Here is a 143261-nt window from a genome sequence, read left to right on the forward strand (position 1 = left end):
GATTCCCCAGAAACCTGAGTGACGGCGCTGCTACCAGCCGAGTTACAGAGGGGCTGGGAGGCTACCGTTGTCGTTGGCTGCCTACTCGGCAACCCAAGGACTTGCTTCCGCAAAATGTCCAATGCTTGGCCTGGAACCCCTCCATCATACCACGAAACAACTCCTCGTGCCTGCCAATGGCGGCTCCTTGGGAGGAGATGGTGTAGCGGAGCTGGTCCAAGTATGCTGGGTCAGTCATGGCCAGTTCGTACTATCAGGGATCAAGGTAAGACCCAGATGCAGACTGTCGAAGTAACAGTGTTTATTGTGGCAACAGGGGCAGGCAAAGACAGGCAAAGACAGTCAAGGCAGGCAGGGGTAGAAAACCCAGGGTAAGGCAAAGGTACAGGATGGCAGGCAGACTCAGGCAGAGAGGTCAGGCAGGCAGGTACAGGGTCAGGACAGGCAAAGGTCAAAACCAGGAGGAAGAGGAAAGAGAGGCTGGGAAACGATAGGAGCTGACAGGAAAAAAGCTGGTTAGCTTGAACGAACAAGACGAACTGGCAACAAACAGACAGAGAACACAGGTATAGATACACAGGGGATAATTGGGAAGAGGGGCGACACCTGGAAAGGGGTGGAGCACAAGGACAGGTGAAACAGATCAGGGAGTGACAGTGTCTGATGGAAAGCAGACTGGATTTTGACTGTGCTTAGCTCCATTATGTTTATTTATTTCCCTGAAAAACCCATTAGAGTTACCAGCCTCAGAAATTTCAAGTAAAACCCAAGTATACCCTAATGAAGACTGCTTGTCTGTCGAATCATTGGATATAAATATTTTTGCATCTGAGCTCCTAGAGTGTGCGGCTGTCCTTAATTTTTTAAGTGTTCCATTCCGCTAGCCAGCACCTCGCCTTAATAGGTGTGCGTTTCTTTCGCCTCTAGATCACAGAGTTCAAGTAACATCAACTGTTCAGGGGATACTGAGGGAATCAGGCCTTCATGGTCTAATTGCTACAAAGAAACCACTACTAAAGGACACCAATATGAATAAGAGACTTGTTTGGGCCAAGGAACCCGAGCAATGGACATTAGACCGGTGGAAATCTGTCCTTTGGTCTGATGAGTCCAAATTTGAGATTTTTGGTTGCAACCGCCATGTCTTTGTGAGACGCAGAGTTGGTGAACGGATAATCTCTGCATGTGTGGGTCCTACCGTTAAGCATGGAGGAGGAGGTGTGAATGTGTGGGGGGGGGGGGGATCTGCTGGTAACACTGTCTGTGATTTATTTCTAATTCAAGGCACGCTTAACCAGCATGGCTACCACAGCATTCAGCAGCGATATGCCATCCCATTTGCGCTTAGTGGGACTATCATTTTTGTTTTGTTTTGTTTTTCAACAGGACAATGACCCAAAACACACCTCCAGGCTGTGTAAGGTCGAGTTGACCAAGAAGGAGAATGATTGAGTGCTGCATCAGATGAACTGGCCTCCACAATCTGACCTCAATCCAATTGAGATGGTTTGGGATGAGTTGGACCGCAGAGTGAAGGAAAAGCAGCCAACAAGTGCTCAGAATATGTGGGAACTCCTTCAAGACTGTTGGAAAATCATTCCTTATGAAGCTGGTTGAGAGAATGCCAAGAGTGTACAAAGCTGTCATCATGTCAAAGGGTGGCTAATTTGAAGAATATAAAATGTTTCTTTTGATTTATTTTTTGTCACGCCCTGGCCTTAGGAATCTTTGTTTTCTTTATTATTTTGGTTAGGTCAGGGTGTGACATGGGGGATTTATGTGTTTTTTCTTGTCTAGGGGTTTTGTACGTTTATGGGGCTGTTTCTGTTCTAGGTAAATTGTATGTCTATGGTTGCCTAGATTGGTTCTCAATTAGAGGCAGCTGTCTATCGTTGTCTCTGATTGGGAACCATATTTAGGCAGCCATATTCTTTGGGTATTTTGTGGGTGATTGTTTCCTGTGTCAGTGTTTGTGCCACACTGACACAGGTTAGTTCACGGTTATTGTTTTTTGTATTCTGTGTTCATGTTTAGTTTTTCTTATTAAAACATGGACACCTACCACGCTGCGTATTGGTCCGATCCTTGTTTCACTTCTTCAGAGGAAGAGGAGGAAATCTGCCATGACAGAATCACCCACCAAAACAGGACCAAGCAGCGTGTTGACAGGCAGCGGCAGGAGGAGCAGCGATGTCAGGATTATTGGACTTGGGAGCAGTATCTGGACTATACAGCTTGGGAAGAGATAGACAGGTGGGCGATCGACCCATGGAGAGTGCCGGAGCCCGCCTGGGATTCGCTGGAGCAGTGCGAGGAGGGTTACAGGAGAATGGAGTTGGAGAAACGAGCACGGCGGCGCGGTAGGAAGCCCGAGAGTCAGCCCCTAAAAAGGGGCACACAGGGAGTATGGCGAAGCCAGGTAGGAGACCTGCGCCAACTTCCTGTGCTTACCGGAGAGTGAGAGAGACCAGTCAGGCACCGTGTTATGCTGTGGAGCGCACGGTGTCTCCAGTGCGGGTGCATAGCCCGTTGCGGTACATTCCAGCTCCTCGGATCGGCCGGGCTAGAGTGGGCATCGAGCCAGGTAAGGTTGGGCAGGCTCGGTGCTCAAGAGCTCCAGTGCCACCTACATGCACCAGCCCTCCGGTGGCAGCCCCCTGCACCAGGCTTCCTGTGCGTGTCCAGAGCCCAGTACTCCCTGTTTCTCCTCCCCGCACTCGCCCTGAGGTGCGTGTCCTCGGCCCAGTACCACCAGTGCCGGCACCATGCACCAGGCCTACAGTGCGCCTCGTCTGTCCAGAGCTGCTAGAGTCTCCCGCCTGTCCAGAGCTGCTAGAGTCTCCCGCCTGTCCAGAGCTGCTAGAGTCTCCCGCCTGTCCAGAGCTGCTAGAGTCTCCCGCCTGTCCAGAGCTGCTAGAGTCTCCCGCCTGTCCAGAGCTGCTAGAGTCTCCCGCCTGTCCAGAGCTGCTAGAGTCTCCCGCCTGTCCAGAGCTGCTAGAGTCTCCCGCCTGTCCAGAGCTGCTAGAGTCTCCCGCCTGTCCAGAGCTGCTAGAGTCTCCCGCCTGTCCAGAGCCGCCAGTCTGCAAGGAGCCGCCAGAGCCGCCAGTCTGCAAGGAGCCGCCAGAGCCGCCAGTCTGCAAGGAGCCGCCAGATCCGCCAGTCTGACAGGATCCGCCAGATCCGCCAGTCAGCCAGGATCCGCCAGTCAGCCAGGATCCGCCAGAGCTGCCAGGATCCGCCAGAACCGCCCGTCAGCCAGGATCCGCCAGAGCCGTCGGTCAGCCAGGTTCCGCCAGAGCCGCCAGTCAGCGAGGATCTGCCAGTCAGCCAGGATCTGCCAGAGCCGCCAGTCATCCAGGATCTGCCAGAGCCACCAGTCATCCAGGATCTGCCAGAGCCGCCAGTCATCCAGGATCTGCCAGAGCTGCCAGTCAGCCAGGATCTGCCAGAGCAGTCAACCAGCCTGAGCTACCTCTCAGTCCTAAGCTACCCCTCAGGCCTGAGCTACCCCTCAGTCCAGAGCTACCTCATTGCCGAGCTGCCCCTCAGTCCAGTGGGGCCCTTTGTTAGGGTTCCTAGGCCAAGGTCGGCGGCGAAGGTCGCCACTCAAGGGACGCAAAGGAGGTGGACAAAAACAATGATGGAGTGGGGTCCACGTCCAGCGCCAGAGCCGCCACCGCGGACAGATGCCCACCCAGACCCTCCCCTATAGGTTTAGGTTGTGCGGTCGGAGCCCGCACTTTGGGGGAAGGGGGGTACTGTCACGTTCTGACCATAGTTATTGTGTGTTTTCCTTGTTTTAATGTTGGACAGGATGTGAGCTGGCTGGGCATTCTATGTTGTGTGTCTAGTTTGTCTATTTCTATGTTTGGCCTGATATGGTTCTCAATCAAAAAGAGGCAGGTGTTAGTCATTGTCTCTGATTGGGAACCATATTTTGGTAGCCTGTTTTTGTGTTGGGATTTGTGGGTGGTTGTTTCCTGTCTTTGTGTTTTCTGCACCAGTTAGGACTGTTTCGGTTTTGCCACGTTTATTGTTTTGTATTCTGTTCATTTTTAGTTTCTCTTATTAAAGAACCATGAACTTTAACCACGCTGCATTTTGGTCCTCCTCTCCTTCCCAGGAAGAAAGCCGTTACAATTTTTTTTTTTGTTACTACACGATTCATAGTTTTGATGTCTTCACTATTATTCTACAATATAGAAAATAGTGAAAATAACGAATGTTTGACTGGTACTCTATGTACATATTGTCACTCCCTGACCTTAGTATTCTTTGTTTTCTTTATTGTTTTGGTTAGGTCAGGGTGTGACATGGGTGATGTATGTGTTTTTGTACTGTCTAGGGGTTTTGTAGGTTTATGGGGTCGTTTACTATCTAGGTGTTTATGTATGTCTATGGTTGCCTAGATTGGTTCTCAATTAGAGGCAGCTGTTTATCGTTGTCTCTAATTGGGAACCATATTTAGGCAGCCATCTTCTTTGGGTATTTCGTGGGTTATTGTCTGTCTATGTCTAGTTGCCTGTGTCTGCACCATTTATTATATAGCTTCACGTTCGGTTTGTTGTTTTATATAGTTAAGTGTTCTTCGTCATTCATTAAGTATGCATTCTAATCCCGCTGCGCTTTGGTCTCCTCTTTACGACGAGCGTGACACATATTTTTACCCATCTACCAATAGGTGCCATTCTTTATGAGGCATTGGAAAATATCCCTCTTTGCTGTGGTTGAATCTGTGCTTGAAATTCACTGCTCGACTAAGAGACCTTACAGATAATTGTATGTGTGGGGTATAGAGATGAGGTAGTCATTCAAAAATCCTGTTAAACACTTTTATGGCACACAGAGTGAGTCCCTGCAATTTATTATGTGACTTGTTAAGCACATTTTTACTCCTGAACTTATTAAGGCATGCCATAACAAAAGGGTTGAATGCTTATTGACTCAAGACATTTCAGCTTTACATTTTCTATTCATTTGAAAAAATGAAAAAAATAATTCCACTTTGACATGAGCTAATGTGTGTTGGCCATTGACAGAAAATGTCAATTTAATCCATTTTAAATTCAGGCTGGAACACAACAAAATGGGGATATAGTCAAGGGGTGTGAATACTTTCTGAAGGTACTGTAGCTATACTGTACAGTGTAATATATCAGAGATGGGACCAAGTTACGATTATTAGAGTCACAAGCAAGTCTCAAGTCGAGTTCCAAGTGGAACGGGTCGAGTCTCGAGCCAAGACCAAGTCACGCATTCTAAGAGCAAGTCACGTCAAGTCACAAGTTTGTCCAAGACTAGTCTCAAGTCAAGTAAAAACAAATCTATACATGCAATGACTTGTTCTACAAATCGAGACCTTGGGACTATAAGGTTCTAGTTGAGACAAAATGAGAAAAAAAAATCCAGAAAATCACATTGTAGAATTCTTAATGAATTTATTTGCAAATTATGGTGGAAAATAAGTATTTGGTCAATAACAAAAGTCAATACTTTGTTATATACCCTTTGTTGGCAATGACAGAAGTCAAACGTTTTCTGTAAATCTTCACAAGGTTTTTACACACTGTTGCTGGTATTTTGGCTCATTCCTCCATGCAGATCTCCCCTAGAGCAGGGATGTTTTGGGGCTGTTGCTGGGCAACACGGACTTTCAACTCCCTCCAAAGATTTTCTATAGGGTTGAGATCTGGAGACTGGCTAGGCCACTCCAGGACCTTGAAATGTTTCTTACGAAGCCACTCCTTCGTTGCCCGGGCAGTGTGTTTGGGATCATTGTCATGCTGAAAGACCCAGCCACGTTTCATCTTCAATGCCCTTGCTGATGGAAGGAGGTTTTCACTCAAAATCTCACAATACATGGCCCCATTCATTAATTATTTCCTTTACACGGATCAGTCGTCCTGGTCCCTTTGCAGAAAAACAGCCCCAAAGCATGATGTTTCCACCCCCATGCTTCACAGTAGGTATGGTGTTCTTTGGATGCATTCTTTGTCCTCCAAACACAATGAGTTGAGTCTTTACCAAAAAGTTATATTTTGGTTTCATCTGATGATATGACATTCTCCCAATCTTCTTCTGGATCATCCAAATGCTCTCTAGCAAACTTCAGACGGGCCTGGACATGTACTGGCTTAAGCAGGGGGACACGTCTGGCACTGCAGGATTTGAGTCCCTGGCGGCGTAGTGTGTTACTGATGGTAGGCTTTGTTACTTTGGTCCCAGCTCTCTGCAGGTCATTTACTAGGTCCCCCCGTGTGGTTCTGGGATTTTTGCTCACCGTTCTTGTGATCATTTTGACCCTACGGGATGAGATCTTGCGTGGAGCCCCAGATCGAGGGAGATTATCAGTGGTCTTGCATGTCTTCCATTTCCTAATAATTGCTCCCACAGTTGATTTCTTCAAACCAAGCTGCTTACCTATTGCAGATTCAGTCTTCCCAGCCTGGTGCAGGTCTACAATTTTGTTTTTGGTGTCCTTTGACAGCTCTTTGGTCTTGGTCATAGTGGAGTTTGGAGTGTGACTGTTTGAGGTTGTGGACAGGTGTCTTTTATACTGATAACAAGTTCAAACAGGTGCCAGTAATACAGGTAACGAGTGGAGGACAGAGGAGGCTCTTAAAGAAGAAGCTACAGGTCTGTGAGAGCCAGAAATCTTGCTTGTTTGTAGGTGACCAAATACTTATTTTCCACCATAATTTGCAAATAAATTCATAAAAAATCCTACAATGTGATTTTCTGGATATTTTTTTCTCATTTTGTCTGTCATGGTTGAAGTGTACCTATGATGAAAATTACAGGCCTCTCTCATCTTTTTAAGTGGGAGAACTTGCACAATTGGTGGCTGACTAAATACTTTTTTGCCCCACTGTACTTGAGCACCCACATTTTTTGGGGAGCTGTATAATTGATACAAAAATAAACGGCATTTTATTTATTTTCAGCTGAAAGTCATTAATGTTCGAAGTCAATATCAACTACGAATATCATGTGACATTTGAACTTCTCTGGACAGAGCAAGGAGGGGCACACAGCCTACCTGTACTCAGAGGACGTTGCAGGATCGGATAGAAAGCATGATCTGTTTGTAACCTGTTTCTTCCTCATAAATATCAGAATTCATTCGCCGGAATATGTTACATTGTCATCCCATAAGTATAGAAGGTAGTGAGATGTCACAGCTATCTTTGGACATATAGCCAGTACCACCACTGAGTACAGGAGGTTGATGACACCTTAGTTGGTGAGGACAGGCTTGTGGTAATGACTGGAGCAGAATCAGAGGAAGGGTATCAAATACATGAAACACAAGGTTTCCTCCCTTCCATTTGCTCCATTCCAGACATTTTTAGAAGCCGTCCTCCCCTCAGCAGCCTCCACTGCCACTGAGGTATATACTTATAACCCACCCAAACTAGGCCTATCCGAAACAGTAAAATGATCAATGAAATCACCCGCTTATTGTTCTGGCCAAGATGAGTCCGTAGCAGATTGCTGAACTTAATTTTAATTGGATAATATTAACCTAGGTAGGCTACTCTGTTTTCGCCAGGGAAAACCGGAGAAATTAAACAATTGCTTTCTGGTCACTAATCTGGATATGTGTGCCCGCCTTTGCGAGTCAATGCTGATGACTGGTTATTGGTCGACAGTCACGAAGCACAGTTCTTTTTGTTCTGAAGCACAGATTACAAGAATTTGGTGCAATGCCGTAGGCCTATGTTAGTAACCAAATCGAATAAACAAAGGTATGAATATAAAATGCAAATGGTAGGCTATATTTGACAGTTTGCTGGTCAGATGGCACAGTGTACGTTTCACTAGACAATTTGTAGTTTTTTTTGCAAGTGTGATGCTGTCTCTGGCTGCGTGGGATGTAGCCTAATCCACGGAGACTCTGTGCCACAAAATGAGTGACAAAACGTTGCAAAATCTGGCCAGATACTTTCAAGTCGTCAGTCTCAAGTCTAAATTGAGTCCTGAGTCTTGAGTCCTTATGTCGAAGTCAGGTCTCAAGTTGTTTTATTTTCTATCCAGTCAAGTCATCACCTCCGTCATGTATGGTTTTGATGCCAGGGGGAAATCATTAGAACTGTTGCTACAATGCAATAGCTTTTCTGTTCACATCATTAAAGCAGCAATTTCAACCGATTTTTCTCAATTACCCTCATCGCCATCATAATTGATAAATGTATAGTACATCGCTCTTTTTCGCTCTCTCTCTCACTCCCTCTGTTTTACACACACACTCACACACACACACACATACACACGTACGTTCCCTCTCTCGCATTGTTGAGTAAGGTTGGAGTCAGATAGTTGAACATAATAGTGCCTCCCTATGTTCTTGGTGACTCGAGGAACCCTGAAGATTCCTTGAGTTCCTCAAGGAGCTATTTGTAGTTTTAGTTAGTTGAGGGGTTCTTTGAGGAACCTTTAATGTTTCAATGTAGCAAAGGGTTCCCGGAGAAACTCTGGACTGGAGGTGTGGCATTCAGATAGATATTTTTAGGCCTCCCAGGGGTGTAAATGTCATTCCTGTTCATCTGTTCTGTTGTATTGTCATGCCATGTTAATGTTGAAAACTGACAGTTTGAAGCTTTAATGAGGCTTACAGAGGTGTATGAGTTCCTCTACAGCACAGCCTACGCAAATCCCAAAGTTGGAATTGTTACTGCTTTATTACTATATGTAATCAGCAATATTAATGCCATTCATTTTAGATGATGTAATATGCCTTAAAAAATTAAGTATTTGCTGTGTACAAACAGGAATTACATTTACTCTAACAGGTGGCCAAAAGGAACTATCTGAAAGCCACACCTCCATTAAGCCACGCCTCCAATCTTCTGATAGGCTGCCACCTCTACAATATATTATGAAAAAGGTTCACAAAAAGGTTATGGTTTGAACCTTTGCACAAGGATTTCTCAAAGAACGTTTTCAAAGGGGTTCCTTGAAGGTACCTTTTTGAACTGGAAAGGTTCCCCCTGTGTGCCAATTGTTTGAATTCCAAAATGTTCTTCCAGGCTCCTTTACTTCTAAGAGTGTAGGGAATTCAATACCTAGCAGATGAGTGGAATTCTAGTAGCTGGCATGCATTACACAGATATATGCAGCAGAGAAGGTCTCAGTGGACCAGTGGTCCTTCTATTCCACACCAGGGAAGCAGGCAAGGATGTGCTCAAACTACTTAAACAGCACAGGCCTGGCTCCATGCACCACGTTACTGTTACAAGTCACACTGTTACTCACCACGTTACCGCTACAAGTCACATTGCAGCGTATCACCTCTCACTAGTCAGCAGTGACTACACATGATCCTCGGTCCTCAGCTCAACAAAACACCTCTATGGAGAAGAGGAGAGAGAGGCTGCATCCCAAATAGCAGCCTATACCCTAGATAGTTCACTACTTTTTTACCGGGGCCCTATATATGGGATAGGGCGCCATTTAGGAGGCACCCAGAGAGAAGTCAGGACACCTCTAAGAACATAACATCCGAAATAGGCTGACAAACAACAGGGCCTGGTGTTCTCTGTGTGTTCTTGGTTTATTCAGTAGAAAGCAGCAGCACACAGGGGTGGTGATTCAGAAAGGCCTCATGTTTCAGAGGGAACGTTTTCTCCGAAGGGGAGCGGTATAAATAAAAACCCAGGAGTGCCTCTGGTTAGGAGTTAGTTTGGGACTCTGCATGAGCTTTGGTTCACAATGGGCCCAGTGTGTGTGTGTGTGTGTGTGTGTGTGTGTGTGTGTGTGTGTGTGTGTGTGTGTGTGTGTGTGTGTGTGTGTGTGTGTGTGTGTGTGTGTGTGTGTGTGTGTGTGTGTGTGTGTGTGTGTGGCTACACAGAGTGTTCAAAACATTAGGAACAAAATCCTAATATTGAGTTGCACCCTTTTTTGCCCTCAGAACAGCCTCAATTCATCGAGCAAGGGACACAACAAGGTGTCGAAAGCGTTCCACAGGGGTGCTGGCCCAACTGTTTCCACAGTTGTGCCAAGTTAGCTGGATGTCCTTTGGGTGATGGACCATTTTTGATACACAAGGGGCACTGTTGAGCATGAAAAACCAGCAGCTTTGTAGTTCTTTACACACTCAAACCGGTGCGCCTGGCACCTCCTACCATACCCCGTTCAAAGGCACTTAAATATTTTGTCTTGCCCATTCACCCTCTGAATGGCACACATACAATCCGTGTCGGAATTGTCTCAAGGCTTAAATCCACTTCATTCAGAAGGATTTTTAACAGGTGACATCAGTAAGGGATCATAGCTTTCAACTGCATTCACCTAGTCAGTCTGTCATGGAAAGAGCAGGTGTTCCTAATGTTTTGTTCACTCAGAGTATATGTATGTGTGTGTGTCTGTATGTGTGAGAGAGTGAAATAGCCACATGGGCCTGTTATGTTACATGTCCACACACATGATCCATCCCATATGTGCTGCGTTGAGCCATGTTCACTCTGCTCTGCACTCCGTGGGGACCAGGGCCAGGGCTAACTCAAGCATTTCACTTTTAAAAACACAATGCATGTGTCACGTGGGACCCTCTGCATGGGTCGTCACTAGTTACCACAGCCACAAAGTCATCATTATGGCTAAACTCTGCCTATTTCTAAAATTGATCTTCTTAAAATCGGATATAAACCTATATTTTACCAACATTAACTGTACTGCTAACCTTATGCCTAACCCAAACCATAAATGCCTAACCCAAGACCAAAAAGCACATTTCTGTTTTCATGCATTTTTATGTTATAGCTAATGTTTACTTTGTGGCTGTGGTAACTAGTGACGGCCCTCTGCCTGGGCCAGAGTGGGAGATACTACCCCTGGGAGTGGGGATGTATAGAATATATCAAATAGGAAGTGGTTAATTTACAGAGTAGGCTAAAAAGTATCCTTCTCAACCCCTCCCTTTAAGGTAATATGCTAGCTTAATAACATCTGTGTGAGCCTGAATCTGAACCTGAATCTCTTTAGCGCAGCACAGCTGGAGGGACTAAAGCCTAGCAGCCTGCCTGGCCACCGTGCCTCAGCCTGCTTCCCAAATGGAAACCTATGTTCTATAGGGCTTTGGTCACAAGTAGTGTGCTATGTATTGGATAGGGTGCTATTTGGTATGCAGCCTAGCTTCCAGCCCGTAGCTCCCCAGCCCACCCCATCCCGGCCTGTTAATGGTACAGGTTGGGCTTAGTGAGGGTAATTACCACAGTGGTACTGTGCTCTGCCTCCCCCCCCCCCCCCCCCCCCCCCATGGCCATACTGAGACTGTTTGAGCAGTTGTGTTTTCTTTGTGCGGCCAGGCCTGCTATCACATTACTGCACACATGCTGATGCAGCATCAATCCACCAAACCCCCTCCCCTACCCACCTACCCAGCCCCAGCCCCAGCCCCTGCTCCAGCCCCATCCCCAGCACCAGCACAAGCACCAGCGCCAGCACCAGCACCAGCACCAACCCCTCCCCCGGCTCTGATCTACATCCACCCCAGTGCCGGGGTACTCTCAGTGCTCTCTCTCTTTCTTTCTGTCTCTCTCTCTCTCTCTCTATCTCTCTCTCTCATCTCTTTAACTATCTAGTCTGTTAAAATGAAGTAAAGTTAGTTTGGGCCAAATATATTTTTGTTAAATCAACAGAAATCGCTCGCTCTCTCTCTTTCTCTTTTTGCCTCTCTCTTTCTCTCTCTATTTCTCTCTTTCTCTCCCTTTCTCTGTCTGTTCTCCATCTGCTCTCACTGGCTGAATTGGCGTGGTTACAAACCTCAGCTGCCAGCATGGCTAAAATCACATCAACTTGAGTTTGTGATGGTGGCTCCAAACGTCCAGGACCTGGGATGTACAGTATATTGCACTAGGAAAGGTCTGGGAAGAAATAGACCTGAAGATGACCTCCACATGAACAAGGAAAGACTCACACAACACAAAGAAAAGAGCCTCAGTGGAGGTAGTATAGTGGGGGCAGGGCTAGCTAGCTGACTCGAAGACAGAAAGACTGTTGCAGAGAAAAAGGGATTGGTCAGTGTGTTTATTTTTCCCTGCCTGCAGAAAGGGGTTAATTGATGGTTTTGGATATGCTTACCTAGAAGGAGGAATAGGGGCTTTGACCCTCTCTCTCTCTCTCTCTCTCTCTCTCTCTCTCTCTCTCTCTCTCTCTGAGCTCCAGTGAGCTTGTAAAGTCAGCAGCCATACATTATGGTATAATAATAATCCTGGTTTTATTGGGATTGCAGAGGGGGGTGGGGGGTTTAAGTGGTTGTGAAGCACAATTCATGCCCTGTACAAAAGAGGACTGTACTGCTATATACATATACTGTACCGGCTGTTCCTCCACATACTCACAGACAGAGACCTTATTGGAAGTGTGGTTTTCATTGGTACGTAGATAGAACACAATGCTCCGTGTGTTTGTGAGTGAGTGCGTGCGTGTGTGTATGTGTGTGACCACTATGTGTGAATCAGTGTTGGAGGTATTAACGACATGCTGGTATTTAAACAACTCCTATAACAATGGGGCTTAAGTCTATCATTGTGCCCACACTGCATGTTACAGAGACAATGGTACCAGTCTGCTTACTAAACCAGCATGATGCAGTCACTCCATTGACATGACAAGTGTACAGGAAATACGTGATTACCACATACGACCTTATATCAATACATTTCCCCATCAACATTCCTATGACAGTTCAAAAGCGTCCAATAGAGATGTCTTACCTCAGGATTAAATTAAATATTGTCAGGTCAAAAGTGTCCAATATTAGATTTCTAGAACATGACAAGGCCTTTGCATAAGGAGCTAGATGTGTCAGGATAAGCTCGGAAAACCATTCCGTCTAGGTAGGTTTAGGTAAAGGTCAGTGAATAAATGTCAGAGGGAGTTCAAACATCATCCAAGGCTCCTGCCAGAGATCGAACTTCAGCAAGCAGCTCCTCAAAGAGACCTGAAGCCCTCTAAAGGCCTTTAAAGGACATAAAATTGACATATTATCTAGAAGGCCAGGCCAAGTAATTTATCTTGCTTTTCCCTATATATCACAAAGCCCTCTACACAGGTGTTTGTAACCCGGTTACAACTGGGACCACGTTTTAGAAGCATGAAGGATTGCTGGTTGTAATGATGGGCATTTATAGGAAGTGGTGTTTAGTATTTACTGTGTTTTTCACAGATGACTGATTTGCCCTTTAGGAGTCTGAAGATGGCTGTGTTCTGCTGTAGCATTCATTCTTATGGCCAAACTGTGGGGAATGTTGACACTGTGCCAGCCTGGAAGCCAGCCTTCATGGCCTTGGCACAGAGAGAGAGAAGATCTACTGTCTCCCTCAATACATAGAGGGGCTGGGGGGACCGGGGGTCATGCCAGCGGAAAATGCCCCTGGTAGGATGGGCACGGGGTGTGAGGCAACGGCTGTCTCCCGAAATCAACTCCTGGCAGGCCTTGATATCTCTTGAGACCTAACAAGATGGACTGGTAAAATTAGCCCTCTTAAATTGGATACTTGTTACATGGAGTGAGGGAGTGGTGTGTCTCAGGTAAATGGATTGAATTTAATCTCAGAGAATGCATCTCAGTAACTCCTAACAACCGGAATTAGATGACTTATAATGGAGTGTTCATGGTGGAGGGGGGTGATGGGTAAAATCAGAGGTGGACAGAATATGTTGATGTGAGATGGCACACATGTTCAAAGCGTGTGTGTGGTAGTTGCACACTCACACCCCTGGCACAAGGTTGGTTGACGAGGGCATTACCTCCCCACCCCAGCTAATAGAAATGCATCACAATCTGCACCATGTTCAACAACATTCTGTTTTTATGCTCACATCAACTGGTTCAGCTGGTTGAGGCTTTCAACGTCCAATTCAACAGCCAGTCACAAAAACAACATTCCTCTCTAGGAGGCAGAGGCTGAGTCCCAAACGGTAACCTATTCCCTATATAGTCCACTACTTTTGACCAGGGCCCCAGGTCAAACATAGCGCACTATATATGGGAATAGGGTGCCATTTGGGATACACAAGATCAGCTGGTGGAGGCAAGGAGCCGTGCTCAGGATTCTTGGCAGCTCCTTCAGTGGACAGGACCGTTTACTGGGTTGCTATATCACCACATAGCCCCCGGCAGAAGACTGCTTTTACAGTGAAGTTAATATGGCTACGTCAAACCAAAACATTTCACTTGAAACTTCTAGTCTTATCTGAAAAAGACAGGTCTTCTTGGAAAAGCTTGTTACTGTACTAAGTTAATGGCAACACGTGAACATAACTCATTGTACAACCCTCCCACCTTCCCTCATGTACAGTACATCAAATCAAACATATTTATATAGCCCTTCTTACATCAGCTGACGTCTCAACGTGCTGTACAGAAACCCAGCCTAAAGCCCCAAACAGCAAGCAATGCAGGTGTAGAAGCAGTAGCTCTCTGTTTCAACTGAACAATTATATATGGTCTCTCATCTACTTGCACATCATCATCTGCTCATCGATCATTCCAGTGTTCATTTGCTAAATTGTAATTACTCCGCTACTATGGCCTATTGTGGTTGTTGTGGTTTGTGTCGAACTGCTTTGCTTTATCTAGGCCAGGTCGCAGTTGTAAATGAGAACTTGTTCTCAACTAGCCTACCTGGTTAAATAAAGGTGAAATACAAAGAAATACATTTTTAAAACATCTAGTCGTATACTGTACCCGTAGGCTATATATAAATTCCCATGTATGCGCTGTTCGCTTATGTATTATAAAGTGAGGTCTCAAGCAGGCAGGCAGTAAGGCAGGCAGTGTAGCATGCGTACCATAGGGAGAAGAGGGTAGAGGGAGGAGAGGGAGCTGTGGGTTGGGAGGCTGGTGGTGCTGCTCATTATGGTGACTCAATGGCCAGGGGGGGACAGAGTGACTGAGAGGTGTGGGGTCCCCTGGGTCCCAGCTCTGCCTTCCTCAGCAACTTTACCACAGCTCACAGACTGACTGAACACGCACAGGAACAACGCAGCCAGCCGCCTGGGGACCCAAGCCGCAGCAGCCGCGGAGCCCACATTCACTTTTAACAGTTTCCAACAGAATTAAACAGACCCCAAACTTTTCTCTTTACATAAGACAAGAACATTTGCATATTGATATGCCATAAGAGACATAAGAGACTAAGCGTGGCAAAGAGGGGTATTGTGTGCCAGACTTTAAAAAGCACTTAAGAAGATTTATAGAATTAGGAATTTACTGAAATTAAGTGGAGGAGAGTTTATGCTTAGAGAATGTTTATTTCTCAATCTCTGATGGGTTTTTTTTTTAAAGAGATTTAGCTAAGGGAGTATTTAAAGAGTGAGACGGCGGGGACGTTCGTTACAGATGGATCTGTTCTGCTTTGATGAAGAAATTGCTCCATTTGAGACTTCTAATAACGCAATGTGTTTCGAGGTGATTCTAAAAAGCGTATTCCTCTTCGTAGGTTAGATGAAAAAGATCTATGATTCTTGTGAGTTACGTTAATGAAGGACATTCGTAAAAATGTTCATTTTCAGTCTAGGAAGTGCTAGGATTAAAAAACGTTTGTGTCAAATCCGATCGTCCTTTAATGAATATGCTACTCAAATAAAATCATGTGGTGCTGTGCTGTAATTTCCTGGCTCGGCCAGAATAGAACGGTGCGACTTATCATATCGGACATGTTTTAACTCTCATCTCAATATAAATGATTTTCTGCAGTCGATGCCACAGCAGTGAAATATTGGAGAGAAAGAAAATCGAACACGAATTGTTGCCATTTCTCTGTTTCTCTCCTCAAATGTTTACTCGTGAAATTGCAATGTAATGAAATGTGACAGGTCAGCATTTGAGGAGAATGGTGGCTGTCAAGAAGCTAATGTTGCAAAAAGGCCTACGAAGGAATTTATGACAGATCCCTTAATCAGTGTTCAGGATCAAAATGTCAATACTGTATGTTACTTCCTTACGTCGTACCTCAGTAATTCCTATTTGTCTTGATTAAAAACATCTGCATTATTAGCTATTCATTACAAATCATGATGAAGTAAGCATAAATAATAATAATCCATTCAGTTACAGTAGCTTGTGATCTACAGGTTGATTTTAGGCCACAATTACCTGGTAGAATACAACAAATACATAATACTGCAAATATGTATTATGTAAGCTTTGTCCGGTTTTAGCTGTGGCCTCTGGTGTGCATTTCAATAATTGCAATGAACCAGTACAGTAGCTAAAAGGCCTAACATGCTAAGAAATAGGGTACTGTGTTAAATAAAGCAGAATAGTTACCTTGTTATTTTAAACGCCATAAACCTTCCCTCATAAACCGTAGCCTCTATAAACCAGAGCCTAGCTTGTCGTAATGGAAATTTCAAATGGAGCAAAAACCAGGTAGAGTGAGGATGCATCTCAAATGGCACCTTTTCCACTTTTTAGTGCACTACTTTTGACCAGAGCCCTATTCGCCCTGGTCAGAATGGTCAAAAGTAGTACACCACTTAGGAAATACGGTGTCATTTGAGACACAGCCTGAGTGATTGCAGCCACCACAGCAAAGGCTCATGGGAGTTGACCCCTGACCTTTGTCATAATGAACCTGTACCCCACTTCTCACTCCGTTCTGGCCTGTTTTCTACAGCTGTTTTTCTCACCATGTGCTCAATCATGTTCTAATACTGTTTCTACTGCAGCTCATGATTCATTCAAACTGGGTTGTAATTCACAGCCTTGTCACACGTGATTCAAGTCAGTAGTCCACGTCCATCCCTGTCTGAGGGCGTTGGGAGATGACGTTGAAACCGGCAACTACGGGCAACAGTGAGCGCTGTTCACTTCAAGTAGGTTTTGGTTTTGCTGGGGCGATGAGGGTGGGGAAGGCAGACGGATGTAAGCATCTGCCTTTAGTGCTGAAGGTTGCATGTTTGAATCCAGCGATAGTTGTCTCTGAGATTTTTGTTTTGAAGCCTATCCCAAAACTTAACCCTTACCTTAATCATTCAGACTTAATGCCCACACTTAACCCTAACCTTAAAGATTTGGAGTTAATGCCTAAACGTAACCTTAAACACTTAGAAATGTGACTTTTGGAGCAACTTTGAAATTTGACGTTTGAGGAACATGGATGAATGGCTAATTCTGATGTGAGACTGTGAGAGCTTGTTGCAGCATTCAACCTTGGCAAGACAGGCTTGCTCTACTCTGGGACCAAAATAAGCACAATTGAACAAAACAATGATTTAGCATTTCAAGTGTGCTGCTATCTCGCTTATAATACGTCTGGGGATATTTTTTCCCCTTGAAGCTGGAGCTCCACAGGGTTTAAAACTCCCATCAATATAACAGCCCAAGTCTCTCTCTTGTTACCGGGAGGATTGACCTGATTTGTGAATCACCCCTTTGGTAATCTCTGCTACGTTTATGATGTGTAACCCAAGCCCTACATTGCCTTGCCTCGCACGGATCATCCTTCAATCTTTTCACATTGGATTTATTTAGCGACAGTTAGAGGTTTCATGTGTCTGTTTATTATTTGATTGACCTGCCTGGCACAATGTTTTTACATACTGCCACATTACATACTGCCACATTATTTTTTACACACTGCCACATTACGGATTCAGCTCAGATCAGCTTGTGTCACGCCTTGGAGATCCTTTTTATGTCTCTATTTTGGTTTGGTCAGGGTGTGAGTTGGGGTGGGCATTTCTATGTGTTGTGTTTCTATGATTTTCCATCTCTATGACTTGGCCGGGTATGGTTCTCAATCAGGGACAGCTGTCTATCGTTGTCTCTGATTGGGAACCATACTTAGGTACCCTTTTTCCCACCTGTGTTTGTGGGAAGTTAACTTTGTTTGATGGCACATAGCCTTAAGCTTCACGGTTTGTTTGGTATTGTTTATTGTTTTGTCTGCATCATTTTTCTTAATGAAAGAAAATGTACGCCTACCACGCTGCACCTTGGTCCTCTCCTTTCATCAGCCGTGACAGTTTGCATCATATGTGTTTCCGTTTGAGACCAATTCACCACCACATGAAATCTCTCTCTCTCGCTCTCGTTTATATATGGTATCTCAGGCCTTGAATCTCTTTCCAGCAGACAACATAACCCTGCTAGCTTATAGATTCCCATTAATTTAATTTACAGCATGAACATGCCAAGTCATTTAGGTCTATGATGGCTTATCAAACCAGTGATTACTAAAAGAGGATCTATCCTCTCAGAGGATCAGAGGATCTATCCAAGCAAATCTGCATATTTTATCCCTTTAAATTAACTTTTGGAAAAAACAAAACTGTCTGTAGCCTAATTTCTGTAAGCATTTAACTTGACTTGTTATTGTTTTTCCTGACTGTTCCATCACTCTAACAACATATTGGGTAGGTGTTACACAACATGCTGAGTGGTGTATTTGGGCTATCTACAGAGCATTGGGAAACTATTCAGACCCCTTCACTTTTTCCACATTTTGTTACGTTACAGACTTATTATAAAATATATTAAATTGTTTTTCCCGTCATCAATCTACACACAATACCCCATAATGACAAAGCAAAAACAGGTTTTTAGACATGTCGACGTAACAATGTTTACTACAGCAACAGGGGCGTGCGTTCCACCCACACAAGCTGCTGGCTCCAGGTGGTGGGGTTGGTGGAGACCAGGCAGTGGAGAGTTGTCTCTAGGTCCTGGTTGGCTCGCTCCGACTGGCCATTGGACTGGAACCCAGAGGATAGGCTGGCCGACAACCCAATGAGGGTGCAGACCGCCTTCCAGAACTGGGACGAAAACTGAGGACCCCAGTCGGAGACCATGTCCACGGGCAGTCCATGGATCCGGACGACGTGCTGCACCATGAGCTGGGCCGTCTCCTTTGCCGAGGGTAGTTTGGGGAGAGGAATGAAGTTGGCGGCCTTGGAAAACCGGTCAACCACAGTCAGGATGGCAGTGTTGCCCTCAGACGGAGGGAGACCCTTGACGAAATCCAACCACGTCAGGCACGAACATCCGGGGTTTAGGCTGGGAACGCTGTGCCTCCCGGACCTGTTTCCCTATACCCCAACTGAGTGCCGTTGCCAGACACGAGGTGGGAAGGATGGTCTCGGGCTCTGGGGTAATAGCCATGGGGCTATAACGGCAAGACAGTGCCTCCGGCTTGACATTCTTGGATCCCGGGCCGATATGAGAGGGAGAAGTTGAACCATGTGAACAGCAGGGCCCATCTAGCGTGCCTTGAGTTGAGGCGTTTGGTGGTGCGGAGATGCTGCAGGTTTTTGTGGTCGGTCCAATGGTTTGAATGGATGATCATCCCCTTCCAGCCTGTGGCTCCATTCCTCCAATGCCATATTCACTAGGAGAAGCTCACGATTTCCCACATCGTAGTTTTTCGCTGTGGAGTTGAGGCAATGGGAGAAGAAGGCGCAGGGATGTTGCTTCAGGTCCAGGGCAGAACGCTAGGACAGGACCGCACCCACTCCTATATCCGACGCATCAGCCTCCACCACGAACTGAAGGGAAAGGTCAGAATAAACCAGGATGGGAGCAGTGGTGAAGCGGTGTTTGAGTTCCAGGGAACGCCTGGTCAGCAGCAGGGGACCACGTGAAGGGAACCTTGGGAGAAGTGAGTGCTGACAGGGGGGAAGCCAGGGTGCTGTAACCCCAGATAAAGCGGCGATAGAAGTTGGCGAATCCAGGAAGCGTTGCAGCTGCACTCTGGAAGAAGGCTGGGGCCAATCTACCACCAACCACTATCACCTTCCCGGGATCCATCTGGACACTCCCAGCAGAGATGATGTACCCCAGAAAGGGGATGGTGGAGCGATGGAACTCACACTTCTCTGCCTTGACAAACAGCTGGTTCTCCAGGAGGCGTTGAAGAACCTGTCGGACATCGAACACATGTTATTGGGGGGAGAGGGAGAAGATGAGAATGTCATCAATGTCGGCGAAGATGAACCGGTTCAACATGTCACGGAGAACATCATTTACCAGAACACGGCAGGGTTATTGGTGAGGCCAAATGGCATGACCAAATACTCATAGTGGCCGCTGGCCGTGTTGAATGCGGTCTTCCACTCCACCCCTCCCGTATCCGCACCAGGTGGTAGGCGTGCCGTATATCCAGCTTAGAAAATACAGTGACCCCCCCCGGGCACCATCCGAGCAAGCAGGATGATGTCCCGGGGAAGGTTGTGCTGACTTCAGATACTGGGCGTGGCAGAATGGACTCCAGCCCATGATGGAACCAGTAGACCAGTTGATGAGGGGATTGTGTTGCTGGAGCCAGGAGAATCCCAATACCATGGGAATCTGAGGAGACTTGATGAGTAGGAATTAAATAGTCTCACTGTGATTCCCTGACACCCGTAGGTTGATGGGAGTGGTAATATGAGTGACACAGGCCTGTAGCGCACACGTCCAGAGCTCTACCATCCATGGAAGTGGAGAGGGGCTGAGTGGGCATATTCAGCTCGGAAGCCAGGGTAGTGTCCAAAAAACCTCTCATCTGCCCCAGAGTCAATGAGGACCTGGAGAGATTTAGACTGGCTAAACAGCAGAATGGCATGAACAGGGGTGCGAGCAAGGGAAGGAGGAAAGTTCTCCATATGACCCAGCAGAGAACTCGCTCCTACCAGTGAGCCTGATCTCTTTAGAGGACAAGAGGACACAAAATGACAAAGAGTCCCGCAATACAGACAACTCTTCGTGTTGATCCTGTATTGCCGTTCCGCTGGCGTTAGCCCAGCTCTAGATAGTTGCATAGGCTCGGGAAGCGGTTACTCAGCAGTCTCCGGCGACTCTCGTGAAAGGTCGGGAGTCCTCGGGTTCTCTCAGCAACGGGATTGTTGGGGACTTCCATGATGACTCGGAGTCAAGCTGGAATCCCTGGACGTGCGAGTGAAGTCGAATTTCCTCTCCCTCTGTCGTTCCCGTAGCCACCCATCGATTCGGATGGTCAAAGCAATGAGGGAATCGAGATCCGTAGGTACCTCCCGAGCAGCAAGCTTGTCCTTGACCTCCTCCGGGATGCCGTGCAGGAACATATTGAACAGTGCTTCCTGGTTCCAAGCACTCTCCTATGCCAACGTGCCGGAATTCCACTGCATAGTCAGCCACACTACAGGAGTCCTGTCGAAGCTGGATTATCTCCCAGGCAGCTTCTCTCTCGGAGAATGGGGAGTAAAAAACCTTATTCACCTCTCCCACGAACCTCTCCAGACTAACGCATATGGCCGGCTGCTGTTCCCATACAGCAGTAGCCCAGGTGAGAGCCCTCCCGGACATCAGCGTGATGAGATAGGCTATCTTGGAGCGATCCGAGGGGAAGGAGGAGAGCTAATGCCCAAAATTAGGGCACACTGAGCTAGAAACCCCCGACAGGTGCTTGACTCTCCATTGAAGCGTTCTGGGGGGGTTGGTAATCCAGAGACGGTGCAAAGGTACAGGACAGCAGGCAGGCTCAGTGTCAGGGGCAGGAAGAGTGGTCAGGCGGATGTGCTCAGGGTCAGGACAGGCAAGGGTCAAAACCAGGAGGACGAGAAAAGAGAGACTGGAGAAAAGCAGGAATTGATACAAAAAACCACTGGTTGACTTAACAAACAAGACAAACTGGCGAACGACAAACAGAGAACACCATTATAAATACACAGGGGATAATGGGGAAAATGGGCAACACCTGGAGGGGGGTGGAAACAATCACAAAGATAAGTGAAACAGATAAGGGTGTGACAGGTTGAGTTTCTCCCATTCTTCTCTGCAGATCCTCTCAAGCTCTGTCAGGTTGGACGGGGAGCATAGGTGCACAGCTATTTTCAGGTCTCTACAGAGATGTTCGATTGGGTTCAAGTCCGAGCTCTGGCTGGGCCACTCAAGGTGTCTCTGTTGTCTTGACTGTGTACTTAAGGTCGTTGTCCTGTTGGAAGGTGAACCTTCGCCCCAGTCTGAGGTCCTGAGCACTCTGGAACAGGTTTTCATCAAGGATCTCGCTGTACTTTGCTCCGTTCATCTTTCCCTCGATCCTGACTAGTCCCCCAGTCCCTCCAGACGTGACACTTCAATCTTGGTTTCATCAAGATTTAGGAGCGGCTTCCGTCTGGCCACTCTACCATAAAGACCTAATTGGTGGAGTGCTGCAGAGATGGTTGTCCTTCTGGAAGGTTCTCCCATCTCCATAGAGGAACTCTGGAGCTTTGAAATAGTGACCATCAGTTTCTTGTTCACCTCCCTGACCAAGGCCCTTCTCCCCCGATTGCTCAGTTTGGCCGGGCGACCAGCTCTAGGAAGAGTTGGTAGTTCCAAACTTCTTCCGTTTATGAATGATGGAGGCCACTGTGTTCTTGGGGACCTTCAATAATGCAGAAATTTTTTGGTACCCTTCCTCAGATCTGTGCTTCGACACAATCCTGTCTCCAGGCTGTACAGACAATTCCTTTGACCTCATGGCTTGGTTTTTTGCTCTGACATGCACTGTCAACTGTGGGACCTTATATAGGCAGGTGTGTGCCTTTCCAAATCATGTCCAATCATTTGAATTTACTACAGGTGGACTCCATTCAATTTATAGAAACATCTCAAAGGGCCTGAATACTTATGTACATTTCTAAAAACTTGTTTTTGCTTTGTCATTATGGGGTATTGTGTGTAGATTGATTTAAGGAAAAACATTTCTTTCATCAATTTTAGAATAAGGGTGTAACGTAACAGAATGTGGAAAGGAGGAAGGGGTCAGAATACAAGGCACTGTGTCTTGCACTCTTTGTCAGCAGCTCTAATTTATGCTTTTAGGGTTGTTTCAAGGCTTCATGTGCAAACTGCAAAGGCCTCTACATTAAATCTGACAGGAATGAATGATGCCACTTGAACTAAAACAAATGTAGCTCCACCCTCTAGCTCACAGATGTTTGATTTCAGCAAAAACACGCAATGGATTGGAGTGCTTATACCTGTTTACCGTTCCTATTGGTAGGCATAGTACATCAACATTACACAACTAAAGTAACAGAAGTAACACAATTGACTTAGTGATTGAAGTTGAATGGGCCTCTTCACTATTTCACCTTTACATACCTTCTATCTATGCCATACACGCTTGGAGCTACACATCTCCACTGTCTGGAGATTTATGTCTGAGACTTAGTCAATTCACTTTGACATTTCTGTAAGTGCTATGGGCCAATTTTCAAACACGAGCCAACTATTTCCTCTGAGCCTGTCAGAAACGCAACACTTTATTACAATATCTAACCCACTGTGATAACATAGGCTACTGGATTTATAGTCTTAATGCAAATCACTTCTTCAGAGTCTATTAGAATAACAGCCCATAATATTGACATATTATAATGCCTATAGCTCACTGTGGTAACAGTTTACTGTACATATAATACACATGCATTCACACAGGACTTTTAATCATCCATTCCCATACCAAGAGACAAAGAAGATCAAACTTCTGTCTGAATTTATTAGTATGAAATCTCTTGGGTATTTGAGATGATCGGATTCTTTACTATACTATACCTCCTAATCCCGCCACCTAATCTGCCAATCAACCTAATCTGCCAATCATAATCCCATGTTTTGTATGTTTCCTCTTTCAGATCTGTTGTTCTCTTCCCCTCCATCATACCGTTGTAGTATCTTAATTTAATCACCCTGTTGCAGGAAATTTCCTGCACCGTTTCAAAATAATTCAAAAATGTGTCATTTAAAAAATGTCCGTCTTGATTGCCCCTAACTAAATATATATCAAACCCTACAAAAATGTCCATCCATTATAATCCACACAATAATTCACATTCCCTTTTGCTGCAGGATTCTTTTCCTGCTTTGAGAAACTGGTCAAATTAAGATCCGACACCTGTACAATATCATCATACAATATTTTACTTTCTCGTCATCACTAGACAGACAGATAGACATATATTTTATTCCTCACAGAAGTCCACTTCCTAAAACAAATCACAAAAATGGTCTAGAAATCTGATATGAATTTACCTAATCAAACTCATATTCATATCTATATAGTGTGTTATATATGCCCAAATTACCATAACTCATCAAAAGGGCTGTTCCTCTGTAACCTGACTTTTGGGACTATCAAATAGCCCAGTCTGGGAATTGCACAGGGGGAATGGGCGGGGACCTGTTTGTGCCTTTGTGTCATCCTTGGTCCCCACTGTGATACGTAATACAGAAGTATGGCACACGCTGCAGCGTAACGGTATAGGCACACTTAACCGGTATTCCACCGGAATATCTGTTCATTAATGCGACGACCAACCGATGTCCCTCTCTCTCTATCTACTGACAGTTTTTATTTCTGCAGAAACTTCTTCATATCGAGAGTTGTGCAGTTCTGCGTCGGAGAGCGCCGAGGAGAGGTTTTATATGCTTTGGAAGTGGATCTTTCTTGGTTTCCTATTACAGAGCCTGGCGATTGAGGGAGTGAGCGGAGCAGAGAGCGAGTTCCGCTATGTAAACTGACAGCATCATATATCGTCTTGATTTCCAGATGCTTCGCAAGAAATGTAAAGGAAAAACGCAAACAAATTCCAAGTGACATTTGTTGGGAATGTGGAATAATTTATAACTAACTGAATCGTCCAAAAACCAAGCCGAGATAACGGAAAGGAAAAGGATACGGAATCTGTCGTCAGTTTACGCGACTGCGGAGAGAACTGACAAGAGAGAGTAGGCCTATTGCATTATTATCATCACAACTGCTGAACAGAGAAGCTTACAGAAGAGAACGAATACTACGGTAAGTTTTTTTGCAATCATTGCAACAGTATTCAAATCCTTTGAGCGTTATCCTGTAGGTTGGATACATCGTGAGAATGCCCAATGTTGAATATTTAAAGTAGCCAAAAATAAGAGGAGAAAAAAATGAGGAAAACATCTGATACGTTCGTTGGCTTAGTCAGCAGGGCTCCAACTGTTGCCACAAGCTTTAAAAGTGGGCTACACTGTTCTTACCGGATGTTATGTATACTGGACAATGTTTTTTTACCTAACGTAATTGTATTCTTGCAGCAACTTTATCTCTACTAGTCCACTGTAAACAGCGCACTGCGGTTGGGAAGCCGTTGGAAGCGAATCAAATGTTTTTTTTGTTAGCCTACAAAACCACATTTAAATCCTGATTCAGACCATATTTATTCGATGCTGTTCGAAATCATCTGGGTAGACAGTTTCCTTATTTCTCGACATACATGTTCTATGTATGTGTGCCACGTTTGTAGTGAGTGAAATAGAGGATGTATGCTGTCTAAAATCGGGCACAGCGTAGCTTAACTGTTAAAGCCATTTGGATACATTGGATTGCGAAACAGCCACTGTAATTAGATCAGATTCGAAAGAAAATCACGTGTCTGATATGTGTACGTTGTTATCACGCTATAGATCTTTTGGAGAGGACTATTTTACCGTTATTAAACATTATACAATTATCCAGTTCACAGTGGCTTAACGCATTAATTCGACCAGTTCTTTTTTGTTGCTTTCTTTTTAACGGTAATGAAGTAAATGTTAGCTTCAGCTGACTGATTATAGTAATTGGCTAGAGCGTGTGAGCAGAACAGTTGAACTGCTTTGCTGGGTGACTGACTGACTGGACAACAGGGTTTGCGCACGTTGGATTGTGTGGTGCTGACTTTATTCCTAAGGACTGGTCCACGATCAGTTTTTAAAGTCTGTGTGTGTGCGAGTGTGCGCGCACGCGCACAACGAATAATACTGCCACAGCGAAATTACAATGCCAATGGTGTCGGTGGTGTGTTGACATTTCCAGGGTGTGTGCCCATGTGTGTCTAGGGATATTCACCACACTTCTCCAGGGCCTGTGTGTGTCCATTTGGCAGGCAGGGGAAATGGTGGTGGAAGCATGCACACTCAGCGCCCTCCCTCCCCCCAGATGTTAAAGCGTCTATTGAGAGTCCGATTTGGCTCCTGCCGGGTTGATCTCTTCATTGTTGCCACACAATGGGCCCCACATCCTGCTGCCTGCCCCTCCTCCTAGTCCCCAGAATCCCCACTGCTCCTCAGCCCCCTCGCAGGCAGCCTCATGGTTGGCCTATAAAGAGCTTTTAATACTGTGATGCCGTCGTTCTTTAGGTTAAGTGGCGAAAGATGGATTTGTAACCACTTGGCTCTCTTTATCTCCATTATCCTGTGTGTGTGTGTGTGTGTGTGTGTGTGTGTGTGTGTGTGTGTGTGTGTGTGTGTGTGTGTGTGTGTGTGTGTGTGTGTGTGCGTGTGTGAAGCTGAAGCTAGCTGTCCTGTGTGCAGCGTGGTGGTTGCATGGAGCACCAACACATGTCCTGCGTCTGGCTGCTACAGTGCATTCGGTCATCCCTGTGCCTCTTGTGAAATGTAAACGCAGCAGATATTGGAGTGAGTGACCACGCGTGGCAGACCGCCATCCAAACATGTGAATTCCACGGTTACATCAATCTCTTTTCTCTCTGCTGGTGATGCCGTAACGCCTGCATATATATTCACAACTGATTTCAACCTGTTTTGTTCGCAAGCAATAATCTGTTTGAATGCATGCGGTTCACTGCACAGCTCAGTGAGCAACAGTTTGATTTTACCCTTGTGTTGCTGCAGCAATCTGGGGATGAGATTAAAAAAAGAGCCCCTCTTTTCACGATTCATTGCTCTCCTTTGGAATTTGGATCCTTCTCCATCTTCAAATGTTAATTCCTCTCCGATCCTTCTCTCTCTCTCTCTCTCTCAGCCTCCATTTCTCCTCAATTTGACCCTGTCTCTCTCCTCCACCCTCCTTTCATACTCTCTCTATCCTCTCACTATTCTCCCAACCTCTCTCTATTCTCCCATCCTCTCTCTATTCTCCCACCCTCTCTCTATCCTGGTGTGTAATGAGGGTGATAGTCTTGTATCAGCACTATAGCAGGCCTGTCGGTCGGCAGCAGTGGAGAGTAAAGAAGTGCAGAGTCCGTGCCAGTGGCTGGGGCTGTGATGGTGTGATGCAGGCAGGCCAGCTGAGAGGGCTTCGGAACAGGAGCAGATGGGTCATCTGGCTTTGTGTCTGTCTGTGTGTGCGTGTGCATGTGCGCGTGTGTGTGTGTGTGTGTTAGGCCTGAAGGGAAACGGTGGGGGGTTGGGCTGGGGCTGGACACAGCATGATGTTTAGAGAAGCTGGGTGCAGGGGGGGTATAGTGTTTTAAGTGCATCATGGGGAGGGTGAGGGGATCAGGGATAGGGGTGGGGGTAGTTTGGGTTGTTATAGGCCTGTGTTTTGATGGTGCTCCCAAAGCCCTCTGTGTGCTGGAGAGAGGCTGCTGTGTGTGCAGCTGTGGGCCAGAGAGAGAAACACTCATCGACGCAGGACTGTGAAGTGTAGCTGCCTGGGTTCCCTCTGCAGCACACACACACACACACACGAACACACACGGTTACTTTTTAAAACACACCATTTTGTATGCAGTCGAAAACACACACACACAGTTTTGTATTGCTATCCTTGTGGGGACCAAATAATTGATTCCCATCTAAAATCCTATTTTCCCTAACCCTAAATCTAACCCAACCTTAACCTAACCATAACTCTAACCTTAACCCCAAACCTCTAACCCTAACCCTAAAACTATACCTAACCCAAATTCCTAACCTGAATTTTCCTTGTTTAACTTCTCTTTGTGAGGACTTATGGTACCCACAAGGAGGGTTAAACAAACTCACAAACACACACATAGGAGCGGTCCTGTGAATAGATCACACTGGTGATTTCTGTCCCCTGTTCTGGTTCTACAGTAACATTCTAGCTCTACATAAGATGAGACACTTTGGCCTGTCTTCTGGGTCAAAATCCCTAGAGGATGTGCACTGTAGTTTGAGATATTGAGCTTCAGAGAAACCTCTCCTTCTCTCCCTGCACGGTTCATAAGAAGGCCAGTGTTCCGACCGAAGCATTGCGTTATGTATGAGAGAGAGAGTGGCGCTGGATAGAGCAAAGAGCTGCTTGTGTTTCTTTTTACCAGCTGACCAGTATTGACCACTGATCTGCTATTTCACTGTCCTCCCTCAAGGCTCCCATGCTGATTTTCAAAAACTCACTCTGTTGGGGGGGGGGGGGGGGGGGGGCGGCATCTACTTGTATATGTTTCTGTCATTTTATGTGTGTGTTGCCTGGCATAATGATATTTGTTCAACGTAGATTCTGTGTTATTCCATCTCATAACAGCTTCTTAGAACAGCCTGAAGTGGGGTCATCTTTTTTTTCCTCCATTTGTCTTATCTCAGCATTTGGTTGTGGGCTCCCCTGAAGCAGGTGGAAGCTGGATTGTATTAGAGACAGTTGGACAGTGATTTCCTTTGTGCCAAAGGCTTGCCAACAAGCTCGGGCTGTATAAGGCCTACGTACTGTATGAGTCCGTCCCAAATGACACCCAACTCCCTATATAGTGCACTACTTCTAACCAGGGACCTACGGGCCTTGGTCAAAAAGTAGTGCACTTGTATTAATAGTGCCATTTGGGACGGCACCTAAAACATGTTATTTACGGAGAGGAGAGGAGATTGATGTGTGTTAGTTGGTTGGAAGTAGGAACTCATGTTGTTTTCGCTCTCCTTGAACAGATGTTTTCAGCAGCCTTTCTCTTTCTACTGTCCATTCTGTTTCCTTAGCATCAATGTCACTGTTATCCTTTGTGCTCTAGTTAATGAGCCAGGGCTGTTTGGGTCCATTGTGTCTGTAGTTGTGTGTTTGGTGTGTATTATGCAGTGTGTGCGTGCCTGCTTGTGTGTAATAAACATGGTGGTCCATGGGGTAGGAGTGTGTGTGTGTGTGTATTGTGTGTAGTAGCAGAATGAGAATAAAGCTTTTCCCGGTGTTACCTAGCCTTCCCTGACTGTGGGCCTGTGGGCACTGCATTGTGTTTGCAGACTGTGGTCCATCCATGCAGATGAACAGCAGGAGACGAGCCTATTTCCCCCAGTTGAGCATTGCAGTTTGTTTTTATTAGAGCTTTTTTTTGGCATTGTTCTGTTCCGATACAGCTCGCCTTGTGTTCCCGTGTGACTGCGCCACCGAACCGTTAGTGGCAGGAAGTGCCCGGAGCGAAGGCCTGTTACACACACGCACGCACACTAAAACACACACACACACAAACACATAAACTGTGGCTGGACAAAAATAACAATAAAAAGTAGCCCTGAAGCTGGTATGGAGCAGGAGCTTAGCCAAGAAGGAGTGAGGCTGAGCTGAGTTGATGGCCTTTTCCGACAGGAGAGAGCAGGGGCAGAGGCACAGAGCCACGGCTTATCACTGGGTCTCGCCCTTTAGAGATCCAGCCAAGCTCCCGCCAGACCCCAGCTGAGCTCAGCCCCCGTGGTTGGACTGAGACAGCTTTTCTCCCAGGGTGTGGTGAGTTGGCGAGTGGGGTTAGCCTAGCGCCTCCTGTTGGCAGCTCAATGCCAGTCCAGTCCAATGTCAATGCCTACTTTCCCAGCTGCGTAAACTGCAGACAGAGCCAGAGCTAGGTCCAATAATGGGGCTGTTGTTAGGGGTGTTGGGGCGGCTTGTGGCTGTGGCGAGGGGGCCCCACAGGGGTGTGGTGTGTGCATGTGAGGGGTGTCTGTGTTTCCCCCCTTGTCCTCCCAGCCTGCAGTAGTCAGACCTCTGACCCCGAGCTTGCTGCACTTTGCAGACCCCCCGCTGATCTCTTCCAGCCCGCTACACCCTCTCTGGCTCACTGAGATGGAGGGAGGGGGGGGGGGAATATAGAAAAAGGAAAGAGAGAGGGAGATATGGCGAGATGGGGAGATATGGTGAGAAGGAGGGAAAGCAAGTGAGATAGGGATAGAGAGAGGAAGAGAGGTAGGGAGGGGGAAGATGGACTCAGAGACCCCGAAGAGGGTGAGGCGGCAACACAAGGAAGTCGGCAGAGAGAAAGGGAGGGAGAGAGAAAAGAGGAGTTGGAGGATTTGAGGGAGATAGAGGAGAGGGTGACCCAGACCTAGAGAGGAGAGGAGAGGGTGACACAGACCTGGAGAAGAGAAGAGAGGGTGACACAGACCTGGAGAGGAGAGGAGAGGGTGACACAGACCTGGAGAAGAGAGGGTGACACAGACCTGGAGAAGAGAGGAGAGGGTGACACAGACCTAGAGAGGAGAGGAGAGGGTGACACAGACCTAGAGAAGAGAGGAGAGGGTGACACAGACCTAAGAAAGAGAGGAGAGGGTGACACAGATCTAGAGAGGAGAGGGTGACACAGACCTGGAGAAGAGAGGAGAGGGTGATACAGACCTAGAGAAGAGAGGAGAGGGTGACACAGACCTAGAGAAGAGAGGAGAGGGTGACACAGACCTAGAGAAGAGAGGAGAGGGTGACACAGACCTAGAGAAGAGAGGAGAGGGTGACACAGACCTAGAGAAGAGAGGAGAGGGTGACACAGACCTGGAGAAGAGAAGAGAGGGTGACACAGACCTGGAGAGGAGAGGAGAGGGTGACACAGACCTGGAGAAGAGAGGGTGACACAGACCTGGAGAAGAGAGGAGAGGGTGACACAGACCTAGAGAGGAGAGGAGAGGGTGACACAGACCTAGAGAAGAGAGGAGAGGGTGACACAGACCTAAGAAAGAGAGGAGAGGGTGACACAGATCTAGAGAGGAGAGGGTGACACAGACCTGGAGAAGAGAGGAGAGGGTGATACAGACCTAGAGAAGAGAGGAGAGGGTGACACAGACCTAGAGAAGAGAGGAGAGGGTGACACAGACCTAGAGAAGAGAGGAGAGGGTGATACAGACCTAGAGAAGAGAGGAGAGGGTGACACAGACCTAGAGAAGAGAGGAGAGGGTGACACAGACCTAGAGAAGAGAGGAGAGGGTGACACAGACCTAGAGAGGAGAGTAGAGGGTGACACAGACCTGGAGAAGATAGGAGAGGGTGACACAGACCTAGAGAGGAGAGGATGACACAGACCTAGAGAGGAGAGGAGAGGGTGACACAGACCTAGAGAGGAGAGGAGAGGGTGACACAGACCTAGAGAGGAGAGGAGAGGGTGACACAGACCTGGAGAGAGTGAGATAAGGCTGGACCAGCAGTCAACAATTATACCATCAATCTCAGACCTAGCTCTCTCATTATGCTTTCCTCTCTTGTTTCTCTCTCTCTCCCACAATCCCCTAGCTGTGTGCCCTGTGTATTTGTATAGACGGTCTCCACGTGCCGCTTTCTTTTTCTCTCGCTCTCTCTTCCCCCTCTCTCCCTCACCTCTCTCTTCCCCCGCCTCTCTCCCTCACCACTCTCCTCCCTCCCCCCCATCTCTCCTCCCTCTCTCCCTCACCTTTCTCTTCCCCCGCCTCTCTCCCTCACCACTCTCCTCCCTCTCCCCCATCTCTCCCCCCTCTCTCCCTCACCTCTCTCTCTAACACACTGACTCGTGGCATATGGAACAGTTTATCAAGGAGCTGATTTTTTTCGCCTATTAAGCAACGTTTATTTTTCCTGAAAAAGGGGAGAGAAAGGCAAACTATGTTTTATTCTGATATTTAACCAGTGTTGAACCCAGCCCCATAGTGGCAGGAGACATAGCCCAGTGGTAGCTGGGTGCAGCGAGTTCTTTTGTGTGCGCCCTCTCTCTCTCTTAAACTCGCTGCTTCTACGCATCAAAAAATCTTTAAAGCGTCCCTTTAAAAGCGGCCTGAGAAATAATGGAATGAGACGCGCTGGAGAGAGGCAGAGATGCAGATGGATACCTCCAATCGCTTACCTTTCCACCTCTGTTTTACTACCGCTTTTTATCTCTCTCTCTCTCTCCTTCCTTCTCTACTTCTCCCTCCCTCTCTATTTCCTCCTCCCCCTCTCCCTCCCTCCTCGTCTTCCCCCCTCCTTTCCTCCCTCTGTCTCTCTCTGGCTGATAAGGGAGCCAACCTGTAAAGTAAATGAATTCCGTTTTTTCCCCGCTCTTAAAATTCTCAGTGTTCCGGCCTCCCCTGTGCTGAGGCCTATCGACTGATGTACCGTGAATTGTGTGCCAGGATTAAATTTCTTAAATTTGTCTTTCTCTCCCTGTGGGAGAGGGACCCCTTTTTAAATAAATGTTGCAGTGTGTGTGTGGCAGTCGCCCACACAGCGGGGCACCACGGGTGCGTCCTGTGTGTGTGTGCACGCGTTGTCTGTGTGCGTGAGATGCTGTGCGGACGTTTACTTTGTTCTGCTGTGTGTGTGTGTGTGCGTGTGTGTGTGTGTGTGTGTGTGTGTGTGTGTGTGTGTGTGTGTGTGTGTGTGTGTGTGTGGCTGGTTGACTGCTGCTCCTCCTGGATTCTACACTACTATTGTCTGATGCACAAAGTAGCAAGTCATCAGGAAGAGAGAGAGAGCTGCGTACAGCCATGCCATATGACCATGCCACACATAGTGTGTAACGGTTTTCTTCTGGTGAAAGAGAGGAGGACCAAAATGCGGCGTGGTTATCTTTATACATATTTAATGAAAGATGAAAAATATGAACAATATACAAAACAAGAAACGTGAAAAACCGAAACAGCTCTATCTGGTGCAACAAACACAAAGACAGGAAACAACCACCCACAAAACCCAACACAAAACAGGCTATCTAAATATGGTTCCCAATCAGAGACAATGACTAACACCTGCCTCTGATTGAGAACCATATCAGGCCCAAACACAGAAACAGACAAACTAGACACACAACATAGAATGCCCACTCAGATCACACCCTGACCAACCAAAACATAGAAACATACAAAGCAAACTATGGTCAGGGTGTGACATAGTGTCTGTTGCCCATCACTCTCTGGCTTGGTGCTCCGTCAGCTGATGGGGAACCGCTGCATGTCGTCAGAAACCAGTCCGCTGGTATTTCCCCTGCAACCTCCTATGGTGTTGCATACTGAGCGTGTGACTCGCTCTGTGGTTCATCTACGTTGAGATTTCTTTGTGTATGTGACACGCGGGAGTGTGTCAATGTCTTAGACCATCAGACCAAGAGGAAATTCCCTTTTGGGCTGTGGGCAGACACTGATTTGGAAGTTCGCAGGCGGGGCTACCTCACCGCGTCACCATGACCGACTCATGTCCGCTACGTGTGTGTGCGTGTGAGTGTGTGTGCACGTGTGTGTGCATGTGTGTGTGTGTGTGTGCGCGTGTGTTTGCGTGTGTGTGTGTGTGCGTGCGTGCGTGTGTGTGTGCGTGTGTGCATGTGTGTGCGTGTGTTTGCGTGTGTGTGTGTGTGCGTGCGTGTGTGTGTGCGTGCGTGTGTGCGTGCGTGTGTGTGTGCGTGTGTGCGTGCGTGTGTGCGTGCGTGTGTGTGTTTCGTGACTGCAGCAGGGAGTCCACAGTGCCTTACTAACCGGTTTATGAGTCTGTGTCTGTGTGCTTTTTTCAGGAGGCGAATTAAGATGCAGAGTCACTGACTGACTGAGTCATGGCGACAGCAGCAGGGCGGGAGGGTGCTGACCGACCGTACACTCACACACACCCCTATCTATCTAACGCTCTTTACATCGTCGCCTTCGCTAATTCTCTCTCTTTCTCTCTCGCGTACACACACACACACTCACACCACATTGGCATGCTGTCCTCTAGGTCACCTGGCCCATGCACAGTGAGACCATGATCAGAGGAGAGTGGTCGTGGTGATGGTTTTCAGTGTATTGGCCCAGCCCAGCAGCTGTATATAGTAGCAGCAGTAACAGCAGCAGTAGCAGATGCAGTAATTGGAAGTGGTCTATTGATTTATTGGCAAGCAGGAGAATGTGGCGTTAGTGCTCTCTCTCATCGCTCATTCAATCAATGGACCGCACAGGTGGACAGTACTTAGCTTCCTACAGGACGCTAGCTCTGAACTCTCTCTCTCCCTCCATCTAGCTCTTCATCTCTGTCGCTATCTCATTCTCCATGGCCACTACAGGTACATTACTAGTACCTTTGTGTTTTTGTGTCTGAAGTCCTGGCGCTGCCTATAACTGACTTTAGGCCGGATTAGGACATTGTCTGTCTGTTTATTCGATTTCTTTATGTCTGTTTCATTTCCCCCCTGTTTGCCTCTAGTAAGCCACCCTACAGTTTTTGTTTTTCCATTGCGGCAATAACAAAATGTCCTCCGTTTTTTTTCTTCACTTAAAGGGCCAGCCAATGTTTTCTTTCTTCTCGTTTGATCCACAAAGTCCTCCTCCTCCTGTCTCCTATATCCTAGGCTGCAGACTTTTGAAAGAGGAGATCATTCCCCTACCATTATTGAGGGTATTACATGGCATCTTTCGATCTCTTCGCAACTTAAACACCATTTAATAGCTGCCGTTACACTTTAACATAATTTCACATGGTGCATTATCAGGGCCTTGGTTCTCTAAGCCCTCAACTAATGTAAATGGATGAGAGAGCGAGAGGGAGAGGGAGAGGGAGAGGGAGAGGGAGAGGGAGAGGGAGAGGGAGGGAGAGGGAGAGGGAGAGACACAGAGAGAGAGGGGGAGAGGGAGAGGGAGGGAGAGAGAGAGACAGAGAGACACAGAGCGAGAGAGAGAGAGAGAGACAGAGAGAGAGAGAGAGAGAGAGAGAGAGAGAGAGAGAGAGAGAGAGAGACACAGAGCGAGAGAGAGAGAGAGAGACAGAGAGAGAGAGAGAGAGAGAGAGAGACACAGAGCGAGAGAGAGAGAGACAGAGAGAGAGAGAGAGACAGAGAGAGAGAGAGAGAGAGACAGAGAGAGAGAGAGACAGAGAGAGAGAGAGAGAGAGAGAGAGAGAGACACAGAGAGAGAGATTTTCCTTTTGAACATTTAAGCAACTTTTGAAATATTTGTTTGTTTGTTAGGATAAATCAAGGGAATCTTTTTTGTTTGTTTGATTATATAAACTTTAGGGGAGGATTTAAGGAATAATAAGGGCATTGAAAGTCTGTCGCAATTAATTTGCCAGTCAAGGATGGATTGATTCTTATTGTGGAAGTGACACAGCCTGCTGTTTTCAGCCTCATTATTTTTGCAGCTAGTAGTCTATTATTGTTCTCTGTCGCTGGATCTTGGCTCTCTACTTTTCATGAGCTTGTTCAGAAAGTTTCCTCTTTTGGCCAACAGGAACAGATATCACAGGCTTCAAACAGTCAAAGGGATCCATAACACTCAAAAGCTCAAATCGTAACGCTAGTTAGCCAGCGTGTGAACAGCTGAGGGAGACAGATGCCTATCACTGTATCTGGCTGAGCCAGGGGGTAGCCTAAATTAATAAGATAAGGTTCTGATTGCGTTCCTAAGTGTGGAGAAAAAAATATTTAGAAAAATCTAACTTATGACTGAAGAGACAAATATAATGGAAATGATTCGCTAAATGACTCCCTTTTGGGCCAGCTGCAAAAACCTCCTGGAACGTTCCAGCCACCTGGACTACGCATAATAGAGCATCTTGGAAAACAACAAGTGTGTTGGATAGCTCGTTTAAAAAATGTTTCAAAAGTGAATAACAGTCATACACATTGAAAGAAACCCATGAGCATTCATTTCAGATGAAAAATTGCAAATGTGAAAAATTGGAAATAAACTCTTGAGAATAGTGGTGTCATTTGGGACTCAGCCATTGAAAGCCACTCACGATGTAGGTGCACTTGGGCTGGAAGGCGTAGGTTCCACAGGTGTAGAGGTGGGTGTAGCTCTGCAGGAAGCGGATGTAGTTGAAGCACTCCGTCCAGGGGAGAAGAGGAGAATGAAGCCATCCGAAGACAAGGGAACAGGGTTCCATTAGGGACACGACCCTGGACTAAGAGGTTTGATCCGTGATATAAATCAAGGCCTCGGTGTTACTGATTTTATCTCGTCCCCCTGATTAATGAATTCATTTAATGAATCTAATTGAATTGATTCATTCATTTCATTGATTGGCCAGAGAAACCACTCTGTTGCCCCAGGTCTGAATCAATCCCCGATTAGAGGGGCAAGGATGAAAATATCATTGCTGCTGACCTCTAGGCACTTATTGTAAATTGCACCAGACAGATTTGAGGCCCCTGTTTAGATGGACGTTTGTCCCAAATGGCACACTATAAAGGGAATGTGGTGCCATATGGACATGTTAGATGGTGGCTGCTTGTTTCTATTGGCTGGGGGCCCATAAGAGAGAGAGTGAGACAGAGAGCGCCAGAGGCCTGGTTGTTAGGCTTTATCATGCTGTGTTCTAGGCTGTTTGTCAGACTCTTAACTGTTCATCATCAGGCAGGAGATGTGACCTAGACGTGCATGGAGGACAACACACACACTATACACACACTATACACACACACCCTTACACACACACACTATACACACACACACACACACACTATACACACTATACACACACACTATACACACACACTATACACACACACACACACTATATACACACACACTATACACACACACACACACACTATACACACACACACTATACACACACACACACACTATACACACACACACACACACACACACACACACACACACACACACACACACACACACACACACACACACACACACACACACACACACACACACACACACACACACACACACACCACTACCTGTTCGCCTCCTCCCTGCAGCGAGGCTAGAAGGGAACCATCCTTTCCCTCTCCTGTCAGAAGGAACAAATCTGTCCGTGTGTCTGCAGCCCCCGCCTTGTCTGTCCTCATGCTCTACCACCATACCCCCCACCGCTCCGCACCGTTACCCTCTGACAGATCACCTCCACACAGCTCCCGGCTGGGCTGGCTGCTCGCTCTGCAGCACTCTCTGCCTGTGTTTGTGTCTGTGTGCATGTGTGTGTGTGTATGTGTGTGTGTGTGTGTGTGTGTGTTTGCCCACAGCCCTGTACTCAACCAGGCCTCCCATTGTGTCAGAGAAGGCCTCACCATCTCTCAAGGAGCTCAAGGAGCAGGCGGAGTGGGGAGGATGAGGGAGGGAGGGAGAGAGAGAGGGATGGATGGAGAGTTGGGATGTTTGTTGTTATTGGGGATATTAATAAAGATGACCTCATCCAGGGCCCTTTGAGTGTGTGCAGCCCTGCCTCTCCATCTCCCGTCCCTTCTCCTCTCCTCCGTTCTCTCGCTCCTTTCATTTCCCTGTGTGCCTTTCTCCTTTGTTCCCGCTGGCTTTTTTCTCTCTCAAGTGTGCCCTCCTCTCAGCCTCTCCCTGCCTGGCAAACTCTCTCAGCTTCTGTCATATTTTATCCCCTTTTTTAGTCATAGATGTGTACTCGAGGAGGTGTGAGATTGTGTGTGCGTGCGTACGCGCGTACACACGTGTGCAGCAATGCCTAGGTGACGGCTCTGTGTGTGTTGTCATCCCCTCACTACTTCCCCCATCAATGCGATATAGTGATATTCCAGCTGAGGAGAGCCGAGACCGAGGAATAGGTAGCTGTGAGACTGACCCTGTAGCCGTGTGAGCAGTATTCAGTCATTAGCCTGCTGTGCTGCTGCAGACTGTTGTCCTGAACTCTCTATAGTATTCTCTGTCACTTTACCAGCTGTCCAGGGGGACGCACTGGGAGGCAGAAAACACATGACTTCAACACAACACCCTGCCCTGCCCCGGAGTCCCCCCTGCTGAGGTGTACACACACACACAATATGCCTGTTTGTTAGATCAAATGTCTCACAAAACAATTAAAGTCTATGTGCAGTGTGCGCTCGAGCTGACTGTATTCTTTGTCTCCACGCCGAGAGGAGAGAGGGACTCAAAGGAAACAGGATCTCCCTGTATCTCTGTCCGTCTGTGTGAGGCAGGAAGGGAACACGAGCTATCTCTGTCCGTCTGTGTGAGGCAGGAAGGGAACACGAGCTATCTCTGTCCGTCTGTGTGAGGCAGGAAGGGAACACGAGCTATCTCTGTCCGTCTGTGTGAGGCAGGAAGGGAACACGAGCTATCTCTGTCCGTCTGTGTGAGGCAGGAAGGGAACACGAGCTATCTCTGTCCGTCTGTGTGAGGCAGGAAGGGAACACGAGCTATCTCTGACCCTCTGTGTGAGGCAGGAAGGAACACAAGCTATCTCTGTCCCTCTGTGTGAGGCAGGAAGGGAACACAAGCTATCTCTGACCCTCTGTGTGAGGCAGGAAGGGAACACAAGCTATCTCTGACCCTCTGTGTGAGGCAGGAAGGAACACAAGCTATCTCTGACCCTCTGTGTGAGGCAGGAAGGGAACACGAGCTATCTCTGACCCTCTGTGTGAGGCAGGAAGGAACACAAGCTATCTCTGTCCCTCTGTGTGAGGCAGGAAGGAACACAAGCTATCTCTGACCCTCTGTGTGAGGCAGGAAGGAACACAAGCTATCTCTGACCCTCTGTGTGAGGCAGGAAGGGAACACGAGCTATCTCTGTTCGTCTGTGTGAGGCAGGAAGGGAACACGAGCTATCTCTGTCCGTCTGTGTGAGGCAGGAAGGGAACACGAGCTATCTCTGTCCCTCTGTGTGAGGCAGGAAGGGAACACGAGCTATCTCTGTCCGTCTGTGTGAGGCAGGAAGGGAACACGAGCTATGTCTGTCCCTCTGTGTGAGGCAGGAAGGGAACACAAGCTATCTCTGACCCTCTGTGTGAGGCAGGAAGGAACACAAGCTATCTCTGTCCATCTGTGTGAGGCAGGAAGGAACACAAGCTATCTCTGACCCTCTGTGTGAGGCAGGAAGGAACACAAGCTATCTCTATCCCTCTGTGTGAGGCAGGAAGGGAACACAAGCTATCTCTGACCTTCGAGGAGTCCTGATTACTGCTCCCTAGACACTTAACAGCAGCATGGCTGTATCCCTTTTGGACCGCAGGTGTCCTCGCCAGTACAAATCCTCTACTCGGACACCTGTTTACTCTGGATAAAGTCTGGAGGGAGACGTGTTGTTTTGTGTTTCTCGTTCATTGTTCATCGCCTTGTAGCGTGTACCATCCTATACCTCTATCATCTGTATTTCACTGTTCTCTCCCTTAGTATTTAGTCATATATCCTTCTTTATTTATTTCTTATCTCAGCAGGTTATTCCTCTAAATATAAAAGGCTGAGGAGCGAGATGGAGAGCAATAGAACGCCAGGGACACAGAAATGGAGAGGACAGGGAGGGCTTAGAGGTAGTGAGAGGGAGCTAGAACGACGGAGCGAGAGACCCGGGGAGAGTCATAAAGAGATGCAATGGAGGGACTGATAGAACAGAGAGTGAGAGAGAAAGGCAGAGGGATGGAGCGAGTGTATGACCTGAGTTGACTGGGTCCAGTGTAGTGTTCAGTAACTAAACCAGGAGAAAGGAGCTGTTTATCAGTGGGCGTCTCTCCACCGGGGATTTGTTAAGCTCGACTTTTGTTTTCAATGCGGGAAATATTCAGATAAATCTCCCACAGCCTTGGGCTTGTTGTGAATAGACTAGCTCCCATGCCAAGGCATTAGCATGAGATCCTCCCACTTATGTCAACATTCTCTCTCACACACAAATGTCTCTGATACACACACTCAAAGACACTTGAGTGCATATACTTAGAAACATAGATATCACATATGCACCGATTAACCCATTCACACATAGGCACTGCCCCAGACGTACATGAGGTATGGTTCACTTACATTCACATTGATTCTCTCTTTCTCATTCTCAAATCCATCACACACACACACACACACATACACACACACAATCTCAGACCTGCTCAGTGCTGAGTGTGTGTGTGCATGCGTTGATATGTGTGTGTGTCTGTCCTAGACTTGGCCCATTTGCTACTTGCTGAGCCCGTGCCAACAGTGACACCAGGTGCTGGTTATTTCATGCCTATGTCTTCTGAGCACGTTGGCATAGTTAGAGGAGTAATGAGCAGCGCCGCTAGCGAGCCGCATCACCCCGCGCATCTCGCTTCACTAGCCAAGCTAATATCAATTCATGAAACGCTGTCACTAACTAGGCCGCCAGTGCAGCCGACTTCCCAAATGAATGGATGCTAGTTGCAATGAAAGGAGCCACTTGTGCGCAAACTGCACATTCATAGAAGGAGCCGTGTAATCACTAAGACGCTTTCCCCTCGATCCTTTATCTGAGCCAGAGCAGCCAGAGGGTCAGCGATGGTCATTTCTGGGGCAGAGAGGCAGAGGGTGCGTCGCAAATGGCACCCTATTCCCCGGGGGTCCTGGTCAAAGGTAGTGCACTAGATAGGGAACAGGGTGCCATTTGAGGCGCAGCCCCAGAGTGCTAATCTTAGCACATAAATCACGACCCTGTGAATAATTGAGGCCCTCCGAGAGGTGAGAGGTCAGCGCTGAAGGATACTTTAGTACAAAGGAGGTACACATCGTTGTCTTCCGGGCTCGTTTAACAGCTCTTTTCTGGGCCCATTTATAGTCTAGGGGTTTTGACCTTGTCCAGATGGGCCCAGTTCGACCCCTTCCGTTGTCACTGACCCTTTTAGGAGGAGATGAGGAGAACGCCGAGCGACTAGCTGGAAGACATCTTGGATGGTTTATTGCCACATGTCGCTTTCAATACAGGCCCTCACACTCACAACCACAGCACTGATTACAGCTCTCATTACTGTTACATTACACCCACACACACACACACACACACACACACACACACACACACACACACACACACACACACACACACACACACACACACACACACACACACACACACACACACACACACACACACACACACACACACACACACGCGTCCATAGTGCTTTTGATTTGCATCTGATTTCTTCATACTCCGGACTCTTTCTCCAGTGATAAAAGAGGCACAGCTGTTCTGCATTATACGGTTGTCTACGTTCATTTGTGGATGTGACGGATGTCATTATTTCACTATTCACTCAGCCTGTCTGTATGGCCTCGGCAGGTGAGGGAGGGTGTCAAATTGGTGCAAATTGATTCGCGGCCCGGTTCCTCAGATTGGGCCCGATAGAAAAATTCCTTTATCACAGTTCCATGGGCAATTTCCTATAAAACTACAGGCTTAAACAGCATTGTGTGTGTGTGTGTGTGTGTGTGTGTGTGTGTGTGTGTGTGTGTGTGTGTGTGTGTGTGTGTGTGTGTGTGTGTGTGTGTGTGTGTGTGTGTGTGTGTGTGTGTATTACACATAGCTAATTCATGCGAGTCTGGCTTAGTTTCATGTTGCTGCTCAGTCAGCCTGTCAGAATAAGCAGGGCAACAGCTGGAGGCAGAGAGAGTAGGGTTTTGTGTACAGGTGTTTTATAAATTCTCCTCTTAAACTACCCTCTCCCTCACTCTCTCCTACTTAATCCTACTGAAACCCCTCTCTCGCTCTCTCCTACTTAAATCGAAAGAGGTGTGTGTGTGTGTGTGTGTGTGTGTGTGTGTGTGTGTGTGTGTGTGTGTGTGTGTGTGTGTGTGTGTGTGTGTGTGTGTGTGTGTGTGTGTGTGTGTGTGTGTGTGTGTGTGTGTGTGTGTTCGTGCGTGTACGTGTTTTGGTCTTCTGGTCCCTACAAGAATAGTAAACTAACAAACATTTGACCAGCTGGGGATATTTTGTTGGTCCCCATGAGGTCAAATGCTATTTCTCGAGGGTTTAGGGTTAGGGTTAGAATTAGTGTTAGGGTTAGAATTAGGTTTAGGGTTAGGAGCTAGGGTTAGGTTTTAGGGTTAGGAGCTAGGGTTAGGTTTTAGGGTTAAGGTCAGGTTTTTGGGTTAGGGTTAAGGTTAGGGTTAAGGTAAGAATGGGGGGGGGGGCACATTTTACTATACTTGTGAGTACCAAAAGTTCTCACAATAATAGTAAATCAACAAAAAAATCTCAGTTTGCCAGTCCTCACTTGCACAATGCTATTTTAGGCTTAGGGGATAGGTTTAGAGTTAGGGTTAGGGGTTAGTGGTTAGGTTTAGGCTTAGGAGTAAGGGTTAGGATTAGGTTTAGGGTTAAGATTAGGGTTAACGTTAAGGGTAAGGGTTAGATTTAGGGTTAGGGGTTAGGGAAAATAGGATTTTGAATGGTCCTCACAAGTATAGAAAGACATAGCTGTGTGTGTGTGTGTGTGTGTGTGTGTGTGTGTGTGTGTGTGTGTGTGTGTGTGTGTGTGTGTGTGTGTGTGTGTGTGTGTGTGTGTGTGTGTGTGTGTGTGTAATTATGCAGTGTGCAGTGCAGCATAGTTGGAGTTGCCTCTCCTTACTTCTAAAGAGAGAGGGAATGGAATGGTTTTGATGACCTGCTTATTTAGGAAAATCCACTAGCTTTAGCCAATGCACTGTGTGTGTGTGTGTGTGTGTGTGTGTGTGTGTGTGTGTGTGTGTGTGTGTGTGTGTGTGTGTGTGTGTGTGTGTGTGTGTGTGTGTGTGTGTGTGTGTGTGTGTGTTGCCTCCCTCTAACTGGGTTTTGTAAATGCTCCAGTAGGTAGGACAGACAGTAGCGTTACACCTTCCTACCATGAGAAAACGTATATTTGTTCACATACGCAGCAGAGATTTTCCCAGCAGATCGTAAAGCCATTGCACTGGTTTTAGTTAGCGGCAGCGCCCCAGCTTCGGGTGGGTTAAATGCTTTAGCAGAAACACCATGCATAAGGTTCCCAGAAGGAGAACAGCACAGATTCAGTCATTGAATTGAGTTTACAGGTCATTTGATTAAAGTAACTCGATCAGCAACAGCCTACTTTTTCCTTAATGTCTATTTGCGGGTGTATTTTTCGTGCGTTTGCCTGTTTTTGTGATGTAGAATCGAGATTGATATTTATTTCAGTGGCTCCCTGGGCTCCCATTTTCCATTCCCATTAGCCATTGTTCTGCAGTTATTGAGGATTGCAGTGTCAAAGGTTTAGTACTCTTTCGTAGCACACTTCACTGTAATTGTAGACGGACTGTGCAATATTGAACCGTCACCCAGCCGTATAGAGTTCTAAATATGATTATGAAGCCATTGATGTTGACATGTGAATCCTGCCTGTAGCACTGGGCTCAGTGGCGGTTGGGAGCTACATGACATGCGGTGTGAGTCGGAGCTAAGCTCTTGAAGCCGGAGCCATGAGAGACCTAGCAGTGCTCTGCTTTCATCCGGAATCCCTTTGTGTGTGTGTGTGTGGTGTCTACGGGGGGTAAAAAGGTGGGTGAGCGTGTCTGTGTGCCTACCTGTGACTGATTTTTACCATGTGAAAATGTGTGCACTTCGAGTGTGTTTGTTGCGTGTGTGCCTATGCATATGTGCCTGTGTATGTGTGTGTGTGCACTTCGAGTGTGTTTGTTGCGTGTGTGCCTATGCATATGTGCCTGTGTATGTGTGTGTGTGCACGCATGAGTGTGTTTGTGTCTGCTGCTCTCTGCTCTGGCTCCTCTGAGAGGGACATTAACCTGATTGAAAGCAGAAACCCCCCCCCCACCCACCCCTCTGCCAGCCCAAAGTGACCTTCAGTGAGCAGAGCTGGCTCTAACTGACACTCCCACAGGAAGTCTTAAAGCACAGAGAAGAAGGAAAATACTGAGCCTGAGTCTTTTACAGCCATGGCCACTGCTGGTCTGTTGCCTTCTCTACAGAAACAGACCTTTACAGACACACGTCCGAGATGGAGAGGGAGAATCAGAGATGGAGAGGGAGGGAGAATGGAGAGGGAGAATCAGAGATGGAGAGGGAGAATCAGAGATGGAGAGGGAGGGAGAATGGAGAGGGAGAATCAGAGATGGAGAGGGAGAATCAGAGATGGAGAGGGAGAATCAGAGATGGAGAGGGAGGGAGAATCAGAGATGGAGAGGGAGAATCAGAGATGGAGAGGGAGAATCAGAGATGGAGAGGGAGAATCAGAGATGGAGAGGGAGAATCAGAGATGGAGAGGGAGGGAGAATGGAGAGGGAGAATCAGAGATGGAGAGGGAGGGAGAATGGAGAGGGAGAATCAGAGATGGAGAGGGAGAATCAGAGATGGAGAGAGAATCAGAGATGGAGAGGGAGGGAGAATGGAGAGGGAGAATCAGAGAGGGAGAGGGAGAATCAGAGATGGAGAGGGAGGGAGAATGGAGAAGGAGAATCAGAGATGGAGAGGGAGAATCAGAGATGGAGAGGGAGAATCAGAGATGGAGAGGGAGAATGAAAGGAGGAGAACAGAATGGTGAGCAGACAGAAAGAGAGAAACAGAGAAGCAGACAAAGAAGAGGAAAACAAAGATGGAAGCAGACAGAGAGGAAGAGTCAGAGAGGAAGAGTCAGAGAGGAATAGTCAGAGAGAAAGAGGGAGAGTCAGAGAGGAAGAGTCAGAGAGAAAGAGGGAGAATCAGAGAGGGAGAATCAGAGAGGAAGAGTCAGAGAGGAAGAGGGAGAATCAGAGAGGGAGAATCAGAGAGGAAGAGTCAGAGAGGAAGATTCAGAGAGGGCGATTCAGAGAGGGAGAATCAGAGAGGGAGAATCAGAGAGGGCGATTCAGAGAGGGAGATTCAGAGAGGGCGATTCAGAGAGGGAGAATCAGAGAGGGGGATTCAGAGAGGGAGAATCAGAGAGGGAGATTCAGAGAGGGAGATTCAGAGAGGGAGATTCAGAGAGGGAGATTCAGAGAGGGAGGATCAGAGAGGGAGATTCAGAGAGGGAGATTCAGAGAGGGAGATTCAGAGAGGGAGATTCAGAGAGGGAGATTCAGAGAGGGAGATTCAGAGAGGGGGCAGGGGAAGAAAGAAAAGAAGAACAGAAGCAGGGAGCGGCGTGGAAAATAAGAGAAATTAAAAGAAAGAAAGGGGAGAGGAGAAGGGAAATAAAATAGAGTGGGGGAGGGGGTTGTCAAAATTGGACATGGAAATTACATTTTAGGGACTGCTGGAAAGAAATGATCTTTCAACAAGATAGCATTCAGTAGCCAGACTATGAGGAGGGAGAGGGGGGGAGAAAGAAAGAAATTGAGAGCGAGAGGGAGAGCCTGGGGAGAACATTCGTGTGTTTGATGAGACCGCTGTGTGGAGCTACGTGTTTGGAGTTCGGGTCTGAGTGTGAGACAGTGTGGATGGAAGCCCACTCAATTACTTCCTTGTGCAGCGTCTCATTGTCGCTTTGAAAGAACACACAAGTGCTCAGATAGATTCTACAGCCCAGGCTTTTGCAAATTGCTGGGGATAAGAGTGTCAGGCAAACAAGCCAAGTCATTTGTATCCAGCACCACCTACAGAATACAGAGACACCAAAGAAGAAGTGGCAGCGCTCATACTCATACACAACATAAGCTGGGGGAAAATAGCCTTGGGCAACGTCTCTCTCTTTTATTCCCTTTCTTTCTTTCTCTCTCTCTCCCTCTCTCTCTGTCTCTCTCTGTCTCAGTTGGGGGATATTGGTTGCTGATCATAAATAGCTATTCGCTGACAGGATGCCTTTTGCATGCCGAGAGGGCTGGGGGAGGGAAGGAAGAGGAGGAGATGACAGGAGAGAGGTAAAGCGCAGAGATAAGGAGCAGAGGCATAGGGGTAGGAGGAGAGGAACAGGGAAAGAGGAGGGGTGTATGGATGCATAGGGGCTTCGAGAGAGAGAGGAATACATTAGGGAGAGAGGCAGCAGCCTTTGATGACTGACACATAGGAACACACACACACACACTCTGCCCATCATCCTGGTAATAAGAGTAACCCGGAACTGTATTCCTCCCTACTCCATGGTGGGTCTGAGCCAGCAGCAGATACCCTTATCGATCACTCTTATCTTCCCGTAAGGCCGCTTCGCCTCACCTCCCCCTGTCTCCTCATCACCCCTCCTCCCCCTCTCAGCTCATTGATCGGGGGAACGTGTTAGACAGAGCAGGCCAGGTTCACTTAATGTAAAGCAAAGTAATGGCAGAGTGAAACCGAGCACTGATGCAGCCTCACGGCCCAGAGCACCATTTCCCCTTAATAGATCCAATAAGGAGCTACAATAGAAGGATAGCATCACTCAGTCTCCACACTCTCTACCTTCTCTGTTCTCTTTATTTCATGTTTTCCTTTTTCTCTCTCTCCTTTTCCATTATCACTCCCTCTCTCTTTTATAATTATCTCTTCTCTCACACTCTCTTCTCCTCCTCCTCCTCCTCCCCCTCCTCCTCCTCATACCCTTACATCCTTGCCCTCCTCTTCTCTCTCTGTCTCTCTGTCTCTCACTCTCTCTCTCTCTCTATATATATATATCTCTCTCTCTGTATATATATATATATATCTGTATATATATATATATATACAGTGGGGCAAAAAAGTATTTAGGCAGCCACCAATTGTGCAAGTTCTCCCACTTAAGAGAGATATATCTATATATATATATCTCTCTCTCTCTGTATATATATATATATATATATATATATGTATATATATATATATATACAGTGAGGCAAAAAGTATTTAGGCAGCCACCAATTGTGCAAGTTCTCACACTTAAAAAGATGAGAGAGGCCTGTAATTTTCATCATAGGTACACTTCAACTATGACAGACAAAATGAGGGGAAAAAATCCTGAAAATTACATTGTATCACATTTTAATGAATTTATTTGCAAATTATGGTGGAAAATAAGTATTTGGTCACCTACAAACAAGCAAGATTTCTGGCTCTCACAGACCTGTAACTTCTTCTTTAAGAGGCTCCTCTGTCCTCCACTCGTTACCTGCATTAATGGCACCTGTTTGAACTTGTTATCAGTATAAAATACACCTGTCCACAACCTCGAACAGTCACACTCCAAACTCCACTATGGCCAAGACCAAAGAGATGTCAAAGGACGCCAGAAACAAAATTGTAGACCTGCACCAGGCTGGGAAGACTGAATCCTCAATAGGTAAGCAGCTTGGTTTGAAGAAATCAATTGTGGGGGCAATTATTAGGAAATGGAAGACATACAAGACCACTGATAATCTCCCTCGATCTGGGGCTCCACGCAAGACCTCACCCCGTGGGGTCAAAATGATCACAAGAACGGTGAGCAAAAATCCCAGAACCACACAGGGGGACCTAGTGAATGACCTGCAGAGAGCTGGGACCAAAGTAACAAAGCCTACCATCAGTAACACAGTACGCCGCCAGGGACTCAAATCCTGCAGTGCCAGACGTGTCCTCCTGCTTAAGCCAGTACATGTCCAGGCCCGTCTGAAGTTTGCTAGAGAGCATTTGGATGATCCAGAAGAAGATTGGGAGAATGTCATATGGTCAGATGAAACCAAAATGTAACTTTTTGGTAAAAACTCAACTCGTCGTGTTTGGAGGACAAAGAATGCTGAGTTGCATCCAAAGAACACCATACCTACTGTGAAGCATGGGGGTGGAAACATCATGCTTTGGGGCTGTTTTTCTGCAAAGGGACCAGGATGACTGATCCGTGTAAAGGAAAGAATGAATGGGGCCATGTATCGTGAGATTTTGAGTGAAAACCTCCTTCCATCAGCAAGGGCATTGAAGATGAAACGTGGCTGGGTCTTTCAGCATGACAATGATCCCAAACACACTGCCCGGGCAACGAAGGAGTGGCTTCGTAAGAAGCATTTCAAGGTCCTGGAGTGGCCTAGCCAGTCCCCAGATCTCAACCCTATAGAAAATATTTGGAGGGAGTTGAAAGTCCGTGTTGCCCAGCAACAGCCCCAAAACATCACTGCTCTAGAGGAGATCTGCATGGAGGAATGGGCCACAATACCAGCAACAGTGTGTGAAAACCTTGTGAAGACCTACAGAAAACGTTTGACCTCTGTCATTGCCAACAAAGAGTATATAACAAAGTATTGAGATAAACTTATATTGACCAAATACTTATTTTCCACCATAATTTGCTAATAAATTCATTAAAAACACAATGTGATTTTCTGGATTTTCTGGACTTTTCTCATTTTGTCTGTCATAGTTGAAGTGTACCTATGATGGAAATTACAGGCCTCTCTCATCTTTTTAAGTGGGAGAACTTGTACAATTGGTGGCTGACTAAATACTTTTTTGCCCCACTGTATATATATCTCTGTATATATATATATATATATACTCTTTCTTAGTGTAAAGAAAGAAAGAAGAAAGAAAGCTGAAGTCAGCTTGTCTTGACCTTTTCCCAGGGCCCTGGCTGTGAAAGAGAGGGCTCTGCTCAGGGCTCTGTACAAGCTGACCTGGGCCTAGCGGTCAGGAGGAGGGAAGGATACGAAGGGAGGGAAGGATATGAAGGGAGGGAGGATGAGTAGGGGACTAAAGGACAATTAGCCCCCTATAGAAGCTAGGTAGGCGGTCTCTCTCCTATTGAGCCAAAGAACAGAGCAGAGCAAATCAACAGTTTCATCTAGTCTCCACTCCCTCCACTCCCTCCACTCCCTCCACTCCCTCCACTCTCTCCACTCTCTCCACTCTCTCCACTCCCTCCACTCTCTCCACTCCCTCCACTCCCTCCACTCTCTCCATTAAATGACGAGATGTTCAAATGCCTCTTGGCGTGGAGACAGTCATTTATATTAGGTAGGACATGTGTATTCTGTTTTGGTGCGGCCCTGAAATGCAAAATGGGAAAACAACTTTTAATGAACTGAAAAGACTGGGTGGGAAGAATTGTGTTGCTTTGAGTGTAATTTGGTTTAAAGATGTTTTTATGTCTCTGCAAAAAAAAAATGGACTAGTTTGTTCCCGAGTCCTACAAGTCAGATGTGGGTGCGTACATATATTGTATTGGTTTGTCTCATAATGAGGGGTTAGTGATTGTGAGGGTTGCTAACACGTGAGAAATCCAGACAGTATTGTGTGCGTGTGTATGTGTAGCTTAGTCTCACACGCGGCTGTACTGGCTGGTGTTAATGATGCCTGCAGCAAAGACGATCGAGCGGCAAAATCACACATGAACACACACACACACACAGAGCGCATAAACGACAGGTCAGGGAGTTATCCCAGCAGCCCCTGGGCAGGGCAGGGTGCAAAGTGAACATTGAGCCTCCGCAGGTTTCTCCACGCTTGTGCGTGCTCATCACCAACAACGTGTCAGGAAAGGGCTGAGAGCACAAGGTCAGAGAGAGAGGGTGAGGGGAGAGAGACAGAGAGCGAGAGAGAAAGAGAGAGAGAGAGAGATAGAGATGAGGAGAGAGAGAGATAGAGATGAGGAGAGAGGGAGTTCAACCTGTACTGTACATATACCCCAGAGGCAGCAAGCATACAGATGTAGGATCTTAATTGGACCATTCTTTCTGAGAATTTTCCAGAATGTATTATATGTCAATGTATTATAATCCACATACTAATTCACATTTGCTGTTGCTGCAGGATTCTTTTTGTGCTGTAGCAGCCTGGCTTAAATGAAGATCCTACATCTGTAGGTGGAGAGAAACAGAGACAGACGGAGTCCTACAGAGAAACAGTGTGTGTGCGTGGGAGAAGCCAAAAACAGCCATAGAAATAGTGTGTGAGGGATAGAAAGATGTCCTGACTCAGACTCAGATAGGGTCAAAACGTTTAGAGCATTTACCAGAGTGCAACCTTGTTTTGTTCTCTGTGGGAGACGGAAGGAGCCCGTGTGTGAAAGACAGGCAGAGGCATAAGGATAATGTGTGTGAAAGACAGGCAGAGGCATAAGGATAATGTGTGTGAAAGACAGGCAGATGCATAAGGATAATGCGCATGAAAGACAGACAGAGGCATAAGGATAATGTGCATGAAAGACAGGCAGAGGCATAAGGATAATGTGTGTGTGAAAGACAGGAAGAGACATAAGGATAATGTGTGTGAAAGACAGACAGAGGCATAAGGATAATGTGTTGAGAAGACAGGCAGATGCATAAGGATAATGTGTGTGAAAGACAGGCAGATGGATAATGTGTGTGAAAGACAGGCAGAGTCATAAGGATAATGTGCATGAAAGACAGGCAGAGGCGTAAGGATAATGTGCATGAAAGACAGGCAGAGGCATAAGGATAATGTGTGTGAAAGACAGGAAGAGACATAAGGATAATGTGTGTGGAAGACAGGAAGAGACATAAGGATAATGTGTGTGAAAGACAGACAGAGGCATAAGGGTAATGTGTGTGAAAGACAGGCATGTGCATAAGGATAATGTGTGTGAAAGACAGGCAGATGGATAATGTGTGTGAAAGACAGGCAGAGTCATAAGGATAATGTGTGTGAAAGACAGGCAGAGGGATAATGTGGCAGCGTAGCCTAGTGGTTAGAGCGTTGGACTAGTGGTTAGAGCGTTGGACTAGTAACCGGAAGGTTGCGAGTTCAAACCCCTGAGCTGACAAGGTACAAATCTGTCGTTCTGCCCCTGAACAGGCAGTTAACCCATTGTTCCCAGGCCGTCATTGAAAATAAGAATATGTTCTTAACTGACTTGCCTGGTTAAATAAAGGTTAAAAAAAAAAAAAAAAAAAAAATGTATGTGTGAAAGACAGGCAGAGGCATAAGGATAATGTGTGTGAAAGACAGACAGAGGCATAATGTGTGTGTGAAAGACAGGCAGAGGGATAATGTGTGTGAAAGACAGGCAGAGGCAGAGAGATCATGTGTGTGAAAGACTGGCGGAGGCAGAGAGATAATGTGTGTGAAAGACAGGCAGAGGCATAATGTGTGTGTGAAAGACAGGCAGAGGCAGCGGGATAATGTGTGTGAAAGACAGCCAGAGGCAGAGGGATAATGTGTGTGAAAGACATCCAGAGGTAGAGGGATAATATGTGTGAAAGACAGCCAGAGGCAGAGGGATAATGTGTGTGAAAGACAGCCAGAGGCAGAGGGATAATGTGTGTGAAAGACAGGCAGAGGCAGCCAGAGAAATGGTGCGTGAGTTAGACAGACAAAGACCGAGATTGTGTGTGTGTTTGTGTATCAGAGAGCGAGTGACTCCGAGCCAGATGGATTTCCAGTAGTCTGGTTGACTCCTGTGTGATTGAAATGAGTTGAGCTCTGCTGTGCTGTGGTGTGGTCACAGGGCAGTTTGATCAATTTCAGCTCTAACTACAGCCAGCCGCTGGCCTGATGGAACTGATAAGGCCTTGATGAAGGCAGTATTATCATGGCTGAGTACTGAGGCATGGAGGGGCTGGAGGCCTGAGTAATGGTGGTTCTCTCAGGGGACTGTCTGCTGCAGTAAAGAACCCCCCCCACCACCACCACCATCCCTAGGGGAGGGAGATGATGGGGGGAGAGGATTCAAAGGATGAGGGCCTGGGGACACTGATCTGAAATACAGTGGCTTTCTATCTGTAGTGAGGTACTTTATGTCTGGCTGGAGACAGGATTGTGCTTTCAAAAATGGTTTTCTCAGATTGTTGACTGATCGGTAGGGTTGGGTTCCTTTGAAGTCAGTCAATTCTAAAAGTGAATTAAGATTTATTTAATGAATAAAAACATCTGCATTGATAATAATAGAGGGAAATTATGGGCAATTTTCAGGTAATAGATTGTATTTCAATTCATCCCCTGAACTGACTGTCTGAATAAAAAATAGTCTTGTCCCCAGCCCTGGTCAGTTAACTATATACTATACATGATGTAGTAGTGTACAGGTACTATAGAGAGATAGACTGAGACCGCTTGTTGGCAGGCCAGTGGATTGGCAGGAAGTGTGTGTGTATCTGTCTCTGGTAGGGATGGATGCTGTAGAGCTCCCTCACTGCCTCCCATGAGACAGACACACGCACACACACACGCATGCACGAACGCACACACACTGCAGCTGATCAAACCCTCTTTGATTATCACTCTTTCATCTAGGCCTGCTCTTACACAAACACTACACAATCTGCCAGTATGTCACGCACACACACATCCGCATCCACGCACACCGAATTTTGGGCTCTCTGGTAGATCTAGCTCTTGAACACTCACGCACAAGTACACTCAGCCGTCAGCTGCTGCTTTGTACAGGACAAAAAGTGTCAGAACTGGGTCAAGGAGGCCTGTCCATATGGCAGCCTAGCAGGTCAAACCAGTGTCAGAACTGGGTCAAGGAGGCCTGTCCATATGGCAGCCTAGCAGGTCAAACCAGTGTCAGAACTGGGTCAAGGAGGCCTGTCCATATGGCAGCCTAGCAGGTCAAACCAGTGTCAGAACTGGGTCAAGGAGGCCTGTCCATATGGCAGCCTAGCAGGTCAAACCAGTGTCAGAACTGGGTCAAGGAGGCCTGTCCATATGGCAGCCTAGCAGGTCAAACCAGTGTCAGAACTGGGTCAAGGAGGCTTGTCCATATGGCAGCCTAGCAGGTCAAACCAGTGTCAGAACTGGGTCAAGGAGGCCTGTCCATATGGCAGCCTAGCAGGTCAAACCAGTGTCAGAACTGGGTCAAGGAGGCCTGTCCATATGGCAGCCTAGCAGGTCAAACCAGTGTCAGAACTGGGTCAAGGAGGCCTGTCCATATGTCAGCCTAGCAGGTCAAACCAGTGTCAGAACTGGGTCAAGGAGGCCTGTCCATATGGCAGCCTAGCAGGTCAAACCAGTGTCAGAACTGGGTCAAGGAGGCCTGTTCATATGGCAGCCTAGCAGGTCAAACCAGTGTCAGAACTGGGTCAAGGAGGCCTGTCCATATGGCAGCCTAGCAGGTCAAACCAGTGTCAGAACTGGGTCAAGGAGGCCTGTCCATATGGCAGCCTAGCAGGTCAAACCAGTGTCAGAACTGGGTCAAGGAGGCCTGTCCACATGTCAGCCTAGCAGGTCAAACCAGTGTCAGAACTGGGTCAAGGAGGCCTGTCCATATGGCAGCCTAGCAGGTCAAACCAGTGTCAGAACTGGGTCAAGGAGGCCTGTCCATATGTCAGCCTAGCAGGTCCAAATGGAGCAGTTGTATTGTCCCATACACCGGATAGATACAGTAAAATGAGTTGTTTTACAGGGTCAGCCATAGTAGTACGGCGCCCCAGCAGCAAATTAGGGTTAAGAGCTTATCCCTCTGGAGAGTGTGTGTGTGTGTGTGTGTGTGTGTGTGTGTGTGTTAGTAGATTGTAGTTGTGCTCAGTTAGATACACCACTGCTTCCACTAGACAGTCTTTTCACTTACTTTTAAAGTGAGTGGAAATGTTCCATAAAAAATGTCTCCAGCTGTTTTGTACATAGCATAGAGGGTGTGAGTGAGGGGGTTTGATCCTGCCCTCTCAGCGCTGAGGTGAAATAGGTTATGTTCAAATACAGCCGCTGCAATAAAGGGGGGGGGGGGGGGGGGGTGAGAAGGGCAGGGAGGGAAGGAGCGAGAGGAAGGAAGGAAGAGCCTTGTATAAATGTATTTGTTTTGGGGTAGGAGGGAGGAGAGGTAGTTGTGGCGTGGTTCTTTGTACATACTGTATGTCCAGCTTGTGTTAATGGCCTCCTCCACTCTAGTGTAGTGGTACGACACTGTCAGTGAACTCTCTCTGCCTGGACAACTGTGACCTCTGGAAAGGTCATGGGTTCAAAGGTCACAAGGGCTCGTTATCAGTTGATGAGAAGGGAGGAAAGAGGAAGCGATGGACAGGAAGCGAGGGAAGGAAACAGGAGGGCATGAGGAGGGCAGAGGTTGAACAGAGAGATGGACAACACTCGAGAACGGATATTCCGCTTAACTCACTTCCTATCCTAGGCCCCCCTCTTTCCTGATCCTAACCTGCTTTCCCGACATCCATCCTCATCGGAAGAAACATCCGTGTGTTTTCTCCCCTGGGGGACTTAGCTGGATCCAAACACACAAACGAAGCAGCATAATCAGAACACGTGCTTTATTTCTCTCTCAACGTCAGGCTAATTAGCTTGTGTTTGTGGGGAACACTGACTGATATTATTAGTCTGCCACGTCGTTTCTAATTTGTTGAACGTCATTAGCGGCCCAGTGAAAACAAGTCCCCTCCACCAATCATTATAAGGTGATTCAATATAGCCGGGAGGGATACTTGATTGGCTGTCTGCCTGCCTAACCGCCTGTTAGACCTGCTGAATCTCCCCCCCCCCCCCCCCCACACACACAAGCCCCCCCCCCCCCCCCCCCCACCACCTCCTCCTCCTCCCTTCACCTCACCTTCCCCTGCTACAGTATGTTTACACAGGCTAGTCCTCTTAATCCTACCTCCAGGACGCTGACTCACTCCATTTCTTAACTGTAGGCAGAAAGAGAAGAAGAAGATAGAATGCCGTTATTGAGGACTGGAGGATTCTCAGCAGCTTGGAAGATAACGTGAAGCCTGTCGCTACTGGTTTCAGACGCCCTCCATGTTTCTAAACACACCTTTCTGTCCATGTCCCTCCTTCTCTCTCTCTATCTCTCCTTCACTCCCCCCCCCCCCCCCCCCCCCCCCCTCTCTACACTCAAGGCGATAGCCAAAGGCCTCCTCATTGATCCAATAAAACCTGGAGTCAGAGCTGTGAGCTGTGAGCCATCAGATATTCTTATCCCGGCCCTCCATTTAAGCCTACTCATTTAGAGCACATTTCGATGATCTTGGACTTTTTCAGTCAGTGCGGCTGCTCTTACTTTCCAAAAAGAGAAATCAATAGGAGTCAGATTGGGTTCAGAACGTGCAGTACAGGCTCCGCATCTCAATTCACACCCCCGTCTCCTAAATGCCAAACAGGACAGAAAGTCTGCCTGTTGAAACGGACATTTCAAATTCACATGACATTGAGCAATAAAAATGCAACAGCTCAGACTGATATTTTCCATTTAATCTCCGAGACTAAACACAATTTGACATTTAATGCATGTTTAGAAGTCAACAGCTTTCTTCTCAAATAGGTAAACAGCATCAAAGTGTTGATTTGGCTTCCCGATAGACGCCAGCAGGTGTGGAATGATGATTCCACAGGAAGGAAAGCAGAAGGTCTTTGATAGTCTATTCCTGTAGCATTTATTTGTGTATTTTTAAGCCGTGTCTACAGTGATTGTACCATTTACCTCCATTAGTTGAACAGGCTACCGGTAGCTTCACCTGTCAAAGACAAAACAAGTCTGACGTTTGACATATTCATTTAGGAGAATTATCATAAACCAGATTGTGTGTTGAATTGTCCTTGCTTCGACATTAATTTACAGAGTCTGGTTGATGTGCTGCCAACACACATTAACTTTGATAGCGCTGCATTTCAAATGAATAGCTTGTCGTTGGATTGGCTTGACAGAGCTCTGATAAGTTGTTTGCGGATGTTGCACGGCTGTTACACTAACGAGGTATCGTGGTAGTCGGTTCTGACACTTTAACTGATTCTGCTTTATCCTTCTCTGTCAGGCTGCCAGAGGCTGGGCCCACACTGTCTATCTCCCCTGTCACTCATCCGTCCACCAGCGAATCAACGGCCTTGCTGAGACTGGGCAGGTCCCATCGGAGCCATGGGTGAGGCTAAGGTCCTGCTGTTGGTTCTTCTGATTGGTTGGGAGAAGTCGTTATGTCTCAACTGGAACCCAGTCCCACGCAAGACGGTCAGATACCGCGGTGAGTAGATACCGGCCGTACCATGTCTGCGCCTGAAATGGTACCCTGTTGACCAGGGCCAATCAGGACGAGGGGTGCTATTTCAGATGTAGCCTATATTAACTGTTCCCAGTCACTCTGTTTCCTGTTCTTCTGTTCTTCTGTTGTCCAGCGGTCAGTGAAAAACCAGTTTATCATTTCAATAGAGGAAGCAACGTACTTCTGCCTTTGTGTCACACATATACCACATAACCACCTCACACCTTTATTCTGTCCTTACTTTCCCTCCACGTCCTTCTCTTCCTTCTCCTTTTTATCCCACACCTCCCTCCTTTCTTTGCTCTCAGCCCCGCTAAGAACCAAACAGCCTGTACTATTTTCACAAAGAGATCACGTTTCGGCTACACTTAGCAAGACTGCTATTACGTAAAAGCAGCCCCTTTTCTGTCTTCTTTTCTGATTCCCATCTTCCCCACGCTCCTTTTCCTGTCCCCGACTCGCACTCAACCGTCATTGTTGGTGGTGAGGGGTGTGGCTGGGATACAATGAAAAAAAACAATGGACAAGCAGTCAATAGCAGCTTGAGGGACACGGCTAGCGGTGACACACAACTCCTGCTCACTCAACTCTAGTCAATCCACAGGCTCATTCCAGACCAATAAACAGACTCGGTAAACATTCAGCAGGCAATGCAAACAGCCATGCAGCTCGCTCACACAATCACTATCTCAACGAGACAGAGAGACAGAGAGACAGAGAGACAGAGAGACAGAGAGACAGAGAGACAGAGAGAGACAGAGACAGTTAAAGAGAAGTGAGTCAGAGACAAATGGAGTTGAAGAAAGCGGGACAGAGCAGAGAGAGAGAGAAAGAGCGAGCAGAAGGAGAGGAGCAGGGAGCAGACTGCCTTAAAAGGACAGGAAATAGTTTCACAGTAGCGAGAGGAGCAACGGAGTGGGGAAGAGACGGAAAAGACAAATACACACACAGCGCGGAACGTCTACAAAGTCTTTTATGCCGCGTGGAGCTGTCTCCCGGCACACGCAGATCACATAAACAGGAACTCTGTGTTGTTTTACCATCCTAAAAACAAACATTTTTATTTGAGGGTGAAGGTTAAGTTTAGGGTTAGGGTTAGGGGTTATGGAAAATAGGATTTTGAATGGGAATCAAGTGTTTGGTCCCCACAAGGATAATAAAACAAATGTGTTTTTGTATGCAGTTTGGTGTCAGCAAACGTGAGACAATAAAAGAGAGAGAGAGAGAGAGGCTCAGAGTGTGTGTATGAATAATGCTTAGCCTGGCTGTCTGAGGGATTTAGTACTCCCGGGCAGTTTGGGGGGGGGGGGTCGAAGCAGAGATAATGTTTACTCCCTCTCTCTGCCCACCCAGGCCCCGCCTCTATAATTATGTGGCTTAAAGTCATTTAGGTTATGAAGGGGGAAAAACACAAACACTTTTAACTGCTTCTTCTCTCTCTACTTCTACTTCTCTCACTCTCTCTCTCTACTTCTACTTCTCTCACTCTCTCTCTCTACTTCTACTTCTCTCACTCTCTCTCTCTACTTCTACTTCTCTCACTCTCTCTCTCTACTTCTACTTCTCTCACTCTCTCTCTCTACTTCTACTTCTCTCACTCTCTCTCTCTACTTCTACTTCTCTCACTCTCTCTCTACTTCTACTTCTCTCACTCTCTCTCTACTTCTACTTCTCTCACTCTCTCTCTCTACTTCTACTTCTCTCACTCTCTCTCTCTACTTCTACTTCTCTCACTCTCTCTCTACTTCTACTTCTCTCACTCTCTCTCTACTTCTACTTCTCTCACTCTCTCTCTCTACTTCTACTTCTCTCACTCTCTCTCTCTACTTCTACTTCTCTCACTCTCTCTCTCTACTTCTACTTCTCTCACTCTCTCTCTCTACTTCTACTTCTCTCACTCTCTCTCTCTACTTCTACTTCTCTCACTCTCTCTCTCTACTTCTACTTCTCTCACTCTCTCTCTCTACTTCTACTTCTCTCACTCTCTCTCTCTACTTCTACTTCTCTCACTCTCTCTCTCTACTTCTCCATCTTTCCAGCATCTTTCCATCTCTCTTCTTCTCTGTCATTCGCTCTCTCTTTCCACTCTCCTCTCTTTCTCATTTCTCACACACCCTCGTTGCGCCCTGATTTGGGCACGCCTGATTGGAGTATCCATTGGCAGGTTATTTTCAAACACTTGGCGGACACAGTCGGGAGCAGATAAAATGCAGTTTGGGGGGTGGTTGTCTCCCCTCACCCCGGCACACCCTTCTCCCCTTTCCCAGCCCAACGCCAATGACAGAGCCCTGTAAACTATCTCCACACAAAGCACAGCAGCTGTGGTCAGAGAGAGAAAGAGGGACGGGGGACGGGCAGTTTGTTTGAAATGCCAGCAGGATGCTTTGATGCAGAGAATGAGACTAGAACTTAAAAGGAAAAACCAAAGCAAATGAGTGGTGCTGATTGAACGAGAGAGATAGAATGAGGATGTGAAGTGAGATCCACCCAGAACAGAGATGGGGGATGGACTTTTTCGTTTTCTCTCTCTCTCTCTCTCTCTCTCTCTCTCTCTCTCTCTCTCTCTCTCTCTCTCTCGCTCTCTCTCTCTCTCTCTCTCCCTCTCTGCCCACCAATTACAGTAATGAGTGGTTGGGAGAGATTGAGGGATAGATAGACAAAGTTGTGGTGGGTGTGTTTGTGTGATTGGGGGAGGACAGACAGAGAGAGATAAATCATCCATCCATCCACACACTATCTGACATGTGTCACTCACCCACCAGCTTCCATCTCTCCATCCCTCCATCCCTCCATCCTCCATCTTCCACTATGTCTCTGATTGAATGGGATTAATAGCATGGCACAGATGTGACCTAGAGTGGAGTAGAGGGGCTTTAAGTCATATTGTTCAGTAAACAGCTGGGGGTCTGTCACAGAACGGCTATGATTTTCATAAATGCATCCCCGCTCCATTCTCTCTCTCTAGCCAGGTTGAAGTAGGGCAGTCTTAACTGTGGCACCCTTCTTCAGAAAGGTCATTTGTGGAATAAATCAACAACTCCTCCACTTGTCCTGTTGTTGTGTTAATCCACTTTTAACATTTCCTTTCCATGTTTGCCCTCCCACTCCTCCTCCCCCGTCTCTCCCAGTTCCCTTCATTCCTCTCTCACCACTCCCTTTGCTAATCTACAGCAATTACACAGTGCTTCCCATCTCTCTCTCTCTGCTCTCATTCTGTCTCATGCCTTGACATTCAATACAATCCACTCTGAAGTTTCCCTAGTCTCCTGATACAACAACTGGCTTTGTGTGTGTGTGTGTGTGTGTGTGTGTGTGTGTGTGTGTGTGTGTGTGTGTGTGTGTGTGTGTGTGTGTGTGTGTGTGTGTGTGTGTGTGTGTGTGTGTGTGTGTGTGTGTGTGTGTGTGTGTCCGTGATGCTAATGTTTGTGTGTACCTTTATCCCCATGTGGGTACCTGACTTGAGGGATTGAGTGTGTGTGTGTGTGTGTCTTTTTGTAGTGGGCGGTGGGCTACACAGTGTATATGTCTCCTTGTTTCTTAGTCTGTGTTGCTGCTTCAAAGGTCCTAAAATAGCCCTTTAATTATAGTGCAGTGTGTGAGCTCCTCCATGGTTAGCAGCGTAACGCAGACCGTGGCAGTATTTATAGTTAAGCACTCAGCGAAAAGAAGGAGCGTTAGCTTGCTGGAGAAGAGAGGGGAGGCGCGAGGGGCAGCGTACACAGAGGCACATCAGAGGAGATCTAAACTAGCCTTGAATCAGTCTTACTGACTGAGCCCTACTCTCTGCTCCCTGGACCGCCTCGCCTGGCCAGCCGCTCTGGTCTCCCTCCCTCCTTCCACTAGACTGACCCTGAGCTCTCCCAAAACGGCGCACACACCGAAACACACACACAGCTAGAGTGGGGCATCACAGAGATGGGAGTATAGAACTCCTTCAGTGTAGTGGCTAGTTTAACATCACAGAGATGGAAGTATAGAACTCCTTCAGTGTAGTGGCTAGCTTAACATCACAGAGATGGCAGTATAGAACTCCTTCAGTGTAGTGGCTAGCTTAACATCACAGGGCGACAGCTCTTGTTACCATAGAACCCATCAAACTGACCTTGGCACATCTCAAGAGTTCAGCTGTGGAGAGACACAGACCTCTGCTGCCTCACCAACAACCAACATTTTATGGGCTTGCAGTTTTCCCTTTGGTCTGTGTGTGTGTGTGTGGGTGGGCGGGTTGGTGGGTGGGTGTGTGTGTGTGTGTGTGTGTGTGTGTGTGTGTGTGTGTGTGTGTGTGTGTGTGTGTGTGTGTGTGTGTGTGTGTGTGTGTGTGTGTGTGTGCGCGTGTGTCTCATCTGTTGGAGTCATTAGATCTTCTCTTTGCTCTCATTTCTGTGGCATGTTCCTCTTTCCCCTTTCATTATATTTTCCCCTACTAGTAAAGTCTGTCCTCTTATGTTGTTACTTTAATGTCTGGTGTCTGTTCATAAGAACTGCTAGATCAGACAAAGACCCCTCCGTCCACTGTATTAACACCAAATTATTTTTGAGTGGGTTTTTCCTTTAAGGCACCCTACCACGCAGACAGGCCTCAGGGCTGCCCCTGTGTGGTGACAGGTGGGAAGTGCAGCCTCCCATAACAACTAGCAATGACACTGCCACTAATAATTGTACACAACCCCCTTCAAGCTCTGCGAAACTTTCTGTGATTGTGGACAAACATTATTGTCACTATGCAGGTACCCAGGAGGGTTGTTTGCCAGTATGTGTGGCGGGAGGAAGGTTTGCGTGTGTGTATGTGAGCGAGTGTGTTGGAGTGCACAACCGTTTATGTCAGCACACGTGTCTATGTGTGTTTACATGTGTGCAAGTGTGTGTGTTTATGTGCGTGGATATGTGTGCGTGTGTGTGTGGGTATGTGTGTGTGTGTGTGTGTGCGTGTCAACGCCAGACATTTTCTGGCTGTGTAGAACCTAGCAGATGTGCTCTGGGCTCCCTTGAGGATGTCTCGTCTCCTCTTCTCATCTCGTCTCTCCTCATCCAGCACACGCGCCAATACCCTCCAATGTTTACACGCTGCTGCTCTCTAGATAATAACTCTAGTTCCACGTGTATTACCTTCTCCCACCGCCTGTCCTCTCGAGTTTCCTCTCCTCCTTATACTGTCTCTCTATATACCTCCATTCTCTCTCTCTCTCTCTCTCTCTCTCTCTCTCTCTCTCTCTCTCTCTCTCTCTCTCTCTCTCTCTGACTTGCTGTCCTGCACCCCACCACCTCTATAGTTCTGGTTCGTTGCTATACCCTTAAACTAGGCCAGGAAGGAAGTCACACACCATAAATCAGAAGTGAAGTCTCTTCCCCCTGCTGTAGGATCTCAGGTTTTATTTTTCACAGGAGCAGCAATATTATTATTCAATTCATGACATCACTTTACTGAGGCTTGCCTGACGTTTCGCACATGACTTCCCTTTGCTAAGAGCGAGACGCAAAGACACGACAGGAAACACAGGCGTGGATAATGGAAACTAAACTGCATTTGTGCTCTGTCAGTTTCTCCCTGTGTGTTTGTCTTTTACTGCATTGTGTGTGTGTGGCTGGGTGTGTGTGTTGGGTGGGGTGTGTGTGTGGCTGGCTGGGTGTGTGTGTGTGGCTGGGTGTGTGTGTTGGGTGGGGTGTGTGTGTGGCTGGGTGTGTGTGTTGGATGGGGTGTGTGTGTGTGTTGGGTAGTGTGTGTGTGTGGCTGGGTGTGTGTGTGTGTGGCTCTGTGTGTGTGTTGGGTGGGGTGTGTGTGTGTGTGTGTGTGTGGCTGGGTATGTTTGTTGGGTGGGGTGTGTGTGTGGCTGGGTGTGTGTTTGTGTGTTTGGTCGGGTGTATGTGTGGCAGTGTGTGTGTGTTGGGTGTGTGTGTATGTGTGGCTGGGTGTGTGTGTTGGGTGGGGTGTGTGTGTGGCTGGGTGTGTGTGTTGGGTGGGTGGGGTGGTGTGTGTGTGTGTGTGTGTGTGTTGGGTGGGGTGTGTGTGTGTCTGGGTGTGTGTGTGTTTGGTGGGGTGTATGTGTGGCTGTCTGTGTGTGTGTGTGTTGGGTGTGTGTGTGGCTGGGTGTGTGTGTGTGTTGGGTGTATGTGTGGCTGGGTGTGTGTGTGAGGCTGGATGTGTGTGTTGGGTGTGGTGTGTGTGTGGCTGGGTGTGTGTGTGTTGGGTGGGGTGTGTGTGTGGCTGTGTGTGTGTGTTGGGTGGGGTGTGTGTTGGGTGGGGTGTGTGTGTGGCTGTGTGTGTGTGTGTGTGTGTGTGGCTGGGTGTGTGTGTGTGGCTGGGTGTGTGTGTTGGGTGGGGTGTGTGGCTAGGTGTTTGTGTTGGGTGGGGGGGGGGGGGTGTGGCTGGGTGTGTGTGTGTGGCTGGGTGTGTGTGTGGCTGGGTGTGTATTGGGTGAGGTGTGTGTGGCTGGGTGTGTGTGTGACTGGGTGTGTGTGTGTGTCTGGGTGTGTATTGGGTGGGGTGTGTGTGGCTGGGTGTGTGTGTGGCTGTGTGTATGTGTGGCTGGGTGTGTATGTGTGGCTGGGTGTGTGTGTGGCTGGGTGTGTGGGTTGGGTGGGTGTGTGTGTGGCTGGGTGTGTGTGTGTTTGGTGGGGTGTGTGTGTTGGGTGGGGTGTGTGTGTGTGTGGCTGGGTGTGTGTGTTGGGCGGGGTGTGTATGTGTGTGGCTGGGTGTGTGTGCTGGGTGGGGTGTGTGGCTAGGTGTTTGTGTTGGGTGGGGTGTGTGTGTGGCTGGGTGTGTGTGTTGGGTGGGGTGTGTGTGTGGCTGGGTGTGTGTGTGCGGCTGGGTGTGTGTTGGGTGGGTGGGGTGGTGTGTGTGTGTGTGTGTGTTGGGTGGGTGTGTGTGTGTGTTTGGTGGGGTGTATGTGTGGCTGTCTGTGTGTGTGTTGGGTGTGTGTGTGGCTGGGTGTGGTGTGTGTGTGTTGGGTGTATGTGTGGCTGGGTGTGTGTGTGGCTGGGTGTGTGTGTGTTGGGTGGGGTGTGTGTGTGGCTGGGTGTGTGTGTTGGGTGGGGTGTGTGTTGGGTGGGGTGTGTGTGTGGCTGGGTGTGTGTGTTGGGTGGGGTGTGTGTTGGGTGGGGTGTGTGTGTGGCTGTGTGTGTGTTGGGTGTGTGTGTGGCTGGGTGTGTGTGTGTGTTGGGTGTATGTGTGGCTGGGTGTGTGTGTGAGGCTGGGTGTGTGTGTTGGGTGTGGTGTGTGTGTGTTGGGTGGGGTGTGTGTATGGCTGGGTGTGTGTGTTGGGTGGGGTGTGGTGTGGCTGGGTATGTTTGTTGGGTGGGGTGTGTGTGTGGCTGGGTGTGTGTTTGTGTGTTTGGTCGGGTGTATGTGTGGCAGTGTGTGTGTGTTGGGTGTGTGAGTATGTGTGGCTGGGTGTGTGTGTTGGGTGGGGTGTGTGTGTGGCTGGGTGTCTGTGTTGGGTGGGTGGGGTGGTGTGTGTGTGTGTGTGTGTTGGGTGGGGTGTGTGTGTGTCTGGGTGTGTGTGTGTTTGGTGGGGTGTATGTGTAGCTGTCTGTGTGTGTGTGTGTTGGGTGTGTGTGTGGCTGGGTGTGTGTGTGTGTTGGGTGTATGTGTGGCTGGGTGTGTGTGTGAGGCTGGATGTGTGTGTTGGGTGTGGTGTGTGTGTGGCTGGGTGTGTGTGTGTTGGGTGGGGTGTGTGTGTGGCTGTGTGTGTGTGTTGGGTGGGGTGTGTGTTGGGTGGGGTGTGTGTGTGGCTGTGTGTGTGTGTGTGTGTGTGTGTGTGTGTGTGTGTGTGTGGTGGCTGGGTGTGTGTGTGTGGCTGGGTGTGTGTGTTGGGTGGGGTGTGTGGCTAGGTGTTTGTGTTGGGTGGGGGGGGGTGTGGCTGGGTGTGTGTGTGTGGCTGGGTGTGTGTGTGGCTGGGTGTGTATTGGGTGAGGTGTGTGTGGCTGGGTGTGTGTGTGACTGGGTGTGTGTGTGTGTCTGGGTGTGTATTGGGTGGGGTGTGTGTGGCTGGGTGTGTGTGTGGCTGTGTGTATGTGTGGCTGGGTGTGTATGTGTGGCTGGGTGTGTGTGTGGCTGGGTGTGTGTGTGTTTGGTGGGGTGTGTGTGTTGGGTGGGGTGTGTGTGTGTGTGGCTGGGTGTGTGTGTTGGGCGGGGTGTGTATGTGTGTGGCTGGGTGTGTGTGCTGGGTGGGGTGTGTGGCTAGGTGTTTGTGTTGGGTGGGGTGTGTGTGTGGCTGGGTGTGTGTGTTGGGTGGGGTGTGTGTGTGGCTGTGTGTGTGTGTGCGGCTGGGTGTGTGTGTTGGGTGGGTGGGGTGGTGTGTGTGTGTGTGTGTGTGTTGGGTGGGGTGTGTGTGTGTTTGGTGGGGTGTATGTGTGGCTGTCTGTGTGTGTGTTGGGTGTGTGTGTGGCTGGGTGTGTGTGTGTGTGTGTGTTGGGTGTATGTGTGGCTGGGTGTGTGTGTGGCTGGGTGTGTGTGTGTTGGGTGGGGTGTGTGTGTGGCTGGGTGTGTGTGTTGGGTGGGGTGTGTGTTGGGTGGGGTGTGTGTGTGGCTGGGTGTGTGTGTTGGGTGGGGTGTGTGTTGGGTGGGGTGTGTGTGTGGCTGTGTGTGTGTTGGGTGTGTGTGTGGCTGGGGTGTGTGTGTGTGTGTTGGGTGTATGTGTGGCTGGGTGTGTGTGTGAGGCTGGGTGTGTGTGTTGGGTGTGGTGTGTGTGTGTTGGGTGGGGTGTGTGTATGGCTGGGTGTGTGTGTTGGGTGGGGTGTGTGTGGCTGGGTGTGTGTGTTGGGTGGGGTGTGTGTTGGGTGGGGTGTGTGTGTGGCTGGGTGTGTGTGTGTGTTGGGTGGGGTGTGTGGCTAGGTGTTTGTGTTGGGTGGGGTTGTGTGTGTGTGTATGTGGCTGGGTGTGTGTGGCTGGTTGTGTGTGTGGTTGGGTGTGTGTTGGGTGGGGTGTGTGTGTGTGTATGTGGCTGGGTGTGTGTGGCTGGTTGTGTGTGTGGCTGGGTGTGTGTGTTGGGTGGGGTGTGTGTGTGGCTGGGTGTGTGTGTTGGGTGGTGTGTGTATGTGTGGCTAGGTGTGTGTGCTGGGTGGGGTGTGTGTGTGGCTGGGTGTGTTTGTGTGTGTGGCTGGGTGTGTGTGTTGAGTGGGATGTATGTGTGGCTGGGTGTGTGTGTTGGGTGGGGTGGTATGTGTGTGTGTGTGTGTGTGTGTGTGTGTGTGTGTGTGTGTGTGTGTGTGTGTGTGTGTGTGTGTGTGTGTGTGTGTGTGTGTGTTGGGTGGGTGGGGTGTATGTGTGGCTGGGTGAGTGTGTTGGTTAGGGTGTATGTATGACTGGGTGTGTGTGTTGGGTGGGGTGTGTGTGTTGGTTAGGGTGTGTAGCTGGGTGGGTGTGTTGGGTGGGGTGTGTAGCTGGGTGTGTGTGTTGGTTAGGGTGTGTAGCTGGGTGTTTGTGTTGGGTGGGGTGTGTAACTGGGTGTGTGTGTTGGTTAGAGTGTATGTGTGGCTTTGTGTGTGTGTTGGGTGGGGTGTGTAGCTGGGTGTGTGTGTTGGTTAGGGTGTACGTGTGACTGGGTGTGTGTGTTGGGTGGGGGGGGAGGTGGCTGGGTGTGTGTGGCTGTGTGTGTGTGGCTCGGTGTGTGTGTTGGGTGTGGGGTGTGTGTGTGGCTGGGTGTGTGTGTGTGGGGGGGGGTCTGGGTGTGTGTGGGTGGGGTGTGTTTGTGGCTGGGTGTGTGTGTGTGGCTGGGTGTGTGTGTTGGTTAGGGTGTGTAGCTGGGTATGTGTGTTGGGTGGGGTGTATGTGTGGCTAGGTGTGTGTGTTGGGTGGGGTGTGTAGCTGGGTGTGTGTGTTGGCTGGGGTGTGTAGCTGGGTGTGTGTGTTGGTTAGGGTGTATGTGTGGCTGGGTGTGTGTGTTGGGTGGGGTGTGTAGCTGGGTGTGTGTGTTGGTTGGGGTGTGTCTTGGGTGGGGTGTGTTGGGTGAGGTGTGTAGCTTGGTGTCTGTGTTGGTTAGGGTGTGTAGCTGGGTGTGTGTGTTGGATAGGGTGTGCAGCCGGGTGTATGTGTTGGGTGGGGTGTGTAGCTGGGTGTGTGTGTTGGTTGGGGTGTGTAGCTGGGTGTGTGTGTTGGGTGGGGTGTGTAGCTGGGTGTGTGTGTTGGTTAGGGTGTATGTGTGACTGGGTGTGTGTGTTGGGTGGGTGTCTGTGTTGGTTAGGGTGTGTAGCTGGGTGTTTGTGTTGGATAGGGTGTGCAGCCGGGTGTGTGTGTTGGGTGGGGTGTGTAGCTGGGTGTGTGTGTTGGTTAGGGTGTGTAGCTGGGTGTGTGTGTTGGGTGGGGTGTGTTTAGCTGGGTGTGTGTGTTGGGTGGGGTGTGTAGCTGGGTGTGTGTGTTGGTTAGGGTGTATGTGTGACTGGGTGTGTGTGTTGGGTGGGTGTGTGTGTTGGGTGGGGTGTGTAGCTGGGTGTGTGTGTTGGTGTGGGTGTATGTGTGACTGGGTGTGTGTGTTGGGTGGGGTGAATGTGTGACTGGATGAGTGTGTTGAAAAGGGTGTGTAGGTGGGTGTGTGTGTTGGTGGGGTGTATGTGTGACTGGGTGTTTGTGTTGGGCGGGGTGTGTAGCTGGGTGTGTGTGTTTGTTAGGGTGTGTAGGTGGGTGTGTGTGTTGGTGGGGTGTATGTGTGACTGGGTGTGTGTGTTGGTTAGGGTGTGTAGCTGGGTGTGTGTGTTGGTTAGGGTGTATGTGTGACTGGGCCTTCCCTGTGTCTCTCTGTGTTTGTTGGTTAGGGTGTATGTGTGACTGCGTGTGTGTGTTGGGTGGGGTGTGTAGCTGGGTGTGTGTGTTGGTTAGGGTGTATGTGTGACTGCATGTGTGTGTTGGGCGGGGTGTGTAGCTGGGTGTGTGTGTTTGTTAGGGTGTGTAGGTGGGTGTGTGTGTTGGTGGGGTGTATGTGTGACTGGGTGTGTGTGTTGGTTAGGGTGTGTAGCTGGGTGTGTGTGTAGCTGGGTGTGTGTGTTGGTTAGGGTGTATGTGTGACTGGGGCTTCCCTGTGTCTCTCTGTGTTTGTTGGTTAGGGTGTATGTGTGACTGCGTGTGTGTGTTGGGTGGGGTGTGTAGCTGGATGTGTGTGTTGGGTGGGGTGTATGTGTGACTGGGTGTGTGTGTTGGTTAGGGTGTGTAGCTGGGTGTGTGTGTTGGTTAGGGTATATGTGTGACTGGGTGTGTGTGTTGGGTGGGGTGTGTAGCTTGGTGTGTGTGTTGGTTAGGGTGTATGTGTGACTGGGTGTGTGTGTTGAGTGGGGTGTATGTGTGACTGGGTGAGTGTGTTGGTTAGGGTGTGTAGGTGGGTTTGTGTGTTGGTGGGGTGTATATGTGACTGGGTGTGTGTGTTGGTTAGGGTGTGCAGCTGGGTGTGTGTGTTGGTTAGGGTGTATGTGTGACTGGGTGTGTGTGTTGGTTAGGGTGTGTAGCTGGGTGGGTGTGTTGGTTAGGGTGTATGTGTGACTGGGTGTGTGTGTTGGGTGGGGTGTGTAGCTGGGTGTGTGTGTTTGTTAGGGTGTGTAGGTGGGTGTGTGTGTTGGTGGGGTGTATGTGTGACTGGGGCTTCCCTGTGTCTCTCTGTGTTTGTTGGTTAGGGTGTATGTGTGACTGCGTGTGTGTGTTGGGTGGGGTGTGTAGCTGGGTGTGTGTGTTGGTTAGGGTGTATGTGTGACTGCATGTGTGTGTTGGGTGGGGTGTGTAGCTGGGTGTGTGTGTAGCTGGGTGTGTGTGTTGGTTAGGGTGTATGTGTGACTGGGCCTTCCCTGTGTCTCTCTGTGTTTGTTGGTTAGGGTGTATGTGTGACTGCGTGTGTGTGTTGGGTGGGGTGTGTAGCTGGGTGTGTGTGTTGGTTAGGGTGTATGTGTGACTGCATGTGTGTGTTGGGTGGGGTGTGTAGCTGGATGTGTGTGTTGGGTGGGGTGTATGTGTGACTGGGTGTGTGTGTTGGTTAGGGTGTGTAGCTGGGTGTGTGTGTTGGTTAGGGTATATGTGTGACTGGGTGTGTGTGTTGGGTGGGGTGTGTAGCTTGGTGTGTGTGTTGGTTAGGGTGTATGTGTGACTGGGTGTGTGTGTTGAGTGGGGTGTATGTGTGACTGGGTGAGTGTGTTGTTTAGGGTGTGTAGGTGGGTTTGTGTGTTGGTGGGGTGTATATGTGACTGGGTGTGTGTGTTGGTTAGGGTGTGTAGCTGGGTGTGTGTGTTGGTTAGGGTGTATGTGTGACTGGGTGTGTGTGTTGGTTAGGGTGTGTAGCTGGGTGGGTGTGTTGGTTAGGGTGTATGTGTGACTGGGTGTGTGTGTTGGGTGGGGTGTGTAGCTGGGTGTGTGTGTTGGTTAGGGTGTATGTGTGACTGAGTGTGTGTGTTGAGTGGGGTGTGTAGCTGGGTGTGTATGTTGGTTAGGGTGTATGTGTGACTGGGTGTGTGTGTGTTGAGTGGGGTGTATGTGTGACTGGGTGAGTGTGTTGGTTAGGGTGTGTAGGTGGGTTTGTGTGTTGGTGGGGTGTATATGTGACTGGGTGTGTGTGTTTTGGTTAGGGTGTGTAGCTGGGTGTGTGTGTTGGTTAGGGTGTATGTGTGACTGGGTGTGTGTGTTGGGTGGGGTGTGTAGCTGGATGTGTGTGTTGGGTGGGGTGTATGTGTGACTGAGTGTGTGTGTTGGTTAGGGTGTGTAGCTGGGTGTGTGTGTTGGTTAGGGTATATGTGTGACTGGGTATGTGTGTTGAGTGGGGTGTGTGTTGGTTAGGGTGTATGTGTGACTGGGTGTGTGTGTTGGTTAGGGTATATGTGTGACTGGGTATGTATGTTGAGTGGGGTGTGTAGCTTGGTGTGTGTGTTGGTTAGGGTGTATGTGTGACTGGGTGTGTGTGTTGAGTGGGGTGTATGTGTGACTGGGTGAGTGTGTTGGTTAGGGTGTGTAGGTGGGTTTGTGGGTTGGTTAGGGTGTATGTGTGACTGGGTGTGTGTGTGTGTTGGGTGGGGTGTGTGTGTGGCTGGGTGTGTGTGTGTGTGTTGGGTGGGGTGTGTGTTGGGTTGGGTGTGTGTGTGACTGGGCCTTTCCCTGTGTCTCTGTGTGTGTGTTGGTTAGGGTGTATGTGTGACTGGGCCTTTCCCTGTGTCTCTCTGTGTGTGCCACTTTGACGAAACAGAAAGTCGTCACCATCCCACCATTGCTGAGCTCCCATGTAGTTCCAAAGGCACTTGATTTGTGACAAAAAAGATGGGCAACACTTCGATCTGCTTTGCCTTCAGGTCAAGTGAGATGCGTGCGTGTTTCTAACAGTATTGTCTATGTTTGCGTGTTCCTCTACAGAGGTACTGGACAGCATGGCCAGGTTCCGGGCTCTAGGTGTGTGGAACTACACCATGGCGACTCTAGCAGAACACGAGAGGGTTCTTTATGTAGGAGCTAGAGAGGCCCTGTTCGCCCTGGACCCTAACGACATCAGCAGACAGCTACGACCTCAGGTAACTACACACAAACAGCTCAGCGCAGCAGACACCAACGACAGCTGGGTCCTTAACCCCACAGACAGCTTCTTGTGCAACGTTCCTTCACTTTGTTGCATGGCAGTAAAGTTTCCTGATTCCGATGCCTTCTGTTCAGGGGTGGAGGGGGAACAAGGCTATTACATGATTAATCAGTGTAATTAGCCTCGTGCAATAAAGGCTTGATAAAATGTCTTAAGATGCCTCTGTCCCCTCTCATCTCATATCCCACTCAGACATATACCAGCGCTATGGGGATTGTTATCTGATTAAACTTTCTAATTAGCATGAATTGGACCATTGTGTGACTGATGATGAACATGCAACAGTTCTGTGTTGTGAGCAGCCCAGTAATAAGCAGCCCACCTGTTCGCTGCTGCTCTGTCTACCAAGTGTAGAGGGATGATCGGGCCACTGGATGCCACCTGCCCCACTGTCTTCACTCTGCACCTATCTCAACATCTGCCTTCTCATTCTGTTATCCATCTCTCTCTCTCTCCCGTCTCTAAATCCCATCTCTCTCTATCGGTCTCTCTCTCCTCCCGCTGTCTCTAAATCCCATCTCTCGCTATCGGTCTCTCTCTCCTCCCGCTGTCTCTAAATCCTTCTCCCTCTATCTGTCTCTCTCTCCTCCCGCTGTCTCTAAATCCTTCTCCCTCTATCTGTCTCTCTCTCCTCCCGCTGTCTCTAAATCCTTCTCCCTCTATCTGTCTCTCTCTCCTCCCGCTGTCTCTAAATCCTTCTCCCTCTATCTGTCTCTCTCTCCTCCCGCTGTCTCTAAATCCTTCTCTCTCTCTCTATCTGTCTCTCTCTCCTCCCCTCTGTCTCTAAATCCTTCTCCCTCTATGTCTCTCTTTCTCTCTCATCCAACTCTCTTTCAATCTGTTACTGTTGCCGTCTCTCTCGTCCACTCATCTCTCTCTCACACACATCCCTCCCTCTAATTCTCTCTCTCTCCCTTTGTCTCTCTCTCTCTCTCTCTCTCTCTCTCTCTCTCTCTCTCTCTATATATATATATATATATATATATATATATATATTTATCTCTATCTCGCTCTCTATTTCTCTCCCTTTCTCTCGCTCTCTATTTCTCTCTCTCTCAGATTGAGTGGCCAGCACCACAGGAGAAGAAGAAAGAGTGTGCCACCAAGGGCAAGAACAACCAGGTACATATCCTAAAAGTTTCTGTTTACATTAGATTACCATCGTAGACTGAGTACCCCTTTAGACTGAGTACCCCTTTAGACTGAGTACCCCCTTAGACTGAGTACCCCCTTAGACTGAGTACCCCTTTAGACTGAGTACCCCTTTAGACTGAGTACCCCTTTAGACTGAGTACCATCTTATACTGAGTACCCCTTTAGACTGAGTACCACCTTAGACTGAGTACCACCTTAAACTGAGTACCACCTTAAACTGAGTACCACCTTAAACTGAGTACCCCTTTAGACGGAGTACCCCTTTCGACTGAGTACCACCTTAGACTGAGTACCACCTTATTGCTATAAATGGTTGAATATTATGCTTCAGTCTCAGCCCCATCTTTCCCCCTCCCACAGACGGAGTGCTTCAACTACATCCGCTTCCTGCAGAGCTACAACCACACCCACCTCTACACCTGTGGAACCTACGCCTTCCAGCCCAAGTGCACCTACATCGTGAGTGGCTTTCAATGGCTGAGTCCCAAATGACAGGCTGTTCCCTACTTAGTGGTCTACTTTTGACCCGGGCCCTGGTCAAATGTAGTTTACTATAGGGGGAAAAGGGTGCCATTAGGGACAAATAGGGCCAACTTCATCCCACTCCCTCTGTCAGGGGGTTGTATTAGAGTTGTATTAGGGTTGTATTAGAGTTGTATTATAGTTGTATTAAGGTTGTATTAGAGTTGTATTAGAGTTGTATTAGGGTTGTATTAGAGTTGTATTAGAGTTGTATTGGGGTTGTATTATAGTTGTATTAGAGTTGTATTAGGGTTGTATTAGGGTTGTATTAGAGTTGTATTAGGGTTGTATTAGAGTTGTATTAGAGTTGTATTGGGGTTGTATTATAGTTGTATTAGAGTTGTATTAGGGTTGTATTAGGGTTGTATTAGAGTTGTATTAGGGTTGTATTAGAGTTGTATTAGAGTTGTCTTAGAGTTGTATTAGAGTTGTATTAGGGTTGTATTAGAGTTATATTAGAGTTGTATTAGAATTGAGCTGTCCTTGTGGTGGCTTCACAGCTAGCAGCACCACTGACATGTGTCATGTCTCATATCTTCTATCTCCACGCCTCCACACCACATCCTCCCTAAGGCTGAATCCTCTGTGTCAAAGGAAAGAGTATTCAATGCCAACGAGGCCGTGGTATCTGGCTCTACGTGTGTTTGTAACGGTGATATGATAAGACAGTGTGGTGGATGCAGGGAGCGAGGACTGTGGCTCCTGTTACAAATGTTGTCACGGACAGACAGAGCCCGGAGCTGTGTTAGTCGACACAGACCACTGACCACCTCTATCTCTCCATAGAATGCAGACCACTTTAGTCTCAACCCTGGCTCCCTTGAGGATGGGAAGGGCAAGTGTCCCTATGACCCAGCCAAGGGCCACACAGGCCTTATAGTGGGTAGGTCATGTATCCTGTTTTATTCTATTCTGTTTTATTCTATTTATTCTGTTCTATTATATTCTATGTGCAACTGTTCCCTAAGTGTGCCTATCCTGCCTGTCTCTGTGTCTCTCAGACAAGGAGCTGTATTCAGCCACACTGAACAACTTCCTGGGTACTGAGCCTGTCATCCTGAGGAACCTGGGACAGCAACACTACAGCATGAAGAGTGAATACCTGCCGGCCTGGCTCAACGGTGAGAGAGAGAGAGAGAGAGAGAGAGAGAGAGAGAGAGAGAGAGAGAGAGAGATTCCCATGCCAATAATGCAATTGAATTGAGAGAGAGAGAAGTGATGGAGAGAGGGGGATGGGAGAGAGGGGGAGATGGAGGAAGTTAGGGAGAGGAAAAGTGGAGAGGAAGAGGGGTTAGATGGAAAAATAAAGGGATTAAGGATAGTCTATGTATGGGGAAAGAGTTGGAGAGGGAGACGAGACACGAGAGATAAGAAAAGAATTGGGTTAGAGGCTAGCTAATAGGAGCAGAGAAGTAGTGAGATGGAAAAAGCAGGCGAGAGTGTGAAAGAGTCTGGTGGAGGGGTGAGAGGTGGAGAGATGAGGTTAGAGAAGTGGACAGGAGGGATACGTGAGGGAAGAGGGGTGAGAGAGATGAGGGATAGTGAGAGGGTATAAAATTGAGACGAGGTTAGAGGGTTAAATAGCAGCGCATGTGAGAGGGTGGGAGATTAGGGGGAGTGGAGGTGGTAGTGTGTGTGACTGTGCAGTCATACGTACGAGTTCATATATCGTGTGTGTGTGTGTTGTCCCATCAGAACCTGACTTTGTGGGCTCGGCCCTGGTGAGGGAGAGCAGTGGCAGCAAGGAGGGGGACGATGACAAGATCTACTTCTTCTTTAGTGAGAGAGCTGTTGAGCTGGACTGTGACACGGAGCTCACTGTGGCCAGGGTGGCCCGCGTCTGTAAGGTAGGCTACACGCATATATGGCTACACACACACACTGCCAACAGAACACACACACTGCCAACGGAACACACACAAGCAAACCACTCAATCCTACTCTGCTCACAGACTTTTTACAGTGAGACTCAAACACTTCCAACCCTCTTTTCACTCTTTCTTTCCAGTTACTCTTCTCACCCAGTCCTGTCCTCATTAGGTGTCAATAGTTATCAGGAGACGTTGCGAGTTATGAGCTCAGAGTTTGCCATCCACTCTCATTACATCATACAACCTGTTGTTTTTCCTGGTGAGGTCAAAGGATAAACCCTTGCCCTTAGACTACCTCTCCTAACTTTTCCTCCGTCCCCTCCCAAGTCCATCAGACCACTCTTCTCACCCAATTCAATCCTAAAATGGTATCAGAAGCCATCAGCAAATCATAATGCAAGCGAACTGACTTTCCCCTCCACATTGGCAATATGCCACCTCTCCTGACTCCTGACCCCTGGCTGACTCTTGTGTGTCTCTCCCCTCAGGGTGATCTGGGGGGCACTAGGACCCTGCAGAAGAAGTGGACCACCTTCCAGAAGGCCAGGCTGGTGTGTTCTCTCCCCGAGCGACACGTCACCTTCAACAACCTGCGGGCAGTCTTCACCCTGCCAGGCACCGACTGGCGCACCACCACCTTCTATGGCATCTTCCACGCCCAGTGGTGAGTCACAATAACACTACCGCCAGGGGGTCCGATGTGCCAAAGAGAAGAGGCTCTCTCTCTCCAACTTAACTGAGCACTTTTACTAACACTGGGTTGGTGTGACTTCTGAGTCTAAACTTTTCCAATTCTTTTGAAAATATGATCTTATGCCCAAAATTACAGTTTTAACGGCCTTCAGTCAGCTAACGTGTCTTCTCTCTGTACGGACCTTTTTGAATTCTGTTATTATCTCCTAGTGGAGCACAACCATCGTTCTATTTCTCATACAAACAGACAATGTAAAAATGACCACAGAAACAACCCATCTAGGTAATAACCTTAAGCCCGTCGTTTTGTTGTTCTCTCCTGTCCCAGGGGCGATGTGGATGTGTCAGCAGTGTGTCAGTACCAGATTGGGGAGGTGAAGAAGGTGTTTGATGGCCCTTATAAGGAGTACAGAGACGCGTCGCAGAGATGGGGGCGATACACTGGCACTGTCCCCAGCCCACGGCCCGGAGCGGTGAGTGATGGAGGGAGGGAGGGAGGGGCGGAGGAATAGAGTGACTTGGACAGGGAGAGTTTGGAGAGTGATCAGAGCCAACAAGCAATGCCAGCCTGTCCCGCAACTAACAATGTTCCTTGTTTCTCCCTCTCTCTCACATCTCTCTCTGTTCTCTCTCTGTTCTCTCTCTCTCTCTCACGTCTCTCTGTTCTCTCCTCTCTGTCTCTTCTTGCCTTTCTTCTTCACGGCGCAGTGTATTACGAGCTGGCATAGGGAGAACGGCTACAACAGCTCTCTTCAGCTGCCAGACGCCACCCTCAACTTTGCCAAGAAGCACCCTCTGATGGAGGAGAAGGCTCAGGCTCGCCCCCTACTGCTCACCAAGGGCATCAACTTCACCCGCCTGGCAGTGGACCGGGTCAGCGCCCTGGACACGCGGGCATACAACATGCTCTTCTTAGGCACAGGTAGCTACTGACAGTGCGTACAGCGCGGGCTAAGAATCTACCCACTGAAGATGGTCGAGTTTGAAGTTGTATTTTTGACCTTACCACCTCAGCTTAACCACAATGGAGGAAACACAAAACTGACTGAGATCAGTGTACTGTGTAAGAACTTCCTATACGCAACATAACAGTATAGGACCAAGACAGGTCCCAGATTAACCCATTTGCCCACTAAAGATGCCCTTAACCACAGCTGTAGGATCAGTTTACTTTAACCCCCAACCCTCCTAAGAAAACCCTCAAGACCCACAGTTTGCCTGAGATCAGTGTTCAGGTGGATTCAGGACAACTTCATCCTACTTCCATAAAATTGTCTTACGTCAGATAGCACGACGACTCCAGCTGCGTGGCCGTTTGAAGACGGTTGAAGACTGTTGAAGACTGCATGTGGCCTAGGAAGGACACTGCCTATCGGGAGACAATGCCTTTCATCAATAACATACAGTACATCCAACTGCAGTAGCTACTTCCCATTAAGTAGCCTACTACTTAGAATTCCACTCACTGCAGTGCAGTGTAGAGTGAATCCCTGACTGTGCCTGCGGTGTGTTGGAGGCCCATGACTGTCAGACTGACGATGGGCTCAGTAGCTTGGCAGGCCCCCTGCTGCCTTGCTTCACAGCACAAACTCAACGGGGCCCTTGGCACACGTACACACTGCCAATTGGGCTGCGGGCTTGATTAGCTATTAACTGCAGCAGGATGACAGCTGATGCGGAGAGAACAAGTCTGGCGAGGACAGTTAGAAACGGAGGATGGGATTGGGGGATTAGCCGAAATGCTCTCGACACAGCGAGCGAGGAGCATGATACGTCATGCATGATACAGCATTTACGTGTTTGTGTGTGTGTGTGTGTGTGTTGCTGCTCTGCTCTGTGCCAGGCTCCCGTAGGGTCCAGGGTCAGTCCCTCACATTATCCATGACAGTCCCACTGTGGTGAGGGCAGGAGGCAGGGCAGGTTCAGCACACACAGCAGATCTCTGCTCATAAAAGCGCCATCCACCCAGACAAGACACACAAGGTCACACCCCGCCGGCAGCAGCAGCTCAATTGCCTTTCAATGCAGGGGATGTAACCTTGCTCCCAATATTACCCAAATAGTAAACTACAGTACAACATTCTGAAATGATGTACCTCTCTTCTCATCCTACCTGCTCTCCTCTTTATCCCCTCTTCTCTTTTCTCTCCTCTCCTCCTCTAGCGGACGGCTGGTTACAGAGGGTAGTGATCCTCGGCTCGGAGGCCCATGTGATTGAAGAGATACAGCTGTTTGATTCTCCCCAGCCAGTGGACAGCCTGACCATCTCTCACACCAAGGTAACACCCAGGCCAGGGGATTTCCCCATCCGTACATATAGTCCATATAACTAGGCCCAGGAGTTTTCTCTGGCCCTACACCATCATGGACCATCACTAGGGTCTGGAGTTTTCCCCAGCTCTACACATAGACCATCAAGTTGTACTTGTACATCCAGCTGCCTCACACTACAGAAGCAGGAGGTTGGGTCCTGCCCTCTGGGCCGTTCTGAGTTTACTTACACATAGACCATCACTGGACCAGGAGTATTCCCTGATCATGTGACGCAACTAGGAAAGACTCCGGGCCCTACTCAACACCATTATGCCCTCACATGTCTGAGTGTCACCACTCTGTTTCACTGGCATTACACTCACATGCTGATCCTTATCTAATTAGACCAGGCTTTTCCTGGCCAGCTATTTCATAACAAGCTTTGCTCTCTAGCCAAACAGAGAAAGAAGAGGGGAGGGAAAACAAAATGTTATTGTAATTGAGAGCGATTATCCCATTATCTCCACTGCCCTCTGTCTGACTTGTTCTTCTTCTGTTTCTTCCATCCTCCTCAACTATCTCTATCTCTATCTCCTCCCTCTCTCTTTTTCCCCTCTTGTCTCTCTCTCAACCCCCCTCTCTCTCTCCCTCTGTCTCTGTCTGAATATGTCTGCAGAAGTACTTGTACATTGGCTCACGTTCAGAAGTGCTCCAGCTTCCCTTGGCTAACTGCAGCCGCTATCAGTCGCAGCCAGACTGCCTTCTGTCCCGGGACCCCTACTGTGCCTGGGACAGTGAGGGTCGCGCCTGTGTCCGCATCGATCTCCACCGCGGGTGAGCATGCCTGCCTCTCCCCTCCACTCCCCCTCTGCCCCTGCTCAGTGGTTCTGCCTTCCCCTCTTCTACTTGGCCCCTCCTCTGCTTTGCCCCTGCTCAGTGGGCTGGGTCCACCTGTGCTAGCAGCAGCTCAGTGGAGGCCAGTAGCAGAAAGTGGAGGCCAGTAGCAGAAAGTGGAGGCCAGTAGCAGAAAGTGGAGGCCAGTAGCAGAAAAACATGTTATTAATGCCTGTTCTCTGTGCTCTCTGTTCCACAGGTCTACCTCCTCCCTATCCCAGGATCTGATGCTGGAGAGATTCAGCAGGGGCAAAGCCAAGTTTGACAAGCCTGTGGCCATCCCCAGCCCTGGTGAGTAGGAGAGGAACTGGACTGGTGGCCCCTTGTGGCAATAACTGGTCACTACAGTTGTAGTTTTTTGATAGTTATTGAATGGATTTGAGCTTAGAATTTAGTAATTGAATCAAGTTTAATTCAGTTGAGTTGAACTAAGCGAAATTGAACTGAATTGAGATTAATTGAATTTAGAGTTCAGGAATTAAACATCTTGGCTAACACATACCCTCTCTCTCTGTCCCAGACAACTCTCGACTGAGGAATGTGACAGTAGTGGTGGAATCAGACATGGTGCTGCCCTGCCAGCTGGTGTCCAACCTGGCCCAGCCCTCCTGGCTCCTCAATGACCGGGAGCTGCAGCTAGGAGACGAGGAGGCCGGGGGGGCACGCTTCGACCGGACTCTGAAGGCTCTGGTGGTCCCCAACGTGATGCCGGTGCATGCGGGACGCTACGTGTGCTACTCCGAGGAGCAGGGGGTCAAGTTTCAGATGGAACGCTACCAGGTGTCGGTGGTGGCCAGCTCCCCTGTGGTCATGGCAGCCCGGGCCCCTGACGGCAGCATGGGTCTGTTCTGGGTGCTGGTTATCACCCTGGGGGCCGCTTGTCTACTACTACTGGTGGCAGCTCTGTATCTGAGGAGGCGTCTGAAGCTGGCCATAGGTAAAGGAACGGAGATGAAGCCCCTGGAAAGCACCTTGGTCTACCCCATCACCCTGCCCAAGGAGCCACCTACCTTCGTGCCCAGCAAGATGCCCAGCGACGAGGACCGCTTCTGGGAGACGGGCGCCAACTACTACTACTCAGACGGCTCGCTGAAGATCGTTCCCGGCCACGCCCTGTGCCCCAGCAGCCAGTCTCACCACCACGCCCCCACAGCGTCTCCCAGCGCCATCCCCGGCCAGCCCATCCACTCCCCCAGCCGGCTCAGCCTCACCAACATCAGGGGCTCCGGCAGCAACGGCTACATCCGCCTCAACCTGAGCTCGGCCGGGGAGGAGAGGGTTAGCGGGGGTGGTTCTGGTGGAGGAGGGCTGGGGCTGAGCGGGGGCGGGAACGACTACTCCAGCCCCTTCAAGGAGGAGCTGCGTCGGACCCTGCAGCAGAGGAGCGTGCTGCCCGACGCCAACCCTGAAGAGTCGTCTGTGTAGCAGCAGTCGTCTTTCTCCACGCCCGTTGCAATGAAGAAAAAAAATGAAAAAAATTGAGAACGAACAGCAACTAACCTACCTCCCTCCTTTAGAGGACGCCTCTCTCTCTCTCTCTCTCTCGACACCACTCTCGCTCCATGCTCTCTCTCTCTTTCTTTCTGCCAGTGCTCGTTTGGCTGACTCTGTGACTGGAGGTAGATGTTTCTTTTGCACACAGCATGTGAGGTGACACACACCGACCCGTTCCTCAGCATCCTCTCCTGTTATTGTGTTCCATACGTCACACTTTACCTTCTTCACCAGTTTCACTTGCTTTCACTGTGCAAATCCCAAGCTGTGTAAATTCGGTATTTAAAGACAATTGAACTCAGCCTTCACCTCAAACAAATGGAGAGATTTCCTGAGAGAACTCCTTCAGGGTAAGAGACGACCAACAACTCATGACAAGGTTGTAGCTTCAGGGCTAAACCAATAAAGCAAGCAGCACGAGTTGACTGACTGAAAGATGGAGGAGCTGGCTTGCTGTTTTTATGTTCTGTTGAGGACTTTTTCGCTTGCTGCACTTAACACGGGTGTAAGTAAGTCGATTTTGTATTTGTGAGCAAAGTGAGTGAGAGAGCCACATAAAAGACAAATTAATCCCAAAAGCATGACGACAATCACGTTCCCCTCTCAGGGGGTAAAACCTGGGAAGGAACGAGTGGGATAAAGAGAGAGAAAATGAAGTGAGTTTTGTTTGAAAGACATGGGGGGTTTACATGAAGGACAAACTCTTAATTAGACTTTCTCGGCTCAATTTGTACTTTTTTCACGTTGTCAGTCTTTCCTCTGAGAAGGTCTTCAACCCCTGCCACATTGATATATTGTGACAATTTAAATGAAGACATTTCTATGTGTTCTTTTTCTATGCCTTGCGGACTACGGAAGCGACAAATAGAGACCAATGGCTTTAAAGCGCCTCTCTGTGAATGAGAATGTGATGGAAGCACGTACAAACTTCTCATATCCCTGCACAAAGTAGATATCTCCCCGAATAACCTCCACACTAGTAAATACATTTTAGCACTACTTTTACAATAACTACACTACACATTTACACAAGTGGTTGATGCTTGTACACTTCCTTGGGATATGGTTATGGACATGTCTGTTTGACATAATCCCACAGCAGAACCTACAATAGCACACTCGCTTATTATTCTGAATTTCAGATGAGACAAAGGCATTGTTTTCAGTAAAGTAGCAGGGATGGCATGGGGGAATGTAGGTCTCACTAAACTGTTGCGACTGCAGTGGATGTCTCAACAAGTGCTTTACATAGTATGTTTGTGTCTGGGCGGGGGTGGTGGCGAGTTGAACTGCCAAAAGGACCTCCCTCCCTGCACCGCTCTGAATGCCAAACGTGGTGGATGTACTAGTGTGTCCTGGAGGGGACGGAGCAGCACTGTACCTGGACACGCCCTTTAACCACTTATTTCCCCAAACCCCGCCCACTTACCTAATGACGTCCAGAGAATGACCTGGCACCACTGTGGAAAGCCTGAACACAGAGAGAAGGATGGACACTCAACTGTAAACACGCACTGCCCTGTGCTGTTGGAGGGACAAGCGGAGAACAGATGGAAGATAGATGAATGGCCTGTGACAAACCAACAGGTCCAGAGAGCAATCAGAGGCACATCAATCAGAGGTATGGCTCTCTCTCTCTCTCTCTCTCTCTCTCTCTAAAAGCCTACAGACACACAAAGATTCTAGCCAGGCCCAAGATCTGTTTGTGCTGTCTTGCCGACTCCTATGTCACTGTTATGGCTTGGCGTGAACAATTCTGGAACTAGCCTAAAGAGACACCCAAAGACCGAGCCAGAAAAACAGGTGTCACAATCAAGAGTTTTACAGCCTTTGAGATGAAACATAGTTGTTTTATTATGCTGCATCATCTCTACTCTCATGGAAGTGGCCTTGCATGTACAATTATCACTATGTGTGCCCACTCTAACATGTTAGTTTTACCCTTCCTGTGCTTTGTCTTCCAGGGGTGGCTGTGTGACACATCTGCAGGGACCAGAGAACAACACAAGACAAAGAAAGGAACAAGAGGGTGACAACGTTTCTTTCTTTCTGTCCCCAATGTAGACTAGAGACAGCTGAAGGGGATGTAGAATATTGCAACGATCCCTGAGTTGAAGAGGTACTTACTTACTTGGCCATCAGTGGTTAGTTCATCCTAGTGTTGCATGACCTTCTCTGCAAATGTACTGTACACATCTCCGATAACATGCTCATAATTGTAAAAGAAGTGTATCATGTTTCAATCTTTTGCCTACACTGTTGTTCTCTAGAAAAAAAAAAGAATATATGGTTAGAGTTGTTAAGGACTTCTTCATGAATACATCTTCTAAACCTGTTTTCTTTTGCCGTGCCTCTTCACCTTCGGATAAGCCAAAGTAGACTGCAGTTGCTTTTTTTTTCTCAACATTATTATTTAATATTATTTCATTATTCCACTTTGATATTTAAGTTTCAACAGTCCGTCCAACTTCACTTCAAAGAACTCTCGTGTCTAGAACTTTCCTGCATATTTTATTTAGAGCTTAATTTTTTTCAGAAGGCAAAATGTTTGCGGCTGGTCAACATCCTGTTTACATGTCAGTAGTAATCTACTGAAGCGTATCCCTGATTCCCTAGCTCATGAAAACCTTTGAACGTCATAGAACCAGCCAAGCACAGCAACCTCCTTAAAACCAAATGATAACTCATAATTTGATGATCTAAGGTTTGATACTAAATCTTAAATATTTATAGATGCCTTTCATTTGAAAATATGTATGTTTTAATATGTTACCAAGCACTGGTTCTGACACTTAACCATGTATTATGCATCAACAGCTACAGGAGCTGTTAAGATTGGTATAGATATTTATCTGATTTGTCTACCAATGGACATTATGTCTGATAAGTCATGAAACTGTCTTAAAAGAAAGTTATCCATCAAACTCACAAAAGGGATGGTAGGCTAAGGGATGTTGGGGCGGCAGGTAGCCTAGTGGTTAGAGCGTTGGACTAGTAACCGAAAGGTTGCAAGATCAAATCCCTGAGCCGACAATCTGTTGTTCTACCCCTGAACACTGTTCCTAAGGCTGTCATTGAAAATAAGAATTTGTTCTTAACTGACTAGCCTAGTTAAATACAATGCTAAAGCTACCAAAATAAATATTTACCTGTGTGTTACAAATCTGGATATAGATAGGCTAGTTACTACAATATACCTGTCAAAAACAATGCCTTCCACAGTCTTCTCAAGGCTTTTGATTCTGCTGTTATTCAATATTATTATTGTTATATTATCATTATTATTCATTTCTTCCTTTTTGGCTTTAAGTTGCAAAGGTTCCCCTGCCTGTTTGTTCACAATTTTTGGTTTGTATTTTCAAGGATGTTAAGTAACTTATTTTGCTTGTACAAACATGTCGATATTTATTATCATTGTACATATGTCCTTATTTTTTATATGTGTATATATACATGAATAAAAGTAGAGATCTACCCAAATTGTGTACATGTGTGCTGATGGTTCATGGTTATAATCAAACCAAGAGTATGGGTGTAAGCATAAACATCTCTGTTATCCAACATTCAAGGGTACAACATTATACATGCTGCAAATGAAAATCGGAGTGTGCTTCAGCTCATTAGTGCGACAGCAGCCTGAGCATTCAGTGCATTAGAGGCAGCATGTGAAAAGGATGTAGTCGTATAGTCTCACTAATTGAAACAAGTAGCTATGGGAAGAGCTTTACCAGCTGTAAAATATAATTAACAGGAAACAAACATCACAAACATATTATGTAAGAACTCAAGTAAGATACCTCATGAAATATTCTTTATCGCACAGGGGAATTATAATGATGATATAAGGTCTTCATAAAGAAGGGGAGACAATTTGTAACATCTCAAAGGAGGATGACTGGCCCTGTCCTTCTGGAGTTCTTTAAAAAAAGAAGATTATATTAGGCCTGATATTAGGCCCAAGCTTATTATTATAATATTTCACTTAGCCTCTGTCACAGACTTGAACCTCACCTTGAGCGAAGCCTGGGAGCCAAGGCTATATTCTATTAGGCCTGATTCTATTTTATTAGGCCCGACATATGTCCTATTAATCTATTGTATTAGGCCTATTCTTTCTCCTGTTTCAAGGCCTGCATTACCATGTCTAGCGCTCAGTCTCCTCTTCCCTGTTCACGTTGTGCCTGCTGCTTGCCTGTATGCCTGGTGCTAGCGAGGCCACATGCTCTCAGTGTGCCAGACAGACGGACCCAACTGTGGGGAGGGAGGGAGGGGTGGGAGTGTGACGTCACGGTGTACACAGCTGGGTCACAGAGAACTGCTTTAATCCCCTCTTTATAGGTCACCAACCATGGCTATGTCATCTCATCATACTCACATGCACACACGGACACACGCACACGGACATGCCCACACGCACGCACCCACACACACAGGCAACAGAGAGAGTGAAAGAGAGAGGGAGAAGGAGGAATAGGAAGAAGGTGGACCGTGGGTATTCTGTATATGGAGCGTCAGAGGGACAGAAAGTGATGTAAAGTACCAAACTAAAAATACTTTAAAGTACTACTTAAGTAGTTTTTTGGGGGTATCTGTACTTTACTTTACTATTCATATTTTTTATTAATTTTACTTCACTACGTTCCTTGTGAAAAAACATTTTCCTTGACACCCAAAAAGACTTTTGAATGCTTAGCAGGACAGGAAAATAATCAAATTCACGCAGCAACCAAACATCCCTGGTCATCCCTACTGCTTCTGATCTGGCATCACTAAACACATGATTTGTTTGTAAAGGATATCTGAATGTTGGATAAGGAATTTGAAATTATTTATACTTTTACCTTTGGTACATAAGTATAGTTTATCAATTACATTTTAGTTAGTCAATCACATTTAGTTTTGATACTGAAGTACATTTTAAACCAAATACTTTTAGACTTTTACTCAAGTGGATCTTTTCTGGGTGACTTTTACTTTTACTTGAGTCATTTTCTATTAGGTATCTTTACTTTTACTCAAGTATGACAGTTTGGTACTTTTTCCACCATTGGGGACAGACAGTAATGAGAGGAAGGACGCAGTAGGCCTACATTGTTTTGTCTGAAGAGATTTTCTTCAACCCTGTATCAACATCCTTGGTCTTGCATTCAGACTAATACTACAAAGCTATGCTTAGGGGAAAAAATGGTTCCATGGGGACAACCAAAGAACATTTTTAGGTTCTAGATAGCACCTTTTTTTCTAAAGCTTAGGCACACTAACTCTCCCCTCCCTGTTTGGAGGTAAATAAAGATGCTTGTGAGGTGACTGCAACCTGTCTGTCTGACTGATTGGATGTTGGCAATTATCAGGTGAATTGTCAACGAGGGGGAACAACTGTATTTGTATGAGTAGCAGTAGAGACTGAGTAGGGCCTACCAGAGTATCCCAAAGGCCGTCTGACAGACTACTACAAGAGGGTCCAATTCATCTTACCAAATGTATAGGCAATGTAAGACCAATTTTTAACACAAAGAAGAGTTTTCATTTGTTTTTGGGAAGAAGTTTGGAAACTTGGGAATGGATGAGCTGTTCCTACACCAGTGCGCAAGGAAAAATATGATCTACAAAGATTATTTAAATGGGAAATAATGTTCTGCTCGCCTCTTCCTCTTTGCTAGCGTAGGAACAAATTTTGGAGCACTAAAACGGATGTGATTCATTGGGTATTCAAGAGACACGTGACATATACGTTCACATTCATTGGCCAGTTCGTATGAAACTAGATCGTTTTGTAGACATACGAAATAGTTCCCAAATGTCCATAACTATCGATTTATATCCGTATTTTGACAAGTTTTAACGAAAATGTTTTTTGAATTTAGTTTTGAGTTTGTTTAACATACATGTAATGATTTCGTTGGACATTTTAACGTTAACCAACATTTGTTTAGGTCGCGGAAGTATATTCGTGCCACAGCTACTGTGAGTGGTGCGAAATTTGAAAATTACACTAGTATGGACTAGCTAGCAAGCATGTTAGCTAGCTGAAAAACGTTTGATTCTTGTAGTCATTTAGTTGGTATGTTTAGCTAAGTCTAGTTGGATTCATAAGGGTGGATATTGTAGCGTTTCTAAAAAAAAACATTATTTTTAAGGTAAGATGCTGTCGATTGAGTGTTAACTCTAGCTAGTGTTAGCTAACGACGTTAACTGGCCAACAAGCTAACGTTAGCCAGTTTAACGTAGCAAACAGTTAAATGTGAACTTGTAGCTAACTTCAGAGTTTGTTTTATGAAAGTTGTAAGTGGCTTTGTAAGATGTGTTTTAATGTTTGTTTGATGCATAGTGTCAATAACGTGCAAGCCACATGCCTGTCGCATAATAAACCACTTGTTTTAGTGTGTGATCATCAGTCGTTGCTTGTTTTGTCAGCCTTGCCTTCCTTGAATGCGTCATTGATCCAATTTGATCGACTGTTAACAGCAGTTGGGTGATCTCTAATTCAGGTGAAAGACCCCACTGAAGTCGCTTGGATTCCTTTCTGTTGTAGCTAGGTAAGTTAGATCATGGCCAGTTCAGAGCTGAAAATGGACAACGTTGAGGGAACTGAAACCTTGAATGAACTGGAGGCCTCGTGTCCTCCTCTGAGCAACATCACAACACTTTTGGAATTATCCCAGCTCACACCCTCCCAACTGGATTTCTCCCCTCAGAGCTTCACGCCGTCTTCTAACGCCAAAGGTAATTCAGACATTGAAGAAGTTAGCTGCTTATCATTCCAATGGGTCCACTGCTCTCTCTGACGTTACCTAATCCAATCAACTCGTTATTGTAAACGGAAACACACATTTTCCATGGCAATGTGACGTTATGTTATAAGGTCTACACAGTGCTTTGATGCAATAAAATCTTAGTTTTTCTGAACTAAGAATGTCCCAATAAATGGTGCATCTATTGTCTTTCTCCAGAAAAATCTCGCCTGGCTCAGCTGAAGGTTAAGCGGAGGTCTAATGTTGGGGTACGGGGCTCACCAGAGACCAACTCCCTTATCCGCTACATAGCCCAACAGAGGATGAAAACTCCCCCCACAACCACACAGGTGAGATGTTTTCTCATGCATGATCATACTCAAAGATTGTGTAATAAAAATACTGTAGGTAGTGCACTGCAGATACAGGTTGCTCTAGGACTACTTGTGTTAATCTGAATTGGACCTAGCAATGCTCCTAGCCAGAGTCAATTCAATTTATGACATAGTCCTATAAGCTGTCTCTTGCTACAATGTCTCTGTAATTTGTCAAACAGCTTGGTTTGAAACCAATAATTTGAAATGGTGTGTTTACCATGTCTATCTTCATAGCCTACCCAAGCCAGAACCTTCTCTCCCAGATTCCCCTCTACTCTAAAGCAGAAGATGGCTATTTTCCAGAGCATAATGGCTGTGGAGGAGAATGAGAATGAAACGGTACCACAACAGGACAATCACACCGGGGGATGCATCAAGACAAGAGATTTTCTGTCTGGTGGTTAGTCTGCTTCAGTGACTAATTTATGAATCTGTTATCATGAACTGAAATTGGTGCTTTGAGTATACCATTTCAGTTTTCAACTAGTTAGAATTTAGTTTCTTCTATAAGGGTTTTCTATTCTGTACTGTGGTTGTTTATGGGTGTTGATATATTTGTTATACTACTTTGAGGGAATGGAGAAACGTCCAGATACTACAGATTGCCCTTTTTAGTGTCTTCTATAAGGGTGTTCTATTCTGGGCTGTGGTTGTTTATGGGTGTTGTCTTAACTCTCAGATGGGTGGAGCTGTGATGATGGCAGTGGTGGGAAGGAGAACAAGACCCCAGTGAGCCAGCCTCCCTTTCTAACTCCACCACCCAGTAAGAGGCGCTGCACAGCAGTCTCCCAGGGGAACTGTGTGGAGGAAATTGGTGAGGCCAACACTCTTGTCCTCAAACACACCGGCACCATACTGAAGCAGCAACAAAACAATGAGGTAACCTCACCACACACTCACCAAGCACTTTTCTGTCTGTTGAATGACAAATATAACTTGGCCAACCTTTCAGCATCTGTTGGTGTGTTGATGTTTTTTGCGACTTTGGCTTGTACATGTTGATCAACTGGTAATAAATATTGAAAAGTGCTTATTTAAACTAAATGTATTTTACTATTAACTATTCTACTGTGGCCACAATGTTCTGACGTCCACTAAACCCACCATGACCCTCTACCCCAGGCTGCAGTTGTCCAGAACAAGGACCATCATCCAGCTCTCACTGTAACACCCGGCGTACAGCCCCAGAATGACACTGAGCTCTCTGGTGAGCTAGAACGCGCTAGTGTGTCCCTGCCACCAGCCCTGCATACTAATACTGTGTCCCAGGTCACACGGGGGGAGCCCCAGTCCTCTCCTCTAAAGCAGATTTGTACTCCCACCAAGGAGGAGCAGGACCAAGTAAGAGGCCACCAGGCTTTATCTACACACACACCAAATATGTGTCCCAACTGGCACCTTATTCCCTATATCCCTTATTCCCTATATAGAGTGTCATTTGGGACACAACCCAACACCCCAGCCTCCTCTCTTCTGTCTGTGAAGTCCTCACAGCTCTACAGAGCACACAACTGCTATTCTCACCCCATGTTCCTGCCTGGCTCTGAAAAATTCTGTTTGGTTCCCTCTCACTCAACAGGAATGCTCCTTTGAAGTCCACAGCTCCAACCAACCTCTGGTTGTGCATTCAGGACCAGACAGGACAACTCTGTCCCCTCTGTTTGCCATTCCATCTCTTCTGGAGATGAACCCCACAGGTAAATACGCTATATGCTGCTCCACTGTCTGTGCTTTGAAGCCCAGGGCAAGCTTAGCATAGTACAGATAGGCCTGGCATGGCAATTATATAATTGGGTAACCTAGTGATAGAGGGGGCTTGATGCGGTTGCATTTCGGTATATTATTTTTGACGATATATCGTTTTGGCTATCGCTGTGCATGTATATATTTATTTGCCCTCGTTGGCTGTACCTGCACCAAAACTCCAAAACTTCCTTCATAGCTTGTTCTCCATCTTTTTAAATAAAGAGCTAATTTGTTTTTCAGCACTTTTATTTCCATGACTGATCTAAACTAGTTCTCACGTTCTCTTGTCCCTCTGCAGCAGACATATGGTAAGCAATATGTTTGGAATATGGAATCGCAATAAAATCCCAGTGTAAAATCCCAATACTTTGTGATATTCGCAATTCATATCTTAACGGCACCTTCGTATCATGGTGATAATATATCGTGAGGTCCCTAGCAATTCCCAGCCTTAGCGTAACTGATGGTTTATGGATGAATACAGTCATGATAATAAAATAACTGTTTATACAGTACCAATCAAAAGTTTGGACATTTATTCATTCAAGGGTTTTTCTTTATCTTTACTATTTTCTACATTGTAGAATAATAGTGAGGACAAACTATGAAATAACACATGGAATCATGTAGTAACCCAAAAATGTTCAACAAATCAAAATATATTTTATATTTGATTTTCTTCAAAGTAGCCACCCTTTGCCTTGATGACAGCTTTGTACACTTGGCATTCTCTCAACCAGCTTCATGAGGTAATCACCTGGAATGCATTTAAATTAACAGGTATGTCTTAGTTGATTTGTGGAATTTCTTTGCTTATTAATGTGTCTCAGCCAATCAGTTGTGTTGTGACAAGGTAGGGGTGATAGCCCTATTTGGTGAAATACCAAGTCCATATTATGCAAGAACAACTCATAAGCATTTCCATGTGTTATTTCATAGTTTTGATGTCTTCACTATTCTACAATATAGTAAAAATAAATAATCTCTTGAATAAGTAGGTGTGTCCAAACTGTTGACTGTTTTTTATTTATTTTAAACCTTTTTATTTAACTAGGCAAGTCAACTAAGAACAAATTCTTATTTACAAATGACGGCCAAACCCGGACGACGCTGGGCCAATTGTGCGCCGCCCTATGGGACTCCCAATCACGGCCGGTTGTGATACAGACTGGTGCTGTGTATATACATACATGCATGCATACATAAACGCAACAGTGTTGGATTCATGAGCTGAGATAAAAGATCCCAGAAATATTGTGCACAAATTTGTTTACATTCATCTTAATGAGCATTTCTCTTTCGCTAAGATAATTCATCCACCTTACAGGTGTGGCATATCAAGAAGCTGATTAAACCGCATGATCATTACATAGTCACCTTGTGCTGGGGACAAAAAAAAGGCCACTCTAAAATGTGCAGTTTTGTCACAACACAATGCCACAGATGTCCCAAGTTTTCAAGGAGTCGACTGCGTGAATGTCCATCAGAGCTGTTGCCAGAGAATTTGTAAAAAATTTTCACCATAAGCTGCCTCAGCTGTCGTTTTTAGAGAATTTTGCGGTACGTTCAACCTGCCTCACAACCACATGTAACCATGCCAGCCCAGGACCTCCACATCTGGCTTCTTCACCTGTGTGATCATCTGAGACCAGTCACCCTGATGAAACAGGGTTTGCACAACCAGATAAACCTTCTCAGGGAAGCTCATCTACGTTCTCATCGTCCTGACTGCAGTTTGGCGTCGTAACCGACATCAGTGGGCTCTCCTTCGTTGGCCGCTAACACGGTGGCGATGTGTGCTGCTCAGGGTTGAATCTCGGTTTCAATTTTACCAGGCAGGTGGCAGACCGTGTCGTGTGGCGGAGTGGTTTGCTGATGTCAACATTCTGAACAGTGCCCCACGGTGGGGTTATGGTATGGGCATACATAAGCTATGGACAATGAACACGATTCCATTTTATCAATGGCAATTTGAATGCATAGAGATACCGTGATGAGATCCGCAGCTTCCACTACATGTCACCTATTGAGCATGTTTGGGATGCTCTGGATTGACGTATATGACAACGTGTTCCTGTTCCCGCCAATATCCAGCAACTTCACACAGCCATTGACGAGTGGGGCAACATTCCACAGGCCACAATCAACAGCCTCGTCAACTCAATGTGAAGGAGATGTCACGCTGCATGAGGCAAATGGGGATCTCACCAGATACTGACTAGTTTTCTGATCCACACCCCTACTTTTTTTTGGCATATCTGTGACCAATCAATGCATATCATTATTCCCAGTCATGAAATCCATAGATTAGGGCCTAATGAATTTATTTCAATTGACTGATTTCCTTTATATGAACTGAAATTATTTGGAAATTATTGCATTTATTTTTTGTTTCGTCTATAGACCGTGCCTTCAAAGTATTCACACCACTTGACTTTCATTGGCCTACACACAATACTACATAATGTCAAAGTGGAATTATGTTTTCCAAAATTTGTATAAATTAATTACAAATGAGAAGCTGAAATGTCTGAAATGTCAATAAGTACTCAACCCCTTTTTGTTATGGCAAGCCTAAATAAATTCAGGAACAACTCCCCATAATAAGTTGCATGGACTCTGTCTGCAATAATAGTGTTTTTGAATGACTGCCCCACCCACAATTATCTGTACGGTCTCTCAGTTGAGCAGTGAATTTCAAACACAGATTCAACCACACAGATCAGGGAGGTTTTCCAATGCCTTGCAAAGAAGGGCGCCTATTGGTAGATGTGTAAAAAATAAATCAAGCAGCAGACATTGAATGTGCCTTTGAGCATGGTGAAGTTATTACACTTTGGATGCTGTATCAATACTCCCAGTCACTACAAAGATACAGGCGTCCTTCCTAACTCAGTTGCCAGAGAGGAAGGAAACCGCTCAGGGATTTTCACCATGAGGCCAATGGTGACTTTTAAAACAGTCGTACAATTTAATGGCTGTGATAGGGAAAAACTGAGGATGGCTCAACAACATTGTAATTACTCTACAATACTAACATAATTGACAGAGTGAAAAGGAAGCCTGTACAGAATACAAATATTCCAAAACACGCATCCTGTTTGCAACAAGGCACTAAAGTAAAACTGCAACAAAAAAAATGGCAAAGGAATGACCTTTTTGTCATGATTACAAAGTGTTATGTTCGAGGCAAATCCAATACAACAGATTACTGAGTACACTGCAGTTTCTTACCTAGAAGACAGTGACTGTTCCTGAGTGGCAAAGTATGTTTTTACTGTAATATGCTTGGAAATCTATGGTAAGACTTGAAAATTGTGCAAAACTCTTAAACTTACCCAGAACGCTGTAATCACTGCCAAATGTGATTCTAACATGTATTGACTCTGGGGTGTGTGTATATGTATGTAAATGAGAATTTTCTGTATTTCATTTTCAATGAATAAATCACTATCATTATGGGGTATTTGTGTGTAGATGGGTGAGAATTATTAATTCGAATCCATCTTGAAATCTGTCCAACAGCGTGTAATAAGTCTCTAGGGGTATAAATACTTTCTGAAGGCACTGTCAAATGTTTTGGGGCAGTGACTCTAAGTGACTGCTTATGCCTGGAGCTGGTCCTGCTTGAGCGGGTTTTCATTTTCATTGTAAAACCATATGCCATGGACTAGAGTATGGTTGATGGTTCAAAACCAAAGTGGTAGGCTTTTAGCAAACACTAAGAAACATTCCACATTTCTTCCCAAATAGGAAGCATTGTCCTATTTGGCTCAGTTGGTAGAACATGGAGCTTGTAATGCCAGGACAGTGGCTTCAATTCCCGGGACCATCCATACATGAAATGTATGCACTCAGTTTCTTTGGATAAAAGCGTCTGCTAAATGGCATATTATAAGACTTGGAGTTACACAAGCAGAGCAGAAAGTAGTTAGCTTTTAGCAAACACCAAGACCCAAAGCTAGCAACGTCTAGGGGGATGAGTACTCTCTCCACAGACACCTAAGTTGGAGCCGAATCCACTAGTCTTTGTGTGCTTGGAAGTTGTTTGACAAATTCACCTTCAGTCGAGCTGAATTGAGGAAGTGAATCCGAGCCCAGGTGTTAAAGCCAGGAAGGCTGCGCTTCCGAGGGTGGGCTCTGCATTTCATTTGCGTGTCTTTAGTTCAGCTGAATGTCATACCGAACGACCGACTAAAATGGAACCACATTTTTCTGGAAGAGAAGCAGTTGTTTGAATAGAGCTGTTTTGAGTAGGGTCAAGTGATAAATATTTATTTTTCCTTTTAGATGAAGCTGATTCCTCTGGTGGTAACATTACCTCAACTGTGAAGAGGAAGAAGCAGGTGCGTTTCGGGATCCTGCTGCCCCCCGAGCTCTTTGACAAGAAGCTGCCCCCCAGCACCCCTCTGCGGAAGGGGGGCACCCCGGGCAGGGTCCCAACATCTGCCGGGGTGTCCCAGCTGAGGTCACTGCTGAAGACCCCCCAGAGGACCCCTTTAAACCTGGCCCAGCCAGACTTCAGCAGCCCCTCTCTGACTGGAGCATCCCCACCCCTCACTAGTGGGCACTGCTGTGGGGAACAGAGCGCTGACACTCAGGGAAAGGTACAAGTCACTCACTAACACAGTGATTGACCTGTTGCAAAAATGATGAAGTAAGGGTTGTATTCATTAGGCACCAAACAGAAGAACATGTAATGAAACAGGAAGGGACTACCTGGTCGTCCAATAAGGAACTCTTGTTTTACGTTGCCAAAACATTTAGCTACAGTGTTCCTCATGAGAATGGACAATGATTGAATTGTTATTCTTGGTAATTCAGCATGTGGGTTAGTTGTTTTTCACCATGGAAATAATGCAGTCATTCTCTGTCCTCAGATCACTTTCCCTTCAATGGAAGATGATGTTGACAGTTCCTTGGACAATGCAGGTTGGTTGTTGAACAGTGATCATGGCTGAGAGGATGCTATATTTCCAGTCAAGCTCTGTGTAAAACATAACATTGTTACTTGCTGTACATATTTACAGAGCTGGAGACTCGACCTCTGGATTTGAACTCCGCTTTCCAAAAGGAGGACTCCATTTGTGAGGCACTGCCAGGTGAGAGTGTCACTTCAGTTGACTCCCACTTCAGACGGATTATATTTCATCCACCCCCACCGCCCACACCCTCTCTCTCTCCTTAAGTAACAGCACATCTCATCAGCCTCAAGTCATTGATTTTACAGTGGTGCCAAATGAGAGTCTGAAACTGAGGTGTTTGCTGTAGATGCTGCCCCGGTGCCTGACCCCGCCCCAGTGCCTGATCCTGCCCTGGACCGTGAACCAGAATCAGACGCCCCTGCCACAGCCCGCTCTCGCAGCAGAAAGAGAAAGGTCAGTTAACACACCACTCATTCACAGAACAGGATATCCTCATTTCCTCCACTTACACACCAATGAGAAGATTATCTCTGGACTAATGTTACCATAATTTTAATATTATATTCATCTGATTTAGGGTTAATCTGAATGGAAGATCTTGCGAGTATAACGAAATAGATCCTATCCTAATGCAACCTCTCTCTCACTACCTATTTCTCCCTCCTCTACCTCTATTTCTCTCTCTCTCTCCATATCCCTCACTTTTCTCTGCTCTTTCAGCAACCAGAGGAGGAAAGTAAGCCTGTGAAGAAGAGGTCGACGCGTACGGCTGCCAAGTCTGCCTGTGGGAGGATGAAGGTCAGTCTGGGCTCTGCTCATCACTTTACTTTCTCTAGCGACTTATGATATTACACGCTGAGGCTGTGGATAGTGAGCTAAGCCTCGGGGAGGTATTACATACACCAAGCTACTTGCCTCGTTCTAACTTCCTTTTATTTAGCCACAGTCAATCTGCCTTCCTCGCGCTCAAGGGATTTAGGTGATTCAAATTGAGCAAGAACCAAACTATATTTAGAAGGTGGTGTTTTGAGTACTTGTGGGATTTACTTTAGGTCTGAACATGAAAGGAATGAGCGTTTTCAAGGGACCAAAGAAGGAAGTCTACTGTGATTGATGTAATTACTGTATCCCTCAGAGGTGACAGTAAAACAATATCAAAACATAAATCAGGAGAGGTGCACGGTTGTAAGGCTGGGGCAAACCACCTTGGGTATTCAGTTTGTTTGTGTTTCTCCAGAACTTAGCAAAGCGTGGCTTTGGGAAGAAGGAGGTAAATCACTCTCTGTACGGCAAGAGAGCCTATGCATCCAAGAACCCCAACCTCAGCCCAATCACGGAGAACCTGTCCTCCCTCAGCTGCTCCCCCACCCCTCAACACCCCCACACCTCCAGACACACAAGTAAGCACGCCACTGTTAGGCTGTCTTTTGACTGCCCAGGAAGAAACATTATATATTATAGGAATTATAGGACTATTTCTTTCTATACCATTTGTATTTCATATACCTTTTGACTATTGGATGTTCTTGTAGGCACTATAGTATTGCCAGCCTAATCGCGGGAGTTGATAGGGTTGAAGTCATAAACAGCGCAGTGCTTGAAGCATTGCGAAGAGCTGTTGGTAAACGCAGGAAAGTGTGTTTACGGGCCTGCTGCTGCCTACCACCGCTATCAAATCATACACTTAATTATAATGTAATAAACACACAGAAATACGAGCCGTAGTTTCTGGATTTGACCATATTAATGACCTATCATTTCGAAATCAAAATATTTATTCTTTCAGTGAAATACGGAACCGTTCCGTATTTTATCTAACGGGTGGCATCCATAAGTCTAAATATTGCTGTTACATTGCACAACCTTCAATGTTATGTCATAATTATGTAAAATTCTGGCAAATTAATTACGGTCTTTGTTAGGAAGAAATGGTCTTCACATAGTTCGAAACGAGCCAGGCGACCCAAACTGCTGCATATACCCTGACTCTGCTTGCAATGAACACAAGAGAAGTGACACAATTTCCCTAGTTAATATTGCCTGCTAACATGAATTTCTTTTAACTAAATATGCAGGTTTAAAAATATATACTTGTGTATTGATTTTAAGAAAGGCATTGATATGGTTAGGTTAGATACGTTGGTGCAACGACAGCGTTTTTTTCTCGAATGCTCTTGTTAAATCACCCGTTTGGTGAAGTAGGTTGTGATTCGATGATAAATGAACATGCATCGCATTGATTTTATGCAACGCAGGGCATGCTAGTTAAACGAGTAATATCATCAACCATGTGTAGTTAACTAGTGATTTATGTTAAGATTGTTTTCTGTAAGATAAGTTTAATGCTAGCTAGCAACTTGGCTCCTTTCTGCACTCGCGTAACAGGTGGTCAGCCTGCCACGCAGTGTCCTTGTCGAGTGCAATATAATCGGCGTCCAAAAATGACGATTACCGATTGTTATGAGAACTTGAAATCGGCCCCAATTAATCAGTCGACCTCTAATACCTATACCCACACTCACTCATGAAGACACTGACGATACACCGCTCGAGGCACTCCTCTCTCACTGACTGACACTTGATACAGTACTAAGTACAGTCAATAATAGAATGCTGCTACTGTGTATTGTTTAAACATTCTCACATAGGCCATTCAGTCTGACTCGGGGCATGTCCAAGTACAGCCATTCAACTGTCTGTTGTAGTAGTATCTGTAGTCTAGACAGTGTTATAAACTGGGTGGTTCAAGCCCTAAATGCTGATTGACTGAAAGCCGTGGTATAGCACACTGTGTACCATGGCTATGACAAAACATTTATTTGTACTGCTCTAATTACGTTGGTAACCAGTTTATAATGGCAATAAGGCCCCTCGGGGGTTTGTGATATATGGCCAATATACCATGTCTAAGGGCTGTATCCAGGCACTCCACTTTGCGTCGTGCCGAAGAACAGCTCTTAGCCGTGGTATATTGGCCCTATACCACACCCCTGGGCCTTATTGCTTAAGTCATCCATGCTGTGTGTCCTCCCTCTACAGCCAAAGGAGACTCCAGCCTATTGGAAGATGTCATTAACAGCGACCCAATCACTGGAGTGGTCATGGCTGCAGCCCTGTGGCAAAGCCGCCTGTGCCCCGCTGCCGGTGGGGTCTCACCAGAAGACACCATCCCAGCTGCAGAGCCATCTGTTGGGCCTTCAGAAGCCCCTGTAGGCTTTACCACAGGCTGCTCTGGGACTGGGAGGGCAGCACGGGCTGGGAGACGGTGGTCAGGTCCAACAAATACCTTCAGAACCAAAGAGCAGAAAGAACCGAGTGTTATTAGAGGTAGAGGGAAAGGCAGGAAGGTGAGTGTTCCTGTTGATGACTGTCTCAGTGAAGAGCAGGTAGAGCACACTGATCAAGACCCAACAGAAACAAGCCAGGCAGAGGTTTCAGAGTCCAGTCCAGCCAAGCACACTGTACCTGGTGACCGAGAGGGTGAACCTAATGCTCAGTGTACCTCAGACCCTGTAGATACAGATCAATGCACTTGCACACTACCAGATGCAGGTAGGAGTGGGGAAAGTCCAGTTAGGGCAGACACTACATGCTGCCCTCCTACACATGAGGTTAGCGCCACAGTGGCTTCATTAGAGCAGGAGGCAGTGAGCCATGTAGAACAGAGACCAAACAAAGGCAAGCAGAGAGGAGAAGCCCGGGGCCCAGGCCGCTCCAGGGGTAGAAGGAGCTCTATATACGCCAGCTCAGTCGTAGAGGAGAGGGAGGAGGCGCAGGCACCTCAGTCAAATGGTCCAGAGGCAGTGGAGAGCAGGCAAGATGTGGAGAATGACGTCCACGGGTCAGAGATGGAGCAGGGTAGCATTACAGAACAGGCCTCCTTCCGAGACTCCCTCCTTCCCCCCTGGGCACAGGAAGAGTTCAGTATCGACGATGTGCTGCGGCCTCTTCCCAGCAGGGGGCGTCGGTCTGTCCGCCGCAGCCTGAGGAACCAGAGCCAGAGCAGCACCCTAGAGGCCAGAGGCTCCGGCCTGGCCTGGCTGCCCCAAACCTCCCCAGACTCCATCAGGGCTATCCGCAGGAAGACCAGGGGCCGCCGCAGCTCAATCCAGGCTCTATTGCCCCCTCCCCTGGAGTAAGTGGACCGTTGAGCTGTTCACGCTGCTCCTAGCCTGTCGGTGTCTGAAATGGCACCCTATTCACTATGTAGTACATATTACATTGAATAGGGTAGCATTTGATACACACCTGCCTTTTTGATACTTTTAGAGAAGCTAAATGGATGTGGTTCTGAGCTAATTGTTTGTTGGGAGTTTTATAAACCTTTTTGTTTTTTAGTCGTTAACAAGTTGTGTAAATAGAATAAGGTCTTCCGTTAATGTGATTGCGCTGTCTGGCAGTTGTTTACCTCCTGTATCCATTAAATAAAATGGGTATCTTCCAAACCATTCATCGTCTGAACATTGTACAGGCCTCTCTTGAAATACACATGCCTAAAGTTGAAAATATACAGTATGTCATAGGAATTTGTTGGCAACTTAATTGGGGAGGACAGGCTCATGGTAATGGCTGGAGGTAATTGGTGGAATGGTATCAAATGTGTTTTTCATGAGTTTGATGCCATTCCATTTGCGCCGTTACAGACATTTATGAGCTGCCCTCCCCTCAGCAGCCTCCTGTGACGACTATATGTTCTAGTAAAAACAATGGTTATTTCGTACAATAGATCAGACTGTACCGATCTGTAGCTGGTTTCATGAGCCAAGCTTGTCAATACACAGAGAGGTGCACAGTTATCTACTGGTAATCAGAGTGCATCTATGTCACCATTGTAGAACAGTATGACTTACTACATTTCCCCTTCGAGCAGGATGTCTCCTTGGCTCTTTTGACCATTACAGTCTGAGCTGAACCAGGCTTCCTCCCTATTTTATAGACATGAAGTGGATGTTTTCGCTAATGGAAAGGAAAATAACGTGCTCTGCATATGGATACACGCTCTGGTAAATGCAGAAATAAATAAAATGGCAGGGGACTAAAGTATGCAATAAAAACAATCTGCAAGGATCATGTACTTTGATATGCCATTTCATTCTGGGTGCTGGTAGTTGACCAGTAGAGGTCACTGTCCCCTCTGAGCTAAGGCCCAAAGACCGTACAGCAGCACAAAATGACACAACCAAGACGTAGACCAATATATATTATCAAACCTTTGGCGAAATCTATCTTTTCACTATATGGTATGAGAATACAATTTAGTGGGTTGGAACTGACTATACCTAACGCATCCAATACAGGACAGTGTAAACTAAGGGTAAAGCAGTGATTTGTCTTATTTCAAGATCTCTCTTGTTTTTCTCTGTAGAAGATGGATGGTTGAGCTGATAAACATACTGGCCAGGTGGGGACATGTAGGACAACACGCATATCAAACTATTTATCAGGCCTAATCAACCACTTGATATTCAATCCCATCATTGGCTATTGTGCCCTTGTACTATTATGTGGAGTCTTTGTTCTTTTAAAGACTTCAAGAAATACTACAACATGCATTCTGTTCAGTTTTCTTGTAAGTTTGTCTTTCTTACGTGAACTCGTTAATAGAATCTGATTCATTTACCAATTTGTCTTTGTTCCTTCCTTGTAGTTGGACTAATATATATGCCTTCATTCCTCCTCGCTGTCTATAAAGGTGATTTGTGTTGTAATTGCAGTGTTTGTCTGAACGTGCCGCCTCCTACTACTTAATGGGTTCATTGGGCCCGTGTGTGTCGAGGTGTGAAGCCCCTGTCCCTGAGCCTGGCAGACAGGCATAGAGAAGACGGCTTAACATAAGAACAATGGAGTCCTTTGACCAAAACGACGCCCCCAAGACGTGGCCTCCTGTCACCGTGGCAACCCCCCCCCCCCACCCCCCCATGGGATAGCAAACGGGCTGACAGCTGGAGAGGGAGAGTTACAAAAATGTAGTCTTGAACCTCTCTCAATCATCACTCTGTGCAGGAGGTCTATATGTTACACTGCACTTTCCAGCTGTTGCAATGAAAATGCATGTGGCTCCACTTTATGACCTATCTCCAGTTTTGATATACTGTGTAGGCCTGACTGCCCTACCTATAAATAAAGTGTGTGTGACGCCAAGTGATGAATCACGCAAATGTTACTTCCTGTTCATGGATAATGACATTTACCGATGGGGTCATTGATACTTTGAGTGATTTACAAGATCTTACAGTAAATCCGTTTTTACACGTTCTGCAAAAAGCTACTCCAACAAAAGACGACCGTTCCTTAATAACAAGGTCACACTTGATTTATATAACGTTACATACATTATACACATCCCTACTCTTCGAAAGTCAATGGGGATGACAGTTTTGTTCCGACATGCTCCTCAGGACCTTAGTGTTGTAGGATGAGGATCTGAGCTCTCTATTATTCATGCTCTGTGGTGTCACTCTCCCTCCGCTCTGCATGGGTTTCCTATAGAGCTAAGGACAGCAGGAGGATGAGAGCAACAAAGAGTGGAATGGACTACTGCAGCACCTGGTCTGTCCAGCTGCTATATCTGTAGCGGTGTTAGCTGGTTGCTACCTCTTTTCCTTTGACAGGTGACTTGTCCCAGGGCTCTAATATGAGTAGATAAATACAAGTCTAATTCGAATAGAAGCTTAAGTGGGATAGAGCTGTTCTGGTCACTTGATTGACAAGTGACTTGAGGTATGATAATTAGCCAACCAACATACAACATGTTCTGAGTGAGGGACAAACATCAAACTGAAGAACAGTATTGCGAGTAGCAGTAACACTACAGTTGAAGTCGGAAGTTTACTTACTCTTTAGCCAAATACATTTAAACTCAGTTTTTCACAATTCCTGACATTTAATCCTAGTAAAAATTCCCTGTTTTAGGTCAGTTAGGATCACCACTTTATTTTAAGAATGTGAAATGTCAGAATAATAGAGAGAATGATTTATTTTAGCTTTTATTTCTTTCATCACATTCTCAGTGGGTCAGAAGTTTACATACACTCAATTAGTATTTGGTAGCATTGCTTTAAATTGTTTAATTTGGGTCAAATGTTTCAGGTAGCTTTCCACATGCTTCCCACAATAAGTTGGGTGAATTATGGCCCATTCCTCCTGAAGGGCTGGTGTAAATGAGTCAGGTTTGTAGGCCTCCTTGCTCGCACACGATTTCAAAAGGATTGAGGTCAGGGCTTTGTGATGGCCACTCCAATACCTTGACTTGTTGTCATTAAGCCATTTTGCCACAACTTTGGAAGTATGCTTGGGGTCATTGTCCATTTGGAAGACCCATTTGCGACCAAGCTTTAACTTCCTAATTGATGTCTTGAGATGTTGCTTCAATTTATCCACATAATTTTCCTTTCTCATGCTACCATGTACTTTGTGAAGTGTACCAGTCCCTCCTGCAGCAAAGCACCCCTACAACATGATGCTGCCCACCCCCGTGCTTCATGGTTGGGATGGTGTTCTTCGGCTTGCAAACCTCCCCCGTTTTCCTCCAAACATAACGATGGTCATTACGGCCAAACAGTTCTATTTTTGTTTCATCAGACCAGAGGACATTTCTCCAAAAAGTACGTTCTTTGTCCCCCATGTGCAGTTGCAAACCGTAGTCTGGCTTTTTTATGGCGGTTTTGGAGCAGCGGCTTCTTCCTTGCTGAGCAGCCTTTCAGGTTATGTCTATATAGGACTTGTTTTACTGTGGCTATAAATATTTTTGCACCTGTTTCATCCAGCATCTTCACATGGTCCTTTGCTGTTGTTCTGGGATTGAGTTGCACTTTTCACACCAATGTACGTTCATCTCTAGGAGACAGAACACATCTCCTTCCTGAGCGGTATTATGGCTGCGTGGTTCCATGGTGTTTATACTTGCGTAGTATTGTTTGTACTAGCTTCAGGCATTTGTAAATTCGTCCCAAGGATGAACCAAACTTGTGGAGGTCTCAAAATTTTTTGGGGAGGTTGGCTGATTTCGCAAAAAGGCACTGAGTTTAAAAGTAGACCTTTAAATACATCCACAGGTATACCTCCAATTCTAAACCATGACATTTTCTGGAATTTTCCAAGCTGTTTAAAGGCACAGTCAACTTAGTGTATGTAAACTTCTAACCCACTGGAATTGTGATACAGTGAATTATAAGTGAAATAATCTGTCTGTAAACAAAATTACTTGTCATGCACAAGTAGATGTCCTAACCGACTTGCCAAAACTATAGTTTGTTAACAAGAAATTTGTGGAGTGGTTGAAAAATGAGTTTTAATGACTCCAACCTAAGTGTATGTCAACTTCTGACTTCAACTGTATAAGGAAAGATAGTTTCTTCCTGGGCATGTCTGGACTAGATGAGACACAATCTGACAAGGTGTGTCTTTGGGATATGCTGAGGTACATAGTACCCTTGTGTGTGTGTCTGTGTTTCTGAGGGAAGCTCATTCCAGTCACCCTGAGAGAGACAATCTGCCCAGTGGAGCCATTAAAGCAGGGATTGGCATCTAGATTCAGCTGTGGGACAATTTTTGTTTGAATGTATTGTCCGGGGGCCGGAACGTAGTTGTGGTCAATTTGCATTTTACAAATTAAGGCCAAAAAGAGAGAGCATTTGAAAATAACAGTAATTTCATATGATTTACTGAATTCCTGGTTATTTGACCGTATTTAAAAACATTTTTTAATATGATTTATTTATCCTATTAAAAACTTTTGGTGCCCCTAAAAAAATATAGCTTGCGGTCGGATTTTGTCCTGCGGGCGCCTGTTGCCGACCCCTGCTTTAAAGGATGTAGTTTTAGATGTGGAGAAACAAAAAGTGAACATAATCATGGTTCAGAACCATATGACACTGGACAAGGCTCCATATCGGAGATGACTAGCCCACCACAGGGATGATACTAACTAGGCACTGTGTGATCTTAGTAGAAGTAATAGTAGAAGTAGGCATATTAGGTTCATTTTAGGCTTAAGGATTTGGTTAAGGTAAGAGTCCGTTTTAGATCTTGTTTTTTTTTTATAGGTCAGGAGTGGTCTTATAGCAGGGCCAGTGTTATGGGTGGGCCTTAAGGGGCCTGGCCAGCCCTGTACATCCTTGCCCATCCAAATAAAATATTTAATTTCAGTGGTTTCCAGCCTGAGGGTACTTGGCCTATCCACAGGTGGTACTTGAGAAGACTCATGAGACCATAGACTTACTGGTAAAATGCACCCGAGGTGGTACTACAGAGGTACTCCAATGGTGGTTCACTAACCCGAAAAGGTTGGGAAACACTTATTTATTTATCTGAGACTCGCGCCGAAAGAAAGACGCATCAATCTCAGTTAAAGCATCCAGCCGTAGACCATGTAGACCATGTACCTGATGCTGTCTGGACCAAATGAGTATGGTATGTCATACTATGTATGTCCAGACATCATTAGATACATGGGCTACATATAGAGGGGCTATGTTTCGCTCGCACGGATGCTTTCTCTGGGTTTTTTTCTCCGGCAAGAGGGCTAACTCAAATCTGTCCAGTATAAACCCAATGCGTTTCTATTGGAAGAATATGCAGACCTACGCTTGTCGCCTGCCTTCCCGCCTTTGCGACAAAAGACTCCCATTGTTAGGCCGGAGACATGAGCATCTCGTCATTATATCCAGATCTCTGGTTTCAGCCTCTTGCGAATTGGAAAGGAAAGTTGGCGAGTGCAGTTAGGATGCTGGATTGATGATTTCGCCAAAATTATAAATGTCTCAATAAAATCATTCAAAATACTTCACCAGGAAGCATAACTTAGCCACATTTTTTGTTGTTGCTGTAGATTGTTTTAAATCACAAGTGTGTTTGGGAAGCTCGCCATTTGGGTAGTGCGGGTGACAATATGTATAACTAATTGAGTTGCGGCTTGTCAGTGAAAAGCGTCTAAAATGTTTGTGAATATATGCATTCTCGAGTATATTTCAAATATTGCAACAAGAAGAAGAAAATAAGGTGATGATTTGATCAAATGTTGAACTTCACTAGCAATAGTTCATGTCAAGAAAGATAGAAAGGGAGTCAGACCGGTGGAGAAGAGAGGTGAATGTGATTGAAAGTACAGAAAGTACCGGAATTTATCAGAATATTTTCTACTGTTTTTAGTTGTCGGCTTTAGGCCTATATATTTTACTTAGTTGATGATGGACGTTATAAGCGTACTGCTGCATTGGCCTATAGGCTATCTCTGAGCTGAACTCTCATTTATTTAGCCGCCAATGGATCACAGTGTATCAATGTGTCCATATGACAGAGGCTAGAGCTCTTGCCATAGTTGATTTTAAACTTTTTGATTTTTATCATTTTACTTTAGATTGATATGATTAACAACGTGACAATAATTTTGAGAAACGAAAACGTTATTATTGAAATGAAACTGTTCCATGAAAATGTGCATATATAAATATTAATAACTGGCATGCAGATCAGTAGAAATGGTAGGATAAATTGTAATCTCCCCCAAACTTGAAACTCATGAGCTGCCCTATGGTTTTTACTATTACACCCATTTTTTTTTTTTACGGCGCCTATGGAAATCAAATGCCCTCCAACTGATTCCTTCTGGCGCCGGGTCTGCCTCATAGCCTCTCCCCACTGGTCTTCTATGGCCGTCTGGCAGTGGACAGAGGGCCTGTAGATTAGCTGTGACATGCCAATTTCATGTCTATTTGTACAATTATACTATCTATGACATGATTGTAGTAGCATTATGGAAGACGTTAATGCATTTCATGGGAAAGCTACGCTATAAACATCACAGGAGGTTGGTGGCACCTTAAATGGGGAGAACAGCTAGTGCTAATGTCTGGAGCGGTTAAATGGAATGGTATCAAATACATCAAACACGGTTTCCATGTGTTTGATACCATTCCGTTTGCTCTGTTCCAGCCATTATTATGAGCCGTCCTCCCCTCAGCAGTCTCCACTGCAAACATAGTGTATTTCTCCCACATCTTTCTCGTTTCCCCTGGTCGGCACAGGGGGGAGACAAACATACAGATCTTTACACAAACCTGATCTTAATTATGCACTATCTTGGGTGGATGACTGGATCACTGAATAATGAGGATCATACAATACTTACCAAGGACTTACATTAGGTGTTTAATGCAATTTATGTCATAAGGAAGTGCATAACGCTTAGAAAGGAACCCAGTAGACGGACTTGTCGAAATTTCATATGGGTCTTGAATATGTATCAATGACATATTAACAGAGACTATTCAAGGACAAAAGCATATCCACAGAACACAAGATATTAAAGAACTCTCCACTACCTATATGTTAATTCAGAGACAAACCCACATCCCAACCAGTAGTCATGAATCCTGACTCACAATGAAACTACTAAAGCAGAAGCAGTAACACTAGTTGAGAAGGAGATTATTGAGAAAGTAAATGTTGTGGGAATGAGAAAATGGGGGTATACTATGGGAGTCTGCAGAGACAGCGGGGGGGGGGGGGGGGGGGGGGGGCAGTGCAGACAATGAGTGTTGAGCTCCAGAGGTTAAGTCCCCAGCCCGCCAATAGGGCCCACAGGAATGTGAAAGGCTCTTGGAGGGGGCATTGTTGTCTGAGGGGCATCCTGCTCTGTAAATATTAGACCACACATTACAACTCAAGGTCTATGGACTGACTAGTCTATGGAAATACTCACACTTATTTTTTTTAGGAACAAGGCTACGGTAGAAGACATACACCACATGGTATCTTCACAATCTTTCAACTTCTATGTGTGTAATGTTTGGTTTGTCTTCTGAAATAATCTATATGGATATGTAAATGAGCACAGAAACACTGATCATCCAGGATATTGAAGCATTCTTCTCTGTATGCAGTACCTTCCAGATAAAGACAACTTGGGTCATTGATATCCCTTGACTGAGCCCTCTCAGGCAGAGGGGCTTGTGATACCACTGTGTATCAGTGACTATAGCCCCAGGGGAGGGTCCTAGCCCTAACCAAGCTTGTGTCTGGGATAGACAAAGGGGTTCCCACAACACACTGAATAGACTGGGGGCTGCTGACCCACCTAGGAAGATGTCTATGGCAGAAATGGATCTAAGCCAGAGTTAAACCATCAATTGAGTTTTAACACCAATAATGTTCCTCTCTTAACACGTAAAATCAGAGGCACTACATTATGACATGCATCCTGCTGTAAGACTTGTCTGAGAATCGTGGTTTTGGAGGAATGGAAAACTGGCATTGGTTTGGAATGGTGCCTTGGCCAATGGATTCTCTCCAACAGGGTTTAGCTATGGTATCAGAAGGACCCAAATTGCCCGTATAGCAATTAGCATCTCAAAGTAATGCCTCGTATTATGACAGAGTAAAATTCACGTTTTGAACCAACAGGTTCCTTCATGGACCTACGGATTTGTTACAGTGTGTCAGTAGCTCCATTGCAGAGGAGGTACATTTCTGTCATCGTTACTGAATACAGAACTCCTCCACTTAGGATGAATTATATTAGAGTCAGAATTAGTTGTTCATGTTAATGACCTTGTCAGCGACACAGCTGTAAATGTACTCACGCTGAAAGGATTGCAAAGTACAGTCAGCAAGACAATTGATTTGTCAAACAGAGTTGTCCACACAACCTCCTCCTTTGTCTTTCAATTGGGCACTGTCTGACAGAGAAGTGTACTTCAAGGCACTTTAAAGGTACTTTAAGGTACTAGTGGAGGAGTTTGTGTTTTCAGGGGATTTCAGAAAAAGGAAAGCGTGGAAAGAGTTCTCCACCACTTTGTGAGTGAGCGAGAGGTGTCTGGCTTGACTTTAAGTTCCATCCTCAATTCCTGGAGTGTGTCCCTAGTCAGGGAGGGCCCTGTTCTGGGTTTCCAACATGATGCACTTCACCTTCCAGCTGCTCTCTGTCCCCTTTGGATTGAGGGAGGGGAGGGAATAGGGGCCATGTGGGTGGGGATGCAGTGGGGGCATGTTCTTGGGCGGACAGGCCTGGAAATTTCCGTTGTATGTTTCAGCAGCCCATTCCAGGATGGGAGGGGTGTGAGCAGTGGGGTTGGGGTTTTGGAACTTGGCTAGGAGCCAGCCACAGCAGGAAGCTTTCTAGTTAACACAGACAAAAGCAGTCCTGGCCGCTGCCTAGCTATCTGTGCAGGACTCAAAACAGGATCTCTGCACAGTGATATGAGTCTGGCTGCACCACTTTAAAGATTGACTGCAGTCACTCACTCACAGCTACACCGACTCTTCAACACTCTAGTATATATGTAATATCAGCAGTGTTTGTCTTCATTGTGGAAATGTTCATTTCAAGTTCCATTATGTTCCATTTATGTTTTCATTTGTTATCTTTCTCTACTGCTCAAAATCCAGTTGTTTGTATTTTAAAGGCCCAGTGCAGTAAAAAATGCGATTTAAGATTGGAATAATAGTGTGAAAAGTATGATAATGCCTCTCCTTCTGTCTGCACTCTGCCTGGTGGTAATATTGCCTATCAGGACCCCTCAATGGGCCAGTGTGTAAACAGCAGCAAGGACAAAAACAAAAAAGTAATCTGCTCCCACTGTTGATCAGTCCGGATAGAAAACCAATCATCTGCTTTACCAAAATCCAGGGTGATATACAGTGCATCATTCAGACCCCTTCCCCTTTTTCACATTTTGTTACGTTGCAGCTGTAATCTACACACTACACAATAATATGTAGAACAATGACAAAGCGAAAACAGGTTTTTAGATTTTCTTTGCAAAATTATGAAGAAAAAAAAACCAGATACCATATTTCAGACCCTTTGCTATGAGACTTACATTTGAGCTCAGGTGCATCCTGTTTCCATGGATCTTCCTTGAGATATTTCTACAACTTTATTGGGGTCCACCCTGTGGTAAATTCAATTGATTGGACATGATTTGGAAAGGCACACACCTGTCTATTTAAGGTCTCACAGATGACAGTGCATGTCAGAGCAAAAAACAAGCCATGAGGTCGAAGGAAATGTCTGTAGAGCTGAGAGACAGGATTGTGTCGAGGCACAGATCTGGGGAAGGGTACCAAAACGTTTCTGGAGCATTGAAGTTCCCCAAGAACACAGTGGCCTCTAGCATTCTTAAATGGAAGAAGATTGGAACCACTAAGACTCTTCCTAGAACTGGCCTCCCGGTCAAACTGAGCAATCGGGGGAGAGAAGTGCCTAGGTCAGGGAGGTGACCAAGAGACCCCGATTGTCACTCAGACAGAGCTCCAGAGTTCCTCTGTGGAGATGGGAGAACCTTTCAGAAAGACAACCATCTCTGCAGCACTCCATTAATCAGGCCTTTATGGTAGAGTGGCCAGACGTAAGCCACTCATCACCAAAAGGTACATGACAGCCCGCTTGGAGTTTGCCAAAAGGCACCTAAAGGACTCTCAGACCATGAGAAATAAGATTCTCTCGTCTGATGAAATCAAGAAGTCTTTGGCCTGAATGCTAAGTGTTACGTCTGGAGGAAACCTGGCACCATCCCTATGGTGAAGCATTGTGGTGGCAGCATCATGTTGTAGGGATGTTTTTCAGTGGCAGGGACTGGGAGACTAATCAGGATCAAGGGAAAGATGAACAGAGCAAAGTACAGAGAGATCCTTGATGAAAACCTGCTCCAGAGAGCTCAGGACCTCAGATTGGGGCGAAGATTCACCTTTCAACAAGACAACGACCCTAAGTACACAGCCAAGACAACGCTGGAGTGACTTCGGGACAAGTCTCTGAATGTCCTTGAGTGGCCCAGTCAGAGCCCGGACTTGAACCCGATCGAACATCTCTGGAGAGACCTGAAAATAGCTGTGCAGCGATGCTCCCCTCCAACCCGACAGCACTTGAGAGGATCTGCAGAGAAGAACGGAGTAACTTCCCAAATACAGGTGTGCCTCGCTTGTAGCGTCATACCCAAGAAGACTTGAGGCTGTAATCGCTGCCAAAGGTGTTTCAATAAAGTACTGAGTAAAGAGTCTGAATACTTGTGATATCTTAGTAGTGTGTGGAGATTGATGAGTGGAAAAAATACAATTTAATACATTTTAGAATAAGGCTGTAACGTTACAACATGTTGAAAAAGTCAAGGTGTCTGAACACTTCCCGAATGCACTGTATATTCAGTGAGTACTCCCATACCCAGGAGGGTGTTCCCACTCTTTTTGTTAAACCAGACTCAATTGATATCATCTCAGTAATAGATAGTACATTACATTATTAATTGATGTTGATTGCGATGGTAGATCTGAGTCAAGGGGGGATGCCATGAGCATTCCCCATCTTCTATCTGTGCTTTCTATTTGTTGCTCAGTTTAAATTTATGATCACTATAGCACTGAAATATTTGAAAGATGCCATTTTTTAATATTTTGAGATGTATGCTTGTGATGATGCTTTCATGTATGCTAAGAATATTTTTTTGCACACATATTTGATATTTCTCTTTTGTCAAAATCTGCTACAGGTAACACAGCCTGCATGTCTGCCTGCCTACCTACTGTACCTACCTACCTACCTACCTATGTACCTACCTTGCCTACAGGTAGCTACTTCAATGTGCATATGTGATGTATATGTTTTGTCTCATCTGTTTTTTCTAAACAGGGAAAACCTCTTCTGATCTAATTGCTCCCTTTATAACTTGATAATCCCACTCCGAGGACTGCAGGGGGCTAATCATTTTAAACAAAGCTTCAGATAATTACATTTTGCATCCATGAATAGGGAGTTCTAATAAGGAGGGCTGGTCTTTGCCTGGTTGATAGACAGGCAGATATTGTTGTTTTCTATTCAGCAAAGAGGAAACTAAAGAATTAAGGACATTTTAAAATCCATGTGGTTGACAGATTTAAATGCATTATAGGCTACATTGTCGATAGTGTAATTTCTAACAGCCCAATTCTAATATTTTCCCCAGTTGTTAGCAAAAGATATGATCTGATCAGTCAAAAGATCAATTATTGGTAAAAGATCAGAATTGGGCTGCCTGTGTAAATGTAGCCATAGGGTCATTCACTAATGTGACACTAAACTGATCCATGCATGATGTAAGGTCAGTGCAATCTAGGATCTGTGGGACTTCCTTACCCTAAACCCTAACCTTACCCCAACCGTAACCATTTAAAATGTCAACTTCAATTGGGTAGGTACTCCCCAAGGATTCCGAATAGCATGGACCCATGATGTAGCCTTGCTCTGGAGAACCCAAGGCATTGACAAGGCATTTTGCCTTATCCCAAGGGTTTTCAGCTGTAAGCACTGCTGTTTTCACTTTTAGAAACATAAATAATCATTGCTTGCCATAAGGTTGTCGAAACATGGAATTATCTTTCATAACAGCGAAATATAATCTTTAAAAAAAAAAGATAGAATCAGAAAGAGCGCTGGGGCTCTTATCTCCCCCAGTCAGAAGATAACTTCCTGAATAGACACTAAAGGTAGTTAGCGCCAACGAATGGGCTAGATGTAGCCCGAAGAGACAACGAATGGGCTAGATGTAGCCCGAAGAGACAACGAATGGGCTAGATGTAGCCCGAAGAGACAACGAATGGGCTAGATGTAGCCCGAAGAGACAACGAATGGGCTAGATGTAGCCCGAAGAGACAACGAATGGGCTAGATGTAGCCCGAAGAGACAACGAATGGGCTAGATGTAGCCCGAAGAGACAACGAATGGGCTAGATGTAGCCCGAAGAGACAACGAATGGGCTAGATGTAGCCCGAAGAGACAACGAATGGGCTAGATGTAGCCCGAAGAGACAACGAATGGGCTAGATGTATCCCGAAGAGACAACGAATGGGCTAGATGTATCCCGAAGAGACAACGAATGGGCTAGATGTATCCCGAAGAGACAACGAATGGGCTAGATGTATCCCGAAGAGACAACGAATGGGCTAGATGTATCCCAAAGAGACAACGAATGAGCTAGATGTATCCCAAAGAGACAACGAATGGGCTAGATGTAGCCCAAAGAGACAACGAATGGGCTAGATGTAGCCCAAAGAGACAACGAATGGGCTAGATGTAGCCCAAAGAGACAACGAATGGGCTAGATGTAGCCCAAAGAGACAACGAATGGGCTAGATGTAGCCCAAAGAGACAACGAATGGGCTAGATGTATCCCAAAGAGACAACGAATGGGCTAGATGTATCCCAAAGAGACAACGAATGGGCTAGATGTATCCCAAAGAGACAACGAATGGGCTAGATGTATCCCAAAGAGACAACGAATGGGCTAGATGTATCCCAAAGAGACAACGAATGGGCTAGATGTAGCCCAAAGAGACAACGAATGGGCTAGATGTATCCCAAAGAGACAACGAATGGGCTAGATGTATCCCAAAGAGACAACGAATGGGCTAGATGTAGCCCAAAGAGACAACGAATGGGCTAGATGTAGCCCAAAGAGACAACGAATAGGCTAGATGTAGCCCAAAGAGACAACGAATGGGCTAGATGTAGCCCAAAGAGACAACGAATGGGCTAGATGTAGCCCAAAGAGACAATGCACTTGTGCACAGTGGCAATTTTATCACGTAAATCTAGGTGTAGCAAACAAAAAAAATTTTTTTAAATGCATGCAGGCAAAGCCACTACACAACACTAAACAATACATTAATTGCACTATAAAACGGTGACAAGCTGTGCCCACAAACTGTTGCTCACACCGACAGTGTTTTTGTGCAAAATAATACACAGCATCATCTGGATGTGTGGAACCAAAGTTCATCTTCTGCTACCATTTCTGTCAAGCAGTCTATGCATACAGTTTGACACATACGTTCGATAAATCCAACGTATGTACCACACAGAACGCACTGCCTCTGCAATGCAATGCTGCAAGGCAAACACAGTTTTCCATTTGAAATTAATGTACTTCTGGTGTACCAAAATGCAATGATGCTGTCGGTGTGATCAAGGTGTTAGGGCCTACACAAAGCTGTCCCAACAGCAGAGCTTTCTTTTCAGCACCATGGAGTGAATCCTTACCACCGCTACACCTGGCTATCAGCGGAGCCTTGTCTGGCAGCGAAACAGCTAATTCAGCCTCATTTAGTGCCATTTAAAAAAAACATAGCTGATATGGCTGACTTGGGCCAATAACCAGAAGGTTGCTGGATCGAATCCAGCTGACAAGGTAAAAATATGTTGTTCTGCCCCTGAACAAGGCACTTAACACACTGTTCCCTGGGAGCCAAAGATGTGGATGTCGATTAAGGCAGCCCCCTGCACCTCTCTGATTCAGAGGGGATAGGTTAAATGCGGAAGACACATTTCAGTTGAATACATTCAGTTGGACAACTGACTAGGAATCCCGATTCCCCTATATATACAGTTGAAGTCGTAAGTTTACATACACTTAGGTTGGAGTCATTAAAACTCATTTTTCAACCATTCCACACATTTCTTGTTAACAAACTGTAGCTTTGGCAAGTTGGTTAGGACATCTACTTTGTGCATGACACAAGTCATTTTTCCAACAATTATTTACAGACAGATTGTTTCACTTATAATTCACTGTATCACAATTCCAATGGGTCAGAAGTAGACATACACTAAGTTGACTGTGTGTTTAAACAGCTTGGGAAATTCCGGAAAATGATTTCTGACATCATTTGAGTCAATTGGAGGTGTACCTATGGATGTATTTCAAGGCCTACCTTCAAACTCAGTGTCTCTTTGCTTGACATCATGGGAAAATCAAAAGAAATCAGCCAAGACCTCAGGAAAAAAATTGTAGACCTCCAAACGTCTGGTTCATCCTTGGGAGCAATTTACAAAACACCTGAATGTACCATGTGCATCTGTGCAAACAATAGTACGCAAGTATAAACCCCAAGGGGCCACGCAGCAGTCATACTGCTCAGGAAGGAGACGTGTTCTGTCTCCTAGAGATGAACGTACTTTGGTACGAAAAGTGGAAATCAATCCCAGAACAACAGTAAAGGACCTTGTGAAGATGCTGGAGGAAACAGGTACAAAAGTATCTATATCCACAGTAAAACGAGTCCTATATCGTCATAACCTGAAAGACCGCTCAGCAAGGAAGAAGCCACTGCTTCAAAACCGCCATAAAAAAAGACAGACTACGGTTTGCAACTGTACATCGGGACAAAGATCACACTTTTTGGAGAAATGTCCTATGGTCTGATGAAACAAAAATAGAACTGTTTGGCCATAATGACCATCGTTATGTTTGGACGAAAAAGGGGGATGCTTGCAAGCAAAATAACACCATCCCAACTGTGAAGCACGGGGGTGGAAGCATCATGTTGTGGTGGTGCTTTGCTGCAGGAGGGACTGGTGCACTTCACAAAATAGATGGCATCACGAGGAGGAAAAATTATGTGGATATATTTAAGCAACATCAAGACAACAGTCAGGAAGTTAAAGCTTGGTCACAAATGGGTCTTCCAAATGGACAATAACCCCAAGCATATTTCCAAAGTTGTGGCAAAATGGCTTAAGGACAACAAAGTCAAGGTATTGGAGTGGCCATCACAAAGCCCTGACATCAATCCCATAGAACATTTGTGGGCAGAACTGAAAAGCGTGTGCGAGCAAGGAGGCCTACAAACCTGACTCAGTTACACCAGCTCTGTCAGGAGGAATGGGCCAAAATTCACCCAACTTATTGTGGGAAGCTTGTGGAAGGCTTCCCCGAAACATTTGACCCAAGTTAAACAATTTAAAGGCAACGCTACCAAATACTAATTTAGTGTGTGTAAACTTCTGACCCAATGGGAATGTGATGAAAGAAATAAAAGCTGAAATATATCACTCTCTACTATTATTCTGACATTTCACATTCTTAAAATAAAGTGGTGATCCTAACTGACCTAAGAATTGTTACGAGGATTAAACGTCAGGAATTGTGAAAAACTGAGTTTAAATGTATTTGGCTAAGGTGTATGTAAACTTCCGACTTCAACTTTATATATAAACTCAGCAAAAAAATAAATGTCCCTTTTTCAGGACCCTGTCTTTCAAAGATAATTTGTAAAAAAAACAAATAACTTCACAGATCTTCACTGTAAAGGGTTTAAAGGGAAGGGAGTAGTACACAGCGTTGTACAAGATTCTTGTTTCTTGGCAATTTCTCGCATGGAATAGCCTTCATTTCTCAGAACCAGAATAGACTGACGAGTTTCAGAAGAAAGTTCTTTGTTTCTGGCCATTTTGAGCCTGTAATTGAACCCACAAATACTGATGTGTTATTTCTTATATTGGTACCCCAGGTAATCTTGGGTTTCATTACATACAGTCGGGAGGAACTACTGAATATAAGAGCAACGTCAACTCCCCATCATTACGACCAGGAATTTGACTTTCCCGAAGTGGATCCTGTGTTCTGCCTTACTCCCAGGACAATGGATCGGATCCCAGCCGGCGACAACGACGTCGTTGTTTTGGGTCGCCGGCTGGGATCCGATCCATTGTCCTGGGTGGAAGGCAGAACACAGGACCCGCCTGGGGAAAGTCATATTCCTGGTCGTAATGATGATTTGACGTTGCTCTTATATTCAGTAGTTCCTCCCGACTGTATGTAATGAAACCTAAGATTACCTGGGGTACCAATGTAAGAAATAACACGTAAAACAACAAAATACTGCATCGTTTCCTAGGAACGCAAAGTGAGGCGACCATCTCTGTCGGCGCTGGAAGTCTCTCAGAGACTGAGACTGTAACGTTTTTTGCTTCACGGAAACATGGCTCACTCGAGAGACTCTATCGGAGTCGGTGCAGCCAGCTGGTTTCTTCACGCATCGCGCTGACAGAAACAACCATCTTTCTGGTAAGAAGAGGGGCTGGTGTCACGATCGTCGTAAGAAGCGGACCAAAGCGCAGCGTGGTGTGAATGCATAATTTAATAGATGACAAAAAACACGAAGTAAACTACAAAAACAATAAACAAATAACGACCGTGACGCTATCATAAGAACTGTGCTGACACAAGCAACTAACATAGACAATCACCTACAAACAAACAGTGAAACCCAGGCTACCTAAGTATGATTCTCAATCAGAGACAACTAATGACACCTGCCTCTGATTGAGAACCATACTAGGCCGAAACATAGAAATCCCCAAAATCATAGAAAAACAAATATAGACTGCCCACCCCAACTCAAACCCTAACCACTAACATTGAGTGGCTGCTGCCACACACTGACTCAACTCCAGCCACTTTAATAATGGATAATTGATGTAAAAATATATCACTAGCCACTTTAAACCATGCTACTTAATATAATGTTTACATACCCTACATTACTCATCTCATATGCATATAATGTACTTGATACCATCTACTGCATCTTCCCTATGCCGTTCTGTACCATCACTCATTCATATATCTTTATGTACATATTCTTTATCCCTTTACACTTGTGTGTATAAGGTAGTAGTTTTGGAATTGTTAGATTAGATTACTCGTTGGTTATTACTGCATTGTCGGAACTAGAAGCACAAGCATTTCGCAACACTCGCATTAACATCTGCTAACCATGTGTATGTGACAAATAAAATTTGACTTGATGCTCCAGATACTCAACTAGTCTAAAGAAGGACATTTTTATTGCTTCTTTTATCAGCTGTACTAACATAATTGCAAAAGGGTTTTCTCAATTAGCCTTGTAAAATTATAAAGTGGGATTAGATAACACAACGTGCCATTGGAACACAGGAGCGATGGTTGCTGATAATGGGCCTCTGTACGCCTATGTAGATATTCTATGTAGATGTTTCCAGCTACAATAGTCATTTACAACATTAACAATATCTACACTGTAGACTGATCAATTTGATGTTATTTTAATGGACAAAAAAAGTGCTTTTCTTTCAAAAACAAGGACATTTCTAAGTGACCCCAAACTTTTGAACGGTAGTGTATATGTTTTTTTGTGTTTTCTTTTGCAAAACAGGTGGGGCTCTACCCCACATGCCCTGAATAACGGGTCGCTACTGCTTATGTACAGTGCCTTGCGAAAGTATTCGGCCCCCTTGAACTTTGCGACCTTTTGCCACATTTCAGGCTTCAAACATAAAGATATAAAACTGTATTTTTTTGTGAAGAATCAACAACAAGTGGGACACAATCATGAAGTGGAACGACATTTATTGGATATTTCAAACTTTTTTAACAAATCAAAAACGGAAAAATTGGGCGTGCAAAATTATTCAGCCCCTTTACTTTCAGTGCAGCAAACTCTCTCCAGAAGTTCAGTGAGGATCTCTGAATGATCCAATGTTGACCTAAATGACTAATGATGATAAATACAATCCACCTGTGTGTAATCAAGTCTCCGTATAAATGCACCTGCACTGTGATAGTCTCAGAGGTACGTTAAAAGCGCAGAGAGCATCATAAAGAACAAGGAACACACCAGGCAGGTCCGAGATACTGTTGTGAAGAAGTTTAAAGCCAGATTTGGATACAAAAAGATTTCCCAAGCTTTAAACATCCCAAGGAGCACTGTGCAAGCGATAATATTGAAATGGAAGGAGTATCAGACCACTGCAAATCTACCAAGACCTGGCCGTCCCTCTAAACTTTCAGCTCATACAAGGAGAAGACTGATCAGAGATGCAGCCAAGAGGCCCATGATCACTCTGGATGAACTGCAGAGATCTACAGCTGAGGTGGGAGACTCTGTCCATAGGACAACAATCAGTCATATATTGCACAAATCTGGCCTTTATGGAAGAGTGGCAAGAAGAAAGCCATTTCTTAAAGATATCCATAAAAAGTGTTGTTTAAAGTTTGCCACAAGCCACCTGGGAGACACACCAAACATGTGGAAGAAGGTGCTCTGGTCAGATGAAACCAAAATTGAACTTTTTGGCAACAATGCAAAACGTTATGTTTGGCGTAAAAGCAACACAGCTCATCACCTTGAACACACCATCCCCACTGTCAAATATGGTGGTGGCTGCATCATGGTTTGGGCCTGCTTTTCTTCAGCAGGGACAGGGAAGATGGTTAACATTGATGGGAAGATGGATGGAGCCAAATACACGACCATTCTGGAAGAAAACCTGATGGAGTCTGCAAAAGACCTGAGACTGGGACGGAGATTTGTCTTCCAACAAGACAATGATCCAAAACATAAAGCAAAATCTACAATGGAATGGTTCAAAAATAAACATATCCAGGTGTTAGAATGGCCAAGTCAATGTCCAGACCTGAATCCAATCGAGAATCTGTGGAAAGAACTGAAAACTGCTGTTCACAAATGCTCTCCATCCAACCTCACTGAGTTCGAGCTGTTTTGCAAGGAGGAATGGGAAAAAATGTCAGTCTCTCGATGTGCAAAACTGATAGAGACATACCCCAAGCGACTTACAGCTGTAATCGCAGCAAAAGGTAGCGCTACAAAGTATTAACTTAAGGGGGCTGAATAATTTTGCACGCCCAATTTTCCGTTTTTGATTTGTTAAAAAAGTTTGAAATATCCAATAAATGTCGTTCCACTTCATGATTGTGTCCCACTTGTTGTTGATTCTTCACAAAAAAATACAGTTTTATATCTTTATGTTTGAAGCCTGAAATGTGGCAAAAGGTCGCAAAGTTCAAGGGGGTCAAATACTTTCGCAAGGCACTGTACATACACTTAGCAAAAATAAAAGCACAACATGCAACCATTTCTAAGATTTTACCATAATTTGCTAATAAATTCATTAAAAATCCTACAATGTGATTTTCAGGATTTTTCCCCCTCATTTTGTCTGTCATAGTTGAAGTGTACCTATGATAAATTACAGGCCTCTCTCATCTTTTTAAGTGGGAGAACTTGCACAATTGGTGGCTGACTAAATACTTTTTTTGCCCCACTGTGTAAGCCCTTAACCAACAATGCAGTTAAGAAATATTTTTTTTTAAAAGGTAAGAAATAAAAGTAACAAATAATTCAATAGCAGAAATAAAATAACAATAGCGAGGCTATATACAGTAAGTACCGGTACAGAGTCAATGTGCGAGGGCACCAGTTAGTCGAGGTAATTGAGGTAATATGTACATGTAGGTAGAGTTATTAAAATGACTATGCATAGATAATAACAGAGTTGCACGACTGCCTTGGTGTGCTTGGACCATGTTCGTTTATTGATGATGTGGACACCAAGGAACTTGAAGCTCTCAAACTGCTCCACATCAGCCACGTCGATGAGAATGGGGGTGTGCTAGGTCCTCCTTTTCCTGTAGTCCACAATCATGAAATTGTTATTGACAAAATGCAGATGTGTTCGTTGTCTGTAGCTTATACCTGCCCATATCATAACCCAACTGCCACCATGGGGCAGTCTGTTCACAATGTTGACACCAGCAAACCACTCGCCCATCTGCCCGGTACAAGTGAAACCGGGATTCACCAGTAAAGAGCATGCTTCTCCAGACTGCCAGTGGCCATCGAAGGTGAGCATTTGCCCACTGAAGTCAGTTACAATGCAGAACTGTAGTCTGGTTAAGATCCTCGTGAGGAAGATTAGCATGCAGATGAGCTTCCCTGAGATGATTTCTGACAGTTTGTGCATACATTCTTAGATTGAAATTGTGGGTTTGCACATCAGCTGTCCAAGTGGCTCATCTCAGACCACATTGCAGGTGAAGAAGCCGGATGTGGAGGTCCTAGGCTGGTGTGGATACACATGGTCTACGGTTGTGAAGCCGGTTGGCCATATTGCCAAATTCTCTAAAATGACATTGGAGGTGGCTTATGGTAGATAAATTAACATTAAATTATCTGGCAACAGCTCTGGTGGACAATCTTTTAGTCAGCATTCCAAGTGCACACTCCTTCAAAACTTGAGACATCTGTGGCATTGTTGTGTGACAAAACTGCACATTTTAGTGGGCTTTTATTGTCCCCAACACAAGGTGCACCTGTGTAATGATCATGCTGTTTAATCAGCATCTTGATATGCCTAAATGACTTACCTTTCAGACTAATATAAAAATAAAAAACATGATATTGTTTCAAGCAGGGTTGAAAGCAGCCCCCTTTCTGAAATGCAGCACATTCATAGGTGGGGTTGATATGGTACCAAGGTGAAATTAGTGTTGTATTGGATATTCGGGTTTCTCTCGTCAACAGCTTTTGAACTACGCTTGCGATGACTATGAAGAAGGTATATTCTGAATTGGGTGGATGGAGAATAATCCACACCTAGAAAATTGAAAGCCTGAAGAAAAACATGTATAATATTTATATTTTTGTCCATCCTCCCCTGACTCTGAATATATAATTTCATAGTCATGGACGTTTGTGTAGGAGCTATCGATGATTGTAAATAAGGAAAAAAATGAAATCACAACAAAAATAGCAGTGTATTTTTGTCCACCCTACCCTGATTCAGAATATATAATTTACATAGTCATGGCAAGTTTTGTGTAAGAGCTATTGAAGGTTGAAATCCGAAATTCTATTATTATGTTGTGGTTTACTGTTGCTTGGTATTGCGGGCAATTTACATAATCGTTTTTTTTGTGGGAGGATAATAGCTGCCCACGTATCATAATCTGACTGGCGGGGAATAAGCGCTCAACATAAACAGATAGGCTTTGTCAAGTGATAGCCTACTAAGCATGGTCGGATATATAGTAACAAGCTCTCAACATTTAGGCCTATTTCGAGCACTGTATAAATTGCTGGTTCATTCTCCTGCTCTAATAAATAACAGAGCTGCTGCAATAGATTGCAGAACCTACCTGGCTGTGTGGAGGGCTCTTGTTTGATCTTTAAATACCCTCTAACATTAAAACCACACTCAGTTGCTTTGATTTCTCTTACGAGCCAGCTGTAAGGCATAAATTCAGACGTTCCCCTAAACGGCAATATCCGTGTGCGCGCGCCCCAGTGGAGAAAGCAAGAACACCTATCCCTTCACCATCTGTCCCTTTCTTCCATTTCATGTGTTCAACCAATATCCACCCCTCACAGCTTCGACTCTGTTGTCCCCCCCCTCTCCCCTTGCAGTGTATTTTCCTGTCCGGTCCACTAGGGTTTGCGTTTGAACCATGCAGACGGTCCCTTGCCCCGACTGTTCCCCCCTCCCCCACTAGCTGAGCTCCTGTTCCACTCAAAGATGGCGTCAGCTTTGGAGCCTCTGGTCTCTGGCTGCATTTTTGGGCTTGTTGTTGTCTCTGATTCGAATTAATTTTGGCACATTCTACTCGGCAACTCGACACGAAATGACGGTGAGTAGCGGCTAGTGGGGAGAGGATATTACAAGTTCTCTGAGCTTCCCTTTAAAACCCGAACTGGATCCGTCCTAGCTTTCTGGGAACCGCGAGAGGTAGAGGGAAAGGGGTACGGGAGATGAAGATCGCGAGGGGGGGCCGTGGTTGGTTGGTTGGATGGAAGGAAGGAAGGAAGGAAGGAAGGAGGGGGCGAGTGAGTGAGCCGAGGCCTACTTCGCTCCAACGGCCTTGGCTTCACCGCAGGCACTAGGTGGGATGGTGGGTGATGGAGGAAGGAAGTAGGGAGAGGTGAGGGTTATCTAGCGGTGTGTAGGGACGCGTCTTGCGGGGAAATATTTTCACCCAGAGCCGAGGCGGAGGCCGAGCGGCCATAGAACATGTCATGTTAATGGAACATTCTCCAGCACTTTGAGATCTTCATGTTTGCACTTGCCGGATAGCGGTTATGGCCGTTTTGTAATTTACATTGTGCCTCTGCTTTGTAGGCCGTGATCTCACCGCGAATATCATCCATGACATTCTAAAAGGGATTATTCCTTGCGATGGCTATGTGTTATTGTTTGAAGCCTCGGGCGTTGTATGAATCTGTCATTGTTGATTGTGTCAAAACACGCTTTTCCTTCACCGATACTACACGTTGTTACTATTTTGAGCTATTTCGTCACTACTCCCAAGCAAATAACTTCAGTTCGCGGGAAGGTTTGTAACCACATAATTGCCTGACAATTCATATCAGTACTAGAGTGACGTAAAGAGCCAGAGCAGTAAATAATGAGAAAGTTAGGCACTTGGGGCTGTTTCATGGATCGCTAACGTTACTGTAACTAGCTGTGCTAACTGGAACGTTAACCACCAATCTGTTTTGACCGACATGGCTAACGTTTAGCTAACTAACGATAGACACATGCTCAATGTTAGCCAGATAACGAACACAGCTACTAAGTCACAGCATAGTTTTTAAACGATTTATCTTCATCAGTTACTGACTACCATACATATGTAATCAATGATCATGTTTATGTTGTGCATGGAGTAGAAAGCTAGCTAGCTAACGTTTGCATGCTTGCTAATATAAGGCACTTGAACACAACTAACGTTAGCTAAACTAGCCATGAGAAGTGGCTTGCTGGTGTTCTGTGTTTTGTTGTTGCTATTTCAGTTGATTTGTTCTGCTATGCAAAGTGATAACCATGTTGCTTGGCAAAGTCATAATAACAAGTGTTCCTCACATGTGGCTAGTTTTCCCATAATCTGTGCAGTTGTGTTGTTATTACCTGCGATCAATCCCTGTTTTCTGACCCAATTCATGATGTTGTGAAAAGTATATGAAGATACTGTACTAGTTATGTAGCATGTAAGTGTGGTGTGGCCTTCTCCACTAGTGTTTGTGTTACTATCATCACAGTTATGAAAGTTACTGTGGTTTTGGGGATTAGACAAAAACATAGTGAACCAGACTTTGTAAAGTTACCTCCATTATCACAGTTGATTAGGTTGACCTACTCACAGACACTAGTCTGGGACTGTCCGGAGCTACTGGTGAAGAAAGACAATGTTTAGATCTGGGTTTATGCCCTCTTTGCTCAGGGTTTTCTCTTCCCCGCCTAAATGTGTCTTGTATCTCAAATCTTTAACCTTAATCTTTTTATTTTGCACATGTCCTGTAATGTTGATCTAGACTTCAGGTAGCATGTATTTATCACATACAACGCATGTGGGTTAACTGTGGTGTTTATGTGCTGCTGTTGTTTTGAGCGGTGTGTTTGTACATGTGTTCTGACAGGTTGCATTCAGTAAGCACTAAAGGAAGCAAATGTTTTGAAACGGCAGTATTACCTCAACTCCAATATAAAACTCATTTTAAGACACTTTTAAAAATTATTATTACCATTTTTGTCTACCGATTGTGACCCAGTCTTGTTGCTGTCCCTCTTGCACATCGTTTCTCTGACCCTGCCATATGTGTGTGTCCTTTTTTTCCGCAGAGTGCGTTTCCTGTTGAAGTGCAATTGGCATGATGGTGATTAGCCCTCGCTGCTCCATGAGGTGTGATATCTGTTCCCTTCCAGGCCTTACAACAGGTGGATACCGCTAGGGAGAGAGGAAAGAGAACGACTAGAGAACGACTGGAGCCGCGTGGCTGAAATACATTTTAAGTCCTCCTGGACTTCCCAAACACTACAACTGATCTTCAACTCAAGATGACGGTCACAGTTTCAACATCACATTGAGAGCCTGTTATTTACATTGATTGGAGACTGAATCAACAGGTTTCTATCTGTTTCTCCCTCTGTCCTTTTGAAACAGGCAGTAGTTGGAGATACCTAAGTGTTATTGTGAAAGCCGCCGTAGTGTGCGAGTCAGTCCTCCACAGCTCCAGAGTTAGTGTAGTATCTGGTGCTCCACGACACTGCTCTCCCTCAGGCTAACTGACCCTACCGGGAGAGGGTAGTGGGTGACCAGGTTTTATTTTTTTGGGGGGGTGGGTGGGGTGGGCTATGCTATGGTGAGCTGCTCCCTGCCGTGCTGCTCGTGCTTAGGCTCTGAGGGACTCTGTGCAGCCCCGGGACAAAGGATAGTCCTTGGGCAGAGGGGCGAGGAGGAGGAGGCGGCGGCTTAGGCCGCAGGACGCTTACCTTTTGCCCGCCACAGGTGTTAGCGTGTGTGTCGTCATCGTGACCTCCAGCCACAGCCATGGTGAAGCTGGCCAACCCGATGTACACCACCTGGATCCTGGAGGCCATCAAGAAGGTGAAGAAGCAGAAGCAGCGGCCGTCGGAGGAAAGGATATGCAACGCTGTGTCCATGTCCCACGGGCTGGACCGCAAGACTGTACTGGAACAGCTGGAGCTCAGCGTCAAGGATGGAACTATTCTCAAAGTGTCTAACAAGGGGCTCAACTCCTACAAGGACCCAGAGAATCCCGGCCGTTTGGCCTTTCCCAAGCCCTGCCTGGGCAGCGGTGAAGGGGAAGGAGACGGAGAGGATGGTCATCATGAGGATGGGGGTCATGGGGGAAGCCACCATCACTCTGGGAAGAAACCAGGACTGGACTGGAACAAGCTGATCAAGCGTTCCCTGGAGGGGCTTCATGAGCCAGGGGGCTCCACCCTAAAGAGTGTTGAGCGCTTCCTCAAGTGCCAGGGTGACGTGGCGGCCTACCTGTCCGGCAGTGGCTCCATGGGGCCCGGACTGTTCCACCAGCAGCTGAGGGTTGCGCTGAAGCGGGCGTGTGCCCACGGTAGAGTGGCCAAGAATGGGCTGCTGTTCCGCCTCATCAGCCGCAGCTCCCAGTCAGATGGGACGGGTACTGTGGTGCTGGACTCCCTGCCGCCCGTCCGTCTCCTGCCACACGAGAAGGACAAGGTAAGCCACACAGCGTCCCATACATCTACATTCTCTTCCTCAATGTAATGTCTCTATGTAAACATGCAGTGTAAGTGTACAAGGTTAACTGTTAAAAGAGCAATTGGTAATTTGTTTGTCCTTTGTGGCAGTGGGAAGAAATAAACAATCAAGGTTGAAGGCAGAACACCCACCACACGATCAATCTTAGCAGGGCTCAACCTTTATTCTGAATAGTAGATTCCATGTCGTGGTAAGGCTGCCAGGGAAGATGCCTAAAATGTTACTTTATCACGTGTAATTAGTAGCCAGGTCAGGCAGCCAGGCAGTAGAGTTTGGCAACCCACAAAGCCGAGCCTGGAACTTAGTTTCATTTTTACCCCCGGGGGGGGGCAGGCAAACGTATCATCGCTGTGGCAGTCAGTGGGTCGATTCGACCTGTGTGTATTCGGAGCCCTGGCTACAGAGTACCAGGGCTTTCAGTGTCTCTTTCAGGGGGCCAGCGATGGGTGTGGGCGTAGTGGTGGCGTGTCGCATGCTCCAGGAGGCAGCAGGAGTGAGTGGAGCGCCGTGCAAGGCGGATGAGCTTAGTGCTCTCTGGTCGGCTGCCAGGGGCGAGGGCTGCTCTCCAACCTTCTGTCTCAGGCATGCAGCAAGAGGAGAAAGAGAGGGGAGGAGGAGGTCAGGGAAGATTCACATGGCGCCATAGCAAGCGTCCTGCTGGGGCAAGAGAGACTGGCGACCAGCTGCAGGGCTGCTCCCTGTCAGGAGCTGTCAGGAGTTGAGAGGAAGAGAGTGTGTGTGCGTGTGTGGGAGAGAGAAGAAAAAAACAGGAAGAGCAGAGGAAGAGGCCTGGCTGATGCATGCTCTGGGCCACCTTACCCAGTCACGAAGAGGGGGGGAGAGAGAAAAGAGACTGAGACAGTGGCAGAGGAGCAGACATGCAGGCCAGTACGGTGCCAGAAGACACACCCACAGGGTAACCTGACAGTCCGCAGCCGGATGGGCACTAACCTCTCCTACTACCCAGGGGCAGGACCGCACATAGCTAACATGCATAACACCCATTGCATGCGTTCATGCACACATAAACGTATGGCATGCACTGTGAACAAACACAAGTGCGTGCAAGCTGACATACTGTACACACACATGCACCCCTACAGTAACGCATACAGTACACACACATATCAGCCATCAGTTGAAATTGTGGAAGGGTGGAAATGTAACTTTTTGGTCCAGCTGCTGCAGCGGGTGGTAGACGACCAAATGTTACCAGCCACTCACATTTGTTTTTCAGCAGGTGAATAAATTATGACGCTAAATCACAGAAAACGCACGCACATGTTTTGTAACATTAAAACAACAGTTAATTTGTATTTTTTTTGTTGATTGATTGAAAGTGATTTCAAAGGAAAACCCAGAACATGACAGACAGAAGTGGATATCAGTGTGTGTTATTGACCCATTTCAGTGGGCAAGAGCGCCACCTTTCTCTCTCTATTGTTTGAACCAAATATTGAACCTATGCTGCAGCTGTACCCCGTCCTGCTTTCACCACTGTACCATTTGAGATTATCTCATCCAGAACTGACACACACACAGTTTTTAAAAATATATATATAGATTTTTTTTTACATGGGGGCTTTGTTTAATAAGAAAATTATAAAATAACTGTGCCCAACTGCTCTGTGTGACCAACTGTCAGTGTGGCTGGGAGGAATAGACATTCTACCAGGGGATGTCAAAATCTACCAGCATGTGTCTGGTGTTAATGTTCCACCCAGGATGTAGTGTATAGTGATTTGAAAGGTCCTGCCCTTGCCCCTCCAGACAGACTTTGTTGTGACTGGGGGTGTTGTAAATCTCTGCTCTACTCTGCCGTGCAAGGTGGCTTGTCTCGTGTGGGCTTCGGGTTCATTCTGCAGGGTTGCGTCCCGATGGCACCCTATCCCCTACACAGTGCACTGCTTTTGATCAGAGCCCTAAGGGCCCCGGTCAAAAGTAGTACCCAATAAAGGGAATATGGTGCCATTTGGGATGCACCCTGGGATTAGAGTGGTGTGAGCAGCCAGGAGTCATATGCCTGGCTGACTGACCGGCTGACTGATTGGCTGGCTTTCTGGCTCGAGGGCTGTGTAGGCTAACGCACTACCGACCCTCTGGCACAGATGGGCATCCGCTGAAGACTGATCAGTCTTTGACTTAGTTGAATGACTTTCATAGTGAGTTCACGGGCTCTTTCGTTGTAGTGTTCATGTGTTGCTTGGAGGCGTTGCATGGTGAACCGTGGGTGTACTGCTACTACAACAGCTGCCAGTCTGGTGGAGAGTTATTTGAATGTTTCTCTTTGGCATTCACACAACCTCCACTCCAGACAGCTCTGTTCCTCTTATGCTGCTATTTGCAGTATTCAAGTAGCCGTCTCTGCATATCTCAGCTATAGAGCCTCTCTCTCCACCTCCTGTCCTCTAGCTAGCCCCACTGTGTTTGTGTGTGGCTGGTGGGGTGTGACGCGACACTCACACTTCTCTCACTCTCTCACTCAGGCGAAGTCTCATCAGTGCCATATTGCCTGCATGATTCCTATGGGTTGTGATTTAGAAAGGGAAGGGGTGGGTGGGTGAAGGGAGAGGAGAGGAGGGGAAATAAAGCAAAACAAATGAATAAGCCTCGGCTTTGACCCCATTGCATTGGGGAGATTTGTGTACTCGACACCCGAATGACTGTCGCCCAGCTCCATTCAAACAGGATCGCAGACCCACTCGCTCTCCCCCTATTAGGAGGTCACTGGCGGGCCAGATCGGGGGAGGCGAGGGGTGTGTGGAGTCATCCAAGGGTCACGGGTATATACATGGGAAACCTCTGCTTTTCCTGAGGTGAGCCACCCGTAGCTGGCTGTAGTTATGAGCCTAGTGGGCCATTAGGAGGCTAGTGGACGGGGATATGATGGGGATGGGCCTGAGTCTGTTGTCGGGAAGAGCGGTGAGGTGAAGAGCGATTATGGCCCTACGCTTGCCCTTTTCACAGCAGCTGGACCCAGGAGAAGCAGAGTTCTCCTCACTGACGTTGCCGTGTCGCGGGAGGGACGACAACTGAAACGACACTGACCGGGGTGATGGTGTTCTGTGACCTCGTGGGCTTTGTTCTGTCAGCTAGTATGGTGGCTGTCTACCTATGAATGAGCTGTACTGTAGTTAGGCCTAATTTGATCTTTATCCCATTCACTTTCAAAACGTAATGGCATACGCATGTACTGCTCGCCCTGTGTAGGTTAGGCTAATTACTGAAACCTCTCGCATAGATGTTAGCTGTCCTTCGCCTTTTTAGCGAACATTACAACCATCTAGTGTTTTCTTTCTGCTCAAGGTGAAGGAAGAGCGCTACACAGGACATGAATACAAAATACCAGTAAACATTGATTATGTGCCCTGGGTCAGTGCAGTCTCCCCACCACTACGTCATTGTCTCTCTGTGTGTGTGTGTGTGTGTGTGTGTGTGTGTGTGTGTGTGTGTGTGTGTGTGTGTCGCCGTCCAGGTCAGAGAGGTGGCCGAGCAGAGTACTTTATTCAACCTCTATTTAACAATTCAAGTCAGTTAAGAACAAAGCAATTTCTCTTAGTAGTGGACACCATTGGGGTCAAGAGAGAGGACCATCTTTCAGGGCCGTGATGGCAATGTCTTTGAAGCCTTTTGGGTAGTGGTTGACAATAGAGCAGATATATTAGCAGACTACTAAACCAATGGAACAAGTAGGTTTGAGGAAAACATTCACAGCCAATACAGGGCTGATATTTGGTAGTGGACGAAACCATCTTATAGGGAGGTGTATGGAGTCTAGGGAAGATTAGGTTGATTTACTTTGGAGGCAGCCATTGTTAACCTTTTTAACCAACACATCACCCGGTGTCCTTAGAGGAGACATAACTTTTTTATTTTTACAATATTTTATTTTAGCAGGAAAAATAATTACTCCCAGTAATCAAAAAATGATCCTCCATTGGAAAGGTTTGAATTTGAGTTGTCTAACAAACGCACACATACATCTACACACATACCTGCTTATACACACAGCAACAGCACAGCCTCCATATAATTCCTTTCAGAATAATAATGTAGAGCTCTCTTTACTTGCTCACAATATTGCTTGGTCGCCCCGTCCTGAGGTGTAATTTTTTTATTTTATTTATCTGTTATTCTACCAGGTAAGTTGACTGAGAACACGTTCTCATTTGCAGCAACGCCCTGGGGAATAGTTACAGGGGAGAGGAGGGGGATGAATGAGCCAATTGTAAACTGGGGATTATTAGGTGGTTTGAGGGCCAGATTGGGAATTTAGCCAGGACACCGGGGTTAACTTCTTATGGTATAGGGGACGGTTGCATCCCACTTGGCCACAAGCCAGGGAAAATGCAGCGCGGCAAATTCAAATAAAATGATATAAACTTTCATTAAATCACACATGTAAGATACTAAATTAAAGCTACACTCGTTGTGAATCCAGCCAACATGTCAGATTTTAAAAAGGCTTTTCGGCGAAAGCATAAGAAGCTATTATCTGATGATAGCACAACAGTAAACAAAGAGTAGCATATTTCAACCCTGCAGGCTCTACACAAAACGCAGAAATAAAATATAAAACATGCCTTTGATGAGCTTCTTTTGCTGGCACTCCAATATGTCCCATAAACATCACAATTGGTCCTTTTGTTCGATTAATTCTGTCCATATATATCCAAAATGTCAATTTATTTGGCGCGTTTGATCCAGAAAAAACAGCTTCCAAATTGCGCAACGTCACTACAAAATATCTCAAGTTGCCTGTAAACTTTGCCAAAACATTTCAAACTACTTTTGTAATACAACTTAAGTATTTTTAAACGTTAATAATCAATCAAATTGAAGACGGGTCTATCTGTTTTCAATAGAGGACGAGAGGAAACTAACGCTACTTTTCAAGTCTTGCGCAAGTCTCAACAGTGTTACCCATTTCCTAGAATTTCCAACCAAATTCCAAAGACTGGTGACATCCAGTGGAAGCAGTAGGAACTGAAAACAAGTGCCTAAGAAATATAATTTCCCAATGAGAACTCACTGAACAGACAGAGACCTAAAAAAAAAAATCTGAACGGTTTTAGAAACTTCAGTGTTTTCTATCCAAATCTACTAATAATATGCATATCTTATTCTTGGCATGAGTAGCAGGAAGTTGAAATTGGCCACGCTATTTATCCAAAAGTGAAAATGCTGCCCCCTATACCTTAAGATGTTTTTAACACCCCTACTCTTACGATAAGTGCCATGGGATCTTTAATGCCCTCAGAGAGTCAGGACACCCGTTTAACGTCCCAGCCGAAAGACTGCACCCTACACAGGACACTGTCCCCAATCACTGCCCTGGGGCATTGGGATATTTTTTTTTAGACCAGAGGAAAGAGTGCCTCCTACTGGCCTTCCAACACCACTTCCAGCAGCATCTGGTCTCCCATCCAGGAACTGACCAGGACCAACCCTATGCTGCTGACCAACCCTATGCTGCTGGCAAAATTTGAATATGCTTCTACTCTGTGCTCAGTCCACGTCCATTGACCTATTCTTCACTCGGGCAATGATATTATTCAGCCTATGCTTGGACTTTAAATAGGGGTGTATTATGAACAGGTTGTTAGTGATGGTGTGTCACTATTATAATCTAACAGAGCTCATATTTCACTGGCTAGGTGTGCCCACTTTCCACATTCACACCAGAGGTGCTAACATTAACACCCAGACACACATCATTTGGACAATAGTCTGGCGGAGAGCCATTATCAGACAGACTGAAGATAAAGTGGTTAGGAAGGGAGAGAGCGATGAGAATGTTTGTTTGTTGCTGGGAGTGACTGGACCTGTAATCCAGCAAATGGGGTAAATGTGTTCTCCATCTGGGAAGTATTTTGCTGCCACACACACCACACATGGCCAACTTGTACCTTTTTGATACAGGGGATTTACCCTTGTTACCTCGTTAGTCCCCACTACTGTACGGTGCCCCACTGCTTCCAACAGCTAGACTTGCAGGAAGAATGTCTATTTCAACTGAAACCCCAACATGTATAATAATATGGTGATGTAGTTCACCCAAATGGATTTTGTCCGTTTTACAGCTTTTCAGAATGTGGTCCACTGGTCCGTGCAGGAGTCAAACCCACTACTCGGGTGTTCCTAACAGCATTCTCCACTCAACCAACTGAGCCATCGAACCATGTTTTATTACTCCATCGTCAGTTGAAGTCGGAAGTTTACATAGACTCATGTTGGACTCATTAAAACTCGTTTTTCAACCACTCCACAAATTTCTTGTTAACAAACTATCATTTTGGCACGTCGGTTAGGACATCTACCTTGTGCATGACACAAGTAATTTTTCCAACAATTTTTTTTACAGACAGTGATTTATAAGTGAAATAATCGAACACAATTACAGTGAGTCAGAAGTTTACATACACTAAGTTGACTGTGCCTTTTAAACAGCTTGGTAAATTCCAGAAACGATGTCATTGCTTTAGAAGCTTCTGATAGGCTAATTGAGGCAATTGGAGGTGTGCCTGTGGATATATTTCAAGGCCTACCTTCCAACTCAGTGCCTCTTTGCTTGACATCATGGGAAATTCAAAAGAAATCAGCCAAGTCCTCCACAAGTCTGGTTCATCCTTGGGAGCAATTTTCAAATGCCTGAAGGTACCACATTCATCTGTACAAACAATAGTATGCAAGTATATAAACACCATAGGCCCACACAGCCGTCATACCGCTCAGGAAGGAGACACGTTCTGTCTCCTAGACATGAATGTACTTTTGTGCAAAAAGTGCAAATCCCAGAACAACAGTAAAGGACCTTGTGAAGATGCTGGAGGAAAAACGTATAAAAGTATCTATTTCCACAGTAAAACAAATCCTATACCGTCATAACCTGAAAGGCCGCTCAGCAAGGAAGAAGCCACTGCTCCAAACTGCCATAAAAAAGCCAGACTACGGTTTGCAACTGCACATGGGGACAAAGATCATACTTTTTGGTGAAATGTCCTCTGGTCTGATGAAACAAAAATAGAACTGTTTGGCCATAATGACCATCGTTATGTTTGGAGGAAAAAGGGGGAGGCTTGCAAGCCAAAGAACACCATCCCAACCGTGAAGCATGGGGGTGGCAGCATCATGTTGTGGGGGTGCTTTGCTGTAGGAAGGACTGGTGCACTTCACAAAATAGATGGCTTCATGAGGAGGAAAATGATGTGGATATATTGAAGCAACATCTCAAGACATCAGGCTAATTGAGGCAATTGGAGGTTAAAGTTAAAGCTTGGTCGCAAATGGGTCTTCCAAACAGACAATGACCCCAAGCATACTTCCAAAGGTGTGGCAGAATGGCTTAAGGACAAGAAAGGCAAGGTATTTGAGTGGCCATCACAAAGCCCTGACCTCAATCCCATAGAAAATTTGTGGGCAGATCTGAAAAAGTGTGTTCGCAAGGAGGCCTACAAACCTGACTTCCTTACACCAGCTCTGTCAGGAGGAATGGGCCACAATTAACCCAACTTATTGTGGGAAGCTTGTGGAAGGCTACCCTGAAATGTTTGACCCAAGTTAAACAATTTAAATGCAATGCTACCAAATACTAATTGAGTGTATGTAAGCTCCTACTGGGAATGTGTTGAAAGAAACAAAAGCTGAAATAAATAATTCTCTCTACTATATTATTTTGACATTACACATTCTTAAAATAAAGTGGCGATCCTAACTGACCTAAGACAGGGAATTTTTAACTCGGATGAAATGTCAGGAATTGTGACAAACTGAGTTTTTAAATGTATTTGGCTTAGTTGTATTTAAACCTCCGACTTGAACTGTATGTTAAGTAGTCCTCCTTCATTCCATATTCCTGCTATGGCCAAGTGGGTGTGTGTTTCTCGTGTGTGTGTTTCTCGTGTGTGTGTGTATTTCTCGTGTGTAACAATGATCAATGAGGTTGTGGTAAGAGGTTTGGGTCTGTATTGGGGAGGTGGCTGCCCGGCACCACCTGGTTGGACATTGAGATGGGTTTCACATGTTAATGAGAACCTTGACTTGAGAGGAGACAAGGACAACAGGACAGCTTTTCCCATTCGCCCCCCCCCCCCTCTGTTGCACACTCACATCTTATTCCCCTCCTCACCACCTTCATCCTTATCCTCCCGTCCTCTCTCCATTGCTCTCTTTCATTATCTCCCTCCACCTCTATTACACCCAGTACCACTGCAAATGGACAAGGAGAAACCAGGCCACTCTCACAGTACATCTCTCAGCTAGTGTATTGTACACCCCACACATCTGCCCCCATAGCATGGGCCAGTGTATCTTTCACATCTAATCTGTGGAAAATGCAGTCCTACAAACCTTTCTATCAACTAGGCTCTGTTTTTGCTCAAGTGTAGGCCCTTAGTGATACAGAGGGTTAGACGTGTCAGGATAGAGATGGAGACTCTCCCTGCCCGTCTCGGTATAAAGGACCTGAGCCCTCACTCTAACCTGAAGGACGTGTTTTGGTCTCTGTCTGTAGTTGTTGTTCAAGTCGAGCGGGTAGATTACTCTGTTGGCATGGTGAGACGTTATAGGCGTGTCTGTGTTGTGACTAACTGGTGTTTCCTGTTGAAATCATCTCTCTTATCTAGTGTGCATAGTAGCATAGAGGTCACACACACACACACACACACACACACACACACACACACACACACACACACACACAGAGACACAGAGGTAAAAATATGCCCAGCACTAGTCCGATGTTAGTAAAGCCAAAATGTTGGCTTTTGAAATAAAGAAAGCAGACCTCATGAGGATTTTAAATGAGGATTTTAAATGAAATGTAGGCCTATTCCATTTCTCCCACACATATCTTGGAAAACGATTAGCTCTTTTGTATCTTTTGGATTATTTTAGTCAGACAGTAATTAGTCATGTGAATGAAACCCTGCACTGTAATGTTTGTATGAAACACGATGCCTGGACTAGTTACTCGCGGAGAAAGCAAACGAGTGTGAGAGCGCACAGACACAGGTCAATCCCTTCCCTCCCGCTGAACTGGCAGGAATGATTGGGAGGCTGCACAAAGGGCTGCTGCCATATTTTCTCTCTTCCTCTCACTCTCTTTCTCTCTCTCTGTGTCTCTGTGTGTTTGTGGTGTGATGAGAGGTGTCCCTGTATGGAAAGCGGGAGCCTGAGTCCGAGATGATAAATTAACTCAATAAATCAAGCTCTTCAGCCCGTCTCTCCTTACTCCCTGCCTGGACTTGCTCCTTCCCTCTTCCCTCCCCGTGTTGAGCTATGGCCAGGCAGCCAGGAATATCTTTGTACCTACCCCACCCTACCTCACAGCCCCAAACCTGTACCCTAACCCCAGCCCCCCCCCCCCCCCCGATAAAAAAAAAAGCCTTGTGGCCATTGTTCCCTTGGACTGGATATGATATTCATAATTCCCTTCTCCCGGCTGCCAATCGCCGTAGCCTACTCCGAAGCACCTCACACTCGCATGGCTCTCTCCGATATCTCAATTCTTGTTAGCCAATACCCATCACGTGATCGGATCCTTCTCACAGGCATTGCAGCTCCGAAGTAGGCTACAAGTGAAGCCAGACACATTGGGGATGGAACGGTGCACGTCCTTATTGAATTTCGAGGCGCATGTTGAAGATGATAGAACGGTCCACGTTAACTTTTCTTCAGCCAATAAGATGAGTAGGTCTAACAAACAGTAAAAACACTAGCCTATGTCAATCTACTATCCCCCACAGTACAAAAGTTGACCTATTCTATTGGTCAGCTTGTCCTTCTGTACGAAATATAAATATTCCAAACATACACTGGGACAATTGTGGGATGCGATAGATCCCAAATAATACTACCACTGTACATAAAAAATAAAAACATAAATAACAGGCTGATGCAACAGATCAGAACGTTTAGCTTTAAATGTTGCTAAACTATTAGGCTATTTGCTCACATTTTATAAACGTAGCAATGCGCACATGGCAGTATAAGCGCGAATGTTCCCAAATGCAATTAGCGGGAAAACACAATTCTCAAAAGTACACCGCAAATGCAAGCGGTTTGATATGACTGAGATGAAATTATCAAAACAAAATGTAGAATGAGTGAAGATCTAAAGAAGCGATCACAAGCATGGCCTTTTAATATGACTAGGATTGTGTCTGGCTGCTGGACAACGAAAGAAAGTTGGGAATATGAGAGAATTGCTGGTTTCAACGGCATATGAGGAAGTGTTTATAAAATAATACTTTTAACATTCCTATGGCCGTAACATGGTAAGACATGCCCCATAAAATGACAAAACATTGAGGTTTTAAGTAATTACGTTTATGGTTTAATAGTTTCAAAATGTTGGCTGCCTCCACTCTGATTGCAAGGTGGGGGATGTTGCAGTGCAAAACAGGCATTGGCCTTTTTCTCCTATCGGAACGAACAGTGTCTCAAGTATGTCACAGAATCGAGCCTTTACATATTAATAGTTATCCTACATTATTTTTGTAAAACATGACTGGTGTTTAGCTTACAAAAATATAAATGCAACATGTTTCAAATTCAAAGATTTTACTGAGTTATAGTTCATATGAGGAAATCGGTCAATTTAAATACATTTAATTAAGCCCCAATCTATGGATTTCACATAACTGGGAATACAGATATGCAAAAGAAAACACCTCAAATTGAGATGGCTTGGGATGAGTTGGACCGCAGAGTGAAAGAAAAGCAGCCAACAAGTGCTCAGCATATGTGGGAACTCCTTCAAGACTGTTGGAAAAGCATTCCAGGTGAAGCTGGTTGAGAGAATGCCAAGCGTGTGCAAAGCTGTCAAGGCAAAGGGTGGCTACTTTGAAGAATCTCAAATATAAAATATATTTGTTTAACTTTTTTTGGTTACTTCATGATTCCATTTCATAATGTTGATGTCTTCATGATTATTCTACAGTGTAGAAAATAGTAAAAAATAAAAACCCTTGAATGAGTAGTTGTTCTAAAACTTTTGACTGTGTGTGTGTCAAATCAGATTTTATTGGTCACATACACATGGTTAGCAGATGTTAATGCGAGAGTAGAGAATTGCTTGTGCTTCTAGTTCCGACAGTGCAGTAATATCTAACAAGTACGCTAATAAATTCACAAAGACTACTTTATACACAAATGTAAGGGATGAATATGTACATGTAAATCTATGGATAAGCGATGGCCGTGCGGCATAGGCAAGATGCTATAGATGGTATGGAATGCAGTAGAGGTCGACCGATTTATGATTTTTTTTTCAGCGCCGATACCGATAAACCAAGGACCAAAAAGCCGATACCGATTAATCAGATGATTTTAATTTTAAATTTGTAATGACAATTACAACAATACTGAATGAACAGTTATTTTAACTTAATATAATACATCAATAAAATCAATTTAGCCTCAAGTAAATAATGAAACATGTTCAATTTGGTTTAAATCATGCAAAAACAAAGTGTTGGAGAAAGTAAAAGTGCAATATGTGCTAACGTTTTAGTTCCTTGCTCAGAACATGTGAACGCTGGTGGTTCCTTTTTAACATGAGTCTTCAATATTCCCAGGTAAGAAGTTTTAGGTTGTAGTTATTATAGGAATTATATGACTATTTCCCTCTATACCATTTGTATTTCATTAACCTTTGACTATTGGATGTTCTTATAGGCACTTCAGTATTGCCAGTGTAACAGTATAGCTTCCGTCCCTCTCCTCGATCCTCCCTGGGCTCGAAACAGCAACACAACAGCAACAGCCGTCATCGAAGCAGCGATACCCATCCAGAGTAAGGGGAACAACTACCAGAAGGCTAAGAGCGAGTGACGTATGAAACGCTATTAGCGCACGCTAACTGGCTAGCCATTTCACTTGGGGTACACCAGCCTCATCTCGGGAGTTGATAGGCTTGAAGTCATAAACAGCGCAATGCTTGACACACAACGCACGAAAGTGCTGTTTGAATGAATGTTTACGCGCCTGCTTCTGCCTACCACCGCTCAGTCAGATACTTAGATATTTGTATGCTTGTATGCTCAGTCAGATTATATGCAACACAGGACACGCTAGATAATATCTAGTAATATCATTAACCATGTGTAGTTAACTAGTGATTATGATAGATTTTTTTTTTATAAGGTAAGTTTAATGCTAGCTAGCAACTTACCTTGGCTTACTGCATTCACATAACAGGCAGTCTCCTTGTGGAGTGCAACGAGAGAGAGGCAGGCCGTTATTGCTTTGGATTAATTAAGGTTGCAAGATAGAATCCCCCGAGCTGACGAGGAGAAAATCTGTCGTGCTGCCCCTGAACAAGGCAGTTAACCCACCGTTCCTAGGCCGTCATTGAAAATAATGTGTTCTTAACTGACTTGCCTAGTTAAATAAAGGTATATAAAAATCTGCAAATCGGTGCCCAAAAATACACATTTCCGATATGAAAACTTGAAATTGGCCCTAATTAATCAGTCGACCTCTAGAATGCAGTATGAGATGAGTAATGTAGGATATGTAGACATTATTAAAGTATACATGGCTGTGACTATAATCGAAGAGAATTCTCTTGGTAGAGAATGCAGTTTGCATTTGATTGTAAGGAATTCTAGGTCAGGTGAACAAAAGGACTTGAGTTCCTGTTTGTTGTCATGATTACACCATACAACCCCCGCCCTTCTTCTTACCAAAGAGTTTTGTTTCTGTCGGCGCAATGCGCTAAGAAACCGGGTGGCTGTACCGACTCTGACAACATTTCCAGAGTGAGCCATGTTTCTGCAAAAGAGAATGTTACATTCTCTGTCTCTCTGGAAGGCAACTCGTGCCATAATTTTGTCCACCTTTGTCCACTCAGAGGCAGTTTTGTCTAGATAGTGGTGATTGACATGCTCGGAAGTGGTGTATGACATGCTCACCTTCTGCCTATCCTGCGGCGACCGCGTTGTTTTTGGATTGGCCTCTGGGATAAGATCCCATGTCCAGGGTGGAGGTCCGAACAGAGGATCGTGTGTGCGTATGTATGTGTATAAGTAATGACAAAGTATATGGAGACCTGTTCATCAAACAGCTCATTCCAAAATAATGGGCATTAATAAGGAGTTGGTACCCCTTTTATGCTTTAATAGCCTCCACTCTTCTGGGAAGGCTTTCCACAAGATGTTGGAACATTGCTGTGGGGACTTCCATTCAGCCACGAGCATTAGTGTGGTTGGGCAATTAGGCCTGGCTCGCGGTCGGTGTTCCAATTCACCCCAAAAGTGTTCGATGGGGTTGAGGTCAGGGTTCTGTGCAGGCCAGTCAAGTTCTTCCACACCGATCTCGACAAACCATTTCTGTATGGACCCCGCTTTGTGCAAGGGGGCATTGTCATGCTGAAACAGGAAAGGGCCTTCCCCAAACTGTTGGAAGCACAGAATTGCCTAGACTGTCATAGTACTGTATTTTGTAGCATTAAGAGGCATAGCCCGTTATTCTTCCTCCACCAAACGTTACAGTTGACGCTATGCATTCGGGCATGTAGCGTTCTCCTGGCATCCACCTAAACCAGATTTGTCTGACAGACTGCCAGATGGTGAAGTGTGATTCATCACTCCAGAGAACTCGTTTCCACTGCTTCAGAGTCCAATGGCAGCAATCTTTACACCGCTCCAACTGACACTTGGCATTGCGCATGGTGATCTTAGGCTTGTGTGCGGCTGCTCGGCCATGGAAACCTGTTTCATAAAGCTCCCGATGAACAGTTCTTGTGCTGACGTTGCTTCCAGAGGCAGTTTTGAACTTGGTAGTGAGTGTTGCAACTGAGGACAGATGATTTGTACATGCTACGCGCTTCAGCACTCGGCGGTCCTGTTCTTTGACCCTGTGTGGCCTACCACTTTGCAGCAGAGCCGTTGTTTCCACTTCACAACAACAGCCCTTACAGTTGACCGGGGCAGCTCTAGCAGGGAAGACTTTTGACGAACTGAGGTGGTGTCCTATGACGGTGCCACGTTGAAAGTCACTGAGCTCTTCAGTAAGCAACAGGTGTCAGCAACGGGTCTGCCTGAAATTGCCGACTCTACTAATTTGAAGCGGTGTCCACATACGCACACATACACATTATATACAAAAGTATGTGTAATTAAGTGTCATTATTGCTAAAATATACCATGAGGCAAGGCTTAGCTCTCGCAGATACAATTTTTTTCAAGAATGGGTTATTTGACCATTTTCATGCGCCTCCCTCATGTCCGCATAGGTCTGTACATGACAGGCTGTAGCCAAAGGCTATCACCTACACTTCGACATTTAGGCTCATTCTTTATGTACATTTACATACACTTGTGTTTTTCTTAACAGAATAGCTACTGTTTCGGGGTTTTCAAATCAATTTAATTGGCTATTTTGGTTAGTGGCCTTGGTGCCCTAGCAGATTGGGCACCTCCCTTGAAGGTCAAACGGCCTAAAATCACAAAATTCCAGGTCTGGTCATCAGCCTCCCTCCACCACTGGCTACCCCCTGGGCGCTGTGTAGCTTCCCTGCGAGAGGGAGAGTTTGTGTGTGGATGAGTTTGTGTGTGTGTGTCTGTCTATGCATGTTTGTGTGTGTCTCAAACAGGTTCATGGGTCACTCTCTTCTCCTCCTGCTCCATGCTAAAAGATTTATGGTGTCCCAAAAGTGAATGTCAAGACGGCGTGCTACAGAATAAGCATCGGAACAGAACAGGGCCTTTAGTGGTGCTCACGCCGCAGAGCTGCTCTGGAAATGATATGGGAATCCAGTTGAGTGGAACAAAGACCCCTGGGTATTGTAGTAACTATCACCTCTGGGCTCGTATGTATCAAGCGTCTCAGTTGGCGTGCTGATCTAGGATCAGGTCCCCGTGTCCATACATTCCAATTTAAAAGGCAAAACTGTCTCCTAGATCGTCAGTTATAACCTGAGAGTATAGGCAGGTTGTCATCATCATCATAGCCTTTAATGGTCATCTGTTAGGTCACAACGTCATCACCCGGGAATAGTCTGCTGCCTCTGCCGTTCGCTTAATCTGACTGACAAATTTATTAAAACTTTATTAATTTGCTGTCTGAGTGAACTGTAACTGCTGTCTCTGTGGCACATTGACAGTGATCTGAATGTGGACACACAGCGATTACCGCCCCTCCCCCTCCTGTCTGGTACAATGAAGCAGTTGAATGGAGCTGTTTTGTGACTCTCTTTCTGTGTCCCTGTCCTTCCACTCCCCCCCCCCCCGTCTGACTCCCGTTTATCTATATATCTCACTCTCTGTCTGTCTCTCTCTCTCAGCCTGTGGCAGAGCCCATCCCTATCTGCAGCTTCTGCCTGGGGACCAAGGAGTCGAACCGCGACAAGAAGCCAGAGGAGCTCATCTCCTGTGCAGACTGTGGCAACAGCGGTGAGTAGCACTGTGGCAGCACAGTTTATATATGCTGGGACATCAATGAAGCGCTGCCTGCTACTTCCCCTCCCTGCCTGCACCTTGGATTTATGTCTCGGGTTTCATTTGAATACTAGGTCAGATGTAGTTTTTGATCCGTCGAACTAGGCTAAATGTATGTTTCGACAGGCTGTTCTGTTAGATGTCTGAATCTTTCAGTTTGTCGTCACGGTTGAGCTGGATCTATACGGCTTTTGGAGTGGTGTTTTGATCTCGTGTGGTTGTCAGGCTTGTGAGTGTTTCAACGTTGTTGATCTGTGTCCCCTAGGCCACCCGTCCTGTCTGAAGTTCTCACCGGAGCTCACGGTGCGAGTCAAAGCTCTGTGGTGGCAGTGCATCGAATGCAAGACCTGCAGCAACTGTCAGGATCAAGGCAAAAACGCGGTGAGTGCTTGTGTGCCTGGTTGTGCTTCGGCTCAGTACGTCGGTACTCGGATCGTTTTTTGTGTTTTTCAACTGACTGAGAACTATTTTAGACGGCTGCTACAGATGGTTCTCTCTCTTCTGAACGTCCAAGTACAGGACTGGTTGAAGGCAAATGGTGGAAATGTAAGTTCAGCGTAAACATGATGTGCAGGGAGTGACCAAATATGTACTGTGTGTGTGTGTGTGTAGGAGAACATGTTGTTCTGTGACTCCTGTGACCGGGGCTTCCACATGGAGTGCTGTGACCCCCCACTGATGCGGATGCCAAAAGGTAAACCCCCCCCCCTCTCCCACCCCTGACCCGTCTAACGTACCCAATAAAACCCACTTAAACATATACAGTCCCTGGAAAGACCTGCGCCTCTCTGCAGTAAATGGATCCACTGTGCATCTGAACGACTATGGCCACGAGGTAATTGGTAACGAATGACAAAGCTCAGAAGGACCACAAACCCATTTTCCGGCAGTGTAATGAAACATATCCTTTTTTTTGTTGCTGTTCTAATGCTGCTAGTACTGTGTGGTCGGTGCATGTCCTAGAATAGTAGTAGTACCGAAGAGGTTTAATGCCAGCTAAGCTAATACACAATGCTCTGATCTGCTCTGCTCTCCCACCAGGCATGTGGATCTGTCAGATGTGTCAGCCCAGGAAAAAGGGCAGAAAGCTCTTACATGAAAAGGCGGCACAAATCAAACGGCGCTACAACGCACCACTGGGACGACCCAAGAACAGGTTGGTAACGCGACGGAGAGGGCGGCTGCCCGGCAGCACCGTCCGGGAGCCAGCAGCTCGGGCACGGCGTGTTGCTGGACCCGTGAAACACAGCAGGCAACTTCAGATCGGCCCCGCTACAGTTTCACTGGCCGGAGTAGACCATTTCCCATGACCACAAACTGTTTAATGACAGGGCCTAATAGCTACAACAACAAAAAAGGTCTGCTGTGTTTCATGCTGGAAATGAAGCTTTGTCGCATAAGAATCTAAATATGAAACTCACCGATCAACGTTTTAATGTCGGGAGTCGAGGACTGAGCCTTACTCATTTGTTGACACTATTCGATCATTGGAAACATGAATGACGATCTGTACAAATGATCATTAGTTTAGTTTTTACATTTTGGCTGTGTTCAGTGGCTCTTGACGCTTCCAAATGACCAGTCCTTAGTAGAGGTCTACCGTTTATAATTTTTCAACGCAGACTATTCCCCCCAAAAAAGCTGATACCTATTAATCGGACAATTTAAATTTTTTATTTATTTGTAATAATGACAATTACAACAATACTGAATGAACACTTATTTTAACTTAATATAATACATCAATAAAATCAATTTAGCCTCAAATAAATAATGAAACATGTTCAATTTGGTTTAAATAATGCAAAAACAAAGTGTTGGCGAAGAAAGTAAAAGTGCAATATGTGCCATGTAAGAAAGCTAACTTTTAAGTTCCTTGATCAGAACATGAGAACATATGAAAGCTAGTGGTTCCTTTTAACATGAGTCTTCAATATTCCAAGGTAAGAGGTTTTTAGGTTGTAGTTATTGTAGTTATTATAGGATTATGACTATTTCTCTCTATACCATTTGTATTTCATTAACATTTGACTATTGGATGTTCTTATAGGCACTTTAGTATTGCCAGTGTAACAGTATAGCTTCCGTCCCTCTCCTCACGCCCCTACCTGGGCTCGAACCAGGAACACATCGACAACAGCCACCCTCGAAGCAGCGTTACCCATGCAGAGCAAGGGGAACAACCACTCCAAGTCTCAGAGCGAGTGACATTTGAAACGCTATTAGCACGCATTTCACATCGGTTACACCAGCCTAATCTCGGGAGTTGATAGGCTTGAAGTCATAAACAGCTCAATGCTTGAAGCATTGCAAAGAGCTGCTGGCAAAACGCACGAAAGTGCTGTTTGAATGAATGCTTACAAGCCTGCTGGTGCCTACCATCTCTGTCAGACTGCTCTATCAAATCATAGACTTAGTTATAACATAATAACACACAGAAATACGAGCCGTGGGTCATTAATCTTATTCTTTCAGTGAAATACGGAACCGTTCCGTATTTTATCTAACGGGTGGCATCCATAAGTCTAAATATTCCTGTTACATTGCACAACCTTCAATGTTATGTCATAATTACGTAAAAGTCTGGCAAATTAGGCGGCCCAAACTGTTGCATATACCCCGACTCTGCGTGCAATGAACGCAAGAGAAGTGACACAATTTCACCTGGTTAATATTACCTGCTAACCTGGATTTCTTTTAGCTAAATATGCAGGTTTAAAAATATATATTTCTGTGTATTGATTTTAAGAAAGGCATTGATGTTTATGGTTAGGTACACATTGGCGCAAGGACAGTCCTTTTTTGCGAATACGCACCGCATCGATTATATGCAACGCAGGACACGCTAGAGAAACTAGTAATATCATCAACCATGTGTAGTTAACTAGTGATTATTATTGATTGTTTTTTATAAGTTTAATGCTAGCTAGCAACTTACCGTGACTTACTGCATTCGCGTAACAGGCAGGCTCCACGTGGAGTGCAATGAGAGGCAGGTGGTTAGGGCGTTGGACTAGTTCAAATCAAATGTATTTATATATAGCCCTTCGTACATTAGCTGATATCTCAAAGTGCTGTACAGAAACCCAGCCTAAAACCCCAAACAGCAAGCAATGCAGGTGGTGTAGAAGCACTAGTTAACTGTAAGGTTGCAAGATTGAATCCCCGAGCTGATAAGGTAAATATCTGTCGTTCTGCCCCTGAACAAGGCAGTTAACCCACCGTTCCTAGGCCGTCATTGAAAATAAGAATTTGTTCTTAACTGACTTGCCTAGTTAAATAAAGATGAAATAAAGGTATTTTTTGGGGGCCAAATCGGTGTCCAAAAATACCGATTTCCGATTGTTATGAAAACTTGAAATCGGCCCTAATTAATCGGCCATTCCAATTAATCGGTCGACCTCTAGTCCTTAGTCGTCTGTGTAGTGTGTTGCTTTTTCCTGCTGGGTCTCTGACCAATCCTGTCTCCCGTTGCAGACCAGGCCGGCCCTTCAAGAAGCTGCGTGAGCCAGGTGGGCGTGGCCGGCGGAAGGCGGACCGTCGCTCGCAGTGCTCCTCCCCGCGCTCGTCATCCAGCTCGTCCTGCGAGGGTTACCCTGGCGACGATCGGCTGCTGTTCTCCCTGCGGGAGGACTCGTCGGAGCAAGGCGGTCTGCGCTTCAACAGGAAGACCAAGGGCCTGATTGATGCCCTCACCAAGTTCTTCACGCCCTCGCCAGACGGACGCAAGGCCCGGCACGAGGTGGACTACTCCCAGCAGTACCGCATCCGTAAGAAGGCCATACGTAAGGGAGAGGGCGACGACAGGACAGGTGAGGAGGGGAGGCTGGAATAATGCGTTGAATACTGAGGGTGAAGGAGAGGCTGTAGTGGCTTTATTTGTGTCAGTCAAACGACGCACTTCATACGATGTTCCTCAGTCAGACTCAACACCTGCAGAACTTGCTTACTGTCCAGACGTTTGTCCACACACCTCACGGCCCAACGCCTCTCCCCCTGTTTGACCTAGATAGTTTGTGTGTGTGCTGATATATGTAGGCTACGCGTGCCATTTTTTAAAATTGACGTAGTTCTGTCCTTGAGCTGTTCTTGTGTATTAATGTTCTGTATTATGTCGTGTTTGGTGCGGACCCTAGAAAGAGTAGCTGCTGCTTTCGCAACAGCTAATGGGGATCCTAATAAAATCCCAAATACCATTTACAAGTTCCAGCACTTTGTGTCTGTCAGAACCTTAAGACATGACTGTTCTGTTCCTTTTCTGTAAGTGTCCCCCCGGCTGTTTCTTCCCTCCACAGACAATCAGGACAGTAGTGACTGGCGCGAGGATGAGGACAAGCTGCCAGGCCATGAGAACCTGACCGAGAAAGACGTGGAACTCTTCAGACGCATCCAGGAGCTGGCACTACAGGTAACCACAGACAGAGAAGGACAGAAAGTCTCGCTGCCCGTCTCGCTGTCCGTCTCACTCTCGCTGTCTCTTGCTCTCTGTCCTGTCTGTCTGTCTGTCTCTGTCCTGTCTGTCTCTCTCGCTCTGTGTGTCTGTCTCTTTGACTGTCTCTCTGTGTGTCTCGCTCTCTGTGTGTGTGAGAGATCAGCTGCCCTCCATATCTTTCTATCAGTGTCTATTCTGTTGTGATTCCTCACTGGTACAGATGCTGCAGAGCTTCAGAGCGTTGCTGTACATCACAGGAGAAACTCTCATTGCCAACGTTGTTTTATTCTCCTCCTCCTCCCGTCAGACTTTTCTCTAGTCTTGCTCGGTAGGAGAATAGGAAAGGCAGGTGAAAGGTAGAGGTGCACACTCAGCGATTAAAATGTCCACTTTGGATTTTATAATTGATGGCTTCCCTTTTTTGTGTTGTGGTTTGTTTACAAATGGTGTAGAATAGACGCATTCTGGTACTGCTCGCTTTTGTCTTAGAGTGGATCCTCTCTCCCCTGTCATGGCAGTCAGTGAAAAAGACCTGACACTGTAGGCATGGGTGAGGGGCCTCTCTGTGTGTGTGGAAGCGTTTGGTTACCAGCGTGTCACCAGAAACCAGTGGCAGATGCCTAGAGTTTCCACTCAAGACAGACCAGAGAGCTAATAATAATCCTATGAGCACAGGAGACCAGTTTGTTTCTGCTTTACTGTGCCTGTGTGAGTATGTGTCTTCCTGTCACTTAAGTGTGTGTGCTTGTGTTTTGAGTGCTGGTGAGTGTCAGGCAAACACAACCACACGCTGTGCTGGGTTAGGCAGAGGGCAGTCAGAAAGCCCAGTAATCCCTGGTGTGTAATCTCTGTCTGCTCCATGCTCTTCTTAATCCCCTGTTGGAAAACCTGGCTTGATGCTGTAGCTCCAAAACTGAACCCTCCTCTCTTTCTCTCGCTCCGTGTGTGTGTCTCCCTTTATTTTTTGTCTTCTTTGGTCTATATTTTTTTGCCTTTGCAGAAAGTCGGGGTGACCGGCCCTCCAGATCCCCAAATGCGTTGCCCGTCTGTCATCGAGTTCGGCAAGTTTGAGATCCAGACTTGGTACTCTTCTCCGTACCCACAAGAGTACAGCAGGTAACGAACGACACAACCCACGCTGCTTTTCCCCACACACGCTCCACTCTGAGTCAGTCCACTGTTAGTTTGCACTCGTGTAACGGGATGTCTCACCCTTTCCCCCTCAATCTTCTCCCTCCTCTGCCTGGCCCAGGTTGCCTAAGCTCTACCTGTGTGAGTTCTGCCTGCGTTACGTCAAGAGTCGCAGCATCCTCTTCCAGCACATGAGGAAGTGCGCCTGGTTCCACCCTCCAGCCGACGAGATCTACAGGAAGGACGAGGTCTCCGTGTTCGAGGTGAGACTGAAAGAGGGATACAAGATGGAGGGGGGGGGACTCTCATTCAAGACTCTCATTCCCCCACCGAGGAGTCAACTGTTCCCAAAACCACCTTGTTATAAATTGACCCACAACACAGAGCACCGCCCTATGTGAAGCTACCGTACCTAGATTGTTATCTAGTACAACTACTGCTAGTCTTTTTGTTTTGTTGTACCTGGAACCGGGACTGCTTGTGTTAAGACTATCACTTCGGAACCAACTATCGTGGTGTCAGCTAACCGTCTGAGTTCCTGATCAGCGACATCCATTGTGCAGAAGGTTGAGAACCGCTGTACCGGTACATACTGCAGGCCTCTAATTGAGAGCCCGTCAGTCTATGAACGTCCGTCTGTCTTGTAGGATAGCGTCTGCAGTTTCGCTGCCTCTCCAGCCCGCCTCGTCCCCTCCTGTCCTCACTCAGCAGCAGAGTAGAATAGCTGGGAGGTCTGGCTGCCTGCCAGGGAGCCCCTCGCTCGCCCAGCCTGGGACACCAGGGATGCCATGGCTTCACATCGTTGGCATCATTGTCTGAGGCTATAAAAGCAATCGACTCCCCTCCCGTATCCCATGAGTGTCTCAGAGTTACTGACGTTGCGGTTTGGAAACAGGCTGAATGGTGCAGTGAAGACTGCCCTTTTGACCTTGGGTCATTGTAGTCAATTGTGAATAATTGTCTTTGTCAGATTGGTGGTTGCTGTCTGTGCTCATGATGTGCAAATCAAATTCCCTTCTAGGAAATATAGGTTTTCATTTCATTCATGTTTGTGTGTGTGTGGTCTCAGGTGGATGGGAACATGAGCACAATCTACTGTCAGAACCTGTGTCTGTTGGCCAAGCTGTTCCTGGACCACAAGACACTGTACTACGACGTGGAGCCCTTCCTC

General features: G+C 46.2%; 3 protein-coding genes across 13 annotated transcripts in view; all 3 read left to right on the forward strand.

Moving 5' to 3' along the window:
- The first annotated feature begins 24173 nt into the window (after positions 1 to 24173).
- Positions 24174 to 81158, forward strand: LOC109881904 (semaphorin-4C). Its single transcript, XM_020474005.2, has 16 exons — positions 24174 to 24749; positions 55046 to 55249; positions 68577 to 68731; positions 69856 to 69918; positions 70312 to 70410; positions 71260 to 71356; positions 71475 to 71594; positions 72169 to 72320; positions 72833 to 73008; positions 73366 to 73510; positions 73746 to 73959; positions 75201 to 75316; positions 75967 to 76124; positions 76384 to 76475; positions 76705 to 79299; positions 79643 to 81158. Exons 2-15 carry the CDS (start codon positions 55147 to 55149, stop codon positions 77607 to 77609), a joined length of 2595 nt encoding a protein of 864 aa, XP_020329594.2. The 5' UTR covers positions 24174 to 24749; positions 55046 to 55146; the 3' UTR covers positions 77610 to 79299; positions 79643 to 81158.
- A 2273-nt stretch (positions 81159 to 83431) lies between these two features.
- cdca2 (cell division cycle associated 2) lies at positions 83432 to 97592 on the forward strand. 8 transcript variants are annotated; one of them, XM_020474022.2, is made up of 15 exons: positions 83453 to 83642; positions 84167 to 84401; positions 84629 to 84759; positions 85021 to 85186; positions 85466 to 85665; positions 85909 to 86127; positions 86366 to 86483; positions 90823 to 91139; positions 91413 to 91464; positions 91563 to 91634; positions 91804 to 91910; positions 92178 to 92255; positions 92695 to 92857; positions 94497 to 95592; positions 97172 to 97592. In XM_020474022.2, the coding sequence occupies exons 2-15, from the start codon at positions 84227 to 84229 to the stop codon at positions 97203 to 97205; spliced, it is 2928 nt and encodes a 975-aa protein (XP_020329611.2). In that variant the 5' UTR covers positions 83453 to 83642; positions 84167 to 84226; the 3' UTR covers positions 97206 to 97592. The 8 variants fall into 8 exon arrangements, with proteins under 8 accessions (XP_020329606.1, XP_020329611.2, XP_020329618.2 ...); XM_020474029.2 differs by lacking the exon at positions 83453 to 83642 and adding an exon at positions 83649 to 83815 and having other exon boundaries at positions 84144 to 84401; XM_031805227.1 differs by lacking the exon at positions 83453 to 83642 and adding an exon at positions 83649 to 83815 and having other exon boundaries at positions 84147 to 84401.
- Positions 97593 to 117471: 19879 nt separating this feature from the next.
- LOC109881951 (histone acetyltransferase KAT6A-like) overlaps positions 117472 to 143261 on the forward strand; it is a 37396-nt gene continuing 11606 nt past the window's right edge. For 2 of the 4 annotated variants that reach the window (XR_004205520.1, XM_020474052.2), the window contains exons 1-11: positions 117472 to 117673; positions 119662 to 121042; positions 136374 to 136482; positions 136793 to 136908; positions 137140 to 137221; positions 137569 to 137683; positions 140005 to 140339; positions 140823 to 140935; positions 141960 to 142075; positions 142212 to 142353; positions 143160 to 143261. The exon at positions 143160 to 143261 is cut by the window's right edge and continues 60 nt beyond it. Coding sequence is in view for 3 of the 4 variants with exons in the window: in XM_020474052.2 (XP_020329641.1) it covers positions 120371 to 121042; positions 136374 to 136482; positions 136793 to 136908; positions 137140 to 137221; positions 137569 to 137683; positions 140005 to 140339; positions 140823 to 140935; positions 141960 to 142075; positions 142212 to 142353; positions 143160 to 143261 (1902 nt within the window). In the remaining variant the exon portion in view is untranslated. Of the gene's footprint in view, positions 117674 to 117816; positions 117965 to 118106; positions 118376 to 119661; positions 121043 to 136373; positions 136483 to 136792; positions 136909 to 137139; positions 137222 to 137568; positions 137684 to 140004; positions 140340 to 140822; positions 140936 to 141959; positions 142076 to 142211; positions 142354 to 143159 lie in introns of those variants that run through there. The other 2 variants (XM_031805251.1, XM_031805254.1) reach the window with 2 other exon arrangements.

The sequence above is a fragment of the Oncorhynchus kisutch genome, linkage group LG3 (assembly GCF_002021735.2).
Source record: "Oncorhynchus kisutch isolate 150728-3 linkage group LG3, Okis_V2, whole genome shotgun sequence".
Lineage (NCBI taxonomy): Eukaryota > Metazoa > Chordata > Actinopteri > Salmoniformes > Salmonidae > Oncorhynchus > Oncorhynchus kisutch.

What these genes read in the sequence shown, in the direction of transcription:
- LOC109881904 (XM_020474005.2), top strand. Translation starts at nt 55,147, where the DNA reads ATGGGTGAGGCTAAGGTCCTGCTGTTGGTTCTTCTGATTGGTTGGGAG. An exon ending in GCAGACAGCTACGACCTCAG is followed by an intron (nt 68,732 to 69,855) that starts GTAACTACACAC and finishes TCTCTCTCTCAG; the next exon opens with ATTGAGTGGCCAGCACCACA. An exon ending in TGTGGCCATCCCCAGCCCTG is followed by an intron (nt 76,476 to 76,704) that starts GTGAGTAGGAGA and finishes TCTCTGTCCCAG; the next exon opens with ACAACTCTCGACTGAGGAAT.
- cdca2 (XM_020474022.2), top strand. Translation starts at nt 84,227, where the DNA reads ATGGCCAGTTCAGAGCTGAAAATGGACAACGTTGAGGGAACTGAAACC. An exon ending in AGCAGCAACAAAACAATGAG is followed by an intron (nt 85,666 to 85,908) that starts GTAACCTCACCA and finishes CCTCTACCCCAG; the next exon opens with GCTGCAGTTGTCCAGAACAA. An exon ending in TCTGGAGATGAACCCCACAG is followed by an intron (nt 86,484 to 90,822) that starts GTAAATACGCTA and finishes TTTTCCTTTTAG; the next exon opens with ATGAAGCTGATTCCTCTGGT.